Source organism: Oryza brachyantha, chromosome 2, assembly GCF_000231095.2.
Source record: "Oryza brachyantha chromosome 2, ObraRS2, whole genome shotgun sequence".
Taxonomy (NCBI): Eukaryota; Viridiplantae; Streptophyta; class Magnoliopsida; order Poales; family Poaceae; genus Oryza; species Oryza brachyantha.
In genome coordinates this window covers 24495356-24629834 of record NC_023164.2, presented here as the reverse complement: position 1 = coordinate 24629834, position 134479 = coordinate 24495356, and the positions used below count along the sequence as shown (strand labels likewise).

The 134479-nt window shown below is 43.6% G+C and overlaps 23 protein-coding genes and 2 long non-coding RNA genes across 30 annotated transcripts; 19 read left to right on the top strand and 6 right to left on the bottom strand.

Moving 5' to 3' along the window:
* The first annotated feature begins 2686 nt into the window (after nt 1–2686).
* On the top strand, nt 2687–6130 carry LOC102700405 (transmembrane emp24 domain-containing protein p24delta3-like). The gene is made up of 4 exons (XM_006647904.2): nt 2687–2998; nt 4768–4977; nt 5095–5171; nt 5751–6130. Exons 1-4 carry the CDS (start codon nt 2783–2785, stop codon nt 5893–5895), a joined length of 648 nt encoding a protein of 215 aa, XP_006647967.1. The 5' UTR covers nt 2687–2782; the 3' UTR covers nt 5896–6130.
* Nucleotides 6131–6855: 725 nt separating this feature from the next.
* On the top strand, nt 6856–9137 carry LOC102714624. The gene is made up of 5 exons (XM_006649014.3): nt 6856–7081; nt 7337–7446; nt 7531–7893; nt 7965–8459; nt 8835–9137. The coding sequence occupies exons 1-4, from the start codon at nt 6856–6858 to the stop codon at nt 8457–8459; spliced, it is 1194 nt and encodes a 397-aa protein (XP_006649077.1). The 3' UTR covers nt 8835–9137.
* A 58-nt stretch (nt 9138–9195) lies between these two features.
* On the bottom strand, nt 9196–10033 carry LOC102700120. The gene is made up of 3 exons (XM_040520887.1): nt 9726–10033; nt 9549–9638; nt 9196–9448 (listed from the first exon to the last, which is right to left on the bottom strand). Exons 1-3 carry the CDS (start codon nt 9984–9986, stop codon nt 9371–9373), a joined length of 429 nt encoding a protein of 142 aa, XP_040376821.1. The 5' UTR covers nt 9987–10033; the 3' UTR covers nt 9196–9370.
* Nucleotides 10034–27248: 17215 nt separating this feature from the next.
* Nucleotides 27249–28539, top strand: LOC121053605 (ethylene-responsive transcription factor ERF014-like). The gene has a single exon (XM_040521215.1). It carries the CDS (start codon nt 27394–27396, stop codon nt 28120–28122), a length of 729 nt encoding a protein of 242 aa, XP_040377149.1. The 5' UTR covers nt 27249–27393; the 3' UTR covers nt 28123–28539.
* A 683-nt stretch (nt 28540–29222) lies between these two features.
* Nucleotides 29223–33160, top strand: LOC102713515 (prolyl-tRNA synthetase associated domain-containing protein 1). The gene is made up of 12 exons (XM_006665007.2): nt 29223–29322; nt 29750–29809; nt 29897–29950; nt 30031–30091; nt 30177–30253; nt 30581–30630; nt 31085–31167; nt 31452–31522; nt 31615–31765; nt 32334–32467; nt 32538–32630; nt 32968–33160. The coding sequence occupies exons 1-12, from the start codon at nt 29284–29286 to the stop codon at nt 33061–33063; spliced, it is 969 nt and encodes a 322-aa protein (XP_006665070.1). The 5' UTR covers nt 29223–29283; the 3' UTR covers nt 33064–33160.
* Nucleotides 33161–33243: 83 nt separating this feature from the next.
* On the bottom strand, nt 33244–35038 carry LOC107305564 (E3 ubiquitin-protein ligase RZF1-like). 2 transcript variants are annotated; one of them, XR_005811117.1, is made up of 3 exons: nt 33967–35038; nt 33583–33677; nt 33244–33483 (listed from the first exon to the last, which is right to left on the bottom strand). XR_005811117.1 is itself a non-coding variant. In XM_040520921.1 (2 exons), the coding sequence occupies exons 1-2, from the start codon at nt 34883–34885 to the stop codon at nt 33640–33642; spliced, it is 957 nt and encodes a 318-aa protein (XP_040376855.1). In that variant the 5' UTR covers nt 34886–35038; the 3' UTR covers nt 33526–33639. The 2 variants fall into 2 exon arrangements, 1 of the variants encoding a protein (XP_040376855.1); XM_040520921.1 differs by lacking the exon at nt 33244–33483 and having other exon boundaries at nt 33526–33677.
* A 1369-nt stretch (nt 35039–36407) lies between these two features.
* LOC102700589 (mitochondrial phosphate carrier protein 3, mitochondrial-like) lies at nt 36408–40152 on the top strand. The gene is made up of 6 exons (XM_006665029.3): nt 36408–36857; nt 37636–37997; nt 38095–38138; nt 39128–39342; nt 39526–39650; nt 39744–40152. Exons 1-6 carry the CDS (start codon nt 36573–36575, stop codon nt 39808–39810), a joined length of 1098 nt encoding a protein of 365 aa, XP_006665092.1. The 5' UTR covers nt 36408–36572; the 3' UTR covers nt 39811–40152.
* A 3382-nt stretch (nt 40153–43534) lies between these two features.
* Nucleotides 43535–46519, top strand: LOC102700863 (G-type lectin S-receptor-like serine/threonine-protein kinase At5g35370). Its single transcript, XM_040520278.1, has one exon. The coding sequence runs from the start codon at nt 43644–43646 to the stop codon at nt 46383–46385; it is 2742 nt and encodes a 913-aa protein (XP_040376212.1). The 5' UTR covers nt 43535–43643; the 3' UTR covers nt 46386–46519.
* Nucleotides 46520–48571: 2052 nt separating this feature from the next.
* LOC102712047 (flavonol synthase 1) lies at nt 48572–50118 on the top strand. The gene is made up of 3 exons (XM_040521044.1): nt 48572–49166; nt 49258–49585; nt 49675–50118. Exons 1-3 carry the CDS (start codon nt 48709–48711, stop codon nt 49885–49887), a joined length of 999 nt encoding a protein of 332 aa, XP_040376978.1. The 5' UTR covers nt 48572–48708; the 3' UTR covers nt 49888–50118.
* Nucleotides 50119–55714: 5596 nt separating this feature from the next.
* Nucleotides 55715–59528, top strand: LOC102714352 (triacylglycerol lipase OBL1). 2 transcript variants are annotated; one of them, XM_006649013.3, is made up of 5 exons: nt 55715–56204; nt 57012–57205; nt 57301–57334; nt 57423–58042; nt 58975–59528. In XM_006649013.3, the coding sequence occupies exons 1-5, from the start codon at nt 55868–55870 to the stop codon at nt 59224–59226; spliced, it is 1437 nt and encodes a 478-aa protein (XP_006649076.2). In that variant the 5' UTR covers nt 55715–55867; the 3' UTR covers nt 59227–59528. The 2 variants fall into 2 exon arrangements, with proteins under 2 accessions (XP_006649076.2, XP_015689047.2); XM_015833561.2 differs by lacking the exon at nt 58975–59528 and adding an exon at nt 58625–58968.
* A 205-nt stretch (nt 59529–59733) lies between these two features.
* LOC102714075 (THO complex subunit 5A) lies at nt 59734–65294 on the bottom strand. Of its 2 annotated transcripts, none has more exons than XM_015834027.2 (8): nt 64991–65294; nt 64613–64903; nt 63592–63928; nt 62390–62724; nt 61631–61878; nt 60760–61342; nt 60557–60670; nt 59734–60480 (listed from the first exon to the last, which is right to left on the bottom strand). In XM_015834027.2, exons 1-8 carry the CDS (start codon nt 65234–65236, stop codon nt 60226–60228), a joined length of 2409 nt encoding a protein of 802 aa, XP_015689513.2. In that variant the 5' UTR covers nt 65237–65294; the 3' UTR covers nt 59734–60225. The 2 variants fall into 2 exon arrangements, with proteins under 2 accessions (XP_015689513.2, XP_006649075.2); XM_006649012.3 differs by having other exon boundaries at nt 62390–62721.
* A 2932-nt stretch (nt 65295–68226) lies between these two features.
* LOC102699842 lies at nt 68227–73538 on the top strand. Its single transcript, XM_040521333.1, has 8 exons — nt 68227–68440; nt 68946–69051; nt 69173–69274; nt 69362–70138; nt 71120–71477; nt 72342–72423; nt 72545–72805; nt 72990–73538. Exons 1-7 carry the CDS (start codon nt 68327–68329, stop codon nt 72743–72745), a joined length of 1740 nt encoding a protein of 579 aa, XP_040377267.1. The 5' UTR covers nt 68227–68326; the 3' UTR covers nt 72746–72805; nt 72990–73538.
* A 1880-nt stretch (nt 73539–75418) lies between these two features.
* LOC102713802 (putative mannan endo-1,4-beta-mannosidase 9) lies at nt 75419–77137 on the top strand. Its single transcript, XM_015833260.2, has 5 exons — nt 75419–75775; nt 75877–76071; nt 76211–76333; nt 76452–76648; nt 76747–77137. Exons 1-5 carry the CDS (start codon nt 75419–75421, stop codon nt 77135–77137), a joined length of 1263 nt encoding a protein of 420 aa, XP_015688746.2.
* A 1863-nt stretch (nt 77138–79000) lies between these two features.
* LOC102713525 (bZIP transcription factor 23) lies at nt 79001–83929 on the top strand. Its single transcript, XM_040520511.1, has 4 exons — nt 79001–80172; nt 80593–80664; nt 81502–81531; nt 83279–83929. The coding sequence occupies exons 1-4, from the start codon at nt 79288–79290 to the stop codon at nt 83357–83359; spliced, it is 1068 nt and encodes a 355-aa protein (XP_040376445.1). The 5' UTR covers nt 79001–79287; the 3' UTR covers nt 83360–83929.
* A 1062-nt stretch (nt 83930–84991) lies between these two features.
* LOC102713247 lies at nt 84992–86454 on the bottom strand. Its single transcript, XM_006649009.3, has 2 exons — nt 85751–86454; nt 84992–85435 (listed from the first exon to the last, which is right to left on the bottom strand). The coding sequence occupies exons 1-2, from the start codon at nt 86184–86186 to the stop codon at nt 85356–85358; spliced, it is 516 nt and encodes a 171-aa protein (XP_006649072.2). The 5' UTR covers nt 86187–86454; the 3' UTR covers nt 84992–85355.
* Nucleotides 86455–91079: 4625 nt separating this feature from the next.
* On the top strand, nt 91080–94176 carry LOC102712969 (protein DCL, chloroplastic). Its single transcript, XM_006649008.3, has 3 exons — nt 91080–91742; nt 92929–93043; nt 93517–94176. The coding sequence occupies exons 1-3, from the start codon at nt 91333–91335 to the stop codon at nt 93703–93705; spliced, it is 714 nt and encodes a 237-aa protein (XP_006649071.3). The 5' UTR covers nt 91080–91332; the 3' UTR covers nt 93706–94176.
* A 2376-nt stretch (nt 94177–96552) lies between these two features.
* Nucleotides 96553–99560, top strand: LOC102699567 (ferredoxin--nitrite reductase, chloroplastic). The gene is made up of 4 exons (XM_006647901.3): nt 96553–97117; nt 97797–98151; nt 98249–98537; nt 98628–99560. The coding sequence occupies exons 1-4, from the start codon at nt 96706–96708 to the stop codon at nt 99363–99365; spliced, it is 1794 nt and encodes a 597-aa protein (XP_006647964.1). The 5' UTR covers nt 96553–96705; the 3' UTR covers nt 99366–99560.
* Nucleotides 99561–99768: 208 nt separating this feature from the next.
* On the top strand, nt 99769–100671 carry LOC102699285 (sterol carrier protein 2-like). The gene is made up of 4 exons (XM_006647900.3): nt 99769–99960; nt 100073–100133; nt 100239–100338; nt 100419–100671. The coding sequence occupies exons 1-4, from the start codon at nt 99835–99837 to the stop codon at nt 100498–100500; spliced, it is 369 nt and encodes a 122-aa protein (XP_006647963.1). The 5' UTR covers nt 99769–99834; the 3' UTR covers nt 100501–100671.
* Nucleotides 100672–107740: 7069 nt separating this feature from the next.
* Nucleotides 107741–109634, top strand: LOC102722834 (alpha-amylase). The gene is made up of 4 exons (XM_006647899.3): nt 107741–107897; nt 108036–108168; nt 108265–109076; nt 109177–109634. Exons 1-4 carry the CDS (start codon nt 107811–107813, stop codon nt 109426–109428), a joined length of 1284 nt encoding a protein of 427 aa, XP_006647962.2. The 5' UTR covers nt 107741–107810; the 3' UTR covers nt 109429–109634.
* A 3724-nt stretch (nt 109635–113358) lies between these two features.
* Nucleotides 113359–114942, top strand: LOC102712701. 2 transcript variants are annotated; one of them, XR_001549517.2, is made up of 6 exons: nt 113365–113400; nt 113776–113895; nt 113976–114035; nt 114153–114208; nt 114377–114479; nt 114583–114942. It is a non-coding gene; the product is annotated as an uncharacterized LOC102712701 (long non-coding RNA). The 2 variants fall into 2 exon arrangements; XR_005811047.1 differs by lacking the exon at nt 113776–113895 and having other exon boundaries at nt 113359–113400.
* Nucleotides 114943–118156: 3214 nt separating this feature from the next.
* LOC102722553 (ethylene-responsive transcription factor ERF109-like) lies at nt 118157–119097 on the top strand. Its single transcript, XM_006647898.3, has one exon. It carries the CDS (start codon nt 118157–118159, stop codon nt 118850–118852), a length of 696 nt encoding a protein of 231 aa, XP_006647961.2. The 3' UTR covers nt 118853–119097.
* A 1398-nt stretch (nt 119098–120495) lies between these two features.
* Nucleotides 120496–121559, top strand: LOC121053608. Of its 2 annotated transcripts, none has more exons than XR_005811161.1 (3): nt 120496–120563; nt 120665–120881; nt 121148–121559. It is a non-coding gene; the product is annotated as an uncharacterized LOC121053608 (long non-coding RNA). The 2 variants fall into 2 exon arrangements; XR_005811162.1 differs by having other exon boundaries at nt 120665–121022.
* A 1401-nt stretch (nt 121560–122960) lies between these two features.
* LOC102722274 (photosystem I chlorophyll a/b-binding protein 5, chloroplastic) lies at nt 122961–124599 on the top strand. Its single transcript, XM_006647897.3, has 6 exons — nt 122961–123275; nt 123361–123493; nt 123620–123732; nt 123852–123956; nt 124067–124155; nt 124247–124599. Exons 1-6 carry the CDS (start codon nt 123064–123066, stop codon nt 124381–124383), a joined length of 789 nt encoding a protein of 262 aa, XP_006647960.3. The 5' UTR covers nt 122961–123063; the 3' UTR covers nt 124384–124599.
* Nucleotides 124600–124628: 29 nt separating this feature from the next.
* LOC102721989 (galactoside 2-alpha-L-fucosyltransferase-like) lies at nt 124629–127472 on the bottom strand. Its single transcript, XM_006647896.3, has 2 exons — nt 127158–127472; nt 124629–126253 (listed from the first exon to the last, which is right to left on the bottom strand). The coding sequence occupies exons 1-2, from the start codon at nt 127441–127443 to the stop codon at nt 124818–124820; spliced, it is 1722 nt and encodes a 573-aa protein (XP_006647959.2). The 5' UTR covers nt 127444–127472; the 3' UTR covers nt 124629–124817.
* A 2005-nt stretch (nt 127473–129477) lies between these two features.
* LOC102721709 (galactoside 2-alpha-L-fucosyltransferase-like) lies at nt 129478–132513 on the bottom strand. Its single transcript, XM_006647895.3, has 2 exons — nt 132186–132513; nt 129478–131156 (listed from the first exon to the last, which is right to left on the bottom strand). The coding sequence occupies exons 1-2, from the start codon at nt 132505–132507 to the stop codon at nt 129631–129633; spliced, it is 1848 nt and encodes a 615-aa protein (XP_006647958.2). The 5' UTR covers nt 132508–132513; the 3' UTR covers nt 129478–129630.
* Nucleotides 132514–134479: the final 1966 nt, after the last annotated feature.

Below are 134479 nucleotides of genomic sequence, written 5' to 3'. Positions count from 1 at the left end.
TAAATATCTCCATTGAAACATAGATACACACGTAAACCTAGATACCTATCTAGGAGCAGACAGTTTAATTAATTATCTCTTGCTATTATTGTCTGAAGTGGCAACAGAAGAACCGTAGTTTTGGTTTGGATTTGGATTGGACATCATATGGATATGAACGGCATTGGGACCGGACTGATCGACATGACGACGTAAGATGGGAGACAGGTTTTGTTGGGTGTACACACATGCTGACGGTGGAGCGTCGCATATATATTTATGATGGAAATGGCAGATCAATCGGTAAGTCACTAACAGCAGCACTAATAAAAAATCCCCGGGATCATGGGAGATATTTGGAATCTCTTTAACGGAAAAGAGCGGATATGAACCAAATTCCGCCGTATCTTTCAGTGCTCATTCTTGGACTGAATGACTGAATGTTTATCGGTTAACATGAGTTAGTTTTATACAACTGAATCAAGCGTTAGTCTCGCTGTTTTTATATTTGACGCAATTGACTATTACATGTATGTTTACTATTAGTTTATTTAAATTTTTATAAATATATAAAAATATAAGCCATAACTGAAATTTCTTTAATAAATAAAATAGATCAGAACAAAATCAATAGTTATGTGTTTATTTAAATAAAATAATATATATATATATAAATTAACTGTGTTAAACATATAAAATCATAGGGAGTATTAATTTGCGTTTTGGTTTACTAATTGTCGATTGAGTCTAGAACTTGTAATTTTGCGATAATTTAAGTGCACAAAATCTAGCAAGTTACGAAATAAAAAAGAGAGAATTCTTTATATATCACTGAAATTAGACCGGTTTTCTTATAGCCCACTCAAAATTTACTTTTCTCATCCACACCATGTTTTAAATTTGTCCAACCACTATGCCACTACCCATCAACAAGCAGTTAGTTGACTATTAAGTCAACATAAAAAATGCATTTGCCCTTAACGAAAAAAATCATACGTGACTATTAAAATTTTTTTTATCATGTGCTATATGTAATAACTGTATTAATAATAATTTATTCTATATATACTATCATAGTGCGTTACAACAGGATATTATTAAAAAATATTGTTAGCATATTATTAAAGTATAGTTAATAAAAATGGTTTAATATGTAATTTTTATAGTCCTATAAAAGGAGCAGCGGCGGTGGTTGGTTTTGGTGAATCTACCACCCACCCTTTCCTATTTTTTGAAATAAAAAATAGTTAATACCTACATATCAAACCGTTTTTACCAACTCTACTTTAATAAAATGCTAATGATACTTTTAATAAAATCTTGTCGCAACGCATGAACAATATGCTAGTAAATATAAATACATATAGTTGCTATATTTTACCTAATTGTTATCTGTTGTTGTATAGCACAATTTATTACTGATAGACCTGTTGAAATAGCCTATGAGAAATAAAAAATTGATAATCACACATGAATTTTTTTCTTAATGGTAAATACGTCTTTTTTTCATTGACTTAACAGTCAACCAACGACTCATTGGTGGTAGTGGTATCATGGGGTAGACAAATCTGAAGCAATGGTATGAAATGGAATAATCAATTTCAGTGCCATATAAGGAAACCGGTTAATTTCCATGACATATAAAGAATTATCACAATAAAAAATATCTGAATATATAATAATCTATACTCTTTTGAAAAAAGTAGCAATAGTGGCGGTGAATATATCATCTCATAGGAAGACAAAATGTAGAGGAAGAAAATACCCACCTACCAGTAACAAATGCATACACTAATTAAGAGAGAGAATATATAAAAAATAATGATAATAATAGGTTAATGATAATTATTAATTAAAATTTCATTACAATGTATAGACAATATGTTAGTATTATTACAATGTTGATCAACTATACATACACGGTTTTCACAAATTATTTTTAAATAAAGAAGAAATTATATTATTTGCCATTGGCAAGTGCTCCATTATATGGCTAGCTATCATTCGGATGTTTTCTTTTCTTTTTACCATTATCAACAGCTAATCTATGTTATTTTTCCATAGTGTCGAAAGTAGCCTAAGATATTTGCAATATCTATTGCTATACTAATTTATTATCCTGTATTCATATGATCAATTGCAAATATACAAAAGATGGGCTAAATCCCTTGTTGCTTAGTGTAATAGTGTAGGTTACGAAGGTCCACCAGAGGCAACTAGCCAAATACCCCATAAACTGATCACAGTGAAAATAAGAAATAAAAATACATGTACGATGACATATTACAGAATTCATGTAATTGAAAATTCTTTTATAGAACTCGATTTCCCAAAAAAAAATTATAGAAAATTCTGGCAAGAGAGTTCTCCACCTCTATCTTTTCACTTCTGCTTATACTTATAAACTAAAATTTAAATTTTCAATCTTAAATTTAAAACTGATTTAAGGTTTTTCACCAAAGTTTAATTTTTAGTATTTACATTTAGATTGCTAAAAAAATATATATAAAATTTTATTTATAAATTATTTTTTATTTACAAATATATCGTTACAGTTTCTATTTTATCATAGCATGTGGGACCTGGTCCCACTTGCCATAGAACCGCTCCACGATACTGACAAACATGAGCTCCATTTCACTCGCACTCCTCGACAGAAGTAAATAATTTCAAACTGGTCCCTCGTGCCGTCGCCTTCGTCGCTTTCCCACGCTGTCTCCGCCGCTGCTCCGCCTCCCCCCACCCCCGAAGCCTCGCGGCCCCCGCAGGGCGGAGATCCCAAGGTCGTCGCCGGGGGGCAGGGATGGCGTCGGCGGCGACATCTCCGGCGCTGGCCCTCGCTGTCGCGGCCGCGGTGGCAGCGGCCGCGTGCCTCTGCGCGGAGGCGGTGTGGCTGGATTTGCCGCAGTCGGGGACCAAGTGCGTGTCCGAGGAGATCCAGTCCAACGTGGTGGTGCTCGCCGACTACGCCCTCATGTACGAGTCCCACCCCTCGTCGCACCCCACCATCGCCGTCAAGGTAATTCGCCTCGCCCCCGTCTCTAGCCCGTCTATCGCTTCGGGTTCTATGGTGCGGTGTGGTGTCTCCGTTGTTTTGGGGGTGGACTTCGATCTAGGTTCCGGTAGATTGGACGAATCAGGTCAACTGTATGAGTATGATACGGATGGAAGATTATTCCGTGTAAATGGAGCGGTGGCGTAAAGGTTTTGTGTTCTCCTGGGGTTTGGGGAATGGGGACGCTTAGCGCACATAAGTTGTGCCGGATGAATTGGTGAGTGCGAGTGAGTGCTATGCTTGTGCCTTGTGATTGTGGTCACGGACTGTGATGGATGCTCAAACTTGGAATCCTTTATTCTCCGTGTGATTCTGCTGTTAAAACGAGGGAATTTGTTGTTCTCTAGAATCTAGTTCTCTACTTCTCTGTCTATATTTGCTTTGCAGCTAAGAGAATGATGATGATAGTATTCTAGAACAATTGGCTGATGCGTCAAGTAGATCGGTATGATTCACATTGATGAGCTAAGTATGCTTAGGTATGATCCACAAACCGTGTTGATTCCTTCTATCTAAATTGTGGTGGCCTCTGTCCAGGATGTCACTCGTAACAGAATACGAGGTGATTCATCTTATGGGATCACACATTTGTTATTCTAGCGACTTCTGCAATATATATATATATATCCATGGGTTGTGGGGTGATCAATAAGAATCATATCAATGCGAAAGAAATAGGAAGGCAATGACGCAAAAGCATGGAGAATAAGTATCGTCATTATGTGATGTCAAATTAACCTTGTAATGTCTTAGTGCCTTTGTGCGCATCTTTCTATTTGGATTCATTTGCATGAATATGCCACTGTGTTCCCATCCTTTTTTCCCTCGAACAAACAAGGGAGCAGACTGAATAAGTAGACAGACGTACAGACATATGGACGATAAATTGATGGTGCCATATAATACTGAAGAAGCAGACAGTCCTAGAGAGATGAGAAAATGATTGTGTCATATAAATTATAATTGTACAACCCACTTCAGTGAGCAGGTGGCATCTCAACTTCTTCAATATTATTTTCCATGAAAATACACAATAGGAACTTCATGGGACTAAAAGCTCCAATTCCATGGCAAATGGATGTATACTGCAAGGGTTTTTTTACCATCCTTAAAAAGTATCTTGAGGTACCAAAAATTTTAGTGCAAAATTCCGGTATCTCAAGGTACATTGTACAGTGTAAAAATGTAGTACCTTGAGGTATTTTTTTCAAGGATGTTAAAAAGGCTCATACTGTAAAGGGTACTAGGTTAAATTGGCCATGCAAAATTCTCTTCCTCTATACACAGTATTCTTTACTCCTTTTTATATCTAGTATAACATTATTTATGTGAAGTATAATATTATTTCAAAGTGAGGTCTAATTCCTTGCATGAAGTACTAGATTAAAGGCACATTAGCATAATTATATATTTTGCCTATGATGTAGTTTTGTGATTAGCATACTATTTGTGTTCGCTCCATGTTGAACACTGAACAGTGCCTGTGTTTTGTTTTGTTTTGTTTATTTTGGTAGCTTTTGAATCAATAATATGGTTTTAATCACCAGTCTATGCCAGATTACTGTTTTTTAAACTGTGAGTATCAATCTGCAGTAACTGCAGTACACTAGTGGAGGAAATAATGCTTGTTCCAATCCTCTGAAGCTTAGGATTTCACTTTTACATGATATAGTAGAATGAATTACTTTATACCCATCCTGTTATAGTTCTGCAAATGCTTATGCTTTGTGCAGGTTACTTCGCCATATGGGAATACCTTACATCATAACGAAAATGCTACGGTTGGTCAGTTTGCATTCACAACTTCAGAAGCTGGAAACTATCTTGCATGCTTCTGGATAGATAGCGCAGAGAAAGGGACAGGAATATCTGCTAGTCTTGACTGGAAGATTGGGATTGCAGCAAAGGATTGGGACTCAATTGCTAAGAAGGAAAAAATTGAGGTGGGAGTGGTCTACCTAAACTACTGACCAGTCCATGCGACCTTATTTCACTGAAGTCCAGTTCAATTGACTGCTTTCTGTGTCTAATTACATGCAATCTGAAATTTCCTTTTGTAGGGTGTGGAACTAGAGCTTAGGAAACTTGAAGTGGCAGTACAAGCCATCCATCAGAATTTAATATATCTCAAAGCAAGGCAAGTTTTTACTTCCACATGCTTACCTGTCTGTGACGGCATCATCTGTGTGAGGACTGCTGTCATTGAGATTTTAAACTTTGTAAAACTTGATGTATTGTTGGCACTGCAAGTGGGTCCAGTAGATTGCCCATGGGTGAGGGGATGAAACCGATATTTTCTTCTATTCTCAGCCCTAGATATAATTCAACCGCAAAGAGCAGTATGGTCGACAAAACTTGCATTCTGCAGTCCAGCCTACAATCTAGTTTTTTTATTGTTATAAGATCTCTGGTTGTGAGTGAGTGAATTCACTCACTCCCTTTCCATGATTAAGAAATAAGAAATACTACCTTTGTTTCATATTGTGAGGCTTTCTAGCTTTGTCTAGATTCATTCATTGATGAATGTATATAATTTGTATATATATCTAGATTTATTAGCATCCATATGAATTTAGGTAAGGCTAGAAAGTCTTATATTTTGAAACGGAGAGTAGTAGTTATATGAGGTTATGTCAGATGGAAAACATTTAATACTGTTCTACAGGATTTTGAATTAGCGGCACATATAACGATCTATTTGATCTTATCCATACAGGGAAGCAGAGATGCGAGCAGTGAGCGAGAAAACAAACGCTAGAGTTGCCTGGTTCAGTATTTTGTCACTAAGTGTCTGCATTGTGGTATCAGTTTTGCAATTGTGGCACCTGCAAGGGTACTTCCAGAAGAAGAAGCTCGTTTAGGTTAGCTCATCTATTACTGTACTGTGACTCGAAATTTGCAAATGTTGTTACATTGGGCAAAAAAAAAAACAATTTTGTCATCTACGAACTTCACACTAGCGAGGAGCTGCTTGTACTTTATGTAATTTAACCATATTGTTCAGTTTAGCTGTGTTGTGCATTATGATTGCAAATAGGTGACCATACCTGAATCTTCCTGTATATTTGATGTCTCCGGGACATAGATTACAAGAAATTCATCGTCCATGCAATGCCTAGGATGCAGAATTTGTGGCTTACGTGGGTATAGGCTGTGGGTGGTTGCCTTCCATTTTTCTTCACTACTATCGATAGCGAACGGTCCATAATAACAAATCGTAACTGAATTGTAAACTATGTCATGTAAGAAGTTTCATAGTAGGGTCCGAACCTTGTATTGTACCATCGTCACAAACAGGCTTTGGTCTAATTCTATGTGCCTGTGGAAAACCGATATGAAAAGGCCAATTTTTTAGCCTGTCTTCGTACAAACCCCATAAAACTAAATATCAGTTTAGTGAATCTACAGTTTCTGTATCGGACAAATTACACGTTTACTGATGAATCACGCACAAGGGTCGAGCAAAGTCAAAACAACCGGAGATACGTCGTCAGAAATCTGAACACAGAAACTGGCTAATTGGATATTAATTTTTTTCCTACGTTCTAAACTAAACCAGACAACAAATGACAGCCGGCCTAAGCTGGTAACGACTAAGCATTCACATTCCAACATTCCTAACACGTACCCATCCCTATTCTAGTATTCAGATAATTCTGACTCTGATGATATCACCATGTTGCCGTCGCCGTGGCGACGACGGCGAGCACCATCTCCGGCCTTCCAGCTGCTCCTCGACGCCACGCAGCCGCAGATGCTCTCAGCTCCGATGATTTCTACACTAACAAGCCTGGCAAAAACTAGTGGCAGATGCGCTCACCATGGGCAAGACCGGTGACGCTGAGCAGGCCGTTCCCAGCCCTGCGCCGGCAGCCGGCGACGGCTCCGTCGTTCGCCGGTACGCGGCAGCGATCGGCAGGGCTGCCGACGCCAGGTGTGTCCTTGTGCTGCTCCTGTCCATCGGCGTCTTGTTGTTGGCCCTCTTCATGCTTCTTCCTCTCCCTGCATCAAAGATCATCCCTGATGATGACCCTGGGATACTTCCTGGTAAGCTTTCAGCACTGATTAACCGTCTTACACTCTTACTATATAAATTGACAAGAGATTTAACTCCATCTATGAAGTCAGATGCATTATCTCCAAATTCCAGATAGTAGAATCAGACGATCTCAAACAGTGGTAGATTCTAGATATCAGCTACTCATGCTAGATAAGCTTTCAGCAAATATGAAGATAAAGTGTGTCAAGCTTACCTTTATCCTCTTGTACATCTCTCAAAAGAAAAGGCTATACTTTTTCCAGGTGAAGTTCAGGCTAGCTTCTTCTTGTTTAAAAAACGGCAACAACTGATTTCGCACGTCAGAATGCTGCAAAAAGACATAAGCAGAGAAATAGGGGTTCCCAATACTATGGTATGTAATTATTCTACCTTGGCAAAAAAAAACTTGTCATGCACTCAAGCTATAATACTGAAATGATGGTTGAAAATTCTGCAGGTTTCAGTTTCTATGCATACGTCCAAATACAAGGATTCCACTTATGTAAAATTTGGTATTCTGTCGAACCCAAGAAATTCCTCCATAAGTGCACAGTCCATTATTGCCCTGAGAAAAAACTTGATACAACTTATACTTGAGCAGTCGAATTTATCTTTGACACCATCTGTCTTTGGAGATCCACATTGCTTGGAGATTCTGGGGTTCCCAGGAGGGATCACCGTGCCTCCACCACCTGATGGCAATATATGCCGAACATCTCTTTTCAACGTCACACTCAACAGGTCTATACATGAACTGAGGGTGCAACTCAAGGAGCTGGAGAGTGTGCTTAGATTTATAATGCAGCTGACACCAGATGAGGTCCATACATCTTATCTCATGTGATGCGATCAGTTCATTAACAGCAAGTGACAACATTTTATTGTGTGCAGGACTTAATTGTAGAGATGACAAATAAAAATGGTTCGACGATCAACCTACCTGTTACAGTCCAAATTTTAATTGCTCCAAATGATCCTAGTAATTGTATACAAACCTACAAACTAAAACAACTAGCCCATATCATCATTAAATCAATTTCAAAAAACCTTGGCCTAAACCCCTCAATGTTTGGCATGATTGAGAATTTGAGGTTGTCACCATATCTACAAAGTTCTATTCCATCATCTGCTCATAGTCCAGCTCCAGCACCATCATTGCTCCCATCCAATCCTGAACATCCAGAGTCAACTACCACCAAGCCATATGGAAGTTTTTCATGCCCAGCTTTGGAGAGAAGACAAAATGGCATTTCACATCGCAGGCTGTTGATGATATCTCCCATGATGGTAACAAGGTTTGATAGTTGGAATGTACACACTGGCAGGAAAATTCGCTCTCCACTGGCAAAATCAGTGTTCCTTGTGGCAGCATCCCGGCCAAAATAAGTAAGTTGCTTATAGATACCAAGCTGGTCCTGAAGTAAGTGTTCTTATATTGTTTGGCAAGATTGATGCACATTTTTGATACATCTTAGAGTTATAACTATGAAGCATGCATTAATGTAGATTAGAGGGGAAAAAACAAGAACAGACTAGTTTACATGACCTCAAGACAGGGATTTAGAGATACTAGATTTTCAGTTTATTATCAGAATCTCATTTCAGTGATAAATGCTTGTCTTGGTTATAAAGAGTTGATCACAAGTTTTGACATTGAGGATCAAGTCGATTCATTTTATCTGTTATCCATGCACTCTACAAAACAGTGGCTTCAGGTTGGATAAGGATAAGTGGATAACATATTGTTGCTGTCTTCTGCAGTTGATTCTACACTTGTTCCTTCAATGTGATTTTCCCAGTTACATCCAAGGTTGACAAGAAGCGCTGCTGAGCCTAAATCCTACACTAATGCTCAAGAAACCTTAACCAAGTGTACATATGAGATGGTTAATTTCTTAGAAGTAAGCTGGAAAACCTCCAGCTGCTAATCATAAGTTCTTGTTTCTCCTTTCAGAGATTTTTCATCTAAACAGCTTATGCATTTGCATGAGTGATATAGATTACTCATCTCCAAGAACCGCTGTGTGAGCATCTGGGTAGCATCTTGTGCTCAGATGCTCGCTTATCTGTATTTTTATAGCGACACAAAAAAAGCATAACTTCTTCTGAACAGAAAAGAGTATCCAGGAAATTTCATGTATACCTTTTCAAACCCATCCAAAGGCTAATAAAATTACAACAAGTAAGGATCGCACATGCCATCCCATTATCCATTTGCATTGCTCATAACTGCGAATATCTCTCGAACTGTAAAAGTCTTCCTGTTGAACAAAACATGCAAAGATGTCCTTAGTTCCTTACTGATCAAATGCAGCAAACACTTTCTTCTGCACGAGCTCCACACTTAGACGGGGAGATAATCTTGGAAGCTTTTCCTGCAACACGATCATTGATGTCAGTAGTGATAACACAAACTTGAAACTGAAACTCTAACTGAAGGCTACGAGAGAGCGCGATTGGTAGGACGACACACACCTCGCTGCCGTCGGCGAGCAACTTGGCGAGCACCGGGATCTCGTACTGGTACATCTGCTCCCACTCCGGATTCGTCGTGATGTCCCTCTCCTACTCAAAACCCGAATCCGAACTTCTAAGGAGGAACCCCGAGGAGAGAGAAAGCGCGAGAGCCATGAACAGGTTTAATCTGCTTGCCTGGAGCTCGAGGGAGGCGAGCGAGTAGGGGGTGCCGGCGAGCAGGACGGCGGCGTGGAGCTTCTCCTTGAGGCCGTCGCAGAGGCAGCACCCGGGCTTCGTGTACAGCACCAGCCTCCGCGGCGGCGTCTCCGGGGACGGCGACGGCGAAGCCTCGCCGGCCGCGGCGCAGAGCGGGCGGGACGCAGCCCTCCCACGCGGCGCGAGGCGCAGTACGGCCGCCGCCCGCGGGAGCACCACGGTGGTTAGCGCCGCCGCCATCGGGTTGTGCTCAGCTCAGGTGCTCTCGATTATCGCCGCGACGCTCGGCTCCCGCGGCGGAAGGCGACCAGGCCGACCCACGGATCGGAAAGCGCATGTAATGGGCCTCACGCGCTCCAGGCCCATGGACTGAAAAGCGCATGGGCCGCGTGTTTCCTGATGGGCCAGGCCAACCTGGCCTTGGGTATGGGCCCGAGCCCGACACACAAACCTCCACACCGCGCCGCGACGTCGCGCGTCTCCTCCGTCCTCGCCATCGACGCCGAACTCGAGTTCGCCATGGCGCGATTTCATCTACCAATCCCAAATTTCCCCAAATCCGCCTCGTCGGATTCCCTCGTTCGCCGCGCGCGCCATGTCGCATCGGCGGCGGTAGCCGTCGAGAGGTTCGCCCTAGCCGCGGAGCCTCGTCGCCGACTCCTTTTTTTTCCCCCGGTAAGTTTGTGCTAATTTCGTGTTGAGAGATTCACTGTGCCCCTGGATAAACATGGCTGCTAGCCTGGTACCAGTCCAGAGCACAGAAGAGATAGATAGTACTGTTCCGAAAAGTGAAAATGCCTTACCATATTGCTGCCAATAGAGAAAATTGCCAAAAAGGATCCTGCAGATTGTCAATTAGTTGAGCCAAGTATATGAATGAACGATCTGTCGTCTTTGCAAGTTGAACTTGATAAGGACGGGATTTTATCGCCAAATAAATGCATGGTGTTGTGGCTTGCAATACAGCCAATGCGCATTTGTGCCCTTGTATTTTTCTCCTGTGCTTAGTGTTCTCTGGTCTTTATTATTGGACTTTCTGATTTTGTTCGGGTTAATCCATGGGTCAATGTATATGTTTTCTATATGTGTTTTTATTACCACTCATATAATGTAGAAGGTCAGAAAATCTTATAACGTGGAATTGTGGAGCAGTGTACACGGTAAGAGCTTGTCGTAAAGCGTCCATAAACTGGATTGCCTTTCTGTAGGTAATTGATTATTTAGGTTTCAATAAGTCATTCGTCAGTCTTCAAACAAACATTTCATTTGTCATCTCCCTAGTCTCAAATGCTTTGTCATTAACTTTATAGTTCAAATACTTCTTGTGTTTGCAACCAAAGAGTGAGTATTATACACATGTTTTGTCTTTTGTTTGGTAAATAGATAGAGCACTGTATCGAGATGATGTTTTCTCTGAACTTATCTTCTGTTTCTTGTCATTTTCAGCTCTTTTGTGCGTAGCAATGTTCAATGTCATATTTACTGGTTATCATCAGTACATTATGCCATACTGTCGTGCCTATCAATTCAGAAACGCTGTTAACGAAAACCGACTGGTGTTGACTGAGAATGATTTTACCTGGTTTTCAAATCAAGGACTCTATTTTCCGAATCAAGAGGAGTGGAACTTGTCTGCAGCATTTCATATATGCAAGAAAGGGAACAGTACGAAAAGCTACCCTTGGCAGCGTACATCCACTTCAGATGTAGAGGCCGGGTTTTAATCACTTATCTAAATAAACAAAAGCTACCCAGTGGCCATATTTTATTATCATACCTTCTAATCTGCTCCTTTATATTATTTATATGAGCTGCGGCCTTGGGGGGGAGGGGTCTATGGGCATGCTTATGATAATGAAATGGTGATTCTTCACAAACTGCATAAGATAGTGTATCTCTGATAAAAATTTAGTGATAGAAATAATGTTGGCTATACTCTTATGATCAAGACATGCTTAAGATGATTTTCTAGCAACTTTAGTATTATTGTAGAACTAGTAGCAATAGTATGGATCTACTACAGTAAGCACGACCCCTGGATTCAGCATGTCATTCATCTGAAAGGACATGCTAGTGAGCTCTCTCTCAAATTAATAAAAAAAATGACACTTTATTTTTATTTTGGTTCTATCGTTCAGTTAGGGTATGACACAAATGCAGATCTTACTTTAACTATCTTTTTGTAGATTGCAGAATAGATGCCAGGACCAATCTATATGCTGTTAAGCACTGTCAAGTATCAGCTTTCAATGGTAATTGCTATCTTGCTGTAGAGTGGCTCTAGTGCACAAACAAATATACTGGCGCTCTGCCTTTTATTGAAGTGGTTGCAGGAGAGCTACACAGGTACGACAACACTTTGCTACTACTACGTATGTTTTGTGAGGCTTTTCTTTTTCTGGAATCTTTGTTACATTGACAAGTACTAATTTTACACCAGGGTGTTTCCTAAACCATTTGATCTGTGATAGTTTTCTCAAATTTCAAACAAATTCTTGAGCAAGTAAGTAACTTTGGGTCACAGTATGAAGTTTTTTGGGAGTGTTAGAGTAGGCACTCGGTAGCATTGCCTTTAGTGGCGTATCATTCTAGAACTCCTCCAAAGAAAATCACCTTCTCTTTTACTTTTTGTACTGGGAAAGTGAAATCGATCAGGGTGGTTGACGCCGTCTTGTTTTTGGAAAAGGTAGCTGTTGAAATTTCGTTTTCTGAAAAAGTTTTTTGCGATATAGCTGTCCCTAATTCCTAAAACTTTTCAGGCTACTGATTCTTGATTCCCAGCACTTCGCATAGGAGCCAGTTGCGACTGAATACCACTGTCGATATACAATTGGCAATATCTAGTTATGAAAGTAAGATGAAACTGAAAATTCACGCGTTCCTAGTAGATGGGAAAGGTAAATAGACCTTTTGAAGACCAAGTGAGTCTCAAGTTCTCGACTCTTAACTCCTGCAACAAAAAAAAAATGTCCGTCTTTAAGTGGCCCTTTGAGCAAGAAATTGCCTAGAATTCCCCTTTTTTTTCTCATTAGTATTTAAACACTTAAAAGTTGAAAACCATTTCTACATACTGGAAGGGCCAAAAACCCCTAGTAACATATTGCAGTAGAAAATAACCTCCACCAAATTTGTCATAAGTTCTACACTCTGATATAAACTATAATATGCTATGAAATGATTGAAACCCCAATGTCCTCAGAATCAGAGTACAGTTATTAGGCAAAAGTTTTTGTTTCCCAGCAGAGTCGTAACATCCACAGTACCTTATTTTTAGCCGGGTTAACATCACCTTCACCCCCCCCCCCCCCCCCCCCCCCCCTCACATGCAAAACAGAAAACCATAGCACTCAAAAGCGATCGAAGTTGAGGCGAGAGCGGCCGCGGCTGAGATCCCCCATCACGCTAATAATCACGCACGCAAGAGGAAGCTTCCCTCTCCCATCCACTGTCCCCTGCCTCTAATGCATTCCAGCTCTTTGCCGTGAGGATGAAACATCTCTCTCCCTGTACCTCTGTTTCTCTTGCGCATTGTCTTTTCGTTTATGCTTACGTTTAAGCTAATTTTTTAATTTTTAATTTTAAATTTAAAGTTGATTATAGGGGGTTTCATTAAATTTATTTTTCTGCTTTGACTTTATATCGTTAAGAATACATATATAAAAAGTTTTATTTATAAATTAATTTTGGTTTACAAATGTGTGGTTTGGGTTATAGTCACTCCCATCCTCTCTCCCTCTGTGCATGCAGTGAGAGATAATTTATTCGAGCTGTCCTTCTCGCTTTGACGATCGGACGGAGAAGAAGGAAAAGGGGGAAGGAGATGACAAAAAGGAAGACGATCATCGCTGCGTGTATCCATCGATCGCCCGGTCGATCGGATTGCATCATATGGATCGGGAGGGAGGAAATTTTAATTGGTTTGTGTGTGTGCGAGCTAGGCTGTTAAACCGCGTCGCCGTGGGGGCGGCAAGGCAAGACGGCAGCTAGTTTGTTTCGTTGCTCGCTCACTTGCTGCTGTCCTGCTGACCTCGGCGAGACCGGTTCTTCCATGTCGATCTCCCCGGACACCTGCCTGCCTGTCTGCTAGTCCTGCTGCTGGTGCATGCATTTATGTACATGCTGCGACCTGCGAGAGAGGGACAGGAGTTCCATATCGCGACGACAAGGGCTGGCTCGGCTACCGTGGTTATGAGCATTATTAAGTAGATCGAAGTTGCAAGAAAGAAAATCATTGGAGGTTATAATTACAGTGTGATTGTACCTACAACTTTATTGTAATTAGAGGAAGGTCAATAGCTAGTTCATCTGGAGTTAATTTAATAGCTCATTTGTTAAGTATTAGCTATAGAAATAGCAATAATACATGGCATGAATCTCTCTTCTACACATCTTTTGAAAGTACGTGGTTCAGTCGACTACAAATCTATATTTTTTTCCTCTTCTGCTTCACCAAAGCATAAGTCTACACGTTAATTTTTATAATATGCTTATATCATTTTATTGTACTCTAGGATATTGCAACTTTTGGTTTTCGGACCGCCAAATCGAATCAAGATTTGTGTGGCAAGAAGTAAACAAAAACATGTTATGTGTGTTTTAAACATTTATAGATAAGTTATACCATCTCCACCTTGTTTACCACTAATTAAGGTTAATAAGAAAAGACTTGATGCCCCTTAATAAATAAGGGGTTAATAAGGATGGAAGGGTAAATAGGGATATAATAGGAAAAAATTTAATGGGCAATGATTGATGGGATAAGTAAAATTACAAATAATATTAAATATGTTTATATTTTGGTACCAAATAATCAAATACAAGTTCTAGAATAATTATATTATTTTATAGAATGGAGGGAGCAGAAATTACCACGTAGATAGATATAGTATTATGGTATATTACACTTACAACTATACTATAATTATATCTAAAAGTTCTTCGTAAAAAAATTATCATGGTTTTTTAATAGCCCCTAAGCCGATTGTATAAGAAACCGTTTAAAAATCGACCGAGTTCAAAATTATCCAAACAAAATTCTAATTTTTATAAAATTGTTTGAATTTCAAGTTTTCGTTGATAAATGCATGTTTATGGTTGCCATCAATAAAACCGCTAGGGATCGGTATTCAACTGCCGGTCGTATTTGTAAACTCAGGAGAGATCCTCCTAGCAAGCGCGGGATTTGAAGGCGCCTTGTTTAATGAAACGTCTCTCACGTCGCAATCTAAACTAGGTGACGTTAATTTAGGCCTGGTTTAGTTCTCTAATTTTTTTTTCCAAAAACATCATATCGAATTTTTGGACATCTAAATAAAGCATTAAACATAGATGAACCAAAAACTAATTGTACAGTTATGAAAGAAATCTTGAGATGAATCTTTTGAGCCTAATTAGCCTATGATTAGCCATAAGTGCTACAATAACCAACATGTGCTAATGATAGATTAATTAGGCTCAAAAGATTTATCTCGTAGTTTCTAGGCTAGCCGTGAAATTCGTTTTTTCATTCGTGTCCGAAAACCCCTTCCGTTATCCGGTCAAACATTTGTCGTGACACTTTTTTCAAAAATTTTCAAAATCTAAACGCCACCTTAGTCTGCTGGGGCTAGGTTTTTTTTGGTCGCTTCTCTTCTTCTTGGCCTTTTGACCCTCCTGGATTTCAGGTTTGTCCGTCCAGAGTTACAGACGACCAGCTGTCACTGCTGCCTGTTGGGTAGTAGTACGTGGCAAGTTTATAGGGTGTGTATTACTTAATTAATTACCGGTGTGATTAAACTGATTGGTCGTGGTCAGGTTGTGTCGTGGGAACATGATGCAAGCATGTTGACAGCAGTTCTTTTTGTGTTCTCTTTTTAATCTTGAGTTCACTAGAAATCTAGCATTGTTATGGAGGCTACACCTACCCGTCGGCAGGTTGGCGTTTTTCACCGTAAGCAACAGGTGTTAAGCATAAACAGTAGTTTAGATACTTTGGGTTGATTGACCGGTAAAAGTCAAACAATATATTTATAAATAAAAAATAATTTTTAAAAAACTTAATATATGTGTTTTTAATAATTTAAAGGTAAAGGCTAAAAAATAAATTATGATGAAAAAACCCTAGAGACTACTATAAATTTAAATTTAAAGTTAAAACTTTAACTTTTGGCTTATAATTGTAAGTAGAAACGAGAAGATGGGGATGTTGGTGCCATGTATTTTTTGTGTCATACTAAAATAGTATGCAAATAGTTCATAAAATTGCTGGTCCAAAGATCGATAACTCTTACAGTTTGATTTTTAACAATGCACTCGTACATGATTCCATTCTTCATGCCCTTACCAGTTTACGATGCCTAGGTGATGCACCTAAGGCGTTTGCGTGACTCAAATAGTTGTAGTATTATTTTTTTTAAAAAATGGCAATGTAAAATATAATACCATAAGCCTATACAAAAGTATGCAAGGTTAATTTCTTTTCTGCAGTTAACATTGTTGTTTTTGTTTCTCAGTTTAAATCATATATATATATATATATATATATATATATATATATATATATATATATATATGTTGTTTTTGCACACAACAAATAGAATTTGTTATTTTTGTTGATCAGTATAAATCAAATTTATATATGTATATTTGTGTAGTGACTTGTATCATGACAATCTATTTAGGTCAGATACATGAATACCTAGATGTAAAAAAAAGATCTTTCTGCTTACTGTATGTTACTAGTAGGGTGTAAGTGGAGAAGCTTGTCAACCCGCTTATAGGCCAATTAAACGGGTAACCTGTCAGGTTACCCGCTTAATTGACCTATAAACGGGTTGGCGGGCCGGCCCACTTACACCCCTAGTTACTAGCATTTGTTTATTTGATTCTTCTAATATGCCAAAATGTGAGATCGGCAATATGGTCATGTGTCGATGAGAGAGAGATGGGTTGGCAATATCCGGTACAAATTGCCCGGAAATTCACTGAGATTCCTGCTCCTGCATCCCAAAACATGCCTGACTGATCCTCATCCCAATCATGTGAAAGTAACAGAGTCAATATCTAAATGAAATTAGGCTGGCTTTTCTTCGGCCAACCTGGCCAAAATAAAAAAATGTCAAAAGAAAAGGAGGGCCTATGGATATGTGAAAGCAGATAGTGGTATATCCTACTTTGACCCAGCGATGTTCTGCACTTCTGCGTAAGCAGATAGTGCTATATTCTGCCTTGAACTGTTAACACGACACACAAACCTAGGCAAGAGTCATAAGATTTGTTCCCGTCCAACAAAAAGTAACAAAAAGTATCTTGAGATATCGGTATCTCACGGTACCAAATCGTTTCTAATCGTTGGATATAACAGTACACACTGATCTAATGATAGAAAATAATTTAGTACCTCGAGATATCGATACTTTAAATTACTTTTTATTAGACCGAGCAAATCTCAATAGCCATACAGAAGAACCCCAGCTAGCAGTGATCCATGCTCTCTGCTTACCTGCCTCCTGGACCAACCAACAGAGCCACGGTCCAAATCTCACAAGAATCACCCCGGTTGATAAAACAAGTACAGAGCCGAGCTGCGAGGTATCTTCTCTGGCCAGGAGAGGATCCGTCTCACCATCTTGATAAAAATCTAATCAGCACATCCATATCCGAACCAAGTCGCTGTTATTTTAGTCTCCTTGGACCCAATCATGTGACATGTGCATACGTAGAATATCTCACGCACGCATGGACACAGCTGGGATGTAACACACGATGCTCTGTGTGCCACAAGCGTGTCCCTCTTTGCAACGCATCGATTTTATGTAAATTGGTTATCGTAACTTATCAGTTAAACGTTCAGGTGCCCAATGAAATTCTTAATGAATGTCTTATACGTAGAGGTTACGAGGAATTTTAACATGAGGTCCAACCTCATGAATTTTTTTAGTACATCCTTCTCAAAATTGTTGTGTTTTTTATGCAGTCCAATCAAACAATCAATTATTTCCTATGTTTTCATTCCTCCGAGTTACACATGTATTCTTATTAAAATCATTTGATGTCCATGTTCCTATTAGAGTAATGGTTCCACTGAAATTATAGAAAGACTTATTAACGATTAAAAAATAAATTATGGATAAAATTATATTTATGTTCTTAGCGTCATAAAACAAATGCATGAAAATAAAATTTGATGAGAATCCCTAAATCAACCAAATTTAAATTTTAACTTATAAGTATTTGAGATATATAAGTTCTTTCTCCAGTCCTACTATTCAAAGGGACCCGTAGTGTTTCGAAGAAATTATTGCTCACATCATTTTTGCTCGTTGGCTTATTAACTGTAGCCAAAACTTAAGTGAAACTGGTTTTGGGGTTTGTTTTTCACTATTTTTCGACCTTGTCTTCTCTGATGTAAATAGTGCATACAAAAGTTGAATCTATAAATTACTTTTAGACCGTCTAAAAATGTGTCATAAGGTTTATACTATGAGCATTTTTTCCATGTCTGAGAAGGTACATGAGGTAACACTGTTAAAATTTAGTACGTAAGATACCTACTCAAGGATAAAAAAATGTTCTTATACTATGGTTAAATTTGAAAGTTTTCCACCTGAAAAAACTTGCAATAATCCTTTTAGCAACTTTGGTTACTTTTTTATTATTATTATTTTTATGTCTCTATGGTTTTATCAGCCTCAGGCTCTGTTTAGTTTCCAAAATAAAGAATTTCACGATGTCACATTAAATGCTTGATACATGCATGGAGTATTAAATGTAGGCAAAAAAATTACACAGATTGCGTATAAATTACGAGATGAAATTTTTAAGCCTGATTACGTCATAGTTTGACAATGTAGTGCTATAGTAAACATTTGCTAATGATAGATTAATTAGGCTTAATAAATTCGTCTCGTAGTTTTTTGGCGGAATATGTAATTTATTTTATTGTTAGATTATGTTTAATATTTTAAATATATATCCATATATTCGACGGGACAATTAAATCTAAAAATTTTCCCCAACTAAGGTGGTGTTTAGATTGAGAAATTTTTTAGGAGAAGTGTCACGTCAAATGTTTGACTGGATATCGGAAAGGGTTTTCGGACACGAATGAAAAAACGAATTTCACGGCTAGGCTGAAAACCGTGAGACGAATCTTTTGAGCCTAATTAATCCGTCATTAGTACATGTTGGTTACTGTAGCATTTATAGCTAATTATGGACTAATTAGGCTCAAAAGATTCGTCTCAAGATTTCTTTCGTAATTGTACAATTAGTTTTTTTTGGTTTATCTATGTTTAATGCTTTATTTAGATGTCTAAAAATTCGATGTGATATTTTTTTAAAAAAAATTAGAAACTAAACAACGCCTTAGGCTATTGCTCCGAAGGTACAAGTGGTTGTACGGGCTAGGAGGACACCCAAAGTCAAGACCACGCAGGTGGTAGGCTCCGGCGGGGAGCCGAACAGCACGTACAGCTAGCTGGCCTGGAAACCGGCTGGCCGCCGGCCGGGACCGGACGGACCCGGACCAAGTTCCGTTTTCGATCGGGACTATAATGGCCGCCCGTTTATGCCCGTGGTACGGAGGCTCTGAAGTTTTAGCCCTGGTATAACGGAGAAATGAACCCATTTGCTTATGTTTTTTAAGTTAGAATTTAAATTGTTAACCTTAAATTTGAATTTTATTTTAGTGCTTTATTATTCTAGTTTATTTTTTTTCTCATGGCTTTAAGATCACCAAAAAACACGTATATAAAAGTTTTATTCATAAATAATTTTTTGTTCGTAAATATGTCATATCATTTATTACTTAAATAAGCCAAAAAATGGACACCTAAATAGGGTGAATTTGCGAGACATTAAAGCTCAGTTCAATTATCAGTGAATTGTATATATTGAATAAGTTACTCATGTTAATTTACAAGTAAATTTCATAAAACTGCACGTACTTTGAACCAAACTTTCACAAAAATATGAATTTAAAGATGTGTAGCACAAAATTTATCTCAATATTTTGAATTTGTAGTTTTTAAAGTTTTTAATGTTAAATCTATAATTTTATGACACGTCTTAGTTTTGTGATATTTTGATCAAAGTTTTCTAAAATTTACTCTTAATTTATACATGGTGCAAGCGTGCAACGACAAGGTTGCTCGTTGGATGGCGTCGCTGCTCACTGGGAGTACTCTGGGAGCGGCAGACACTCCAACCAAACAACCACTTATATACACACCCTCATTTCGATCACAGATGTCTGTGTCACTATTGACTGGCCGAAATTAAAGCGCATGCAACGGATTAAGGCTGGTGTGAAATGTGTAAACATAATTAATGATGATTTTCTAGGTGGACAAGGCATATATGCATGTGAGCTTTGCTATTGCTATCTTCCTAGCTATACCCTTCAGTTCTTGCCTTGCTCCAAATGGCTCTTCCTTTGAACCAAAGTAATTTCATATAAAAAGTCATTGTAGTTTTCGACTTTTCAGTTGCTGACAGCACGAGCGAATGTGCTGTAGTTTTCAATCACCCAGGTGGAAGCACGTATGTACTTTCCAGCCACCCGTTCGCACCATATATTGTACCGTTGTACGCTGGCTGCTACAATACGATCCACCAACCACTGCATTTCTTCCTGCACTTCGGCAATGGATTATGCACACCATCGATCGATCGATATGAATACTAATGAATATTATAGATGCAAATATATACCACGTAAGACATGATAAAAAACTTATAATATGAACTGTTCGTTAAACGAGAACCGAGTGAAAAACCGACAACTTTCGCGCGAAAACCAATTAACACCACATATGCACACGGTAGTATATATTTTATGCTCTTACATCTACGTATCTTTATGGCTTTTGTAACTGTTTTCGTGATAAGAACCGTTTCTCATAGGTTTACCAAAAAAATTGAGTGAAAGCCTACGATTTTCATATGAAAACTAGATAAAATCATTCAGTTTAACAAACTGATCCCCAGAGGCTAAACCGATCAAAGAGTAAAACCCTAGCATTCAATCTCAAGTATTTACATTAAAATGCTATAATATATATGCGAAATGGCCATAGTCAAATAGTTCCTTGTGGTGGACCTTGTCCACCTGGATTTAAATCCTAAATTTGGCGATGACATATTTTCGACTAATTATTCTTTCGTGATAAGTGATGCATCCATCAATAGCAATGTGTCATGATGGCTTTGTTAATCTTAATATATGGCCAGTTCAACATGTGTTCATAGTCATATATATGCATACAACCTTTCGTAATAGTTAGGGATGATTTCATGCATTCATCTCAATATATGTGTCATAGGGGCAGTGATGACGGGATGGTTTCATCTATCTTAATATATGTCTGGCCCCATTTTTAGAGGTGCTTATAGAAATATGATGTACGCATATGTATTTTTACATGTAACTATGTGGTTGTTAGGACTTATGGTAAAGATATGGCTAATCCAGTTTTTGAAGATGCTCATAGTCATAGGGTAGGGTGTGATTTGATCGATATCAAAATATGATCATCCCAATCCTCAAAGACCTCGTAGGGATATGACGTATGTGTTGATAGGGATGAGCGTGTGCATATTATGACTTATGGGCAATTTCATTTATACTATAATATATGTGATGCCGTCTCAAAAGGCATCATTTTTAGCTCCATCTTATTTGTTTCACATAAATTTAATATTTAAGTAATTATTACATTAAAGTTTAAAGCAGAGGATTAATGCACTGAAATTTAAAAATATAGTGACAATTGCCTTGGAGTTTGAAAAAAAATTAAAGTAACATTCTAATCTTTGTAACTTTAAACCTATATATGTGGCTAATAACGATTTTTTTAAGGACCGAGACATTATTAACGGGCTATAGTTACTGTGGACAGAGGTGGCCTGTGGCCAACAGACAGGGCAGTAACATGCGTGGGGCAGCTTGGGCTGGAGCCCCACGCCTGACCCAAAATTTGCATTAGAAAATTACTTAAAGTTTATTCAAAATATTTATATTTTATTGTTAAGCCCTACACTTAATAAATTTATTATTCTGCCGCTGCCAACCGGCCACAGATCTCGAGTCCGACGCAACGCAACGTCAGCGAGAGGTGGACTGGGGGCAGGGACGCCGGACGCAGCCATCGCTATCCGGGAATCTGCTCGCTGCTGCGCGCAAAGGTCATCGGCTAGCTAGGGATGGATCGGAGCGCGACATCGACGTGTTCAATCTGATCCTCTTCCTCCTCTCGCCATCCATCGGTATCACCTCCACGCGGTTTGCGGTCGGTCGCTCGCTACCCCTGCTTGCCGGCCTGCCTGCCAGTGCAGCTCCAGCTAGCCAGGGCTTAATAGCATCTTCCCTGATCGATCGTCTCCTCCCTCCTCCGATCCCCCCCGCTGCCCTGCCCTGCCGCCGCGCCATCGACGACCGCACGCCACGCGCGCACACCGAATTCAAAGCGAGCGCCGGTTGGTTGGGGTTTGGTCTCCCCCTCGCGCGCCCTCGCTGCTGTCGCAGGACTCGCGTCTCTCAGCTCTCACGATGTGGCGCTAGCTACAGGAAACAGTACTGTATTTTTCAATTCTTCCAGTAAAATCCACCCCCCCACTGTTTTTGTCAAACAGCATCCAATTAATTATAAAAAGAGCTTTACGATATGAAAAAATTGTAAAAATACCATTATTACAATTTTGTGAGATCGTAGATATGTCATTCTGGCCCACGTGTCATTACTTCACGTGGACCCTACATGTCATTGAGATACCGGTTACATATTTCTAAGTTTGCAAAATTATAATGTCACGATTGCAGATTTTTCGAAAGATATCGATGACATTTAATACGGTATATGCATACGAAAACATTAAGTCTAAACTCCACTCGCACATAGTTAAAAGAGAAATTTTATTTTTGATAAAGTACCTATTATTACCAAAATTTTAGTACAAAATAATTTTGGTATCTCTAGGGCTTATAGTAACTAACCGTATAAGATGTTTTAAAAAACAAAATTTGCTATAGTACACAGAAAATTGTGTTATTAGTTATAGTACACCACAAAGATATAAACTGATTCTAGAAAACTCTAAAAAATTGTAGTTAATTGATAGACTCTCTCGATATAATTTTATTATTTTGTAGCCATATGAGTAGAGAAACATATTTTTTTAAAAAAAAACTTGTTTGCCCATGATACCATAAACATGTATAACTCATAATGGTAGGCAGACTCACTAGTAGATGTGAAGCATTTTTATTGTTATAAGTTGTGCAAATTAGTACTTTCATCATTATTTCTATCTCTATCCAAACTAGATATAACAAAATAATATTGAGAGTATCCATCAGCTAATTATATGTTTTTAAATACCAGTTGTCAATTCATGTATTTTCATGCCCATGGCTAATTATACGGTTTTGGATCCTATAGAAATTTTTTGCCATGGTAAGAAAACTCAACAAAAATGATAAATTCGGTGAGTGGACACTAGCCATCAGAATTCGTCATTTTGTTGTTTGTCAATGCGTCGATCATGTTCGAACTTGATTTTTGATCAAGTGATAGATGCCACTATGCTTTAGATTCCAATGTTTTGATATAATTTATCGTGGCCATTTGAATTGATTTTGATTAAAAAGATATATAGGAGATATATATTTCATAAGAGATTAGGATCCATTCCCGCTGGCTACCTCTATTAAACGACGAGCTGTGTTTAAAATGCGGCGGTTACTGTTCAGTTGACTGTTTTTTTAATTAGGCTGATTCCAAAAGACGTTCAACAAACTAGGTGTCAAGTTCAAAAATCTTCAACTAAGGTATGAAACTCTCAATAAAATTTATCTGAAATTCATCCGTTTCCGTGGTAGCTAAATGACACTCACGATCTATTAGATCACGCCGAGTCGCCGATGCTTTTTCTACACAAACATAGGGTGTTTACACTTAAAAAAATGCTAGAAAACATGATATCGTTACAACAAAATAGGCGGATACCTGGATCTATATTCTAAAATGGTCCTTCTTACACTAATCTAAATACAACCAGGCACACACTTGGCACCACTGTTCGGGAACGGTATTCCGCGCTTCTCTACTGCACAACACCCGGCCCCACCCCACGCCGGGCGAGCGCGAAGCTGCTCGCGAAGGCGCCGCGCGCGTCCGTCCGTGCGTACGGCCGCGGGGAATCAATAGATCTGCACAAAATGGCTCCAAATTCAGGTCCTGTTTAGTTTTTAAATTTTTTTTTCAAAAACATCATATCAAATCTTTAGACATCTAAATAAAACATTAAATATACATGAACACTAAAACTAATTATACAGTTATGGGAGAAATCGTAAGACGACTCTTTTGAGCCTAATTAGAACGTGATTAGCCATAAGTGCTAATGATAGATTAATTAGACTTAAAAATTCGTCTCGCGGTTTTTAGACGAAATCTGAAATTCATTTTATAATTAAACTATATTTAATACTTTAAATATGTAACCGTACACATTGACGTGAGCTCTCTCTGAAAAACAATTTTCTTGTCTAAATAATCTAAACGCGCCCTCGATACTACACCAGCACACAATGCATGCATATGGTAGGTACGTTTCGCCCTGTAGTACAAGGTAGCACTGCAACTGCTCCGGCAGCGAGGCCAGCCGGCGCATGGTTTCCCACTACGTACTGTGCAAGCAAGCTGTCCGTCTGGGCTGCACTGCACTGCGCTGCAGACACCGGTCCATGGCGCGTGCCTAGCCGATCCTGCGCGAGTTTTTCTCGGCTTTGCAGCGTGCACATGCAGTGCAAGCTCAGGAGATCAGCTACCAATAATTAGCTCCGTGACCGTGTACAACAGGACCGTGCTTACTGGGCATACGTACGGACTGATGACTCGCTAATGCTTTAAGCATGTGGCTACTGACATGCACCATCTCTGTTCTAAAATATAAACATTTTAAAATCATCTAGCATAGATCAATAAGACGTTAAAAGATTTTTTTAGTCACTTTAATGATTCATTTCGATTTTTAAATCGATTCTGATTGACTATAGAATTATAGTAATGATTAAAGTCATAAGAACCAATACATAAATATCTATATCATAATAAACATTTAAATTCTATAAATAAGAAATGCTTATATGCAATATCGAGCTACGATGGAGTGGGCGGTGCGTTGCTCTGCACAGCTGTGCGTATATATGTTGCTGCGTGTATAGTCAACACGGCGGCTGTGATGATCACGGTTCAACGTGGTAATTAGCACGAGGTTAAACTAACAACCGAGGTCGCTGCAGGCACGTGTGTCTTGTAGACTTTTTTTTCAGCCTTTTTAGCTGGCCATGTACACAAGCGTCGATTATGTGTCGGAATATTGATTAGTACCCAAAATGTAAAATGTCTAATCATGGTTTAAATTATCGCAAACCATTTGCCACCACTTATACTATGTGCGATCGAACAGGTTTTAGTTTGATCCGAAACGTGTCTAGTTAATCAGACCGTGCAGAAGTACACCAGTCATGTTACAGATCAATTAGGAGTACACAATAATTCGCGGAAACGCTCGTTAGGGACACGATGGTTTTAAGTGCTCGTAACCTCTCATTTCGTTACATGTGTTAATTTTATTATTATTATTTTCTCAAGTTATTTTTTATTATAATTGATATATTTTGATATTGATTATTCGGGTACCGACAAGTATTCTAATATCATATTGTAATTAGTCATTAGCAATAGGTTGTATGAGCTGATACCGCGTCCAAGTATAAATCGTCCAAGTATAAATGAATACCATTGAAATATCAGTCGCTACAGGTGAGGTATTATATCTGATATCATATTTATACTTATAAAAATCATCATATTCCAAAACAAAATACAGTACAATAGCATCCACTCCTACTGCCAACACACCCTGCCCCGACCCTAGATAGACGTCGGTCGTTAGTTCCATGTCAGGCCTAAGCCCAGCCAATATATAAGAGCAGATATAATAGAATACTATAAGTCAGCTATAAGTATATTTTAAAGAGATAAGAGAAGAGAGATAAGAGTATCGGACTATATATTTATAACCAGCTGCAGCACGAACTCTAAGACATATGTATGTATGACATGTGAGACCAAATACTAATTGTGTACTATATGTTTAGAGCAGGTACAATAGCAGGCTATAAGCCAGCAATACGCATATTTTAAAGTGTTAAGCGAGGAGAGAGAGGAGCAGTGAGCTACTAATTTGTAGTCAGCTATAGTACGGACCCCAAGACACAGTGTGTATGGTATGTGGGACCATGTATTAATGCTTTGTAGTTAGCTATTGAATAAATTGGCTATTAGATTAGCTATAGATGAATTAGAGCTGGTAGTCGGCTATACTATTGAACTTGCTCTTATAAGTAACTATTGTATGAATTGGCTATATTAAGTTGACTGGCTACACTATTGAGAGCAGGTACAATAGTAGACTATAAACTAGTTGTAAACATATTTTAGAGAGAAAAGAGAAGAGAAAAGAGTAGTGTGCTGCTACTTTGTAACTAGCTACAACATGAGCTCCAAGACATAGTGTGTTCATGATATGTGAGATCATGTATTAATGCTTTATAGTTAATTATTGTATGAATTAACTATTAGATTAACTATAGCCGAAGTACTTACTCTAAGTACTATACTGACAAACACACGGACCGGTTTGTTTCGGACACATGTACAAGATCAAAATGATGGCTGATTCCGCAGCGATCGAACGAACCGCCATTTTACGCCAATGCTCATACTACTAATCATATACGCATGCATGCATAACTACTCGTCCACACACTGACACACACTTGAGTAAACTTTAAGCAAAAAACGTGTTGAGCGGGATTAAGTGCGTACTCTCTCCGTCCCAAAATAAACCAATTTTTCACTCTTTACCTATAATTTTTGACTCTTCGTTTTATTCAAATTTTTTTATGATTGATATTTTTGTTTTTATTAGATGATATATCATGAATAATACTTTACGTATGACTAATTTTTTTCTAATTTTTAAATTTTTTTTTAAATAAGACGGATGGTCAAATGTTGGACACGGAATCCGGACGGAGTACGTGCTCTTGCATGCTGGCGATAGGTGTGGCTGACATGCTGCGTACGTACGTGCAGGAGTACTACTGGCCAATCGAATCAATAGGCCGGATTGGGATGATACGATCCTTCCTTCTTATTCCCTCTCCCTGTCTCCTAATCTGATTAGTTTTCTTAGTATTTTTCCCTCTCCATTATTGCTAATATGTAGCTGCACGGTACTGTGCACAAATTGCGCAAAAACAAATGGGCATTATCAGCATGACGCTACCAAAATTGGGTTATAATACACACAACCAGTCCAGTCTAGACAAGAATAAACAGATAAATTAAACTGGTCACCGGGTTTAATTATGCACAGCTTTGATGCGCGCGCGGGGCTGTGCCCTATAAATAAGCCATGGGATGCAGCACATCACACCAGCCGGTAGCCACACACACGCGTTACGTTACACCTACACTTACCTACTCTCAGTTGCGGCCGTGTCTTGGCTTGCAGTTTGGTCCGAACCATCGCCATCGTCGTTCGATCGATCACACGTTGGGAGCATCTGAGCCGAGCTGTGAGCTTCGTCGGAGCAATGGTGAAGAGTGGGCAGCAGGAGGCGGCGGCGCCGGGGAGCGGCGGCAATGCGGCGAGGCAGGGAGGAGGAGGAGGAGGAGGAGGGAGGGGGAGGCAGTACAAGGGGGTGAGGATGAGGAGCTGGGGGTCGTGGGTGTCGGAGATCAGAGCGCCCAACCAGAAGACGCGGATATGGCTGGGGTCCTACTCCACCGCCGAGGCGGCGGCGCGGGCGTACGACGCCGCGCTGCTCTGCCTCAAGGGCTCCGCCGCCGACCTCAACTTCCCGGTGCACCTCCCGTTCCACATCCCGGCGGCCGCCATGTCGCCCAAGTCCATCCAGCGCGTCGCCGCGGCGGCCGCCGCCAATGCCAGCAGCAGCCCCCTGCAGCAGCAGCAGCAGCACCACCACCACGGCGGCGCCTTCGCCGCCGCCGCCGGTTACAGCCCCGGGCCCGCGGCGGCCACCACCCCGCCGTGCAGCTACGGAGACATGTCGTCGTGCTCGGCCGTCAGCTCCCCGGAGACTGCCGACCACGAGATGGCGCACGACGACCCGACGGCGGCGGACGACGTGGACTACGCCGCGCTCGCCGACATCGATGCCTTCTTCCGGTCGCCCAAGTGCATGGACTACTCCATGATGGACCCATGCAACACGTTCTTCGCGCCGGCGCCGGAAGCGCTCGCCGCCGAGTGGGAGGACGAAGGTGAGATCAGCCTCTGGAGCTTCTCCTCCCTCAACTGATCGAGCGATCGAGCTCAACCACCACCAGCTCAGCCGGAGATGGAAACCAAATCCATGGAGGCGATCTGATCGATCAAAGCCTCCACTCTCTAGTGATCACCATTAAGTAAAATTCAATTACTGACTGCTATATAAATCAAGACGTGACCAATGCAAGAATTGGCCACGGTACAATAATCATATAATCATTCAATTCATAATTATCCACATATATAATCAATTGTACTAGTACTACCGGTTCTTGATTATTTTAGGCTAATTCTGAATTGCGTGGGGAGCTCTGATGAAGCTACATGTTTTAAGGCAGCTTTCCATGGAGCGAAGCCCCCTCAATTCCACTGTCATACCATGTGTAAAACTGCTGTTCCTGCAACTGCAAGTAATGAAGCAATCAACTATATGATGTTAATTATGCTATACTCCTCTACTTATGTCCAAAGCATGGTCCTTTTTACTAGTGCAGTTATGGCATGATTGGTATCTAGTCGACGCAGAATTTCCGGGATCCTTACGACTAAAAACTATTCACTTTCAGTGTGTGTGTGGGTCCTTGTCAGTCGTATATATGCTTCTGCCGTATTTCAGTATTCAACAGCTTGATCGATCCGTCGCCGTGCTCTGCTGAAAATGCTACGCTTGTCCAGCTCCTCTAATTATCAAATAAAAAAACGATTTTTTTACTAGTCGAGCTGATGCAGTCAATATGTTTTTATACTGTCACGTATCAAGTTCAGTATGGGCGTCTGTGAGTCGAGGTCAAAAGCAACAGAAAATTTGTCCAATCTCCATCATGTAAAACAGCTGGATTTCGTAGCATATTATGACGCGCCACTTTAGATTACCGCAGTGTCCGTCGGAGAAGAAAGCGACCGGCCAAAATGGAGAGGAGAGAGAGAAAAAAAAGAGTGAAATGAGGCGAAGTCACGTCACGTAACGATCTCGTCATGCTCGCGCCCGAATCCGCATTCCCCGGGCTATGCGGGTTCGGGCCTGGTCCCGCCCCCCTGGGGAAATGGACGCGACCCGTTAAGGGCCCATAGGCAGCATCGGATCCGCACCCGCCCGACCCGACAGACCGAGACGGCCCTAGCTCTCGCCTCGCCTGCCTGCCTGCCCTATTCGTCTCCTCCCTCCGCCACCACCGCCGCCGCCGCGAGCGTCATGGGGTACACCAAGGAGCAGCTCCTCGCGCGCCTCCAGGTCGGTACTATCGCCTACTGTGTGCGCCGCTGCTCTCTAGGCCCCAACTCCCCGAGCGTTTCTTCGTGCTGCGCCGTTTAGTGGATGTGGAGATCGGCTGGGTTGGCGCTCATGGATGGGATTGTAGCGTCGGCGATATGCTCCCGTTCCGTCTAGCTTGATTTGGTTTTGGCTAGCCTAGTTACAAATCAAAGCTTGAGGAGGGCGTTTTTTTTCTTCTTTTGCTGGATTTAGTTACGCTGTGCTAGAAAGGGGAGGGTTTGTACCCTGGCTACGCGCATGAATCGAAGCCTGAAATTGCTCGGTTATGTTGTTTAGCTATGGAGAGTTGTCACATCGTGGATGCTGCAAACTAGCATTGCATTTGCTTGCCTTCTGGCATCACAGTGGGACTGCGACTCAATTGTAGTGGTATTGTCTTGTGCAGGAGCTCAACATTGATTTCTGTTGCTATGATCATCCAGTTGTGTTGACAGTGGAAGAACAGGTTTGCAAACCGTAAAGTTCATAATTCATCATACCATAACTTTTGATGAATTTATTGTAAGTGCTAATTGAACTTCCGCAATTCTAGGCCAAATATGTTGGGCATTTAGGAGGTGCTTTGAGTAAAAATTTGCTATTGAAGGTATGTGTTTTACCAAGTGATGGACAGTTAATTGTTGAAGCTTATTATAATGTATTGATATTTTAAGTTCTGAGTTTCAGGACAAAAAACATCGGTTGTATGTTGTTTCTGCCCTCTCTGGAACCAAAGTTGACATGAAAAGTAGGTTTATTTCACAAGTAGATCCTTTTGTAACTTATTTTATTCGAGTGTCATGTCAACTAATTTTTTTTCCTTAAACTGCTAGTTCTATCACAACGTCTTGGTTTGGGAAAAGGTGGTCTACGGATGGCTCCTGAGGAAAATTTGCTTGAAGTGCTTCAGGTGAGCCATTATTCATGATGAGCTAAAACTGCGTATTATTTGAAAATAACAAAGAAAAAAATTGTGCATTTTTGGAGTCATATATTACAAGAAAATTGAAGAAAAAAAAACCCTCTCTGCCTGCAGCGAATATTATTAGCTGTGAGAAAATAGACATCTCTTCATGTTGTCTTGTCATTTTTCCATTTCATCTTTAATGATAATACCTGGATTTTGGTGCATGCTGGCTCTACCAGAATTCTAGCTGGATAGCTTATTTGTTGTAGTTTCATCTTTTATAATTTTCTTCAAATGCTGATGTATTTTTTTATTCTTGATTATGTCCAGGTGCCCTTAGGTTGTGTTACTCCATTTGCACTAGTCAATGAGTCCGCAAGGTATGGACACTTGCTTTCACATTTTAAGTGTGATATGATTGCCATTGGAATGGGAATTTGGTCCATCATTTGGCAATTTGTACTTCTAATCCCGAAGCCTTTAAATATGAAAGTACTTTGTGAGCACTGGTCACTTTTTATCTCCGTAAACAGTTAACAGCTATTTGCTAGGGCGATGTGGTCATTTTGTATCATCATGAGCATTGTTGTTTCCATTCCAGTTGATGGTTTTCATTTTTTTTAGGATGGAAATGCGACTGCTAGAGTGATGAGTGATGAAAATAAATTGCTTGAATTCTTAAGATACCACAGTTGACGAGTGCTTAGTTTTTCATGTGTTCTATATTCCTGTTTCATGGTGATATGTTCTATTATATTGTACTTAACTATATCAGGTCATGGTAACTGTTATTGTCTTTTTAACTGATTCATACAATTGCGTATTGGCATGCAGTGCTGTCTCACTATTACTGGACCAAGGTTTTAAGTCTAAACAAAGCTGCTACTTCCACCCACTTACAAATGATGTGACAATCGGTATGGTTGATACTATCATCACTTATTCACATCCTTAACCAGCACTGTTCCATCACACCACGTAGTGCCATTAGTCGTTAGTATGACGCTAGAATGTAAACCAGTACTTTAGTTAGTTATCATGGCTCAGTTCCGTGTAAGTTGCACAAAAGGTGGCCCTGCTCTGGCTAATGTTATGTTATTTTAGAAATGAGGGACACCTCTGCTCAGCTTTATTACCTTTTTGTTAAACGAAGAATTTGGATGAGTAAAATGGCTTTATTTCCTGATTTACTCTGTCTCAGCTCTCAGCTCAAGCAATCTGGACAAGTTTCTCATGTCCATTGGGAGGCAACCAACTTATGTAGACTTGGAGGTAATCTTTGGATTATCAGAATATCTGCATATATGATTTCATTGTATGCTACTATGCTAGGAAGGGATTCCGACATTATTGTTTTTGTGCAGGCTTCACCAGTTGTAGGCAAGGATAATCCTCCTGATCTAGCAGAGCTTGTACCATCAGGTGTTCCAAATTCCTCAGAGTCAATTGAGAATGTGAAACCTACAAATGTTATTCGTCAAAATGATGTTCCCAAAGAGAAGACATGCCTTCCTGGTGAGCTGTTATCTACTGATATAATATCATCACCTGTTATTTCTTCTGTATATGCAATCTATAATTCTTACATTACTGTTGTAGATGAGCATAAGAGTAGTGCTACCGTATTATGGTGAAAACATTACACATGTTACTCTATTGTATTAGCATGTCATGTTGGGAATCTGATTATTCTGATCTTTGTTCTAGTGTAGTGTCACCTGTCACTGTAGAGGTTTAGTCATTTGCCAAACAACCCTGTTGAGCCATGGGTGTGGTCAGCTGGGGTCTTGAGGTAGTAGGTTATGTTTCTTATGGGTAATTTTCTTAACCCACGTGCGTTGCCTAATTTTTTGTGCATCTCGACTTCTTGATATACACAAGCTAACTATAGCATTCTAAAGAACAATTATTGCTAACTGATTAATGAGCAGGGATACATGACTGTGAGGATGAAACATTTTAGCTTCTTATTGTTTGTATTATATTACTCATTGTGCTGCACTTCTTTTACAATTTTTCTTGTGCTTGTGAGTACACTTTCAAGTTTCAATAGTCAGACTTGGCATACCTTGTCCTTGATCAGAAGTGAAGGCTAAACCTAAAGGTCAGAACAAGGGTCCAGAAAAGACGCAGAGCAAGATACCTGCCAATAGCACTAATGTTGAGAAATTTGTAAATGATGTATTTGACATCATGTCCCCATTGTTCCTTTCTGAGGTAATAAGCTTGTGCATGATGAACATCCTCTATAATGCGAACTCCTTTCATTGATAAATATCTTATGCAGGTATCAAAGAAACTGAATGTTAAGCAGGAAGAACTTTCTTCAATATTAGACAGCTGTAAAGAACGAGCCGCTCCTGATTTGGAGAGTGTAACGGTTAGTTCTCTACTACTGCTATGTGTTAGCACTGATCACTCATTTGTGTTCATGATATGAAGTGAAATCCTAGCCTCCAGAAATGTGTTGACAATCAACCATAGTAAAATTTCTTTTTTTTTAAAAAAAAAAGTCAGTACTATATGATACTTAGGCAGGACCATGGGCTAAGAAAATATTATGAGTCATAATTGTGACAATGAAGATCTTAATAAGAAACTTTTGGTGTGGTAAAATTAGGCTTCAAACTGCCCTAACGTTTGGAGTTTGAACTTCAATAGATTTTTACCTCTTATGTTGTAAAGCATCTAACTGACGTGGATGTGTTTCACTGCAGATGATTCTGAAGAACGCATCATACACGGCCGGATTTGAGGCCGGCTTCGAGACTATGCTCAATTCAGGTTTAAATGGACGTCCTTCTCGGAAGTAAATTGTTTCTTTTAATACAATGGACATGAGTCTTCAATGAATTTTGCATGCCATTCAGTGTAAAATCGATCAAATTATAATCATGTTTTCCATTGACCTATGTTGTCGACTTCATGCTTGCTCAATTATTTCACAAAGGAAGCGAGATCAAATTTGTCAATTGAGGTAAAACCATACCTCCCTACAACCTCTGTAGATGAGAAACACCAAACAGGCGTTGGAAAACACTGTTTAAAGTTATTCTCCCTGTTGATCATAAACTTTAAACATTGAATTAAGCATTACATGATTACAGTGTCTGCTCAATTTGGAGCATTTGCCAACTTTTGCAACAGATTCTTTGCATCTTCTACGCCTAGCACCAGCCATCAGCCATTTCGTACTGAACTTTCAGAATTTCCATGGTCGTCGCACATTCTACCTGTCATTGAACAAAACATTAGCTAATAAGCAGAATTTAACAAATTAGGTAGTAACAAAAATAGAAAGATGGTGGTAACTATCAGATCACTTAACTGACCTAACAGGTCGTTCTCTTGTCATGATTGGAATTTGGCGGGCACCTTCATTTGAACATTTAGAAAAGAAACAGAGAACGCCACCAAGCGTAGAATGCTGAAATAAAAATGGAAAAAAAAGAGAGAAAATACTTCAAAAGAATAGCATAAAATCAATTAAAGCGAGTGAAGCAATGCCCAGAAGCCATTCCACCCTTTTTTGTTTCTTCCATTTTGTAGATTTATTGTACATTTTTGTGTATGGTTTCAACCATCACATTGGCAGATGGTGGAGATCAAGTGCAGCAGCTGCCTTTGGGTTTGTTAAGATGTTCAGGTAAGAAATGAGAAGAAGAAAACGCAAGTGGCCACGAGAACAAAAGACTGGAGGGCCGTCAGGTCATTACCGCCGGCGTCGGCCGCCTCTGGCCTTCCCCGCCGCCCGTACTCCCACCCGTCGTCGGGGTCTTCCAGCCCCCGCGGCGGCCACAGCCACGAGAACGGCCCCCACCTCACGATCGTCTGCTCCCTGTTCCGGTCACCGCCACCGCCGCTGTTGCCGGCGCTCCCGCGGCGAGCCTGGCCGTTGCCGTTGGACCCCGCGGCGGCGGTTGGCAGCTTGTACCGGCAGACAGGGCAGGAGTTGTGGAGGCGGAGCCACGGCACGATGCAGTCGGAGTGGTAGACGTGCTTGCACGGCATCTGGCGCGCGGCCTCCCCGAGCTCGAAGTCCTCCTTGCAGACGGGGCACTGCGAGCCGTCGGCGAGGTGCGCTCCGGTGATCCGCACCGTCGGGAGGGAGTCGATGGCCGACGCCGGCGCGGGCGCCGGCCCCGGCCGGTCGTTCTGGGTTAGCTCCTCGATGAGGTTGTTCAGGTTGGTCCCCGTGAAGTAGTCCCCGGGGTCGATGGCCGGGGGATTAGACGGCCGCCTCGCCACCGGCGGAGGGGACGGCATGCGTCGGCGAGTTGGTGCCGGCGCCGGCGCCGCCGTGGGCGCGGGCGCGGGCTGGCGGAACGCACGTCCTGGCACGGCGGGTGGAGGCTGTCGGAACGCGCTCCCTGGCGTCTCGCCGCCGTAAATGATCCAGCGGCGTGGGTGGCCGTCGTAGTGCGGGTGGTAAGGCTGCGGGAAGAAGTGCGGCGGCGGGAGCGCGGGGCGCGGCGGCTGGTCGATCTCGTGGAGGAACCTGCCGAAGCAGCGCGGGCAGAAGACGTCGGTGGACGGGTAGGAGATGATCCGGACCGCGCGGCCGCACTGGTAGCACCAGTACATCCGGCACGTCCGGTGGTGCCGCACGCCGCCCTGCGCCGGCATCGTCGACATGGCGAGAGATCACAGAGCCCTAGAACCACTTGGGATGATCGATCCTATCGTTCACCCGAATTGTGTACGGGAGAAAAGCTTGCGTGAGGGGATGCATGGCCACTGCGCCGGTTTTAAGCATCTGCGTTTGCGCCATGGAGAGGGAGAGCTCGAGCTCGACGGCTGATCGGGTCGGCGCGGCGCGCGCGGGGAGATCAACCGGGGCACCACGGGTGGGAAGGGATGGCTTTGCGCGGGGGACGAAAGCGATTCCGCGCGCTGCGGGCGGCGGCGTGGTGTGGGAGACCGACGACGGCGTACGTACGGCACGGGGGGGGTGACTTGCGCAACGGTGCAAAAGCGCGCGCGGCTTTGCTTGCCAGCCTCCTGGATGAGATGGCGCTCGCGGGAAGCAACTGTGTTGGATGGGCCGTGGGGGCAGTAAGGCCCATTATAGAGCCCATCTAACAATCGGCCCAATTAAGCGATTCTGGGGGGAATCAGGGCCGGATTGGAGTTCGATTCGCCGTGGACCTGGCAAGCAGTCGGGCCGGGCCAGGAGGCAGGGGCGAAGTCCGGTGGAGTGGTGGGTGGGCCCGTCGCGGCGAGCGGAACAATGCCCCGCCCGTGCCGGTCTCGAATATTCACCTGCATATTCTTGCCACTGTCTCCGCCAGTCGTCATGGAACGTTACGCTACGATGAACGGGTGGTCGCCGCCGCCAGCGTGAGGGAAACGCGTCTGCTCGGAGAAATACAGAATTGAACGGCATAAATCCAGTACTCCTAACAGTGTACTCCCTCAGTAAAAAAATAACTAATTGCTGATAAACTTCAACCAACATAGCATGTGTAGATCAATCCTTAAGAAAAATTTAATTGCTGAAGATAATTTTCAACATAGACTACGCGTAGATTAATTCTATAGGAAAAAACTAATCGCTGAAGAGAAATTTTGAATTGTTTTGTTTTGGGAAGGAAGAGACATTTAAGCCAAATTTGGAGTCGACCCGTTGGCCACAATTTTCATTTGGTAATGAAGGAATTCAGAACTTATTTGAATTAATACCAATTTTTGTCGTGGCAATATTAATATTGGTAGGACCAAAACATTAGTAAGTTTTGGCACTAACAAATTTGTACACTAGTATGGATAAATTTTTATAGCAAACCAAAGATATACGTGGTACTGTTAAAGTTGTCAAAATTTTGGGTGGGTAAAAAGTTGGCTTCAATCCAAACAAACCCCAAAACCAAACCCAGTGTCTCCTGAAGAAGAAAATAACGAAAGAAATAAAAAGAGTTTTTTTCACTTTGACTAAAAAAAAAAGAATAGCGAGTATTCTGACGAGAAAAATTGGCAACGCTACCGTTTTCCAAGCAAAAAAGCAGCCCCGTCACAGCCCAGATTCCAGGCACAACTGCACCAACCACAGCACCAACAGACACTGACAAAGAGGGTCCACAAACCTCCGGGCCCCACACGCAGTGAGCCCCGTGCATCCCATTCCTCCCAAAAGATCGATGCCCTAACAACTTGGAAGCCCGAGGCCGCCGCCGTCCTCCCCACACTTCATATTCCCCTCACCTCACCTCGTCAATTCCACGCGAACGCGAGCGAGCGAGCGAGGAGACCACCAGCGCAGAGCCAGTGAGGGAGACGAATCCACCCCCCCTCCCCACCCGGATCTCTCTCCTCGCCGGCGGCGATGGCGCTCTCCGACCGCTCCCGCGAGTCGCTCCTCCCGAGCTTCCTCTACACCTCCGCCGCGAGGTCCTTCGCCACGGGCGCCACCCGCTTCCCGTCCCTCGCCCCGGCCCCGGCTCCGGGTGCCGTCGGCGGCGGCGCGCCCGTCTCGATCCAGGCCCCCAGCGAGAAGATCGAGATGTACTCGCCGGCGTTCTACGCCGCCTGCACTGCCGGTGGGATCGCCAGCTGCGGGCTCACCCATATGGCCGTCACGCCGCTCGATCTCGTCAAGTGCAACATGCAGGTGAGTGCGGGGAACGCCTGGATCTGTGTGCTTTGGTGGCCCTGGTGCCTCTGGGAGTCCTGTTTCTGCGTAGATCTGGTGGTTTTTAGTTTCTTAGATGTTTGGAGTTACATGTGGTTGTGAGCTTGTGATGTCCATCTAGGAATCTAGGCATGCCGCCATCCGTAGTCGTAAATCCAGTGGCACTGCGCTTTACTACGCATACAGCTTTGACTGTCGTTAAGATCTGTAGTTCCTTTTGTCTTCTGACCTGTTCTTCGTCGGTTCCAATTTGCTTGAGAAATCTCATTGTTTAGTTGCCTAGAAATAAGTGCGTAGATACCAGAGTAACTGTCGATGCTAAATATGTTTAGAAGTATTTGTGCTAGCGAATAAGTGTATGGAGAGCTGATTCACCTGCCCTCATTATGAGTCACACCAGTAACCTTTCCTTGGTTACAAATTATATGACATTGTGATTCTGCTATTGTCAGTTATGTTTTACTTCTAAGGTGAAGTAGTTAGTGTTCGTACTATTTTTTAAATTTTCAGTAAGCAAAATGCCTATTATATTCTGGTGAATATGCTTTGTGCTTCTTACCTTGATAAGGCGATTAGAGCTTTCTTCTGTTTGCCGGTCTATACTGTGTTTATTTGGATGTAGTTTGAGATGGTTGGGCAGACCGGTAAACAGATCAGTGAATATGGGATGTCTGGTTAATGTTTATTGTAAGTTGCAATCGAAACCAGGATTCTGTTAAGGGTTTTGTACTAACAAGTTTTGGTTTATTTATTTCAGATTGACCCAGCAAAATACAAGAGCATAACATCTGGATTTGGCATTCTCCTAAAGGAGCAAGGACCTAGGGGCTTCTTCAGGGGATGGGTGCCTACCTTACTTGGTTATAGCGCTCAAGGCGCTTGCAAGTTTGGTTTCTATGAGTTCTTCAAGAAATACTACTCAGATATTGCAGGGCCTGAGTATGCTCAGAAGTACAAGACCCTAATTTACCTCGCTGGATCAGCTTCTGCTGAGATTATTGCAGATGTGGCTCTCTGTCCATTTGAAGCTGTGAAGGTCCGTGTGCAAACCCAACCTGGATTTGCTCGTGGACTGAGTGATGGGCTCCCCAAGTTCGTCAGATCTGAAGGTGCTCTCGGGTAAGTGTAAATAGCATGCTCTTTTTATCTTAGAAGCGCTCTTTCTCTAATTCTATGTTGTATTGCCCTGATAAATCTTACTGGCTAATAATGACAGGCTTTACAAGGGAATTGTTCCTCTATGGGGTCGCCAAATCCCTTGTAAGTACTATTATCACTTTGCTACATTGATGGTATTTTAGTGTCTTAATTTATGTAACTGCTACACTAGACTGGCATGAAAATTGTATGCTCCAGAATTGGTCCTGCCTGTGTGATAATTCTGCCCTCACTTGTTTTCTTTGGCAGTTGCAATAGCCATTGCTGCTTCGCAACTCGCTAACTCGTGAAATGATTTTTCTGACACAACTGAATTTCTATTGACTCCATGGCTCATGCTGATGTTATTCACTGTTCCTTTTACTGTCAATTTTGTTGTGTTAGTTTATATGGTTTATTAACTTATTCTTGTTACATTTATTCATGGGTGAAATTTAGTTCATTTAGTTGAACTAGGGGTTGGTCAGGATTACCCTAACCACTGGTTGTCCTGCACCCATCCTACGTGCCCAGAACAGCATAAAACAAATCCTTAATATTTGATACTACTTTCTCTTTCTCTGGGACGTACTTGGGAAAGTTTATTCCTTGTGGAGTTGTGATATACTAAATAAGTGAATAACACTTGTAAGGAGAATCTATACCACTTTACTTCCATGTTGTGCTTTCTTAGCCTTGAGAAGTGCTTGCATTTGTTGGTAGCGAACCCTGTTTCAAAATTCCTTGTTTGATTTGTGTTGGATATTTAGTTATTTGTTAGGTTGAGTTTACCAAGTGCTTTTTTTATCTTGTGCTATGTGTAGTTATGCAGAAAGGCTGTCATCAGCTAGCTTTTGTTCACACTTATATTATTTATTGAAGACTATGAGTATGAAATATGTATAGATTAGCAGTTGTTGTCACATGTAACAGCTATTGTAAATAAGGTGGTATATAATTTATGCATACATGAATTTGAATGCATAGTGTGGCATGACCACACCAATGAGTTTCTGTTAGTTTATTTGTATGACATGCTTTGAATTTCTATGTTCTATGCACTCATGTTATTTCTTCTACTCATCTGCTGAATACTTCAAATGTATATTCAGATACTATGATGAAGTTTGCTTCCTTTGAGACCATTGTTGAACTTATTTACAAGCACGCTGTTCCTGTTCCGAAGTCTGAGTGCAGCAAGTCGTTCCAATTGGGTATCAGTTTTGCTGGTGGTTACATTGCTGGAGTCTTCTGTGCTGTGGTCTCTCATCCAGCTGACAACTTGGTCTCTTTCTTGAACAATGCCAAGGGAGCTACAGTTGGTGATGTAAGCATGTCTTCTACTAATAAAGCCCATTTTGTGCATGTTTTATCTCTTATCTTGATCTTACTTTCATGTTGGTCAGTTGGTGTACTGCATGCGTTGTTTATCCGTAGTATATTAAGTTATAGCTTATGTTTATGTTATTTTTGTGCTAATTGAATGTACATGTTTGTTGTATAACCGCAGGCTGTTAAGAAGCTTGGTCTTTGGGGTCTTTTCACTAGGGGACTCCCCCTTCGTATTGTGATGATTGGAACTCTTACGGGTGCTCAATGGGGTATTTATGATGCTTTTAAAGTCATGGTTGGACTGTGAGTATCCCATTCGCTAGCTAATTAATTGTTACAACAATAAAAAAACTTTTGAGAAATTAGCAACTGATGCCCACATTATATTTTTTTCAGTCCAACGACTGGCGGTGTTACACCTGCACCTGGCGCAGCAGAGAAAGCGTTGCAAGCCAGTGCCTGATTCATATGCAGAGATAATGGCAATGTATTCCTGAAGATCATCTTTGGTGGTTGGAATTGTATCAATTACTTGAGTTTTGCACCTAAATCTTAATTTTAGTGGATGATTCTTGTGTCATCCTTTTGATGAGAGGAACTCATTAATCAGGTGAATTAGGTCTTTTTGCCCCCGGGAAAGTTTGATGCTTTGATACATAATAAATTTTTGGACAGCAAGGTTGGTAGAGCTCAGGTTTTGGCATCACCTGTACTGAGGAATACTCACATCTTTATGGTTCCTGAAAGCATACATACCTCGAATTAGTGATGTTATTTTGTTGCAAGTCAGATATCTGTGTGTGAATGGCAGGAGTCTGTGCTTCCACTGGTGTTCCGATTCAAATTTCTACACAAGGTTGGTATGTAAAACCGAGTTGAATCTGAACTCTGCAAGGCATTTTTTTCGACCTAGTTGGCTTCTTATTCTGACCAAGTGGCAGAAGTTTATTATATTTCCCATTTAGGTTTTAAAAACCAATGATTGCGAAACCACTATATTGTTTATCTGGAGCTTTGACACAGCGAGCGTTCAGTTTTTCTTGCAATTATCTTTTAGTGATCTGATGACTTTTGTTTGCGTTGGGGTCAAAATGCAACATCTCATTTAAATCCAATTGTTTTTGTTTGTACAGCCCTCTGGAGTCTGAAGTTGGTAACATACTCTCTCTTCGTGGTTAGATGTTACCGATTGACTTAACCTTTGATTGATCCCGACATAAAAGCGGTAGTTGACTTCTGCATGTGCATTATGTTACACCCCCGTATTTTGTTAATGCTTATAAGCCTAAATTTAAAATTTCAACCTTAAATTTAGAGATGATTTTGGAGGTTTTTCACTGAATTTTATTTTCTAGCATATGCTTTTATATTGTTAATAATACGTATATAAAAGTTTTATTCACAAATTATTTTTTATTTACAAATATGCCCATAGCAACTTATTTCCAAGGAGTTAAAAAAAATCACACACTGGTGTTTTACCAGGGAAACAGAAGCAAGTGATGCTCGATCGATGAGGTTTCATGCTAGCACCTCCTGTATAATCAATCAAGAAGGCGATCTTGTGCAATGTACTACTGGAGTATCATACATACTGTATACAAATACAAGCACCGTCTAGTTCATTCGCCACATTGTCACATAAGCAAATTAATTTGCATCTCTGATCGGCCAACATGCCGGGATTCAGTTATGCATCGAATCTATTGCACATGGAACGTACTACAATATATAATGAACATATCCTCATGCAATGCATCAAGTTGCTTCCAACTCAACAAAGAACTATCGCAAGTTGCTTCTCACTCGACGAAAAACAGCTGCATGGAGACGCGTCTAGTTAACAGCAACTTGCCCGGTTGAGTGTGCTTCGACATTCTAGATGAATTGAGGTCATTGTTTAGCTCTCTAGCCTACGAGTTAACCCTGTTTGGGTCCAAAAAAAAAAAAGTCCTAAGACTACTTAGAAAAAAGTCCCTCCTCCAGACAGTTGAGACTTTTTTCATGTAGTCTTTCCAAAATCAGTAGATTCTGAGGAGGGACTTTTAGGGACTTTTTTCCTCTTTTCTCACGGTACTCCTCTTCTTCCCACACTCCCACCGTCCCGAAGCAGCCAAATAAGGGACGCCGCGCCGCCCGCTCGCCGTCGCAGCGCAGATCCCCACCCGCCCTCTTTGCTCCCCTCTTGTCCCCACACTCCTCGTCTGCGCCCGTCGGTCCTCTTCGCTCGGCCGCCCGACTGTCTGCCCACCCGCCGGCGCCTTCCCCGGCCCCCAGCACCTACCCGCCTGCCCAACGTTGCTCGGCCTTTCCCCCCTGATGCTGCTCAGCCACCGGTGCTCGCTCCGGTCGACGGTGATCGCGCACAGCACCAGCAGCAGCAAGCAGCAGTAGCGGCACAAGCGGCAGCCGCAAGCACCTGCCCAGAGGTACCATCCCAGGGGTAAATTAGTACTTCTACCCTATGGTTACAACCTTTTAGTCCATCTTCCTAAATAGGAGGGACTAAAAAAAAGTTCTAGGAACTACTAAAAGCGTCTGAATCCAAACCAGCCCTTAGTATCATCTATGCTAATCAGGCACTAATACTGCTGCTGAATGCTGATCATGGGTGATGATGCCCTAAGAAACCTCACAGGACCAGCGGCCGATCTTTCTCCATTTCCCTGTCATCCATCCACCCATACGCCGGGCGCTGTCATGTGCCGATGATTAACAAAGTAGATCATTTCACTGGGTTTAAAACTAAGCGTGGTTTTCTATGGCGCCCCACTTGCCCGCATGCACGTTGGTTGCTAACCAAATCTGCACGCATGTGAGCTGCAAGATCATGTGTCCAAGCGATCTCCACGCACTACGCCGATAGAGAGAGAGCCACCGGCGCCGGAGAAGAAGCTGGAGAGGTCGTGTTCCGGCCGGCCAGCCGACATGAGAAGAGATCGGCGTGCGTACATCATGCATGACATCCACACACGTTAAACAAAACGCTCCACGCCAAGAGATGACTAAACAAGGGAAATAAATGGAGATCAGCCTGGTGTCACCTTGCCTCATCTCCAACGGACAACCATATAAACTAAAGATCTTGTTTAGTTTAGTGGTATCTCGCGAACAGAAGATGTATTTGTTAACTAGTAGCATACCAAAAACATAATAGAGGTAGACAAAGTAGTGCAAGCGTACTGATGATGATGGTGATGTTGATCGTGTGTACTTAGCCCGATCTATAGCACTCTGCCCACAAAAAGGGGCAGGTTCAGATGACCAGACACTTCATATATTTTTGGTGTTTCCCTCCCTCAAAAGACGCTGGCTCTGCTGACTGCTTGTTGGCGATTTTGTCAGCACTCTGTGTTCCTCCTTATAATGACCATACATTATGTGACCACCAGATCGTGTATTGATGCTGCTACTCATAAGTCTAAAATAACCACCAAAATTCTAATTAGTTTTACAATAACCGACAAAGAATATCTTAACCTATCAACAGCATTGACTCCGTTCTAAACATAAACATTTATAGAGCTTAAATTTATACTAAAATATAATGATTTCTAGTATTGTGATACATATTCCATCAACCAATTCCCATTTAAAATTCTTTTCATTTTATCCCTACCTATCCTCTTACCCTTGTCTATTTCTTAGTTATTAAGAAACAATATAGTCTCTTGGATCTTAATCCCTGCTCAATAAGCTATAAATAATTATATTTTGGAATAGAGTATAAAATCTTTACATTTTAGAACAGATGTAGAACTTGATACTATCTCTAGTTGTTCTTATTTGATACCGTTAACTTTTAAACCTATATTTAACCATTCTTCTTATTCAAAATATTTATGCAAATACATAAACTTATAAGTCATGCAAAGTACCATTAATCATAAAACAGATTATAACAAAATGATTAATAATTATGTAAATTCTTTAATGAATAATAAGTATAATCACATAAAAAGTAATCAATAACAAATAGTATCTTACACAGTGGCTGGCTAGACATGCATATGATTGCTTCGCATCAACTCTGAAGCCGATTCGATGGATCGCCATGTCCAAACGCAGCCGTTGGCTCGCACAAAGAATCAGGCGGCGGAACAACAACTCCGGCCACACGCTGCACCCGCGAGTCGTCGTCTCGTTGCATTATTTTTTGGGCGCCGCACACGCAGATCCCCGCGCGCCCAATGGCACCGCCCCGAGTCAACCCCTCTCCCACAAACCCACCCGCCCCGCAATGCAATCGCGTCACGCCGCTCCCCCATGAGATGACCCCTCGCCCGCCGCCGTTCCATGGGCTCGCCGCTAGGCCCGCTACCACTGATGCGACGGCGGCATCCGCTGCTCGCTCTCCCCGCCCTCATCGTCGTCCTCGGCGCCGTCGTCCGTGCGGGGAAGATCGCCACGGAGGTGGTCGTGCCGGACTTCGCGGCGTCGTACCTGCTGTTCATTGACACCTACGGCGTGTTCCTCCAGTCCCGCGGCGGCGCGTTCCAGGCCGTGGTGTACAACCCGGCGGGGCAGCAGGACCGGTACTACCTCGCCGTGCTGCACGCGCCGTCCAGGACCTGCGTCTGGGTGGGCAACCGCGACGCGCCCATCACCGACCGCGCCGCGCCGCTGCGCCTCACGGCGCGGGGGATCTCCGCCGAGGACCCCAACGGGACGGCCGTGTGGTCGACTCCGCCGTTCGGATCCCCCGTGGCGGCGCTCCGGCTCGATGATTCCGGCAACCTCGCGCTGCTCGATGGGAAGAACCGCATGCTCTGGCAGTCGTTCGACCGGCCGGCCGACGTGCTGGTGTCGACGCAGCGGCTCCCCGTCGGGGCCTTCTTGGCGTCGGCCGTGTCGGACTCGGACTACAGGGAGGGGGGTTACAGGCTCGACGTGACGGCGGCCGACGCGACGCTGGCATGGAGCGGGTCACTGTACTGGGTCCTGTCCAATGAGGCCAAAGCCACAAGGGATCGCGACGGCGCCGTCGCGTTCATGGCCGTGAACGGCACCGGCGTGTACCTTCTCGGGGCGGACGACGCCGTCCTCATCCAGCTCCCCTTGCCGGCGGCCGAGCTGCGTATCTTCAAGCTGGGCGTGGACGGGAAGCTGCAGATCACGAGCTACGCGTCGGCGAACGCCTCGTCGCCGTCGCCGACGGACGCTGGGTTCGTGGCGCCGGACGGTGGGTGCGAGCTGCCGCTATCCTGCGGCGCTCTCGGGTTTTGCTCTCCCAACGGAAACGCCTCCAGCTGCACGTGCCCGCCGCTGTTCGCGTCGTCGCATGACGGTGGCTGCGCGCCGGCCGATGGCTCCACGTTGATGTCCGCCGCCTCCTGCGGCGGTGCCGGTGGTGTTGCCGTGCCGACCTCTTACGTCAGCCTTGGCAACGGCGTCGCGTACTACGCTAATAGGTTCTCGCGGCCAGACATGGCCGGCTCCAACGGATCGTCGTGCCAAGCGCTCTGCTCCAGCAACTGCTCCTGCTTCGGTTACTTCTACGACTCGTCGTCGTTGTCTTGCTACTTGGTGCGGCACCAGCTCGGCTCCGTGATAAATGCCAACACGACAAGACGAGGCGACATGGCCGGTTTCATCAAGGTCCAGAGCTCGCAGCCACCAGGGTCGACGAGCGGTTCGTCTTCCAACAGCACCCTCATCGCCATCCTCCTCCCGACGATTGTCGCGTTTGTGCTCGTCGTCGTCGTCGGCGCCCTCGTCATCGTGTCTTGGCGTAAGCAAGACCGGCGCGAGGGGAGGCGGACTTCGCGATCGACGAGGGACATGCAGCTCCGGCGGCACCGCTCGCCGGCGTCGGACTCCGCGCACCTTGTCTACGGGAATGACGACGACGGCGACGACATTGTGATCCCTGGACTCCCCACCAGGTTCACCCATGAAGAGATCGAGGACGTCACCAACAGCTTCCGCATCAAGATCGGCTCCGGCGGGTTCGGGGCGGTGTACAGAGGCGAGCTCCCCGACGGCTCCGTCGTGGCGGTGAAGAAGATTGAAGGCGTTGGGATGCAGGGCAAGCGTGAGTTCTGCACGGAGATCGCCGTCATCGGCAACATCCGCCACGTCAACCTCGTCCGCCTCCGCGGATTCTGCGCCGAGGGCCAGCGCCGCCTCCTCGTGTACGAGTACATGAACCGCGGCTCCCTCGACCGGCCCCTGTTCCGGCCGGCCGCCGGCCAGCCGCTCGAGTGGAAGGAGCGGATGGAGGTGGCGATCGGAGCGGCGAGGGGGCTCGCGTACCTCCACTTCGGCTGCGACCAGAGGATCATCCACTGCGACGTCAAGCCGGAGAACATCCTCCTCGCCGACGGCGGCCAGGTGAAGATCGCCGATTTCGGGCTGGCGAAATTCCTCACGCCGGAGCAGTCGGGGCTCTTCACGACGATGCGTGGCACGCGCGGGTACCTCGCGCCGGAGTGGCTCACCAACACGGCGATCACCGACCGCACCGACGTATACAGCTTCGGGATGGTTCTCCTCGAGCTGGTGCGCGGCCGCAAGAACCGCAGCGAGCACGTGAGCGACGGCGGCGCCGGCGGCGGCGGCGGCGGCGGCGACGATGACTCCAAGTCCTCGAATGAGACGACGGGCAGCACGTCGCGCGGCGCACGGAGCGACTACTTCCCGCTCATGGCGTTGGAGGGACACGAGGTGGGGCAGTACGCCGAGCTGGCCGATCCGCGGCTGGAAGGGAAGGTGAACGCCGGCGAGGTGGAGAGGGTGATAAAGGTGGGGCTTTGCTGCCTCCACGAGGACCCACAGCTGCGGCCGAGCATGGCGATGGTCGCCGGCATGCTCGAGGGCACCATGGAGCTCTGGGAGCCGGGCGTGCAGTCGCTCGGGTTCCTCCGTTTCTACGGCCGGGGGTTCGCCGGGCCAGCCGACGGCTCGGGCAGCGGCGCCATCAAGCAGGCCATGCCGGGTTCCAACGGTGACCGCACAAGGTCTGGAACGACGACACTGACGACGATGAGCGGGTGGCCGTCATACATGTCGGCGGCGCAGCTCTCCGGGCCGAGATAGGGCGGCGCTCGCCGGCAAGAAAATTGTTCTGTCAGCGATAGGTTGTACGGTTGCATTGATCATTTTGGTTCATTTTGTAAACAAGAGGTATTAACTTTGTGCGTCGTGAGGTCTACAGAATTTTTTGTTGTTTTTTTTGTCTGATTTTTGCCTCTTTCTGCGGGAACTTTCGTAAAGAAAATTATAGGGTTTTTTGGGTGGAAGCTGATGAAATCGTACTGTATAGCAGGTGCAAATTGTTGACTCCATCCGCAGACAGGTTTCGGGGCACGTACAAAGATGTTTATTAGTTGACTCTCTCAATCGTCACGTAAATAAATTTGGTGACGTGATGGAAAGAGAGTGAATTGAATTGGAGAGAAAAACTATTGTCATGCATGATAACGGCTTAGAGTCGACTCTTAGCATTTATTAAAGAAAACTTTCTTGCATGAAAGTGGATAAAAAGGAAACTAACATAATAAAATAGTATTTTATTGCATTAATAAAGAAACTATACATATTATTATAAAATAGGTTCGTGTTGCTGACGTCGATCTAGATAAGGGTCGATAATAGACACTACCTTTAAACATACCCTAACGAGGTCGTAAAATGCGTAATGGTTTTGACTTTACTCAATATAGTACTTTGCCGTTTACTTTATTGTCTTTTATGTACATCTTTGAAAATTTTTCTTTATTACAACATAATGATAATACATAATATTATCATTAGGGGTGGAACCAGGATAATAGCGTGCCCCAGACTTAATGTGTTCTTCACAACTTTCAGAATGTACACGGTAAACTGATAAGATTTATTCCTTTAGTAATGGTATTATATAGCTAAGCATAGGGCCTAAGCGTTAGTTTCCCTGCTCTTGATTTCCACGGGCAATCATGCAATGAAAATTTTACCTATATAATTACTTTAAGATGAAAAGGTCTACCAATATGCTCCCTCTAGTTTTATATGATTAGATATTTTTTACTTTTTCGTAAGTCAAACTTATTGAAGTTTTACCGAGCTTATATTTACTACTACCAAAATTGTAGAAAAATATATCAATATATATAATACTAAGTAAATTTTTGTTAAATTAGTTTTGATCAAACTTTAAAAGTTCGACTCTTCGTAAAATCTTACAAATGAGGGATGATGATATCATTTATTGTTTATGGTGCGCCATGCCCTCGTTTATGGGTCGGTATAAAGGGTGAACATCTACGGATCTGTTAATGGCAGGAACATATTTTTATATGCTTAGAAAATTTATACATACAAATAAAAAATTATAGTATATAAGTTTTATTTTTATACATATAAAGTTTAGATATAGAAAACTTATATATAAATAAATTTTACATATAAAATATCTAGTAGAAGAAAATATCTATTTTAGAAATATCATGTTAGAAAAATGTATATACAAAGGTTGCATACTAAATTTTATATTTATAAAATTTATAGGCAGAAAGTTTATTTATAGAAAATTTGTTTACGCGGGTTAATGGACACGCATGGGCGTTCATCAGTAGACTTTCCGCTCGTTTATCGTGTGTCATGCCATTCGTCCCAATGACGCGAGAGAGCCTTAAACAAGAGGAACTATTTCAAACTCTCAAGAAGACGTTCTTTCATCTATTACATATCATATAAATAGTTACAAAAAAAATTTAAACAAAATTATAAAGATAAATTAATACTAAATATATAACACCACAAATTATGACTTCTATAAATTATAAAAAAAAATATGACAATGAATATGCTTATTATATTATTCAGAGCTTAAAAGTTGTTATTTTTATTACAGATTGTAGAAGTCATATTTAAACTTGCATATTTGTGGAGTGGCATATATCATATTAATCTATCTTTCTAGATTTTTTTTATAATTATTTAGATGACATGTAATAAACCAATGGACGTTTCCTATGAATTCAGAATCCAGCTTCAACAAACAAGCAAGTAAGCAACTGAATTGCATGCGAAAGTGAAGGACGAAACGGAAAAGGGCGAGTTTTCGTGCAAGTGCACGCCGGCGCCGCCCGCACGCGGCGAGAACCGCAACCACGTCGCCCTCGCCTTCCGCCTAGTCTCCCTCTCGTCCTCTCGTTGCCGTTCCCGCGCCCGTACGTGCATCGTACGTCCCTTTCAACTGCACGTTTCCTCCCCCTTAATCCCAGCTCCACTAGCTGCAGTGCTGCACCCATCGCCATGCCCGCCACTTCACTCTCGGTCAATGCGCGGGCTTGCTGTGGCGCCATTGTCACATAGCTAGGCTGCTAGCTGCTGCTTCTTTCTTGGAGGGCAGAGCGTGCAGGCGCGAGGGGTTTAAATGGCGGGGGTGCAGAGCGTGCAGGCGCTGGCGGCGACGACGCTGGCCGCGCTCCCGCCGGAGTTCGTGCGGTCCGAGGGCGAGCGGCCCGGGGCGACCACGTTCCGCGGGAGCGACGCGCCGGAGATCCCGGTGATCGACATGGCGGCGCCCCGCTGCGGCGCGCGCGTGGCGGAGGCCGCGGCCGAGTGGGGGCTCTTCCAGGTGGTGAACCACGGCGTGCCCGCCGCGGCGATGGCGGAGCTGCAGCGCGTGGGGCGCGAGTTCTTCGCGCTGCCGCAGGAGGAGAAGGCGCGGTACGCCATGGACGCGTCGTCCGGCAAGATCGAGGGATACGGCTCCAAACTGCAGAAGGATCTGGAGGGCAAGAAGACGTGGGTCGACTTCTTCTTCCACAATCTCGCGCCGCCGGCCATGGTCAACCACGACATCTGGCCCAAGCACCCCGCCGGCTACAGGTACGCACATCCATCTATCCATCCGTCAAGATTTATAGCTCGCCATGCCCGCCGGCCACCGGAAGCGGAAAATAATGGCGACCACGGACAGGGAGGCGAACGACGAGTACTGCAGGCACATGCAGCGGCTGACGCGCGAGCTGTTCGAGCACCTGTCGACGGCGCTGGGCCTGCACGGCGGCGCCATGTGGGAGGCGTTCGGCGGCGACGACCTGGTGTTCCTCCAGAAGATCAACTTCTACCCGCCGTGCCCGGAGCCGGAGCTCACCCTCGGCGTCCCGCCGCACACCGACATGAGCACGCTCACCGTCCTCGTCCCCAACGACGTCCAGGGCCTCCAGGTCTGCAAGGACGGCCACTGGCACGACGCCAAGTACATCCCCGACGCCCTCATCATCCACATCGGCGACCAGATCGAGGTACAAAGCACTCTTCTTCCTCCTCATCTAATCATCTTCTTCCATGCATGAGTTCCATGTCTGAAATGGAGATGCGCCATGTGAGGCAGATTCTGAGCAACGGGAGGTACAAGGCGGTGCTGCACCGGACGAAGGTGAACAAGGAGAAGACGCGGATGTCGTGGCCGGTGTTCGTCGAGCCGCCGCCGGAGCACGTCGTCGGGCCGCACCCGCAGTTCATCACCGACGGGAGTCCGGCCAAGTACAAGACCAAGAAGTACAAGGAGTACCGGCACTGCAAGATCAATAAGCTCCCTATGTAAAACTAGAGGAATTATACTGTTTCTAAATATCTTTGGATCTAAAACGAAGAGAATAATTAGCATCCGGAGCATAAGTTTTTACTTAAAAAAAGAAATCTCAGGATGCTTCTCGATCCTCAAAAAACTCAAATACTTAGTAGCTGGACCTGGGCACTTGGGCCATGGAGACGATGCTACCCTGCTCGTGCTGTATTCACAGATAACGAAGAAGGTTCCTCTCCGGTGCATCTAGTATTATACTACCAGTACCAGTAGAATTAATCTCATCCGTTGATTTAAAAAAATATTTTGGTAAATTGTTAAATTAATTGATTGGTATTATTTTGTAATTTTATTTTTTTCAATAAAGATCACAATAAAAAGGACGATATTACCCATTTAAATTTATACTATACCTAATATTATTAATAGTATAATTTAATTATAGTCGTCCGATAAAAATAGATTAACAGTCTAAATTAAATTCTATTACCAGTAGAATGCACCGAAGTCAGTCTCACGAAGAATGCTTAAGAGCATGCCCATGGGTCATCTGTCACGTCTAGGACGTGTGGTGAGGCCCGCTAATTTGGTTATGTTTCTGATGGACGATCAACTCTTTTTCGTTGTTTCTGTTAGGTGAGGTCGTCATTGTTTTACATTGGAGTCTGTGATGAAGCTAGACAACTCTTGCTAGGGGTATTGGTCCTTTCTAGATATAGGTCTGGTGCCTGGTAGCTTAGGCCAATGTCCCTTCATGGAAATTGGTGTTCCTTTTGTTTGTTTTGGAGGCACCATTACTAAAATTGATGCACGGGCCATGGAGCTGAAGCTGCCGTGTTACGAGGCGTTAGACTTAGCAACGATGACATAGCCTTTACAGTAATCTCAATATCGGTGTCTTGCGTCAGGGGCGGATTTTACGTGTGGCGGCAGGGACTCAAGCCCTCTACCCCATTAAAACTATTGGAGCCCCCACGAAGATCTCCTTGAAATTTTATGGCAAAGATCAATAGAAATAATGGTTAAAACTCTATCTAACTTGTTTAGAACCCTCTAATCTTCTTGGTTAGATCCACCGCTGTCTTGTGTTGTGCTCCGTTATTTCTCTCAATTGGTGGTGGATAACTATGTGTTATTTGTGTGTTGTGAGGTGTTACAGCCCATAATTTTTTTTTCTTTTTTCTGTAACCCGTCTAGAGATTTTAGACCTTCTTTAACTAAATATAATTGGTCATGGTCCTGCTGGTTTAGTTTTTAAAAAACGGTTCGCTAAACCTATGATCCTAAAATTAGTTTTAAACTATCTATTACTGATTTGCACAACCATGTAAATTTTGGGGGAAAAGGGGGATATTTTTTTTAAGAGAAACGATAAGAAGAAGAGAATCATCTACATCAGACTATCTGAGTTAATTCGGACTCGTTGGCCGGTGATCTCTCACATGTCTTGATTCTGTTCCTGAAGCTATACATTTTAAAATGTATTCTGCCGTGATCTTCTGATCGAAAAATTTACAGGTCAAACGGTATTATATGTACTGCCCATCCGTGTGACATTATAGATCTTTTAACTGTTTTAAAATTAAACTTTTTAAAGTTCGACCAAATTCATAGAAAAATATAGTCATATGCACCCAATTAGCTTTATTATATCGAACATTGAATGAATAGTATATTCTGGTTGGGTTGAAAATCAATGTTTCAATGTTTTTTTATAAATATGATCAAAATTACTAAATTAATTTTGAAAATTTAAAGTATTTTGTAATATAAAACGGAGAATTACTTTCTTGCTGCCGGCGATGGCGCCATGCCTAGTCCAAGGATGACAAGGCGGCAGTCCATCTCTTGGGTTCTTTTGTTTCACGACTCCTTCTGTACTAGCTCCTTCAATAAGGGCTTGTTTGATTTGACACTTAAAAAATTGTTAACTTTGAATAGTACATGGAGTAACAGATATTTGGATAGTTACCAAATCAATACTATTGATACCATTATACCCACCAAAGCTTTGGTAATGCTAAAACAGTAAAACTTGCTCAGGATTTAGCACTACGAATAGATTATTATCAGTAGAGCAGAGAACCAAATAAGCCCTTGGCTTCCTGAGATCGAGTAGGGAAACCGGCGAGCTTGACGACTCCGTCGGCAACGGCGGCGCGGCGGCCATCGGAGACGGAAGAGAATCCGGCACAGTGGGCTTCTTTTCTAATTGGGCCTGGAAGGCCCATATAGACTTGGTATGGGCCTCTATGGAGCGTCCTGGGCCGCCGGCCTCTCGTGAAGAAGAACATATGAGATGCACATATGCTGGTATTAAATTAGGCGCAATATTATCTCCGAGTTGGATCGACATGTCCTACCAAAGTTAGGTTCTTGACGCTGACGCTTTCAGAGATCAAACTGGACAAACAGCGGTACAGCTGATCTGATACAGACCAAATTAGTAAGTAGTATTGACTGCCCATGCTCTGGAGAAGACAAATTTGACAGAATTGCTTTCGTTGACAGTCAACATCGTTAGCAAGTAGCAACTTAGCACACTAAATGTACAGTGTAATTAAGATTCTATAACAACTGGCCAGGCCTCTGAAGAATCGAGGCTTTCTCTGAACTTGCTGCTTTGCGTGCTTAGGATTCTGAAAACCTAGTGCTAGCAAGTTGTAGGAGGACGGCTAGCGTACGGTATTCCGTAATGACGATATAGTTAATGTATGACTCCTCCACACCATGTGCGTTCATGTCACCGTGCCGTGTGCGTCTCCGTGCTACCGTGCCGCGCACGACGACAGCCCTCCTCCGCGCGCCTCGCGTTGTCGTCCAACCATATTATCTTGTTGTGCGTACTATCGTGAGACTACTTATATCACATTCTGGTTCTAAGCGGTATCGCATGATGCCAGCAGGTATCAACATGCATTAGTTAGTATCAATATGTATCACTTGATCCCAGAAACTTGTATGATATAGGTATTAGATGATACAAAAAATACCTGATGCTATCATCTAGTATCAAATAAGAACTATTACAAGACGGTATTCCGTCGGACATGATACTTAAAATGAAACAAAGAAGCAAACCCGCATCCACCCCACCTCCGCACGTCCCCGCATGCCGCCCATCTCCGCGCGTCTGCTTGTTTCCACCGTCGCCCGCATCCGCCCTCCTCCACCATTGTCCGCCCGTCTCTGCCGACATCGCGCTCTCGCCGCCGCGTGTCGCACACCTCCACCGTCTTCGCGCTCAAATACACCTCACGTACCAGCGCGTAGCTGGTACCAGATGATGCAACTGGTATGATACCGGTTGGTATCATCTAGTATCATAGCGTCGCGTGACTAGAGAAGCTCAAAAAGATACAAGTATCACATGGTACCAGGTGGTACCAAGCGGTACCATATGGTTCTAAGTGGTATCATATGGTGTCAGCATGTATCAACAGGTATCAATACTTATCGATAGGTATCGCTTGGTTTTTATATGGAAACCTAAATGATACTGATTAGTATCAACATGTGTCAGATGATACCAAAAAGATGCTAGAAGGTATCAACATGTATCAATCACTAGGTTCTAAGTGGTATCACATGGTATCAGAAGGTATCAACGTGTATCATATGATATCAGAAGGTATCAACATGTATCAAATGGCAAGGACCATGGCTAGGTTCAGGGAGGAACCGAGGTCTGGATGCTCGGAAACGGTTGGTTTGTCTCTATGTGTGCAAATAACTTTAGGTTAACTGTGGTCAATGGCAAGGACCATGACTAGATTCAGGGAGGAACCGAGGTCTGGATTGTCGGGATGTCATGTCACATGGTTGGACTAGAGTCGTGATTCTCTAAGATCAATATCGGTCAACGGCGGTGGGATCGTGACTAGGCTCAGGGAGGAGCTGAGGTCTTAACGATCGAGGATACCGAGTGACGATGTTAAATACGAGGTGACACATGGTATATGGATACCGTGTGAGATAAAATCGTAACGGGCTTCACATGTTGTGTGTGCGAGCGCCCTGAAAAGTTGGGAAGAAAATTAGAGACTAATGGACGAAGGAATAAAGGAAAAAGAAAAAAAAGGAGTGCTACAGTGCACTACATCTAAGCAGTGAGTACTCTAACGAGGTTAGATTCTGTACGTGTGTGTACATACTTCGGATGTACCGGGTGTATGGATGGTGTTGGTCTGTCTCGATCGGTTGCAGCAAGAATCAAGGAAGCCTACAGGAGCAGCTAGAAGCGCGCGGAGATACGTGAACATTAACCTTTTCGTTCCTACGATATACCGTAGGCTAGACTTTCTGAAGCAGTAGTAGTGCAGGAGTTTGTAGCTTAGGCGTCTTCTTATTGTAAGCGACGCTTACCACTAAGGTTATATTAGCTTTACGTCGTTCTCTTGTAAGCGACGTCGAGGAAGACCAAATGCAATACTTGTTTCTACTACATTGCCTGTGTATTTTGTGGGTGCTGGCCTGGTAGTTATCTAGTTATCTTCCATTTACTAATAATAATGCCTGACACTTTTTCAGTGGAGAGCAGGATAGCAAATGTTCCATCTACTTCATCTGATGATGCGACATATACAGATAGTGAAATACAACTCTTCTTGCTTGGACCATAATTTGCTTGGATCCACTGTATCGAACAGAACACGTGTAGTGACGAAACAGTTGCTAGTAGAAATTCAGGCTAAATTCTTCAGAGAATCACGCCGTGTTTCCACTAAATTTTCAGGTGTCAATTCCTTTTTCCGCCTCCGGGACGAGTGCAAGCTTTCGGCTTCAGGATCCCGGGAATACATCGCACGCCTAAGATGGGCAATGGAAATGGAAGGGAAGGTAGCTAACTAGCCGGAACGAGAGATCCTACGTTACCTGAAACTATGTCACTTGACTTTACGTAAGAGGATCTGCGTCCTTGCTAGCCATGGATGCCCCCACCGCACTGGGCGAGCACTCCAGCGCATCGTGAGCCTCACGTAACAGCCAGTGATGCACTGATTTGAAATTTTTTGTCTGCGTAGAATCTCGTCACTAACATATGTGTCCAGCGAATATATATATATATATATATATATATAATGATCTAAAAGTTAATACTAGATAATAAACCTTAGTAAAAAACCAAAATCAGCTTTAAATTTAAAGTTAAAAATTTAAATTTTAGTTTATAAGCCTAAGTAGAAGGGAAATGCCGAGGGCGCTAGTTTCTGACCGAGATGGTCGCCAGCTGGGGGAAGGAACGCATAAAAGCAATCGATCGAGCCGGAGCAACTGGCTAGTTATGGATATGGTGATAGCTTCCAAGGATGAGCTTGCCATGTCACTCTCTTAGTTGCTTCTTCCCAGTTTTTATTTCAGCTTCTTGTCTGAAGCCAAATGATGCCATTGCCATCTCCATCGATCGATATCTGTGTGTACTGCTGACGAACTGTGCACAAACCAGTAGTAAGGTCATGACCAACGAATAATCTCATTTTTTTTGTTAGATAATTCTGTAGTTAATGAGTAACTGTTGGCTAGGTCGTTATCGATGCACGCTTGACAGGCACTAGCGAGAGAGCATTATAATTACGCATCTCTCCTACTGGCTGGAAAGTACTATGAAATTGTGAAAATTCCGCAGGATTTCGAATGCATCTGACAAAATATACGCAAAAACAAGTGTTTGATTCCGCAGGAAAGTCTTTTCCCCCTTCGTGTGTAATCGCGTGGCGATGAACAAGGTCTTATACTCGTCGATTCGAACTGGTCGTCTCAATTAAATTTCATCGAGCTCTGAGCTAATCTTGTACGCTTGGCAGAGTTGACACGGCTAGGTCAGCTGCTAATTGCGCACATGCCTACCTAATTGCATGACCACTTCTATATAAACGTCGCTGTGCTTCGACGTACGGGAAGAGCAACGAGCTGTCGACGCTAGCTTTTCCTAGGCACCACCATTAATCGAAGCTACAGTGCTCGTGGTTTTCGATCTTGGCGTTGGTCGTAAGAATTAATGGCCGGAGTTGGAGGAGACGAGGATGGCGGCGGAGGTGCCGGCTTCGGCAGCGACTTCATGGTGCTGCGGCCGGACAAGGGCGGCCTCGTCGACCTCTTCCGCCTGCTGTGGTCGTGCGAGGTGGCGGAGAACGCCGCCGTGGACTGCCCCGTCGGCACGGTGATCGCCGAGCGGCGGCGCCGGTGGGCGCTGTTCGTGTCGCTGGTCGCGCAGATGATGCTGCTGTGGACGAAGAAGCCGGTGGCCCTGCTCGGACGAGCGACGGAGTACTGGATGAACCTCCTCAACGAGAACGGCGGCAGCGTCTTCGTGCTCATCACCCACGCTCTTCAAGGTACAGATTTTACACTTGTTGATGCATGTCAGCTAGCTTGGCTGAATCATTCTGAAATCTGAATGCTCTCACCAGTAGCTGACATGTTCTTCGATAATCTGCATCAACATCTGCAAGAACAAGTCAGCTGATATCTTGGCCGGCTAATTGGCTTATGTTTATGTACGTGTTTGACCTAGTACAGATACGGTTGTCAATGACATGATTGGATTAACCTAGGTTCATTTATCACATTCTCATAGATTGCATTTATGATTCTTTCGCTTTCATCTGCGTACGTGCTCCGATTCTTCGGTTTGTTATCCACCATAGACAAGAACATTTCCTCGTATAGCAACGTAGCAGTATAAGTGTATAACAATAGGTAACCTCCATCCTGAATTCTTCTCCAAGCTGTGATGAGTGTTCCAAAATCAAGGGGGTCTCACCATATTTTTCAGTCTAGGCAAAATTACCATGTTCGTATTAATTTCTATGTCACCATGCTTAAAAAGTAATTTTGTCGTTATGGCTAATGCTTCAAGAAACTAACGTTGAATATCATCGTTTGCTTCCTCAGGAGGACAACCGTCCATTAGTTTTAGTAATCATGTCCCTCATACCATTAGCAAATATATATGTCCAGTTGCGTATGACAATAAGAAATGTTACACATAACGGGGTCGACGCCCTAATTATTTTTCTATTTCGAAACCTGAACATTTTCATAGTCAACTTAAAAATATGTTATTTTTTATCCCCCTGTTCGTCGAATCACAATGAAGTAATGATGTAAGCGAAGAAACATGACGATTGTTATCTCTGCAGGAAAGGTGAAAGTGCCTGACAGAGAATCTATCAATTACCGATCGTGCATTGGATTGCTTGACACTAGAATTGAACTTGACAAGAAGATCAAACCAGAGGATAGGAACTACCATGCTGCCCTGTCGATCATGGCTGCAAAACTAGCCTACGAGAACGAACTCGTCGTAAGAACTGTTGTTCAGAAACATTGGCAGGTCAGTGAAAAATTCGTTTGCACTTTGCAAAAATCCCAAATCTTGAAATTGCAAGCACACTTTCAACCTTAATCGCGAATCTATTTCGTTTGCAGATGGATTTCGTGGGTTTCTACAACTGCTGGAATGGTAAAAAAAACCTTTTTTTTTTCGTTCATGCTGTCAGTTGCATGACGCTTTCACCAACTCGCTTAATTTGTTCCATTTTTGTACGCAGACTTTCAGGAGGACTACACGACGCAGGCGTTCATGGTGGCCGACAAGGCGGAGGACGCGAGCCTCGCCGTGGTGGCGTTCTGCGGCACGAAGCCGTTCGACACGGAGCAGTGGTGCGCCGACGTGGACTTCTCGTGGTACGAGATCCCCGGCGTCGGCAAGGTCCACGGCGGCTTCATGAAGGCGCTGGGCCTGCAGAGGAACGGCGGCTGGCCGGAGAATCCCACCGGCGCCGGAGACGACGGCTGCAGGCCGTTCGCCTACTACGCCATCCGCGAGCGGCTGAGGACCTTCCTGGCCGAGAACCCGAACGCGAAGTTCGTGGTCGCCGGGCACAGCCTCGGCGGCGCGCTCGCCATCCTCTTCCCGACCGTGCTGGCGCTGCACCGCGAGGACGAGATGCTGGCCAGGCTCCACGGTGTGTACACGTTCGGGCAGCCGCGCGTCGGCGACGAGGGGCTCCGCCGGTTCATGGACAGGTACCTGTCGACGCCGGCGAGCCGGTACTTCAGGTTCGTGTACTGCAACGACATCGTGCCGAGGGTGCCCTACGACGACACGGCCCTCCTGTTCAAGCACTTCGGGACATGCCTCTACTTCGACAGCTTCTACAAAGGCCAGGTCAGTGTCAAAGTCTAATACTAAGCTATTAGCTAATCCCTCCATATTTTAATAAATAATGCCGTAAACTTTTTAGCCCAACTTTAACCATTCATCTTATTAAAAAGCTTAATTATTATTTATTTTGTTATGATTAGATTTGTTACTAAATATATTTTAATTATGACTCATATTTTCATATATTTAAAAAAAATTAATAAAATAAATGGTTAAGGCCTTATTCGGACCAAAGGATTCTCGAGGGAAGTTTAGAGGAATACTATTGCATAGGATTGAAAATTTTCGTTTGGCACTATTTTCACCTGAAAATTACACGAAAAATGCATCCACCCCAAGTTTTTTTCATTTTCTTTGGAAGAATGAGACAATCAAGTACTAAACCTATATATTTCTATCCTGTAATCCGAATGCTCTCAATCTCTATATTCCTCTTTCTTTTTCCTATATTTTTTCTATCCTACGTTTTTTTCTATCCTGTGAATCGAATAAGTTCTAAACATAGAAAAAAAATTTATCGGCATCGTCTATTAAATTAAAATACAATAATGAGGAAATAATGAGGCCATGTTTTTGGTAGGGTAGGGCCCTCCTGACAATTGTTTCTTGGCATGTAATCCAATCACCTTAAAGAGCTTGCAAAGAGGGTCCAGTGACCATGTAACACGGTGAGGTTTTTAAGGCAAGCAACGCATGGCTTGCAAGCAAGAATTTTCATGGCATAGACCAAGAGAAAGTTAGAAGCTTCTTCTCGATCTTCTTTATGGGCAGCAATAGCATCCATGCAAACTTTGCTGGAAGGCTGGACCTGGAACCCACTTTGCGACTTTGGCAGATGCAGCTTGTAGCCCACAATTATGTTCCAACTGAACTGATATGATGGCTGAGCTGAGCTGAGCACACCTAAAGCTTTCGTGTTTGTGGTGATGAATCAGGTGACGGAGGAGGAGCCGAACAAGAACTACTTCTCGCTGCTGACGGTGGTGCCCAAGTACGCGAACGCGGCGTGGGAGCTCGCCCGGAGCTTCGTCATCGGCTACGTCGACGGGCCGGAGTACGGCGAGGGGTGGCTGATGAGGCTCGCCAGGGCCGCCGGGCTGCTGCTGCCGGGGCTGCCGCCGCACGCGCCGCGGGACTACGTGAACGCCACCAGGCTCGGCGCCGCGGCGCTCGAGCCGCTCAGATAGGTGGTAGTTCGTCGGCGTCAGCGCCAGCGCTCGTAGGAATAAAACTAGTAACAACAGACATGGGAAAGTGGAATGCAACATTTTCTTCAGAATTCTTGACCAAGACAGTATAAATTCAATGTAAATTTATGATGGCTCGAACAACAATAACGTGATGAAATCCAGTCCTGTTGGTATACGCCGGTGTTTCCAAGATTAAATGTAGTACTTACTCGCAGATCTCCCAACTTAGGGGTTGGTTAAATGAGGCTAAACTTTTTAACCATATGTCATATCAGATGTTTGTAAACTATTTCGAAGGATTAAATATAGACTAATAAATAAACTAATTTCATAAATGAGTGATAATCCACAAGACAAATTTTTTAAACATAATTAATCCATAATTAGCAAATATTTACGGTAGCATCACATAGATTAATCATGGATTAATTATGCTCATTAGATTCGTCTCGCGAATTAGTTCAAGATTATAAATAAGTTTTATTAATAATCTACGTTTACTTATATATAATAAATGTCTAAACATCCGATATGATAAGAGACTCAAAGTTTAGTGCCTATAAAAAAAGACCACGTTAGTCACATACAATTCGGTTCGTGCACCGACACACGCAAGTTATGCTTGGTGCACGGGCTGTTTCTTTTTCTGGGGGGGGCTTAATGCTGAAAACTTCGTAAGTCGTGCTGGAGCTGCACAACTAATAGGTAAAATTAAGTGTAATACAGGATACAACAATAGTTTCAGAATGTTGTGTGGTTGCATACCAAGTTCTGATGATGACAGTGAGAAAAAGGGATATCTTGCATTGGCTCTTACAAAAAAAACCCACAACAGAGAAGCGTCTGCGGTTGTCAGGGCAGAAGGAATAACCACTGCATCCATGTTAATCTTCTTTCACCGTGGCAGGAAGGGACGAAAGACAGTGTCACCATCCAATTTCCTCAAAATGACACAAGGTGTTTGATTCAGTAGGGTCAACATACACTATGCATACTCTACAAACAACTAGAAGAACAGTCAGTGCCGCGCCAATAAATAGTCTGCCTTCGGTCTCGTCCCCTGACTGATCTGGTAAGCATGGTTCCGCTAACTGGTTTGCATAGCCCCACATCAATCACTGAAGTAACCTTTCTTTTACCGTGATCCTCATCAAAATGCATATCAAATAACATAGCCAGGCACAGAATTTGGTGAGTAAGTATGTAGTCCTCATATGACAGAGGTACAACCTGAAGGATGTGAAGATTCACCTGTAACATAAGAGTAGCTGGCATAAGCGGTTAAGCTTCAGTAATAAACACATTAAAGTAAGAGCGCAGTACAAACCTCAGCTTCCATTGCTCTAAGGTCATTGTGCCATTTTAAAGCTTCAGTTTTCCCCGAAAGCAATTGCAATCTGAAAAATGGTGGCCTAACAGGATATTCCATGCTAACCATAATCTGCAAATGAAGATCCATGGTGAGACTGTGTTGTACATGGTGACATACTTAACTGAAGGCTCATAAAGAAAGGTAACTGAAGAGTTTACCTTGGCTTCCAGCATAACTTTTGGACCATTATTCAAAGTTTTACTCAAGACCATGGTGAACTCCCTGGAAGCGTACTCATCCCAGGATTTGTCTGTAGCAAGGTTTACCTTTTCAATTTCTTGGTCAGCAAATGTCTGTTCCTCTAACTCACTATCACTATACATCAGGAGATCAAGATCGTCCTCATTTCTACCAAAACTGTGTGACACGCTTAGTTTAGATGGTGTGGCGCTCTTAGATATCAGGGACAAGCCTCTAGAATGGTTTCGAACCTCTGGTGACACCTCAGAGTGTGACATTTTAGAAGTATTTGGCGTGTTCTCAGCAGGTGCCACAGCCAGAAGCTCCCCATCCTCCCTGGTATTCTCAGTTTCCTCCCAGTGTGTTACAGATCTTCTCTCCATATCACTGTCAGCACTTCCTGCAGCCCCAACCATCAAAGGAGAACGAGGTGCTGGCTCAGGAAAAATTCCTGTAAATGACCAGCTATGCAGACTACACAATGGGGTGCGTGATGCCCATGGTGCATTCTCGTGTTCTATTTGAGGCCACTTCAGCTTGGTTAAATAATCAAGCTGCCCCCTGTAATCAAATAACTCAAAAACAAGATAAGAGGTCAGATGTAAAAAGGTAGACAAGAAGTTACTTATCACAAAGGAAATGCATAATGGTCATAAGTAAAAAAGGAGACGAGATGTTCACAAACTCTGCTCATTAAATATTTTTCATCAACTAATTCAGCATTCTCAGAATAACATGTGCAATGAAGCAAAAAGCTCATCCCAAAGTACATTGTCCCCCATCTATAAGGATCTACCATCCAAATCTTGCTACACCCCAAACTACAAGTATTATGAAGCAGTGACTCACGTAAGAGCCATCTGTGCAACCTTCCGTGAGCGGATTCTCTGCAAAATAGTCTGCGCACGATTCTGCTGACGGTATAAAGCAAGCCCAGATGACAAATCCGCATTTCTCGATGCTCTGTTATGATCATCACCAACAGATAGAGGCACTTCTGGTAAGAAATCTATACCAGCTAGATGTTGTGCCCACTTGTATGGTCGTGAATCCTTCTCACTAAAGTTCGGAACCTCCCCAGCGTAAAGTTTAGCCATCTGCATAAAATTAATAAAGATTCTCTTTTAAGATAATATTACAAAGAACTACAAAGCAGCTATACTTGCAACACAAAAATATTTGGTTGCCAACATGAAATAAAGCCATGGTAGCTCACTGGTGCTTATGGCCATATATATAAGAGCATCCCCAACAGCTCATTTAAATTTGGTCATCCATATCTTCATTTAGATGATCATCTAAAACACTTTCTTTCTTCATATCCCTTTATACTCCAGCAGATCATCTATATATGGCATCCTCTATATCTATTTGGAGGATTGGAGAGAGAACATCTAAATATAGAGTTTCTCTCCCCTAATATGGATGACATCTAAAAATAGATGATGAGATAGATGATCTGTTGGAGCTCAACTTTTACTCTTCATCCTCTATTTCTAGTACGGAGGATGGGATGGATGAGCTGTTGAGGATGCTCTAAGGAAAACCAAAATGACGAGAAATATGAGGTAGCGATTGTCAGGGTAGTCAAAATGAGCTGATTCCAACCTGATGAGGCAACTCTAAACCCGTGTCATCTGGAAATAAGTTGCATAGGATATCATGGTCCAACCCCTTTGAGTCTTCAATTCCAACACAAACAATGTTCAACTTTGCCAAGTAGTCGAATCTCAGGACCATGAGTTTCCGACGCTTTGCTCCAGAATCTTCAGTGTCAAATACATGGAGAATAACTTTAAGTGGGTGAAGTTGATATGACGCTACTGAATTACTGGCTTCCTTCACAACATTTTTTCTTGACCTTGACCTTCTTCTTTGAGCATCTTCTTCATCATCAATTATTTCATCATCCACTCTATTATCACCATTGGACAAAGTGCCTGCTATTGCAGATGCATAAGATACACACTTTATCAGGAATATCTTATAATACCACTTTTACAAATAATATGCTACACGTAAATGGAATAAAACCATCACCAATTTGATTCTAACTATTACACATATAATGAAGCAAGCATTAAAAGTGAGCCTCTATGCTGCTATACATAACACAAATTGTTTATGCTAGAAACATGTATTGACTACGAAATTGCATCTGGTCATCCAATAATTCCATACACGGCATTACACCCCTAAAAATAACAAGACCAAAGAGACTCTTTACTCTTTAAAGACTGTGCAGCACACAAAGAGAGAATGATAATAAATACTACCTCCGTTCTAAAATAAGTTCATTTTTCATTCATCCCACGCATACTAAGAGCAAGGCTAATAATATAGCCAACCAGCTGGCTATAAGATTTCTTATAGCCTTCTCTTAGCCCACCCATATAGTAGTTAGCTCGTAATCATTAATATAGGACCCACATGTCACTCTCACAGAGTTTTTTGGTTCTTGTGCCCGAGCTAGCTACAAGCTTACAGCCCGCTTATACTCTCTCTCATCCTCTCTCTCCTCCACATAAGCATTTAGCCAGCTTATAGCTTGCTATTATACTTGCTCTAATACAAAAGCAAAAAGACTAGAGCACCCCTGCTTTATCAAATCCCAATGCAACTATTTCTCACTTTATCTACTCCCAATACAATTATTCCTTATTTTTCACAAACATCAAGGCAATGATTACTCTAAACATAAACTTATTTTGGGACAAATGAAAGAAGCTAAAAATGAACTTAATATGGGACGAAGTATACTGCCGCTTCTGTAATAGAAAATCAGATAAACAATGAAATGTGAAACCAACCATTTTCCTGTTTTGCTTGCTGTTGAGCAAACGTTTGAGCATCCTTTGTACTTCCAGTGATCTCCACTTCAATATTCTCTCCAAATGCTTCTTTCTGCCCTAATAATTGAGTGTAAATTATGTATAAAGGAGTTGGAAGCAATTCAGCTGCATAGTGCTGCTTTAGTTTCTTGGTGTGTTGCATCCCCAGCTGCTGCTGTACGGGTAATGATGCTTTCTTCAGTGATTTCAAATGTGATGGGAGGCTCGAAAGGAATCTTTTCTGATTTGCAATTGTGTCCAGCAAACTGCTCTTCCGTTGCTCCAGTTTCTCATGTAGCTTGCACAGTTCTTTCCGCTGTTTCAGATTACAAACTTATTTTAGATATCAGAAAACAAATGTTGGGACCCAGACAAATCAAGATCAGACAAACACAAAGGGACTTCTGTCATAGCAGGCAAACACACATTCAGGCAACTAGAGGTGATAAACAAATTAGGGACAAAGAATCTGCATAAGGGCTTTAAATCAGATCAAATCAGATGATTCAGATTCCACTACAAGTCCTAATACCTAGTCACACAATGAATTATCAGATTTAAGTGCAATAGTGTATCAACTGACCGAAAGAAAAAATACCTAAACAGTGATCACATAAGAACAAAGTGTTCCAATTGTTTAAATAATATTTTGATAAACTAGAAAGCTAAACTTAAAAGTAAACATTACTTTATAAAACTCTTCATATACATTTCAACGTTTCTAACCAATTTTGCATGCCAAGTTAATTATTTATGTAAAATTTACTGACAGTCATCCCAGCTATAATGCAGTTCTTCCCTTCAATTATTTCCCTAATCATTTGGAACAAAACTCCCAACCGAGCATCCTCCCGAATCCAAATGCTCTATGCAATTGCAACCCTGTGCTCCCTCTTTATGAGGCTCGAATTATCTAGAAGGGCAGTTTAACAAAGCACAGTAATCTACGCCATGACAAGTAAATCTCCTATTTGGGTAGGAACTAATCACGGTACACAACCTGGACAAGCTCGAAGTTGAGGCGCTTGAGCATGAGGTCGTGGGACGCGTCAGCAGCAAGTGTCTTATCGCGGATGTCCGCCGGCGCCGCGCGGTGGAACTCCTCCTCCGGCACGAGTTCTATGCCCGGGTACTTCGTCTGGAAGTCGAGGCAAGCCCTAATGGCCTTCACGTAGTGGTTCTTCTCGTACAGGAGGTTGTGCAGCTGCAGCGTAGTGGAGTCCACCGGCGCCTTCGCCGCCTCCGTCTCCCCCTTGACCCTGTCCTCCTCCATCAAAATCTCCCTATTCGCCTGCGCAAATCCAACCCCCGAGTGAGCACGGTAGATCTAACGCGAGGGTTTTAGCGAAGAGCGTTACGGTTTTGGAGCGGAACGGACCTGGCGTAGCGTGATGAGGAGGAGGGACATCTGCGCGACGAGCTCGCGGAGCTCGGTCTTGGGGGCGCCGTCCTTCTTGATGGCGAGGATCCGGGCGGCCACCTCCTCCACGGAGGCGCGGGTCTCCGCGAGGACGTCGTGGGGAGAACGTGCCTTCGAGGCGGAGGCAGCTCCGGTGGCGGTGGTGGTGGGTGGTCGAGCAGGGGCTTCGACGTCCATGGCTTCCGCCACCGGCTCCGCCGCCATCACAGGCCGGCGCTGGGAGAGACGGTGCCCGAAGCGGCGAGGCCGGAGATGGAGGCGAGGCGATTCGGGTCGTGCCTTCGGCGGCCTTGACCTAGTTGTTGCTGGGCGGGCTAAATGTTTAGTTTTAGGCCCAGTTCGTAGAGAGAATTATCTATTCGGCCCATAATAGGAGAGCGACTCGGCCCATCTGGCCTGTTAGTTCTGGCCCATGTGGAAGAATTTACTTTTTCTGTAGGAAAAAAAAAACCTTTCAGATACCCCCCCTGTGAAAAACACTCTCTACTCTCATGAACTGCACTACTGTAGAGGCCATTTTATTTGACTTGCATCATAATATTTCCATACGAATCTTAAATACTCCATGTACGATCAGAAGTCTCGTTGTGACTGAATGTCACGAGCATTTTGTCCTTGGTCATCTGAACTTGATCGAGATTGGATACGACTACAAGCGTACAATGTACAAGCTGGCCCGTGATGATTCAGTACAATCATGTGTTCCGATCGGCCCTACTACAAAGCTAGAACTACTTTTTTTCGCAATCCACCGAGGCAAAAACTGGAGCTGATGTAAACACCGTAACCGGAAGAAACTGTTTGGCATCAAAGAGCAGAAGACGGCCGTGCAACGACGCGCGATCGATGTTGACGAACAACCAGGCGGCGTGTTGATGACTTGGGTTGCAACAACTTTGTACTAGCAAAATGCTGTTGCTGCTGCCGGTGCACCATCGGTGGTCACCGCATTATTACGTGACTTGGTTCTTCTTAAAAGCATCACCGGCTCACCGCTCAACCGTGCTGCAGAGTGCACTGTAGGTGTCGCTCGAGAGAGGAACATGGAGCAAACTGTCATATTCTACAATTCCCTATACTGTTTAACGCATATATCTCTCTCTCCGTGAACTTTTGTGTTCTCCTACCAGTAGCTGACCATCATGATCGTGCATTCTGCCACAGCACGCGCCAAGCAGTATAACTAAAATAGGAGTGCCAGTGTGCCACAGCAGTGGTACTGCATCATTAGCTGAAGCTGTAACGAACTGCCCAAATTCTACTCTAACTAAGACCTTGTTTGAATCACACGACTTTCACATCAAATATTTGGACACTAATTTAAAATATTAAATATAGACTATTAATAAAACTCAATTCATATAATAGACTATTTTACGGACGAATCTATTGAGCCTAATTAGTCCATAATTAACGAATGTGATGCTACAGTAAACATTTGCTAATCGTGGCTTAATTAGGCTTAAAAAATCTGTCTAATGAAATAGCATTTATTTATGTAATTAATTTTGTTATCAGTCTATATTTCATACTCCTAATTAACATCCAAACATCCGATGTGATAAGAGACTATAAAAAAGTCCTTGGATCCAAACAGGCACTAAGGCCTTTAGATCCCAAAAACTTCTTCAAAAAAATCACATCGAATATTTGGACACCTAAATAAAACATTAAATATACATGAACACTAAAACTAATTACACAGTTATGGAGAAATCGCGGGACGAATCTTTTGAGCCTAATTAGAATATGATTAGCCATAAGTGTTATAGTAGCCAACATGTGCTAATGATGGATCAATTAGGCTCAAAAGATTCGTCTCGCGGTTTCTAGGCGAAATCTAAATTTGTTTTGTAATTAGACTACGTTTAATACTTTAAATGTGTGACCGTAACCGTTGATGTGATATTTCTCCCAAAAATTTTTGCCAAGTAAACGTGACCTAATATGGGTTGTAAATTCATTAACAAAAGGTTATAGAGCTAAGACACATGCTCCATTTGGAAACGGCCAAGGAGAAGCGAAGAAAGCAAAGCAAGGCATGCATCGGCGAGCGGCAGTAGTTGAGCCAGTGACAGCGGCCACCGTTACTGCAGGCGGCTGGGGGCGCCTGCCGTGCCGAGCATGGCACTGGCACTGACACAGCAGCACGTACGACAGTCTCACCTCGATGAAAAAAAAAAACAGAGCGGGGCTGTATCGAGCGGGTCCCACAGGGAAGCCGGGCCCACCACCGTTCCGACGCACCAGGCTCCGGCTGATACGGCACGTGAGCCATCACTGACACGCGGGGGCCACGCGCGCGCGCGCGCGCAGGCAGTCGGTGATCCACGTGTTCGCGGCATTGTTTAAACTACGGAGGGCTGGGATACCCGCCCCCGACACAAGAACTCGTTGAGTTTGTAAATTTTTTTCCAAAAACATTATATTGAATTTTTTAGACATCTAAATAAAATATTAAATATAAATAAATTAAAAAACTAATTACACAGTTATGGAAGAAATCTTGAGACGGATCTTTTGAACCTAATTAGTCCATGATTAGCCATGAGTGCTACATTAACCAACATGTGCTAATGACGAATTAATTAGGCTCAAAAGATTCGTCTCGCGGTTTTCAGGCTAGGTGTGAAATTCGTTTTTTTATTCGTGTCCGAAAACCCCTTTCGACATCCGGTCAAATATCTGACGTGACACTTCTCCCAAAAATTTTCCTAATCCAAGGTCTTGTTTAGTTCTCAAATTTTTTTTCCAAAAACATCATATTGAATTTTTTGACACCTAAATAAAGCATTAAACATAGATGAACCAAAAAACTAATTGCATAATTATAGAAGAAATCCTGAGACGAATCTTTTGAGCCTAATTAGCCATAAGTGTTACCGTAACCAACATGTGTTAATGACTGATTAATTAGGCTCAAAAGATTCGTCTCGGGTTTCTAGGCTAGTCATGAAATTCGTTTTTTCATTTGTATCAAAAACCACTTCACTATCTAATCAAATATTTGACGTGACATTTTTTTTCTTACCCATAAACACCACCAAAGATTCGCGCCAAGTCAACAAAACTCCCCCCGGTGGGCCCCGCCCTCCCATGCCCACGCAGCGACGCGAGCGGTGCGCGGGGCGGGCCCCACACGTCAGCGAGCGCGAGGAGCCCCATGCCCGTGTGTGAAATGCCCCCTCGCGCCCGGTTGAAACTTTTGCCGCATCCGTCGGCGAAACGAGGCTTTTCCCTCCTCTCCTCCCCTCTCCCCGCCCCACTGCCATACTTCCCCTGCTTCCTCGGGGAATGCGACGCCTCGAGCCCGGGCTAGGGTTCGCCGCCGACCGCCGTCACCCTCCTTCCCGCCGCAAGAAGCCCCCGCCGCAGCAGCGGCGAAAGCGACCGGCGGCGGCCGCAGCAGTAAACCCCTCTCGCTCTTCACTTACCCTCCTCCGCCGCCGCCGCTCGCCGCGTTGCTGTATATTTTAGTGCAAGAGGGGCGCGGTAGAAGTCAATAGATCCACACCCGAGCACGCGCTCCGCTCGTCGCAAGCTCACATGGGGGATCCGAGGTTAGTGGCGAAGCCAAAACCGTCCCGCCTAAGCAAAGATAAAGCCAAAAAAAGAGGGGGCGAGCAAATTTGAACAAAGCTAGGTAGGCAAAAAGCGTCGCGTCTGGCCGCTTCGTCGCTTTTCTATCATTGCTATTTTGGTGCGATTCGCAGGCCTACGGATCGATCGATCGATTGCTTGTTTTGCTTCCGCTCGCTCGCTCGCGCGCTCGCTGTTTCAGTTCGTCTCCGCTGGTGGCTGGGGTAGTGTGAGTGTGACTAGTGCGGCGACTGTGCGGTGCTCGCGCTCGGTGTGAGCTTTCTCCTTTGATTTCTGAGACGATTGCCTCTCTCTCTGTTGGCGATTTCTGCAGACGGCGGTGGGGCCTCGCGGCGTGGCCGATCCAGATCCAGCGCCCTCGTCGCCGCTGCGCGTGCACGGCATCGGCAGCCACGCCTCGTGTGGCACGGCACCGCGAGGTGGGTGGGCGGGCGATCGGATTGGGGTGTGTGTGCGTGTGTGTGTGCTGTGTTATCCCACTGCCCGCACGTTCCCGGGTTTGTCGCCTTGCGTGTCGCAGCTAACCTCTTTCACATGCAGGTGAGGAGGAGGAGGTGGTGGTGGTGGAGGGGAGAGGCGACGGCGGGGAGTCGGTGGAGGAGAGGGGAGCGGCCAGTGACTCCTTCTCCCACTCTCTGAGAGGTGATTAATCTTCCTTTGCAGTACGGTTGCTGCTTGTGCTTTCGTCAATGTGGTTGCTGAATTTGGCTGGAATCTGTTGGTTGGTAGAGTGCCAGAAGCAGCGGCAGCTCAGGTCAGAGGGTGCTGCATTACTGCGGTCACCGGCCACGCATGAGCTCAACGGCGGCGGGGTTGGGAGCATCGATCTGCTGGTGCTGTCACCGAGGTGTTTGGTTGGGGGTAATGCTGGAGGAATGAGCAAGAGCTCGACGGCATCATCACGGAGCAGATCAGGCACATTTCCTAGTCCCGGGACCCCAAACTACCACCGTCATTGCGCTAGCACTATGCAGTATCCTAAGGGATGGAGCTCGGAGCGGGTGCCGCTGGGAGCCGGCACCAATAGGAGGTATGGGGGCAGTGGGCTTGTGCTTCCTTTCAACAATGGGAGAAAGCTGCCATCAAAATGGGAGGATGCGGAGAAGTGGATCCTGAGTCCAGTTTCCTGCGATGGGATTGGAAGGATGTCAGCCCCGGCGCCTCACCATAGACGGCCCAAGTCAAAGAGTGGTCCGCTTGGCCACCCAGCTGGAATACCGGGTGCTTATGCGACTGCTTCACCATTTGTGCCCTGCTTTGATGGTGTTCTGGCAGCGGCTAATTTTGCAGCGCATTCTCCTTTTTCTGCTGGGGTTCTAATGCCAGAACATGTGCGTAATGGTGACTTCAGCAGTGGAAGAGGTAGAAGTGGAGATGATGGCAGCAGCAGATCATACTCAGCAGAGAAGGACCCGTATATATTGAGATCAGCCAGTATACATGCGTGGACAGAGACACTTATGGAAGCATCTGCCTTTGCTAATATCTCAGAAGAAACTGCACAAGGTTTGATTAAGACAATCTCTTGTCCATTGCTGTCACTTATTTATCCGTATCTTGTCATGTGTCCGGATTCTCAGAAGAAACAAGTGTCATGCCTGCACTTTGTTATCTCAGAAGAAACAATCCACAACCTTGAAATAAGTGTTCTGCAGCTTGTGTCATTTGTCCAGTATGCGCTTATAATCCCAGTAGAAGTTTACTATTTTAACCAGCTTTATATATGCAAGTTTTCCATTGAGGTTGGGATAGGCTAGTTCGGTGGCCAGGTGTTTGTGATTTGTTTTGCTATCAACAAATTTAAAACTTTGCACTTTAGTTCGTAGTGGTTAGTGAGCGTGCATGAAAATGAAATTATGCTATTTTGCAATTTATCCTGCCATTTTTGGCAATGATACAATAATAAGAAAGATGCTCACATGCATAACATCATACAATTACATGCTAATGCATTTAAAGTTCATCGATTAATATAACTTAGCTCAAAGGTGGAGATTTCAATCTTAAAACCCCTCCGCATTCAAATGTGAGTCATTTTTTAAGATTGATCTTACCTGTTTTCAGATTTCTAAGCATGCAAAAGAGCCTGTTTCATTTGCACTTAAACATTTGATACTTTTACATGTGGTCTTGTGGATTGTTCTAGGACATTTGAATTGGCTTGCATCATCGTGTTTTTGCCAGTTCTGAGGCCTTGCATGTGTCTGATATGTTCTGTGATCTTCTGTGTTCAGAAGGCCAGTTCTGTCATTTAGACAGGGCATTCTAAAAGGGTTTCTATAACCATGTATGCCATCAGACAGGTTACATCAAGATATGCTATTTCCATATTATCTACTAAGGAAATGAATGTAATAAGATATTTGTAAACCAAACATAAGATTTTATTTCATTTTTATGCATCAGGGATTTTGTGCAGTTAAATCAACTAGCTTTACATATTCATATATGCTAATTAAATGTTGCCTTTGTGCACCCTGTGTACAGATGATAGATTGCAAGGCCTGCAAGGAGAAACTTCGGTTATTTCCAGTCCAATAATAAAGAAAGATGTTGCCACACAAATGAGCCCTGATGACAGTATATCGTCTTCTCCGAAAGCAAGACATTCATGTTCCAGTTTACCATCTGGACATCCAATTAAAGAGCCCAATAGTCATTTACCTAAACCTGAAGTACGAGATGTGCAGGTAGATGATCAAGTAACTGTGACCCGGTGGTCCAAGCGGCATGTAACACGAGGCTCTGATAGGCGGTCAACAAATATTGTTGAGTGGAGGAAGAAGACAATTGAGACTCGGGCTCCATCTTTTGATGAAAAAGAAAGAGAGAGCTGCATATCAAAGTAAGATTTTTTTTTCATGTTTGTATATCAAAGAAATAAACTTTTTTCATTTTTGTAATTGTTTTATTTGTAAATTGATCTGAACTTAGACCCAACCATACAGTTTTGTACTTATATTGTAACCAATTCCTGTATTCCCACCTAGTTTAGTGCGATAACGACTAATTCTAAATTGGTTTGGATTTTGAAAATCTTACGTGGTATTTGTTGACACCTGAAATAGAAGTATATGCCACACTCAAGCTGAAGCTGATTTGGCTGTATGCTTCTACAAATGTAGGCTGTGTGTGTGTATGACAACAAACTAAATATGTTAGAGGTGGCAAACAGAATTTGATTTCACTCTTGTATTGTCTGCCAATAAGTTATAATTTAATTATTTGCTCTGTTTCCTTTTAACTAGTACTATGTGATGAATAATAATTTGCAAATATGTTTTAACATGCCGGTACGATCGTTAGCCACAGATTCTTTTATAGAGTTCAGCATGCCCAGCATCCCAATTTATAATATAAGAGCCTAGACTGTGAAATTGTTAGTAAGGGAGAAAAACAAACTAATATAGTCGAGATCAAATGTTGTGTAGATTAGATATACACTTACCCACATTAAAATTTAGCCTTGATATCTGCAAATTTTCTTCAGTCCCTTCACTGTAGTTTTTTTGTTATTCAAGTTTTGTACCTTTTCCCCCATTAAACACAACAAAATATGCTTGCACTGCTTTCTTTACTCTTCTGTTCAGTGAACCAGAACTCCAGACAAATAGTAGTAGAAGAAAGAGAAACATGTGCACTGATTATTAGAATATTTTTCACTATTAGTTAAGCATGTTCTATTGCTTTGACCTTTTTTTCTGTTAAGGTGCAAGAGGGAGGAAGCAAAGATCACTGCTTGGGAAAATTTGCAGAAAGCAAAAGCAGAGGCAGCAATTCGAAAGTTAGAGGTAGTCTTTTGTACTTCTTTGCTTGTACCAGTTGTGGTTTGCTTGTATATTTGATTGTCCTAAATGTTTCTGTTTTTTTTAAATAAGTTATGGTTACACCTTCTGCTTGCTGTACTTTCAGATGAAGCTTGAAAAAAAAAGGTCATCGTCGATGGACAGAATCTTGGGGAAACTACGCAGTGCTCAAAAGAAGGCGCAAGACATGCGTAGTGCTGTTTCTGTGAGTGAAGATCAATGTGGAGTGAGAGCAACCAAGAAAGCGTCTTACTTGAGGAGAACGGGCAAATCTTTCAGTTGCTGTTTCACCTATCATGCTTGCTAATTGTGGCATAGTTGGTTGCCATGGGTGCAGCAATGGATGTGCCAATGTGCAAACTTTTTGGTGAGTTTTTGCTTATATATATATATCGGTAAACTAGTTGTAGTGCCAATGTGTGGTGGCATGTGGCTAGTTTTATGCTTGCATTTTGTGTGGCTTTATACATTCCGAATAGGTTGATCTGTAGGACATCCTTACTAGAGCATATTTACTGGAAAATGTACTAACTTTTCACATGAATCTTCAGGACGTTGCAGCTCATGTCAACCAACAAATCGGAATTAATCAGGAAGTCAAAATTTTCCTTGCTGCGGCATCTGTAGGTGACGGGATTAATTAAAGAGAGTTTGCATGGTCTGATCGATGAAATACCTTTGGTACCAGTGGAGTAGTAGAAACCGGTCATCGAGCAAAGTCGATTATCTGTGCTTATTGTAGTGGATTATTGCTCCCGTTATTTTGTGCCTACAATCTCTGTACGCCCAATAGTCTCCCTCGAGAGCTTTATTCTAGTTATCACCAGATTGGCCTGGTTCTCGCGTTCCGATTGATATGTATATCTTTCCATGGGATTCTGTATGCAGTGCGAAGCCTTGGGGACCTTGTAGTCTTGTACTGATACTGTATTGAAAGAGGTTATCCACGGCTGCAGCTTTTGGCCTCTTCTCCAGTTTTGCTCACTGAGCCTCGTCTGGGATCCTTACCGAGCACTGATGTAGAGCTGGAGTTTAGTCCGACTCGCCAACATTTGAGTGCCACTGAGAAATAAGTGCTCTAGCGCTAGCAATATGCGAGTGAAGTAATAAATCTGAAGGCCAAGTCATTTTTTAAGGAAAAAAAAAGGAATGAACAAATTGCTGGTTCTAAATTTTTTTGTATGCATAGGATGGATGCAAAAGGTTGCTGCTAACTTCAAGTACAATTTGAAGTGAAGGCTATAATGGTACGGGATCATGTTCTAGACAGGATGATGCACCTAAGAGCAAGTATATTAGCAGGATATAAGCTGGCTATAAGCCAACTAAAATAAAGGAGAGGAGAAGCGGATGGTAAGGTTATAGACAACTCGGGCATAAAAAAAACTCTATGAGATATATAAGTGGGTCTCATATTAATAATGAATAGCTAACTACTATATTAGTGAACTAGATAAAGGCTACGTGGAGTCTTATAGCCAGTTTACTGACTATGTCTTGTTCTAATACCTATACCCATATGTACTAGTAGGATTTGGTTCAGGCCAGGAACCAAAATGGGCGGTTGAGATGCAGCTGAGCTCTGTAGCAGCAATAATAAAATGATAAAATATGAGAAAATAATGCTCTGTTTTTTACTATAGAAGTTGATTATAGGACGGTTAGATCAAGAAATAGAGGACTCCGATTTACGTGCAGTTGCAATTGTGCAATCACAAAAGCTACCATACTGGATCTCAGGCTTTGTTTAGTTCTTAAATTTTTTTCCAAAAACATCACATCAAACTTTTGGACACGTAAATAAAGCATTAAACATAAATGAACCAAAAAACTAATTGCACAGTTATGAAAGAAATCTTGAGACGAATCTTTTGAGCCTAATTAGTCCATGATTAGTCATAAGTGTTACAGTAACTAACATGTGCTAATGATGGATTAATTAGGCTTAAAAGATTCGTCTCGCGGTTCCTAGGCTAGCCGTGAAATTCGTTTTTTCATCCGTGTCCGAAAACTCCTTCCGACATCTAGTCAAACATTTAACGTGACACTTTTCCCAAAAATTTTCTCAATCTAAACGCCACCTCAATCTTGTCTAGTTCTAGTGAGTACGGTTGTCATTGTCTCATTGAGCCCCTGCCCCTGCACCTTTTAAATAGTACACTCAAGTTTGGAGTTGAACTACAACTGTTGGTCTGACCCGGGTAAGGTGAAGTGTAGTATGGTTTAGGGTTGGAGCTATATATGGAGAGGGGTGCCCAGGAATCCATTCCAAATTTTTAGCTATAATTTAGATAAATTTCATCATATATACACTTCTCTTACTTCAAACTCGAGCATCTACAGAAGATTGAACTAAGTCCAAAGCAAACTAAAACAAGAAGTGGCACTAGTTTCTAGCTACCATCATTTCGCTTTTTTTAAAGAGAGAATGAAACCATATTTTTGCAAATGAAAAATAATGTGTTAATAAAAGTTTTATATACGTGTTCATAACGACTTAAAATCAAAAGCTATAAACTAAACCATGCACGGTGGAAAAAAACTCAAACTCAAATTCAAATTTAAGTTTTAAAAATTAAAAATTTAACTTACAAAAAAGTTACAACAGATAAAATAGAGAGCCCCTATTTAGTTGTAGCTCCGCATCTGGTACGGTTGCATGACGTTTATACCGGAACAGAACGACCCTTTTTCGCAGCCAACGTCCTAGGGACTACGGTCGAGCATGGGGCATTGGAACATACTTTCGTCTTCGTCCAACTAACGGCCTCGCAATCTTTACGTAGCCTCATCTGCAGAGTTCGTTTCATATTCCATACCATGCTATGCTAGATACACCAGAACAGGAAACCCGCGTACGCTAGCACAGGAGCGAGCCATGAGATCATATGGCCCTTTAATTAGCTTGCCATCTATATAACACTATACAGCAACGGGACGTAGCAACGTACACATCGAAATCTTTGCGATGGATCGTATCATGGGGAGCAAACGGCAGGTGATCTTGCCAAGTTTGGCCGTCCTGGCCGTCGCGGCGGCCGTCCTCCTGTCGCACGGCGGCCACGCCGGAGCGGACGCCGCCGCCGCCCGGCCATTCGCGAGAACGAGCGGGACGCGCTTCACGGTCGGCGGGCGGCCGTTCTACTCGAACGGCTTCAACGCGTACTGGCTCATGTACATGGCGTCCGACGCCACCGCCGACCGGAGCAAGGCGGCGGACGTCCTCCGGCAGGCGGCGCGCCTCCGCGCGACGCTGGTGCGGACGTGGGCGTTCAGCGACGGCGGCTACCGGCCGCTGCAGAAGTCCCCCGGCGTGTACAACGAGAGCATGTTTATGGTATGTACGTGTTGTATCACAACACCATGTATATCTATTTATTTTACATGTGACAATATGCAATTGCGTAGCAATATTTATAATGCTGTCGTGTGATCCAGGGACTAGATTTTGTAATAGCCGAAGCGAACAAACGAGGGCTGTATTTGATACTGAGCCTGGTGAACAACTGGGACGGTTTCGGCGGGAAGAAGCAGTACGTGCAATGGGCTAGAGATCAGGGCCACTACCTGGGTTCCGACGACCAATTCTTCACCAGCGAAGTAACCAAACAGTTCTACAAAAACCACGTAAAGGCATGTGGCCTAATAAATCTGCTAAACTGATCGACTTTTCAAGCTAAAGAAACACATGTTTTTGTTGCGATGTACTATAAGTTTTCTCAATACAATCTGACGTTCTGCACGCATGCATATGCAATTACGCATGCAACAGGCAGTCCTGACGAGAGTAAACAAGATAACCGGAGTGGCGTACAAGGACGAGCCGGCCATCTTTGCATGGGAGCTCATGAACGAGCCACGCTGCCAGAGCGACCTCTCTGGAAAAACTCTGCAAGTAATTCAATCTTCAGTTCTAACTCATTCCATCAGTCGACGGCAACCCGTACATGTTTGCAAGATATATGGATTAATTTGTGGTGATTTGATCGTTCGATCGATCGATTTATGTTCAGGCATGGATCACGGAGATGGCCGGCTACGTGAAATCCGTGGACCCGAACCACATGGTGGAGATCGGGCTCGAAGGGTTCTACGGCGAGTCGATGCACAAGAACTTAAACCCGGGCTACACCGTCGGCACCGACTTCATCGCCAACAACCTCGTCCCGGCCGTCGACTTCGCCACTATCCACTCCTACCCCGACCAATGGTAAGCAAGCTAAGCAAGCACACCGTCGTTGAGCCATGCATCCATTCATGGCGGAAGAAGCTAGCGTCTCCGGCGCCTAACAACAACAATGGCTGCAGGGTGGCCGGCGCGAGCAGCGACGAGCAGGTGGCGTTCATGCGGAGGTGGCTGGCCAGCCACATCCAGGACGCGGCGGCGGTGCTGCGGAAGCCGCTGCTGGTGACGGAGTTCGGGTGGTCGGCGCGGTCGAACGGGTACGCGGTGGCGGCGCGCGACGCCTACTTCCGCATGGTGTTCGACGCGGTGTACGCGTCGGCGCGGGCGGGCGGGCCGTGCGCCGGGGGACTCTTCTGGCAGGTGATGGCGCCCGGGATGGAGAGCTGGACCGACGGCTACGAGGTGGTGCTCGAGCGCAGCCCGTCCACGGCCAGTGTCGTCGCTCATCAGTGCGCCAGGATCGCCGGGCTCAGCCCGGCCGGCCCAGCGTGGCAAAACTGCCAGTTACTCTGAGGACATCCCTCGTCTACTGCACGTCTGAATAGTTACTAAAAAAATTTATAAGGATAGATTAATACAAAACAATAATTACTAAAAAATTTAAAAGGATAGATTAATACACAACACACTAGTCTACAAATATGCAAGCTCGAATATGTTTTCTACCAAGTATAACAGAAACCACAAATATGACGGTGAATATACGTGTACTATTTAAAGTTTGAATTTATCATTTCTGTTATAAATCATAAAAGTAATATTTAAACTTGTATGATTATGAAGTGAAATATATCATATTAATCTATTATTATAATTTTTATAAATGATATGCAGTAGATGAGGGGATATTTTCTCAGAGTTAATTCACGCAAGCCGGCGATAATTAACCTGCACGAGGATATTTTCAGACGATTGCCAATTCACGGGACAGCGATAATTAATCTCTACACGAGGATGTATCTTAAGAAGAGGATATAGTAATCCATGTATCCTATCTAAAGGAAGAAATAACATTTTTTGTGGAGAACTGGAAGAATATCGTACGTATAAGATTGTAAAGCCGTCGACTTTCCAGGCCGACAATGCCACCGTGATACGATTGTGACGCGGGAGATACTGCTTGATTTTATTAGAATTTTTTTTCCAAAAATTATTTGTTCTTATGTTTTTTCAGAAATATACCATCTGTTTTTATTATATATAGACTTCATACGAAACCAGCACACGAAACCAGAAATATACATGTAGACTTCATACACATAAATTTTATACATATAAACTATATATATAATATACACACAATATTTATACATATAAACTTTATACACATAAACTTTGTACATGCAAACTTTATACACATAAACTTTATACATGTAAACTTTATACACATAAACTTTCTGCATGTAAACTTTATATATACACACATACATACATATAAAAATTACATAAACACAAAAAGTTAAAAAATTTATACATGTAAAATTTATACGTATAAAGTTAACATATATTTTTTTAAAAAAAAAACGTTGTTTTAGGTGGGGTGTCAGCCCACCGACTTGCTGGGCCTGGAATTGGGCCGTCCAGGGCGCTCGCTCCGCCTTGCTGGGCCTGCAACGAGGGGAGGAGGAGGAGTGTTCGCGCGCGCTCGCGAATTAGACTTTTCGGAGCCAGCCGGTCAGCCGGTCGGCCCCGCGTCACGGCGTTGCCTTGCCTGGTTGGTGGGGGATTCCACCACGATCCCGCGCCGTCCACCTGTCCCCGCTCCCCCGCGCGGATGCTCACACCTCGCGGCGTCCCATTGGGCAGCCCGTCGCGTCGCCACCCGTCAGCGTCGTCGCGGAGGCCGCCACGTTTCGCGTCCCCCCGAGCACAATCCCCCGCCCCCGTGTGGGTACCCACCCACCACGTTGAGTCCGGTGTCCCAACCAAACCCGAATAAAAAACCTTATCCCACTCGACCACGCCGCCCAGCAACATCCCCCACCCCCACTGACACCCCAGCCCCACCACGAGATCTGGGCTGGTTCGGAGGAATTGCAATAGCTCAGTAACACAAAAGTGGAGGAATAGAAACACATGAATGACAATATTAATTTATACAAATTATTTAATAAGTTTAAGCGGATGAATTTTTTTTATATTTTCTCTCTATAAATGATAGAAATTTTTTCTTTATTTTCCTATATTTTTTTGTACAGACCGAATTTTTTTAAAGGAATTTAATTCTTAGTAACCGGATCTTTCTGTTTTTTCTTCCAAATGAAATGGTCCTGAGGCCGGGGTGCGGGTGATGGACGGGTCGCTGTGTGCGCGTAGCGGGAAAAAGTATACTTTATTACCCGGCACGCACTAGTCGAGATGGGAGCGAGGAGGAGACGAGACGGCGTTTTAAACGAACCCCACACGGCTCCTCGCTGCCGACACCTGTCCCGCGCGCCCTCCTCGCCTCGCCTCGCCGCCGCGGCCCGCGTCGTCCGCGCCAACGGCAGAGCTCCACATCCTCCAGGTCCCCCTCGTCTCTGATCCCTACTGCTCGTTGCCGGCTGGGCTGTTTCGAAGCAGGAGTGGTCGTTGCGCCCCGTCCCGAGTTTTAATCCGGCCGTTGCTGGTCGTCGCGGATCTTGGGGGGGGTTTTGGTTTGGTTGGAGGCTTGGAGTTTGGAGATGGATTTTCCGGGAGGGAGTGGGAGGCCGCAGCAGCAGCAGCTGCCGCCGATGACGCCGCTGCCGCTGGCGAGGCAGGGGTCGGTGTACTCGCTCACGTTTGACGAGTTCCAGAGCACGCTGGGCGGGGTGGGGAAGGACTTCGGGTCGATGAACATGGACGAGCTCCTCCGCAGCATCTGGACGGCCGAGGAGTCGCACGCCGTCGGCGCCGCGGCCGCCACGACGACGACGACGTCGGCGTCCGCGGCGCCAGCGGAGCACGCGGCGGGGACGACGCCCGTTCAGAGGCAGGGCTCGCTGACCCTCCCCCGCACGCTCAGCCAGAAGACCGTCGATGCGGTCTGGCGCGACATGATGTGCTTTGGAGCAGGGGGCACCACCGCTGCGCCGGCCGCCGCGGAGCCCCCGCCGGCCCAGCGGCAGCAGACGCTCGGCGAGGTCACGCTGGAGGAGTTCCTCGTGCGCGCCGGCGTGGTGAGGGAGGACATGTCGGGGCCGCCCGTCCCGCCGGCGCCGGCGCCTGCGGCAGCACCGGCCCCGCCTCCGCAGCCGCCACCGATGTTGTTCGGCCAGAGCAATGTGTTTGCTCCGATCGTGCCTCCTCTCTCCTTGGGAAATGGGTTGGTCACTGGAGCTGTCGGCGGACAGGGTGGAGGTGGCGTCGCTCCGTTGGTTTCGCCGGTGAGGCCCGTTAGCTCCAATGGTTTCGGCAAGATGGAAGGCGGGGACCTGTCATCGCTGTCGCCATCTCCGGTGCCGTACATTTTCAATGGTGGACTGAGGGGGAGGAAGGCGCCGGGCATCGAGAAGGTTGTCGAGAGAAGGCAGCGGCGGATGATCAAGAACAGGGAGTCTGCCGCGAGGTCGCGCCAGAGGAAACAGGTGAAGAATCTTCCTTTTGTTGTGCTGTTATTATTTTTTTACCATCAAATTGCCTTATGGATACATGTAGTGACATGTGTAAAGCATACTAGCACATACATGTTCGCTTCCACCAGTTCTTTTTTTTCTTTTCGATGTGACAACTGATGAGAAATGTTTATCGTCATGCTGATCGTTTTATTTGATCTTTTGTTACATTTTCAAACAGCTAACTTAGGGTGTGTTTATACATGTTGCAAAATTGTGTCATATCGGTGAAAAACATACTGAAACTAAATTATTGTACACAGCGTAAACATCTTTTTTGCATCTATTAGGCTAACCCTTACAAAGTGGTGTTTCTAAATATAACTTTCTCCTGTTTATGTCCTAAAACCTTTTGTTTTGCTCAATTAATTTATGTTCCCCGATATGGAGCAGGCTTATATGATGGAGTTGGAAGCTGAGGTGGCTAAACTTAAAGAGCTCAATGAGGAGCTCCAGAAAAAACAGGTATTCTCCATGTTCTGATTGCAATCCTTGTTTGATTTTTATTCGTTTCAATTTGATTGAAGCACTTAGAAGCCTTAGGTAACCTTTAAACTTTCAAACGCCTGGAATTTCAGAGAAGCATTTGCACTTCACATGTTGGCATATTATTCATTTATACTTGTTAGCCGTTGCTCTCTGTTTATCCCCACTTGAACACTTTCTTTTTTCCACTTTCAAAACTTAAAGTATCAGTTTTGTTATTCTCGATAATCATCAGCTCACCACCTGTCCACTAGTTTCTAGCAGCAGTCTCCAGAGCATTTGACCAAGTGAAGTCCTCAGCAAGTAGAAAAATCATAGAATGGTTTCATATATTAACTGTACAAATAGAAATATAGATAACTTATCACTCTTCTTTACTGCTACTGTAACTAAAATATTTTGGTTTCTGAATTGTAATATACATAGCTTATTACTCTTCTTAATTGCTACTGTAACTAAAATAGCACTTGTGAATGTTGCACTTCACCCACACTTGTGATTATTTCATTTTTGCACTGTGCTAGCACATTCTCTAAGGCTTCACATTACAAACATAAACAGCCTCATCGTTTCGCTTTTGCTTATGCTTATAAGCTAAAATTTGAATTTTCAACTTTAAATTTGGAGTTTCTTTTGGGATTTTTCGTTGTAGTTAATTTTTCAGACTTTACTTTTAAATCGCTGAAAAGCCAAACGATCACCCCATAAGTGTCTTAAGACATGATAGTGGCATGGTAGGCACTAGGCAAAAGCTACTCTGTCCATCTGATTAAGCTTTAGCTTGTGAACTTATTGGCTATGTATTCTAATGTGCAGGATGAAATCTTGGAGCAGCAAAAGAATGAGGTAATTGCTTATCTTGCAAAAAAAAAAAAAAAACTTTTGCTCTGGCTGAATACTACTTTTGCTTATTACTGTCTTAAACAAAGGAAAAAAAGTGAAGCTGTATACCCTTGGCATGCTCTGTTTACTGATACCAGACTTGTTTATAGAAAGAAAATTACTCTTTTAAAAGTTTTGGTATCACCCATGGATGCTTCGAGGTTATTACAGCCTAATCTGTTAATATCATATGTACGCTTTGCTCCATGATTATTTTTCACATACTGTATGGTGAAAATCTAAAAAAATTTTGTTAAGAAAAATATAAATTTCTGAACTTGCTGTTTTGATAAACTTGTTTGAATGGGAAACGCTATGTTCTGATTGGTAGCTACTGGTCTTGAGTTTTTGGCTTTCACACTCTTACCTTGTACGTATGAAACTTAAGCAATGATGAAGTAAAGGTGGGGGGGGGGGGGGCAAGAAATGGAGAAATAATGAGGCACAGACTGATGTTGATGTGATTGATTGTATTCGTACATCAGGGGTTCGGTGGCTGCATTTAAGTGGCTTAAAAGAAATTCTTTGAATTGATCAGCCAACCGCAATCGTTGTTGAAATATAACCATTTATTAAATGACCTTTCATCTATAATAATACAATTTTAGCCAAATGCAACGTTGGAAGGGCTAGAAAAATATTGAAATTCATTTTCATAAAGCGGATATTTAGTGTGTGTATTGTTTAATATGTTTCCGTTCGTAGTGGTGTAACTGTATTTTCGAAACTATAGTACTTAAAAGTTGTGAGAGGATACGTCTTGATGCTATATTTTATATCCAACCAGAAGCAACTATTAAACCCAATAGGATTGATGAACCACTCTCATGTTCCATCTCCAATTGCCAAACTGTATATATTGTTTCTTAGAATCAATTTAACTGAAAATTTTGACTAATTTTGCATTCAACACATCACTCAACATGATATTCTGTAAAATCTGCGGATTGTTTTATTTAGACTGCTTCCTTAGGCCAAATATTGTAAACTGCTGAGAATATGTTCTCACGGGTGATTGAATATCATAACATGATTTAGAGCTAGAAGGGGAAGAATTTCAAGGCGCACATCCTCAGCAGCATAGTTGTTTTTCTGTATCTTACGCCACTGTTTCCTATGTGTACTGAAGCTATGGGAGTGCCTGAAATGGTTAGAGTAATCAAAATTTTAAAGGCCACTATACCAGAAAAACATGTGGATTAGACAAAAACTGAACTTCTGAGTTTTTGACTGAAATTAGCAAGTTAGCATAAACATTTGGCTTTTCTATTTCTGTACATAAATTTAACAAAAATAACCACTGCCCTCTGCCAATATCGTCAGACCCCTTTCTACAAAAGATCCTTTTGGAAATTTCCTGAATAGCTAATTATAGGCTCTTCTCTCCATCGGAACAATAGTATTACACTCTTGGCACAATTTACTCTACATGATTGTCTAGTGGACTGTGATAAATAGGAAATCAACAGAGCTGCTGCCTTTAGTTCTCATATAACTGTAGAATCATTTATTCCCATACCCTTTGACTTGGTTTTAATGACTTTACAATTGCGTTACTTCTTTTTTCTGTCAGCTTACTGTCTGAGAGATGTCTGACAGTTCGGGTAGAGATATTTCCAATCTCCTAGTTTTACTTTCCTCTGTGGCTTCATTTACACCATATCACCACCGCATTTTTTTTCCTAATGAGGTACTGTTTTGGTTTCTGCAGGTTCTAGAGAGAATGAGCCGACAAGTTGGACCGATGGCAAAGAGAATTTGCCTGCGGAGGACACTGACGGGTCCATGGTGAAGCTGAAGACCTTAGTTACCTGTAACTAGAACACAATCCTTTCAAAGTGAGCAGTGATTATAGTAGTAGGATGGTGAAGCTGAAGACCTTGGTTACCTGTAACTAGAACACAGTCCTTTCAAAGTGAACAGTGATTATAGTGGTAGGATGGTGATTGCTGAAGCTGAAGACCTTGGTTACCTGCAACTAGAACACAGTCCTTTCAAAGTGAGCAGCGATTATAGTAGTAGTAGGTTAGTTCAGAACCGCCAGATCTGCCCGTATAGACCAACCATTAGCCCGTGTGCTTGTCTCTTAGGACAGACAGGCTGCCCTTGATATTTACTCGACAGTTTTTTAGTTTTGAGTTATGCCCAAGAGAGTAGAGCATTGTATGTAATATATTTAACCATGGTGCCTGCTACCCTGTATTGTATTTTGCTGCTGTAGAATCCTATCTTGCCATGTACTTTTCTTGCCGTTTTGGACAAAGATGTATCTGAATTTATATTGACCATGGCAATGTGCTGTGTGTGGTGACATTGTCGTTGTGATCAGTTTGTGTGAAACGCAACTACTAGTCCGTACTTATCATGGTAACAACCTGAGGAAATGTGGGGATGTTTGGTCATGTGGTGGAGGTGGAAGCGCGTGGCGATGTTGGCCGGCCGGGTCAGTGACGCGACATGAATTATGGCCGTTTCGTGTTGCTGTCCGTCGTAGCCAATCCCATTCGGAATTTGATCCAAATCGCTGTCCAGTCACGTGCAGCACCTGAGGAGCATCTCCGTTTCACTCATCAGAGCAGCTAATACTAGCAGAATCTCGACAAGCATCTCATGATCCTTTCACCACTGGGCTTAAATTCTCGCAAAAGTCGAGAACGGGACGAGGTAAATCTGTCAGAGCTTTCCTCTTTTTTCATTCTTTTTTTTCATATACCGAGAGCAGTATAATAACATGCTATAAACCCAGCTACAGCACAAGGACATAGTGTGTATGATATGTAGGATCATATATTAATACTTCGTAGGTAATTATTGTATGAATTGATTGACTATAAATGAATTAGATGAATTAGAGCTAGTGTTACCTGTACTATTGAACTTGCTCTGACAGAGCTGCTCTTCAATTCTATCGTGAGCTACCACGAGGACGAGCTCCATTGCCATTCAAAAGAAGCTGCATCATCAATGCACAGGCTTGACTCTCCCCGGTTGCACGGCGAGACGCCGGTGTCACTGCGACGCCGCCGTGCTCCTGACGAACGCGATGGGTTCGAGAAAGAAACGAGAGCCCCGTACCAGCTAAAGACAGACAGCTCGCCGTGCCAAAGCGACGACAGCAGACAGGGACGCCCAACTGTACGCTGCCTGCGTCCATTGCATCCTCCCTCTCCCATTCGGCGCCAGCCGGACCACAGCCTGTCCTGACAACCCCAGCCAAACAATTCTCCGTAGAATGCACTGCAAACACACAGCGCAGCGACGATGACGATGATGATGCAGGCTCTGCTGCATCAACCGGTCCGGCTGCTCTGCTGCTTTCTGAACAAGAATTTCAAGCTTTCAGGTCTGGCCTCCTTGTCCCAGATTCTTTTGTCACCATGCAGATTGGTGAGAGCTGACAGATGATGCGGTTGTTTCACTTGTGTTTGTCGAATTCAGAGGAACCAGCGAGAGCAACACTCATTTGGGAAAGAAAAATTAGTCTGCCTCATGGATTTACATTGATGATGATAAGATCTGATTTAGGGGAATAAGCAAGAAACTGGCTAGAGTAAAGTAAAATTATGGCTGAATGATATTGTCATGGCTGACAATGTTAATTCAACTGTTCAAGATAATGGGAGGAGAGCCGGACGGAGGGTGGAAGGCGGCGGCCCACCAAACCCTAAATTCCTTCTCTTCCTTTTCAGCATCCGACGCGTTGAGGGAAGGATATTCTTTTCTTCTCCAGCTCGTATTCCTTCTCTAGATGCTGCGACTGCAGAGAGGAAATGGCGTCGCCGACGAGTTCAGCAACGGTTGCGCACGGATAACGCCACCACCTGCGCCCACTGTTTCAGCCTCATCTTCACCGTCTCCGGCGGGTCGCCTGCACCGCAACGATCAGGATCAAGTCAAAAACCCAAACTTTAGCTAAAAATCGAATGCCCAACGCAAACTAATCATCGAATTGGAAAACACTAATCGCGATTTGTTACAAACAAAAAACTCTGTTTTTGTAAGATTTACAGGTGCCCTGCATCTAGGTAGGGATTTATTGCAGGAAAAAAAAAACTCTTTTCTTTTTTAAGATTCACATGTGCCCTGCATCTAGGAGGTCGTCTCCCATGGCTGTTCTTCCCATCAACAGCACGATCGATCGTTAATATCATCGGAGTAGATGCCGGCAATAAGGTGTACGTACCTGGAGAGAGTATGGACATGGGACTCCCGAGCGGCGACTCCTCCGACGCCTCCGACGAGGTGGCGCCGCACGAGCACGGGCTCGCGGCGGCGCAACCCTCTCCCACGCCGCCGCCGCCATGCACGGCGTAGTAGAGGTCAAGCGCGGGGAGCGTCTCCACCAGGCGGCTCCTCCCGGCGCCGCACAGCGGGCACCCGGCCGCCTCGAACCCGAACCCGAGATCCATGCACCCGCGCAGCTCGTCGAGGTCGTCGTCCGTGACGCTCCGCACCCGCCGCAGCGCCGACGATCCCTTGTGCATCCCCCTCCGCCGCTCCCACGCCTCGTCCCTCTCGATGTCCGGCGACCACGAGTTCTGCTTCAGAAGCCCCGTCGCCGGCCCACCCACCGCACCCGCCCCCCTCCTCTTCGATCCCCCGCCGCCGCCGCCGTCCATCAGCCCCCGCCCTCACCTCCCTCCTCCGCCCGTTCGCCGTTGGGCCTCCTCCTCCTGCCCCCGCCCCGCGAGGCGAAGGGAGGGGGGATGCGGAGACGAAAAAGCTTCGCGTGGGGGGGCAGAAGCCGCCGCCGCGACGGGATTTTTATCCCTCCCCTCCCCTCCCGCCGCCGCCTTCCCCCTTTGCGTCGCGTCGCGTCCCTGCGTGACGTGTGCCGACGTAAGCGGGAGAGATTGCCTTTTTTATATATAGCCCTCGATCCAACGGCGGATGTTTGAATCGGTAGAGTCATTTATTATTAGGCATTGATTTGGGGTCACGGGTTCGGAGGAGGAATCAAATGCGGTGAAATTTCACCCGTTTTTCTTGCCGTTTAAATCGCGATTTCGAGCTCGCCCGTTTGAATCCGGTGTGGTTCGGTTGCGATTTCCGTGCGATGCGGTACACCGGGTGGTACCCTGTCCAACTTGCCCGCGAGTGCTGGTGGATGACGTGTGGGACCCTTAGTCAGTGAAGCTTTACGAGGACGTAGTAAAAGATAACTTTTTTAATATGATACGGCATGGTAAAGTTTTTTTTTCCTTGTTAAAAAAAAGGATTCGTAGTATTGTACGTGGGGTCTGATTAGAATATATTTTCTTTTATGATTTGTGACGTACATGGCGCATAACAACCAAAATCTTTTTCATCTTTTGTCTTTTCGCTTATACATATATTTATAAGCCAAAATTTAAATTTTCAATCTTAAATTTAGGGCTGATTTTAGGGTCTTTTATCGTACTTTATTTTGCTTTTAGATTACTAAGAACGTGCATATAATAATTTTATTCAAGAATTATTTTTTATTTATAAATATATTATTTCAAGATGGACAATGTTGGTTCATTCTGTGGATGGTAAATTTGAAATCATTTTTCTTTACAATTGCAGCATTTACCTTGTTTCAATGTAGTACTAGTAGTAGGTTAATATTAATGGGTCGATTAGGAAAACCTTTCAATTCTAGATGCGGCAACATCCACTGAACACTGATGGATTAGTTGGGAAGTAGGATCGCGACATCAGGCATTGGAGCAGAGGTTTACACAGTGGAGAAGAAGCTCATGCTTGATACTGGAAACCGAATTGGTTTTAACTCGAATTTTGTGAAATTTCTGTTGGTTGATTAGTTAGCCACATGATCATGTGAGGCGGTGAGAGTTGCTTGCACAGAAAGAATGATCGATCGACGCTTGCATGATTGATTGTTAACGATCCCTCGTGTATCTCACCATCAATCGTAATCCTTCTTGACATGGATTGAAATCACAGAAATATCTGCATGCATGTTTGAAACCCATTTTGTCACTCAGAAATAAGATTAAGAAAATTAATCTGATTCCGACAACAAACCCTCTCTTTCGAGGATTTCATGGTTTGTGGATCGCAATTAGGCGTTCCTAATCTTGTTTGATCCACACGTTTAATGATTTGTATCGAGATGATGAGTGCGTTTCGAACTTCTTACAGATGTTAATGCAATTTGCAAGAGCAACTTGATGTGTCTAGCGAATTCTTATATGACACTTCCTTTTATATTAACAAGCAAAGACAATGGAAGAGTAGTAGTAGCATAGCATGTAGCAGTATACTGTTCGATAGAAAGTTCGAAAAACTTGTCTTAAATTGTCAAGAAAACGAAATCCCTGACGTGCCTTGAACTATGAACATGCCATAATTTGCACGGCATGCTTTTCCTTTGCTTAATAGTCAGTGCTTTTAAAAGTTGGGCGTTATACCTTTTCTCTAAAGGAGTCGTCATTGTTTTTAACTTGCCATTAAGGTCATGTTTCGGACGCAGGATACTCTTCTGAAATTTTCATGTAAACTTTCTATAAATCAATATAAACCCTCCTGAATTTCATTAATTTTCATGTCTGAAAAAGACCCATCAGTTCGAGGAAATTCAAGAGTAAGCCATTCCAAAATTGACAAAAATGCAAGATGCTTAGTTTAAGAATTTTTACTCACTGTGTTAAGATCAATAGCCAGAAAAAAAATCTTATAGAATAGAGGTGATACTAAAGCAATCCGACGAGAGCTTCATCTGATAAGCGAGGCTACCTTTCTTGTTTGCTAATGTCGTCATGGTCTCATGAACCTAACTTCACTACACCATGGACGACTTCAAAGTCTCAACAACTAGTATAAAGATAGTATTGATGTGCAATGATACACATGAGCAACTTGTTCTTGCTCGTCGTCTCTCATTGGCCAATCTGTAAACAATGAGAACGAATGACGTCGTACCTCAATAATGCCCTTTTATAATTGCAGGAACTAGGAAGATTTCACGGCATTGTCAGGCAGAAAGATACGCATATGCTGCAATACTGTATGATGTTGTTGCGTCTAGCTGAACTGCCAAGTGGTTTCGCTATTGCATTTTTGGAGATTAAACAAGAGTATAGTTTTGTTTTCTCTGTGTAAGATAATGAACTAGCCAGTTAGGAGCATCACCAAAACTGAACAAGAGATCCCTTTCTAGGCTCAAATCGGCGTTGCCTCTTCTGATCATCTGCTAGCTCTGAATTCAAAAGAAAGTAAAAGCATTAAGCAATGACACAGCTTGCAGTTGTTTTTCCCTTCGAGTCAATATCAGGACAGCCGACTAGTGGTCACCTACATCAATTGGATCTGCCCTGAAATAGCAGCAAAGTTTCAAGAGAAGAGGCGATAATATTCAGACAAATACAGTACCTAACAATGACCTCACTTGGACACATCTTTGTACACTTTCAGAAGACTTGACCTGTCTTGGAAATAACCCGAAACCGGCACTGGTTTTTCGTCAATGGTCAATGCATTAAGAGCCATTAAACATTAACCTGGAAACATGGAACCTCATCAAATCAATCTCCGACAAAATTTGACAGAATCAGCAGGTAGAATCTCAGCCACAAAACAATACAGTTGCAAGCTAGCAACGCAACGCAAGGCAACTGCTGCCTACTGGGGATTTTGCCTTCACCATCATGACACTGCTAATGGAGAAGCATGACTTAAGCTGCACATTAATCAAACAAGGCTATCTAATTGGCCATTTTTCAGAGATGTGCACTGCAGCTGCAGTGCAGGAGTGGTCATCACGATTGCTAGGTGACTGTGTCCTCCCCCACATCGACTTCAACGTGGTAGCCGAAAGATTGGTTAATGGAGAGGCCGGCCGGCCCTGATTGGATCAAAGCTTTGCGCACGCATGCCTTCGATTTAAAGATATTCCGTCTCTTTTTGCCCTTTTCTTTTTGTCGCCGGCTCGACGGAACCCGACGATGGATCGGGCAGCAGAGTCAAAACGGCCGCAGCATGTGCAGAAAAGATTGGCCAGTTTTTAGCGGCTCTGAGCTTTCCCCACGTAGAAAATTCAGACGACAGAATCGATTGCCGTCAAGCCATCCATGCAGTTCAGCAGTTGATTGCGCTGAGTGAGAGATTGTTCATGGATGTTCGCTGCTTACTAACTCCGTCCTGAAAAATGCTTAAACCTTAATCAGCACAAAATTAGTAACTGGTTTTGTCCCAGCTAACTGTGAGTGATGATGGGTCAGGGCGGGCTAGAAACAGATCCTCTAACATGCACTCTGACTTAGGCTGATATATGAGCCCGATAACGAATACTCCAATAAGCCTCGTGTTGATGGGCATTGCAAAACTACGTCGGCCCCACGGTCAGCTGGTAGTTGGCTGGTTGCCGGATAAACGGGGTCGCCGGCTGTTGGGGTTCAGTTGGTGCGGGGAGGCTTTCCCGTACGCCCCTCGTTGCATGCCGCGGCGGTGTTTTTAGATCGCTCACGCTGAGCACTCGCGTATCGCGGTCGCGGTCTCACCGGTGCCGCCGCCGGCGTCGCTGGACCGACGACAGGCAGAGGCAGCACAGCACAGCACCCCCAAGCAACAGCCCGAAACGCGTATTCTTCTTCACCAGGAGATCCGTGATTGCGTACAGGCTCCAGCCTGGGGATGGGCCTCAGGCCGAACCAACCGCCGCCTCCCCGGTCTTGATCACTTGGGCCCAACGTGGAGGCGCTCTGCACGATCTCATCATGGGCTTATGTCTGGGCCGACGCATACCGCGCGTGGTGGAGAACTGAAAATAGGAATAAGTTTATCTCATGTCCCTTACCTTGCCAACGAATACGATTTGCGTACTTTAATCGAAAAACCAGATACAACAGTTCCTTGAGTGTTAAAATCGGTGTAAAATAAGTTCTAAGACAATATAAACAGTTGTTTCAGCTAACAGGGGTGCCTACGTGGCTAATTTTCGTCCTTTAATCGAATAAACTTATACAGTAGGTCCCTCAAGTATTAAAATCGGTGTAAAATAAGTCCTAAGGCAATCTGGACGGTGGTTTTGCTGAGGTGACGCCTACGTGGCTAATTTAACTCGGTCTTTATCTCACTTACAGTTGGCGTGGCACATGAAGCAAAATTATATAACAACAGAAAAATAAAACAAAAATACGTGGGGGCAAGTATGGCTAGGCATTTCAGAGAAGGTGGCGCCAACAAGCCGTGAAGATAGGTGCGTCCCACTATTTTTAGCTAACTCGTTTATATATTTTTTTAAAAAATTACTTTTTACATCTTACCCTCATTATCATATCGCTACCACGTAGGACGAGAACTAAGTCAAACCTATCACGTAGACACTACGTCGTAAAAAATCGTCATCTAAACTATGGAGAGATCTTATATGCACCAGTTTTAATAGAATATTAGATAAGAGGCATGTTGTATCTGATACTGTGGTTCGGTGACAAAAAATTAAATCAGGGACATAAAATAAACTTATTGCGTGTAAATATCACCACCGAGGCCGGAAACTGGAGAAAAACAAGGCGCCACGCCTAGGCCGACGAGGCCACGATCTCGCCTCTCGGCACGGCACAGGAGGAGAGACCTATCCACTCCTCCATGCGGCATCGCGCCTCACTTCCCAGCCACTACTCGCCACCACCCCCAGCGAACTAACCTCGCCGTGGAAACGAACACCCCCGACGAACACCTCGCTCCTCCTCGGGCAGACAGCGGCACGGCGCGCGGCCCCCCGTACCATGCCGTGACGGCCGGAAGCCACCACGCCACTTTCCACCGCCGCCGCACATGCACCCCATGGCCGTGGCAGTGGCCGCCGCCGTCTCCTGCCCGCGCCCCGTCCCCGGGGCCGGGCGTATGCGTATCCACCTCTCCGCTTCCGCACTTGTGGCCCGTGGCCGTGGCTGCGGGGTGGCGGTGAGGGCCCGCGGGCAGGGCGCGACCACGCCCGACCCGGCTGCCATCCTGAGGCGGCCGGCGGTGGCGACGACGGCGGCTACGGAGGAGGACGAGGTGATGGAGGAGGAGCGGGAGAGCGAGGCGGAGTCCTCGCTGGGTGGTGGTTCGAGGGAGGACGAGGCGACGGAGGAGGGGAGAAGTAAGTTGCCGGAGAGGGAGTGGGTGGATTGGGAGGACCTCATCCTCGAGGACACCGTGCCCCTCGTTGGCTTCGTCCGGATGATTCTGCACTCCGCCAAGTACGCGATTCTCCTCTCCTCTCGCTTAATTATGGTTGAAATTTTCGATTCACTCGGAATGTTAGTATAGCACTATAGCATGGCACCAGAATTGGAAGGTAATTGGTATTCCTTTCATACACCATTCATCAAACAGATGGTGTGCAAGCTAAACCTACCACGCATTACATGGATCCTACTGTAGAATGATTAAGTGTTTTGGCACAATTACACTGGTACCATCAGTACCAAGTTCAAGTTTATAATTACGAGCATAGCAGCAACGCGTATACCTCGTATCAGTAAATTGTTTGAATTTAGGGTTTTGGTTGGTGCCAACTCATTCTAATCTGATTCGTGCAATATAGTACTGCTTACTCTATTGAGGTTTGGATGAGTAAGTTCAAAATCATTATTTGCATGAGTAGGAATGCAATAGGACATGGCATGGCCAAATGACAATCTCTCTTTATTCAGAAGTTCCACATTCATGTCCTTTCAACATGTTCTACATCTTTTCACACTGAACCATCATTTGATCTCAATCAGTCATAATACATGTCTGTAGCTGCCAAAATTATGCTCCTTCAAGCAAGCAAATAGTTATTGATATGATGTATCCAAAATATTGTTTATTTTCTTGTCTCTTACCATTGGTACCATTTGTAGTTACACATTTTTTTGTAACTGTTTCTGTGATGCATAAAATGAGGCTTGACAAAACTTTGATCAGCTGCACATACTTAGCATAGCACATGAATGCTTTTTTTGCCTGATATATAATTTTCCATTTATTGTATGGAAAGAGTTCAGTGTGATTCATGCATTTAATAGCACCCTATGTGGCAGGACTGTTTAATTATGTTGATATACTTTGTTAAAGTAAGAAACAGTGTTGTTGCATTTTTTCCCAAAGCATATGTTGTTAGTATCATGGCTTCTTACTAAATAGTAAGTTAGGATTGCTTCACTGTATCAAAATTCTTATAGCCACGTGGTTCCACACTTTACCTACAATCAGCAAGATATAATTCTAAGGCAACAGGCCTCAAATACTTAAGTTACAGCAGCTTGCTTATACTTTGTTGTCTAGTGAGCAACAGGAAATAAGTATATCCTTCTTCATAAACTAGTTCTTGCTACTTAAATATATATTGTACTTCTATAATTTAGTAAAGGAGAGGAAATGATATTAAAACTGCTGCAGGTATGAAAATGGTGATCGGCTGAGCCCTGAACATGAAAAGGCAATTTTGGAACGATTGCTTCCTTATCACCCACAATACGAGAAGAAAATTGGATGTGGTATTGACTACATTACGGTATGTAAACTATTAGACATAAGAAAGTTTCTTAAAACGTAGTGGAAGTGAGTCGCCCAAGTTCTTTCTCAAAAATGTAGAACAACGAAATTACTTGTTTTTTATCATCTTTGCCTGGCCCTGCTGTTGAGTCATGGGCAGAGAGAGTTGTTTTAAGATATGACTCTTGATACTTAGATATAGGAGTACAGTTTGTAGTTTGACTTTATTTTGTATTGATGTGTCAAGGTGATACTCATGAATCATGAATACCAACAAACTTCAGCATGTTTCTTTTTAAATTCTGAATAGAGACGACAGTACTTCTCACAGTTTTTTTAGATGGCTATTTGACTTTTGTATAGTTTACTAAATAACTCGAGTTGTTTATTTGCCTTGAATAAAACTGAATTGAATATGGCTATGTGCTCCAAATGGTGATTTTATTATTTGCTTACTCCAACTGTACTCTAAACTTTAGTTCCACTTTGCAGGTTGGGTTACACCCAGAATTTGAGAACTCAAGATGTCTGTTCATAGTTAGGAAGGACGGTGAGCAAGTTGATTTTTCATTCTGGAAGTGCATCAAAGGTCTCATACGACAAAAGTACCCCTTGTATGCAGATAGTTTCATTCTCAGACATTTTCGCAGGAGGCAAGATTACCGAATTAGTGACTCGTAAAATTGTTTCTTGTAATATTTCAGTGATTTTGATTTTGTCGATTTGCCCTTAATGTCCTGTGATCTTGCATACGTTCAAGCACACGTGGAAGGTTCTATTCTAAACATCTCATTGGGCTTGATACAGACCCTTTTCCCGTGTGTGAGAGCTGAAAAAGTATACAAGGTTAGTCTTGCAGATGAACTTCGCCTGAACTTTATAGCACAGTCACTCTTGAGGGTTGTGAACTTGTGATGATATCTGTGTTGACTACAGAATGGAGTGATGGTCGGAGCCTGGCTAACTGTTGCAACTCCCTATTCTTCTGAGCCATATGGTGTGAAATTAAATTGCTAGCAGATGTTTCTTCTCTGATGCTAAGTTGGCGAATACATGAGTTTGCAGTTTTGGTGAAAACGATTGTGTGTTAAATTTCGTGGTCTCTAGTTGTTGCCTGCGGGCTCGTGGCCCAGGCGAGACTGGCCGAAGAGGCCAGGAGGAGGTTGGTGTCGTCCAAGAGGCAGACGGTGTCTGTGGCTCATCAGGATAGGCAAGTCGCCCTTGTACACACATCAAAGGGCAAGAGCCGCGGCGTGTGGCTTCAAACGTATGGCCACTGGCTGCCTGCGTGCCTTGCTGAATAACGAATGGTGTATCCACGTATCAGTATATCACGCATGTAGTACTGTATACGTCTTATTCGTTTTTATTTGGATTTTTTATCCATAGGAATATAAAAGGTGAGAAAAGAAATGCACATCCATCTATTGGAAAAAGTACAAGATATTGGAGTGATGCAAAATTTCCTTATGAAAAGATGGACCGAAGTTCTTTTAAAGGCCGAAGAAAGTATTTTCAACATTTACTATTATTTTATTCTGGATCCATCCCTGTCTCTAACTTATAGGATTTTTTTTTCTTTAATTTTACTATGCTTTGTTTCTACAACCCGGATGATATATAATTGTTCTTAACAAATTCAAATGCTTTGTTTTTCCTCAAAATGAATGAGTAGTATGGAACCAACACAACATCAGAAGCCATAAAAAGACAAAGTGAAACGATCATATGTTGTTGTTGCATCACTAGTTCAGTTGTTACAGATAACCAAGTAGAGCCGTATCAACGCATGTTAATCTCCCTTTTCTTCAGTATTTAGACACACACAAAGAGAGAAGCAAGGGTACGCCTCTGCACTTTGGCGGGCACGAGCGAACCAGGAACGACAGGTGTTTACAGGTCGACCCTTGCGACGTCTCATGAGCCGTTTTCCCTTCTGCCGCCGGTGTATGTATCTAGACCGACGGCCTTCTTTAAACATAATTATCGTGCTGGTCCGGTCGTCTTTGCCGCATCCAACCCAGCTGCTAAAAACACCCAAAATCCTGAGTATTTTTATTTAGTCACCCCCTCCCTCCCCACACATGTTCGCCGCATACGCCGGATTCATTAGACCGCCGCGAGATTACCGATCTCGACCCCGGCGTTGGCCCTTGGATTGGCTGGATGCTTCGGTTGGGTGGAAGGGCGCGCGCGACGCCTTCGTTGCGAAGCAGCCGCATGCCATCTGCGTCGTGCGCTGCTAAGCTCTGAAACAACTGCTATGCGTCTATGCGAGCCCATGGTTTTTCTTGTTCTGCCTCTGAATTGCTTACGACACCTCCAATACAGTGCTAAAGAGAGATGCTTGTGTTAAAAAATCGATATAGTACTTAACAAAATCGGTATAGTGCTTAGTTTAATTATGTTGTTAAACACCCCATCAAGCACTCTGTATTGGAGATACTTAGAGCAATATCCATCGTCACGATACAAACCCTTCCGGGTAGCTGCTTGATCTATATGTTCAAGTTCCACTTTGTTGTTTAACTTTAATTAATTATATACAATAGTTTTTTTTCTTAAAAACATTTTACTTAAAATATATTTGATGACTAATGTGCCATTTTAACCATTTATTACCTTCCCGCTAGAGTTTAAATTTTGATAGACCAATGGCCGAAAAAGCAGCCAATTACCATAATCATCTTCCATTCTTCCTCCATGCAGCCACCAACAATTGGTTCACTAAGTACTTGTTGCGGTATATGTGAGTTACTAAATACTAAGTACTACAGCTATAAACAAAGCAAATGTAGCTTGACCGGTTAGGTTACTTACAGTAAATTCAGTGTGCTTTTAACACGGATGTTTCATATTCATAGATAATTATTCTTTTAGGAATAGACGACATACATGTCGGCAACGAGATGTCTTTGGTAACTTCAAACTACGTAGGATGTGCATGTGTTTATAGGGTTGAGTTTGCGGTATTATGAACGCTTGTGTTTTTACTGTGTTTTAAAAAAAAATTACTACACATAAGGTTTTAACTTTCAAAGCGGGGCAGCACCCCAACCAGCCTCAAGAATAAACATACCGATATCATTTTTTACAACAAAAGATAATACTCTCTCCGTTAAAGATTTTTAGTTTTCCTTACATCCATTCATGGATTAATGCATGTGATTTGCAAATTTGTCCAAATTCAATAACATCCATGTAAATTTAGATTAATATAGAAAATCTTATATAATATAAAAATGATAGAGTAATACAACATTATCACTATCGAACAACACTATACTTTACCATAGCAGAATTTTCCTACACATTCCAAAGTTTCTGAGCCACCAATGCTTCCCACAAATGAAAAAAAAAACCCTCCGGGGAAAACCGTTTCGACGGAAACACGAGACAAAATGGTGTTATCCTCTACCCGATCTCCTATTCCGTACAAGCGCAACCAAACGAACAGTACCCGCCGGGCCATGGGTAAACCGGTAAATCTCCCGCCCGTGGCTGCCCATGTCTCCTAGCATCTCTGCCCTTTTGAACTCGCCAAGAGCCAGCAGCAGCGCCCCGCGCCCCCTCCCCTCCCCCGCAATAAACAACCACACGCACCGCACCCATGGCCACCACCACCACCGTCGCCACAGCGCACCACCACCACCGCCGCCTCCGCCTCCTCCGTCTCCAGCCATGGCCTCCTCCGCCTCCCTGCAGCGCTTCCTGCCCCCGTCCCCACACGCGGCCACCTCCCGCCGTCGCCCGTGTCCCCCCGGCCGCGCGCGCCCCCTCCAGTCCTCGACCGTGTCCGCGCCGTCGTCGTCGTCGTCGTCCTCGACTCCGGCCGTCTCGGCGGAGCGGCTGGAGCCGAGGGTGGAGGAGCGGGAGGGCGGGTACTGGGTGCTCAAGGAGAAGCACCGCACGGGGCTGAACCCGCAGGAGAAGGTGAAGCTGGGCAAGGAGCCCATGTCGCTGTTCATGGAGGGCGGCATCAGGGAGCTCGCCAAGATGCCCCTGGAGGAGATCGAGGCCGACAAGCTTTCCAAGGAGGACATCGACGTGCGTCTCAAGTGGCTCGGCCTCTTCCACCGCCGCAAGCATCAGTGTACGCCTCTGTCTGATCACCACCGAGCGCTAATTACGCACACATTTTGTCCTGCTTCCGCTAGTCTGTCGCAAGGAGGAAGAAACCCTCCCTCGATTAATTTGCGAAGATATTCTCATGATTTTTTTTGTTCTTGATGCACATTCAGTACATAATTAAGACTGGTTAAATTTCTAGTTTTTTATGGCAAAGTAACGATCTTTTTGATAAATGACTAACTGCATTTGATCCAATCACCTCACCTCCATGTGCCATATATAGCCCCATATTCCTCTGAGGATCTACTAATCTACTCATGTCGACACAGCAGGTGGATTAGTAATTTATCTGGCGCCAGCATGTGTGGCCTTTTGAACCGATTTAACAAAAAAAAGGGTCTATTTTTCTAGATTTCTATCACAATTTTCTGATTAATCTCTGCAAACTTTATTTACATTTAATTGGACTGCAAGGGCACATTAGGTACTGTCATTGGTCGGTTACTGCAGTATATCACTAGTAGTATAATAATAATAAAATTCTAAAATAAACGAGTAAAGCAAAGGGGTCAACTATATTAGTCATGCCAACGAAATGGAATATACTGACACCCATGGCTGATTCTCTCTCGCTGATCTGGCCCAAGTGGGCCCACAATGAAGTTGGGCCAACATTCTGACGGCCGCTCTACGCTGTGCAGATGGGCGGTTCATGATGCGGCTGAAGCTGCCCAACGGCGTGACGACGAGCGAGCAGACGAGGTACCTGGCGAGCGTGATCGAGGCGTACGGCAAGGAGGGCTGCGCCGACGTGACGACCCGGCAGAACTGGCAGATCCGCGGCGTCACGCTCCCCGACGTGCCGGCCATCCTCGACGGCCTCAACGCCGTCGGCCTCACCAGCCTGCAGAGCGGCATGGACAACGTCCGCAACCCCGTCGGCAACCCCCTCGCCGGCATCGACCCCGACGAGATCGTCGACACCCGCCCCTACACCAACCTCCTCTCCTCCTTCATCACCGGCAACTTCCGGGGCAACCCCACCGTCACCAACCTGTCAGTCACCATCTCTGACGATGCAACCCCACTCTCTCAGCTTCATCGTCTTTGTGCTCTCGTCTCTGATGGTTTTGCTGTTGCGTGTTCTTGGCAGGCCAAGGAAGTGGAACGTGTGCGTGATCGGGTCGCACGACCTGTACGAGCACCCGCATATCAACGACCTGGCGTACATGCCGGCGGTGAAGGACGGCAAGCTCGGCTTCAACCTCCTCGTCGGCGGGTTCATCAGCCCCAAGAGGTGGGCGGAGGCTCTGCCGCTCGACGCCTGGGTCCCCGGCGACGACATCATCCCGGTGTGCAAGGCCATTCTTGAGGCGTACCGTGACCTCGGCACCAGGGGCAACCGGCAGAAGACGCGCATGATGTGGCTCATCGACGAGCTTGTGAGACATTTTTTCTCTCTCTGCCTCCATTGACTGAAATTGTACATGCGTCAGTGCTCTTATGTGTAAAGTTCGGCGTCGACAATGCAGGGGATGGAGGTGTTCCGGTCGGAGGTGGAGAAGAGGATGCCGAACGGCGCTCTGGAGCGCGCCGCGCCGGAGGACCTCGTCGACAAGAAATGGCAGAGGCGGGACTACCTCGGCGTGCACCCGCAGAAGCAGGAAGGGCTGTCCTACGTCGGCCTGCACGTGCCCGTGGGGCGGGTGCAGGCGGCGGACATGTTCGAGCTCGCCCGCCTCGCCGACGAGTACGGCTCCGGGGAGCTCCGCCTCGCCGTGGAGCAGAACATCGTCATCCCGAACGTCAAGAACGGCAAGGTGGAGGCGCTGCTCGCCGAGCCGCTGCTCCAGAAGCTGTCCCCGCAGCCGTCGCTCCTGCTCAAGGGCCTCGTCGCGTGCACCGGCAGCCAGTTCTGCGGCCAGGCCATCATCGAGACGAAGCAGCGCGCGCTGCTGGTGACGTCGCAGGTCGAGAAGCTCGTGTCGGTGCCCCGCGCGGTGCGGATGCACTGGACCGGCTGCCCCAACAGCTGCGCCCAGGTGCAGGTCGCCGACATTGGCTTCATGGGCTGCCTCACCAAGAACAGCGCCGGCAAGGTCGTCGAGGCGGCCGACATCTTCGTCGGCGGTCGCGTCGGCAGCGACTCGCACCTCGCCGACGTGTACAAGAAGTCCGTGCCGTGCGACGAGGTGGCGCCGATCGTCGCCGACATCCTGGTGGAGCGGTTCGGGGCCGTGCGGAGGGAGAGGGAGGAGGACGAGGAGTAGGAGCTAGCACGGCGGACTGGTCTGCTCCGGTGAATTCTTCGTCATTCTTGTTGGTGTCTGTAAAGTAGACGACAATGCCTCCGTCAATGGCACGCTTGTACTATCACGTTTCGGTTTGATCGTGTAGCCCAAAGTGTTTATTCACGTTACAATCTTACAGAGGATGATGATAAATAAACAAGAAACAGATTTTGCAACAGTTCCTCTCGCTATTCCTGAATTTGATTCCACAATATTATATCTTGCCTGAACTGTCCCTGTTGCAACAACAAATCATATAATCTCTTAATCAAATACGGAATAAAAGTTGAGACCAATGCAACTACTAACCGTCTCTGCAACAGAGACCCTTGTTGCCACGTCTCGAGGTGGATGCAATTTATATACATCAAAGCCCCCAAGAACACAACTGCATCTCAGCTTTGAATCATCGAACTTCCAAGGCCTGAACCAAGAACCGTGCGACGCGATGGAAGGGAGCAACCTCAAGTCGGCTGCGCTCCTGGAGCAGCTGCGCGTCCACCTCGCCTCCGGCGCCGGCGAGGAGCTCGTCGAAAAGATCGGCTTCGTCTACCAGCTCAACATCTCCCCCAAGGTAGTATATCCATGCCAATCGAAAAGAACATGTGTGTGCTGTTTCTGTGAAATTTTTCCGAGATTAACTGTAGCTACGTTCGTGTGGCGTTGCCCTTGCGATTTTTTTTCAGAGGATCGGTGTCGACGAGGAGGTCTTCGTCGTCGATCTCCGGAAGGGCGTCGTCTCCAAAGGTAGAGCTTCCATCGATCGTTCCCGGCGATCGTTCTCAGTCTACTATCTTGGTCTGTCGCGCCGTCGTTCTGAAAAAAAAGTTCTCTTTTCGTGTGTTCATGTAGGGGCGTATGAGGGGAAGCCGGACGCGACCTTCTTCTTCACGGACGACGACTTCCTGGCCATCTCCAGCGGCAAGCTGAACCCTCAGATGGCGTTCATAATGTGAGACCGGAAAGAACTCATCGATTTGGATGTGTTTCTTACGAGTTCCGTGATGATATCGTGGTCGTGCGTTCTTGCAGGGGTAAACTGAAGATCAAGGGGAGCATAAGCGCGGCGCAGAAGTTCACGCCGGACATCTTCCCCAAGCCGTCCAAACTGTAGAGTTCGGTGGAATTTGACAAAAACACACATGCAAACATCTCTGAATTATTAACAAATGTGAGCGTGTGTTTTGATGCAAGTACGCAATTGGCAATAGTTCAGGGATGTTCACATGTCAATTGTCTTACCATAAAATAGCTTATTTTGATTATGGAAATTCTACTACTGAGATCCCGCTTTGTAATCTCTTTTCTTCGTCGGGGACGTAGGTATAGCGCCAGCTTCGCTTTGTAATCCACAGTTTATGAACATCAAACGCTCAATTTTGATGGACATTAGCAATTCCTAAACGTTCCATCATTTGTCAAAATCGCAAAAAACCAAACAATCCTTTTGGCACCCACGCAACAATTTGTCTATCTTCTACTCCCTCCGGTTCTGGATTATACTGCGTCCTGGCAAAATGAACAGTTTCAAATCTAAGTTCGTTCTGGGATTTCTTAGGGGACGTACAACATTATAGACGGCTGCTGTCTATTTGATATACAGAGACAGCTAAATAGACAACATGTAGAATAGGTTGTCTCTTTGGCTGTCTATAGCATATTTAATACATTATTTTTTATGTTTATATTTGTTACATGCAACCAATACATAAAGTATTTCTCTAGAAAAAGTTTGCATGCAACTTGGGAGCACGTGCCCAAGCAGTAGACGAATGAAGAAACAACAATCTAGTTTTTCTTGAGTTAATGATGTTGTCTCACTGTTGTACATGTCCTTATGCGTTCTGGACCTTTTTACCCTCACGCATGGACGATGTTGCACCGCTGGCTCCCGATGACGCACTAAAACGCGTGTTCCCCTCTCCTCTTCCCTGTTGCAAAATTGGCACAAAACATACGAATTGAACCCGAACTAGCCAGTCAGGCGAACAGAAGTTGGGCGAAATCAGAAGTTGTTGTATAGGATTGGTTCCAATGTGTATTTACTATGGGCAAATATAAAAAAATAACCTTAACTTAATGACTTCTTGTTATACTAAACCTTGTTCTAAATGTCATGTATTCCAGAACCAGAGGGAGTATCTAATTATATAGTGTATATTAAAACAATTCTAAAAAGAACTACAACATTCGCTCCTAGGCTCAAAATTCACACTTGAACCAAATAATAAGAAAAGCATTTCAATTATCAGACCGTAGTGGGTTTAGACTATAACGGTAAGATTGGTTAATGTGGTTGTATATAATTATTTCAACCGCCGGATCGTATTGAGTTTGAATTGATTGACGTAGTTGTATATACCTTCTCGGTGAACAAGCGCTGAGAGTGGAAGCTCGAGCTGGCCCTCTTTAGAGTTTGGTCCTGGGGTGATATGTGCACATCTAAGCCGTGAAATTGAATGTGGATCGTGAGCAAAATACGAACAGAGTGGTCTAGACGGTTTCAAGCTAGTAAGGAGCGTAACACCCTACCTATGTGTTCTTGATTGTTTTTGGGCTATAGTAATTTTGGTTCAAGAAGCCCCCTCCTCTCTCGGTCAAAATCATCTCCTTATATATTCTTTGGATTATCCCACATGTTGAGATAATGCTACAGTGCAAAGAAGTGCTACAAAACGAAATGAGAGAGCTATGCGGGACTCTCTAACAGGGGTTAGTAATAGCATGCCCTGTCAGAGACAGAGAGTAGACGTGTAGTGAGTCTAGTGACCCTAGCATCCACCATCTGCGTCCACGCTCAGACGGAGCATTATTAGTCTTATCCTACATCCTCGGTTAACTTGGGGTCCCATCCGTCTTATGTATCTAAGTAGTTGACCGCACTAGCGCGAAACAACTAGCAACGGATTTTGAAGCGACGTGAATGTGTACGAGGGGTAGTTAGATCTCCCTCGTTCCCGAACTCCTCTAGGTTTAACCCCCAAAGGAGAGGAATTAGCTCGAAGACAAGCATTGTGCTAGTTATCCCGATATGGCTAGCTCGTAACGACCGGTCTGATGGGGGCTACCTGGGACTATTCTCCAGGCCAAACAAGTCATTGGCCTGAGGAACCCAACTTGGTTACGAGACTCTTGTCCGCTTCTCCACCGCCAGTATGGGGACTCCATTTTCTACTTCGTCCACGTACATATAAGAAGAGAAGTTAAAGAGTATGCATGGAAACATGAATTAAGAAATAAAAAATAAAGTAAAAGATATATATATATATATATATATAATCCTATATTATTGTTTTAAGAGTTTTTAGTTTTATATGAAACTATAATTGTGTTTGTATGACTATAATAGTGTAGACTGGTCGATGTAATTGTGTATAAAATACAAGTATATCAATAAAAAAGAAGCTAAAGAGTATGGGTGGAGACATAAAAGAAATAAGTGGAATTCTATTTTTTTGTTTTAAGAGTTATATGTAAAATGTTTTAAGAGTTATATATAAAATGCAATTATATCTTCAGTTTTATACTTATATATAGAAACCGCAGTTCAGTTTATAGAAACATAATATATATGATAATTGTATATTAATTCTAACTCATATTTTTATCTAGCTCTGCGTAAAATTATGCGGGAAATGACCTACTCCATCCGTTTCGTAATGTAAGTCTTTCTAGTATTGACTAGATTCATATGGATGCTAATCAATTTATACACATATATAAATTATATATATTTATCAATTAATGAATTTAGACAAGGCTAGAAGGACTTACAGTATAAAACGGAGGCAGTAGTTTAGAAGGAAATCAGCAGTCCCGGAAGTATCGTTCTATCAACTGACAATGTTGCAAAAACTGGTAATGGCGGCCTGGTCAAAGGACTGAAACAGAGCCCGTCGTCTCCGGCCGACCAGCCGCACCTGACTGCATCAGAAGGGCGGCAAACCTGGGCGGTGCGTCTGACGTCCAAGGCATGGCGCCACCCCCCTTGTTTGCTCCTTTTATCTGTTCGTTCTTCTTGGAGAAAAACTCTTCTGTCTGTTCTGTTGAGTCAGTTTCGATCTGCTCCGGAGGCTCTCCCAGAAAGAGCATGTCATCCTTCTCTTTTCACTTAGAGCAACTAGCTAGATTTTAACTCTCTAAATCGAAATTTAGCCATTCATTTTAGTTTTGACAACTAAAATTAGAGCGTCTCCAAGAGAATGATCATCTCACTACTTAAATTTAGTAATTTTGCACAAAAAATATCCTTTAAAAAAGTGACTATTTGATTTGTCATGCCATTTGAATAGCTAAACTTGAGTATTTAATGACCAAATCTAGCAACGCATTCTCCCACTAGCACAATTGCTATCTGTGGATCCCATCTACATGGGACCCTCTTGTCATCCTTCCTTTGCCAGGGTTTGGAGAGCAGGGATAGATAGTCTCTTGAAGATATTTTATGAATTCGAGTTGCCAAAACTAAAATGAATGGCTAAATTTTGATTTGGAGATGAGAGCATCTCCAAGAGACTCTCTATCTTCACTCTCCAAATCTTGGCAAGGGGGATGACAAAGGGGTTCTGCCTACGTGAGACCCACGGATAGCAATTTTGCTAGTGGGAGAATGGATTGCCAAATTTAGACATTGAGGATTCAAGTTTAGCCATTCAAATGATATGACAAGTCAAATAGCCATTTTCTTAGAGGATATTTTTTTATAAAATTTCTAAATTTAAGTATGGTGAGTGAGATGTCATTCTCTCAGAGATGCTCTTATGTTTATATTTATAGGTTAAAATTTAATTTTTTTAATCTTAAAGTTAGAATTGATTTTAGGATATTTTTTTATTGAAATTTATTTTTCAGTATTGATTTATATATGGCTAAGAATACATATATAAAATTTTTATTTATAAATTATTTTTGTTTATAAATATATCTTCTGATTTTGTTTTTAAGGAAATAAAAAACCAAACGGTCACAACCTGTGTACGCCTCAGCCAAACCGGGCGAGGAGGCGTCTGCTTATACAAAAGCTGGAGCAGTTGAGCAACGAAAGAGCCACGCCTCTTTGTCTCCAAAAGGACGCGAAAAATAAGCCGACCCATTGATCCTTTATTGCTCTATCTTTTTTGCCTTGGAACAACAAACAGGCGAATTAAAATCTGGATGGAACTATTGGCTAGCTGTTCGCGGCGTCTCTTCTCCTCGGGACGCCTGTTCGGTTTGAACCGGAATGTTCTGTTCAGGGTGGCTCACCATAGACTTGGAGCCAAGTGGTTCCATCCACAAAATTTACTCATCTTCGATACTCTGTTATCTGCCTCGACATACGCACCATATCCTCTGATCAGGAATGGATGGGATACTGGCATGCAACGTGCGGAAACAAGCGTTTGTTTAGTTCACGAATTTTTTTCGTTTGAGTGTTATATTAGATATTTGATCGGATATCGAAAGATTATTTTGCTGACTAATTAAAAAACTAACTATATAGGATGTCAGAAAACCATGAGACGAATTTTTTAAGCCTAATTAATTTTTCATTAATACATGTGAATTGCTGTAATAGTTACGGCTAATTATGGACTACTTAGGCTTAATAGATCCATCTCGCAAATTTCTTCCAAACTGTACAATTAGTTATTTTTAACTATATTTAATGCTCTATACATGTATTAAAGATTTGATATGTGGTTGAACGCGAAAATTTTTGGGAACTAAACATGCCCTAAATTTGCTGAAACGTAGACACCTTACTTCATCTGGTTTTTTCACTTCAGTACGTTTGACTTTTTATCGTTTGTCTTATTATCTTTTTAAAATATATAAAAATATAAGTCATATTTAAAGTATTTTTTAATAATTAAATTAGAACAAATAACAAATAATTATGTAAATTATTTAATAAAATAAATTATCAAATAACCATGTCAAATAAAAAATATAGAGAGAGTAAACTATTTTAATCCGATCGAGTTTGCCGTTGGTCTTACAGATTTATATATAAGTAGTATTTTGCACACCAAAGCCTCGGATTTGCTATACATCACTGGGCATATTTTTTAAAAAAAGATCAAGCTAATTTTTAACCTTTATTTCTGCTCCAATATTTGTATTTTATCTTTGTCTCCACTAAACTCTAGTAGATGATCTAAAGGATTCGATTTCGGGTTAGAGTGAAGGAAGAGGGGTACCACATATATGTGGTACTTTTGCCGAGATAAAGTATGAGTCTATATGGTATCCTATATATGTAACACTGACATGCATAATAGGTACGCATACGAGTTACCTATGAGAAAGCTATCATGGGTGTCACGATTACTAAAGGCTCAGTATAAACAGTTGTGCTATTTATAAGATTTTGATAGTAATGCTTAGTATTATCTCAGAAAACTAATAGTGTCGAGTGAAAGAATCTATCACCGCCACTTACAAGTGAAGCTATATGTTGAACACCCTTTAGATATCTTTAGCCCCGTCTTTTTGTTTTTTGTTTATAAGACAAAATTAATTTAAATTTTTAATCTTTAATTTGAAGTAGATTTTGAGAGGTTTTCTATATTGTTTTGTCGTTTTCTGTATAAGCCAAACAATACCCGCTTGTATGCATGCTTCCGATGCACGGCGTTCATTTCCAAATCATCATCAGGTGTATAGCTTCATTGCTGATAGCTTGACATTGATATTATCCTCTGCCAAAGGCAAACTTTGCCGATGCTTCCATACATGCCTCAAAAAGTAGAATCAACGGCTGCATGGTTCGGTCCCAACATAATAATTAATTAGCAGCTAACTAATCGGTAGAAAATGAAAGAAAATTCTATACATTCGATCTGTCCCCATTTAGTGTCTTCCACTTCTATCCCTTTAAAGCCTACAATTATTTTAAAATGTTCACTACGGCGTTGTTCATATTTGTATATGTTTTTACTAACCTCTTTCATATAAAATGTTATTTACCAAAGCTCTTGTTTCATATTGTTCAGTTAAATGAATTCTTGTTCGGTTAGAACAACTTACACTCTCATCTTATCGCTTTTGTTTATTCTTATAAGCTAAAATTTAAATTTTTAACCTTAAATTTAAAGTTGATTTTAAAGTTTTTTCATCAAAATTTATTATTTATTCATTGCTTTTAGATTGCCAAGAACATACATATAAAAAAATTATTCACAAAATTATTTTTTGTTTGTAAATATACCGTCTGGTTTTATTTTTTCCCTAGAAAGAAACACACGGTTCTATCATTAATTAAGTTGTTTCTTAATCACTAGTGATGCCAATCCTACGATGGGTGGCCTACATGAAAGCAACGGCCAACTTTGCCTTTGCCGTCAAAGGCAGAGGATGCGGAGCCGTTCAAGATTGGTATAGGATGGCGACAATACCCGCTCGTGTGCATGCTTCCGATGCACGGCGTTCGCTTGCAAATCATCATCAGGTGTATAGCTTCATTGCTGACAGCTTGACACTGATATTATCAATGTTCAATGTATCTTGAAGAGACTGATTTAGGATGGCGGACGTAGAGATTGCGGATATTATTTCCAAAATTGCATATTTGGGGATGGTCTTAATTAATTGTGTGCCTAACTGACTAGCTATGCTTGGAACTGCTTTTCTCACCTTTAAGGCATGTCCAACCCAGAAACAGGTCGTTCCTAAAACATGTATATAGACAGTTAATACAACTCAGAGACTATCTCCTAAGGACATGCAAATCTGCTTCACGTGTCGTGGAATCCGAGCGAGCCGTCGCCGAGGCCGTACAACGCTGCTGCAGTCAACTTTTAATCTCAGAGCATGCGAGAGGGCCGTTGCCTGGCGAAGCGCTCGTCTCTGGGCATCGACGGGGTTTTTCTAAAAAAAAAAACATCAGCGAGACGACAAAACGACGCCCGCTATATGTGCCCTTAGTCCCTCTGTTGCAACGCACGGATTTTCAGCTAGTGATTAGAAAAACAAAGGCTCTCCATGCTGGTGGTCTAGGTTATGTGATGATCTGGTCGCCACATCTCGCAGCATGTAACTAATCACAAGCTCACTCTTAAGCAAAAAAAAAAAATCAACACAAAAACTCGCAGTCGAGTATTCAGGTTCAGCTCGCACGAGCAAGAAAGACGAAATATCTACTGACCAGCTTCTTTTTGAGTGCCCCATCTCTCCAGGCCATTAAAACAGCCTATGGGCTCACTGGCCAATAACAAACTCCGGCCGTTATCCATCCAATCCAGTGTCCCAAAGCAACATTCAATCTAGCCAGCACAGCCAGCCTCCAAGGCTCCCAAGAACTGCCTGCAAGTTGCATACTTGCATGGCAATCCCCGGCATTCTCGACTATAAATACCTGACCAGACACACACCCAGCTGCATCCATCCATCCATCCATCTCGACTTGTCTCACTCCCAAAGTATAGCTGCAGCTTGCAGACAATGGCGAGTAGACAGTTCTTGTCCCTGTTCGTCGTCGTCTTCCTCGGCCTCTCCTCCAGCTTGGCACTCGGGCAAGTCCTGATGCAGGTAAGAGGGTCGATGGTCGTAGCAAGCACGAAGCTTTGTTTCTTCTTTTGAGTTGATTGCACTGACTGAAGCACTGAACTTGGTTTGGACGTGCACGTACTGAAGCTGAGAAAAATGGTCGTGTTTTTGACGATGCAGGGTTTCAACTGGGAGTCGTGGAGGGAGAATGGCGGGTGGTACAACTTGCTGATGGGCAAGGTGGACGACATCGCCGCCGCCGGCGTCACCCACGTCTGGCTCCCTCCGCCGTCTCACTCCGTCGCCGAGCAAGGTCCGGGGCTCTGATCTGATCTCCTCGTACGTCCTCGTAGCATTGCCGGAAAAGGTCGTTGAATTGGTTGCTCGATCGAATGCGTGATTGTTTCAGGCTACATGCCGGGGCGGCTGTACGATCTGGACGCGTCCAAGTACGGCAACGAGGCGCAGCTCAAGTCGCTGATCGAGGCGTTCCACGGGAAGGGCGTGAAGGTGATCGCCGACATCGTCATCAACCACCGCACGGCGGAGCGCAAGGACGGCCGCGGCATCTACTGCCTGTTCGAGGGCGGGACGCCGGACTCACGCCTCGACTGGGGCCCGCACATGATCTGCCGCGACGACCCCTACTCCGACGGCACCGGCAACCCGGACACCGGCGCGGACTTCGCCGCCGCGCCGGACATCGACCACCTCAACAAGCGCGTCCAGCGCGAGCTCATCGGCTGGCTCGACTGGCTCAAGATGGACATCGGCTTCGACGCGTGGCGCCTCGACTTCGCCAAGGGCTACTCCGCCGACGTCGCGAAGATCTACATCGACAACACGGAGCCGAGCTTCGCCGTGGCCGAGATATGGACGTCGCTGGCGTACGGCGGAGACGGCAAGCCTGACTACGACCAGAACTCGCACCGGCAGGAGCTGGTGAACTGGGTCGACCGCGTCGGCGGGGCGTCCAGCAACGCCACGGCGTTCGACTTCACCACCAAGGGCATCCTCAACGTCGCCGTGGAGGGCGAGCTGTGGCGCCTCCGCGCCGCGGACGGCAAGGCCCCCGGCATGATCGGGTGGTGGCCGGCCAAGGCCGTCACCTTCGTCGACAACCACGACACCGGCTCGACCCAGCACATGTGGCCCTTCCCCTCCGACAAGGTCATGCAGGGCTACGCCTACATCCTCACCCACCCCGGCCATCCATGCATCGTGAGTGCTCGCTCGATCAAAATCAACACACATCTCGTCACATCATCAAATCGACGAACTGATTAAAAGCAAAAAAAAAAAAAACTATGATTCTTTTCAGTTCTACGACCATTTCTTCGACTGGGGCCACAAGGAGGAGATCGAGCGCCTGGTGTCAATCAGAGACCAGAACGGGATCCACGCGGAGAGCGAGCTGCACATCATGGAGGCCGACGCCGATCTCTACCTCGCCGAGATCGACGGCAAGGTGATCGTGAAGATCGGATCAAGATACGACGTCGAGCACCTCATCCCCGAAGGCTTCCAGGTCGTCGCGCACGGTGACGGCTACGCGGTCTGGGAGAAAAACTGAGCGCGCCATGAAGATAGCAGATTTTACCTGCGATTTTTTTCCCCTTGCCGTATACGTATGTACGTGACGACAACTACGAGTTGTATCCGATCCGAATTATGTATGCGATTGTCCACGAAGAACAACATCCTCAGTAAATAAAGAGAGGATAAGGAACATGTATTTGTATGGTATGCAATAAAATTTGCACTGCTTATGCATTTGGACTCGCTTCGTTTTACGAGTAGTAAATTACTGTTCCTGTTTTTTTTTTACATACCCAATCCATCCCAAAATATAAAGATTTGTAGATATTTTCATATGGATTAAGAAAACAGATGAAAGTGAATGGTTTAATATTTACCGTCATTGTTCACTTAAAAAATAATATTGCCTCTGGTTTTGAAAAGAAAATATGTGAAATATTTAATTATATTTGGTAGTGATTGGACAAATTTGAACTCACAAAATTACTGCATTCTGAGACCGAGCAAGTATGATATGGGCAGTAATGTTGTTCTTCCACATCAGAATGAAGTAGCCAAAAGTTAAACTAAAAATAGAAAAAAAAGTAAAAGCTGTTTTTCTTATTTTTTAAATTGCATGAATAAAAATTAAAAAGATTAAGAAATCGGCTGCTTTCCCCTCATCAAACGGACCGAGCCGCGTTTGCTAGAGGGCGGTAAGTTAACTTAACCCCTCGTTTTTCGCATGTGCTTTGTTCTAAACAGCTAAACAGTGTATTTTTTAAAAAAATTCTATAAAAAATTTATTTTAAAAAATATATTAATCTATTTTATTTTTTTAATAATTAATTAATTGTTTTTTCGCACCGAACTCATCTAAGAACGCGGCCCAGGTTCCATCACTCGATGAAGGCATGAAGCCCACGGCCCTTCCTCTCCTCACAGAGAGGCGGCGGCCGAACTACGCCGCCCCGCCTAGCTCAGCCGCTTCCCCACCTGGCCACCTCTACACCACTTCCTCGCAGCCTCGCAGGTCCTCCGTCACTTCTCGGCCCCCGCGGCGGCCATGGAGACGGAGGGGCACGGCGTCGGGCGGCCATGGAGATGGAGATCCGGTGCCGTCCAACCGGACCACGGCGATGTCGGCCGGCGCTCCTCTCCACGGCCAGGTAACCGCCACCACAGCCACTAGAACGGTGGCATTTGCCTCCACTAATTCGTTAGGTTTGGAATTTTGGATTACATCTAGGATCCTCGTGGAGTACCGGAGTGTCGGCCGTAGGCTACTGGAGGTCAGTGGCAAGTTTCTGTGATTTACGAATGACGAGCACATTGTTTTGCAGTACAGCATTGTGGGTATGAACTCCGTATGAGCAACACGTTCGTGTAATCGAGATAGTTGCGTCTGCATTTTTTTTTTTTTTGAAAGAGAGGCAGGAGCGCTGCCGATCAATATAAGGAGGAGGAGAAATATTCAGTACAACCCCCAGGAAGTATTGCGTCTGCATTTTGATCTGGTTATTCTCTTAATTCGGAGCGATGCATCCCGTGCGAGGGGGCCAAAGGCCGATGGCTGCTGGTCCATCATTTGGGGGTTAATCCCTTAATTAATTATTTAGTTTTATGCTCCAGGCGCATCTTCAATAAGGAACTGGGAACCGGTACTGATTTTGGGGAATTTCGAGATTGGCCTCAGGCCTCATTGTGACTTTAGTGCCGATGAGTCGGCAAAATGTTTTTGCCTTTATGACCTGTTAGCGGCCTTTACTAGACAGATCCTGGACTGTTTTATCAGCAAATCTATCTAGATTTTTGTGGTCTGTTTTATGCTGTCGATATTTTTTCCGTCTTTAACCACTAAACTGAGCTAAATTTTTTTGAACAAGCTAAACTAAGCTAAATTTGAAGTGCTAGTAATATGTTATATCATGTTTGTTTTGAATTCTGAGCAGTGCAGTACTTGATCAACAGTTCTGTGTGCTAATAAGTACTTATTTTCTGATTTTTCTTAACTGCCTAAAGGGGAGTTATGATGAGTCTCAGAAAGACATAGAAAACACAGATGGGAGGTCTATTTTTAGTGGTAAGTTGTTGGTCGGATTTCCATAGTCCCTACAGAAATGAACTCCTTGGATGTTTTATAATCAGGCACTTAACATATTCATGCTTACCGTTATAGCTGCAGCACCTTCCAACCTTAGCACTGCAGAACTTTCAAAAGGAAAGAATAGTTTAGTTGGAAGCTTAAGTAAGACCTAACCATTGTAGTTATAGTCATTTTTTGCCATATCACATATTTTCTCATCTTGAAAGTTAGTTGATGTAGTGTCAATGCATTGTGGCAGGGTCCTCTTTTCTTTGTTTTGTCTTTTGCCTTCTGGGCTGTACCTCCACAGCTTCTTGACGATTTCCTGGCCGTTGGCTAGTTTGCTCTTGTACTTCTAAATTCCTTTCTTAATGAAATTGGACGACCATTCCAGGGTCTTCCCCGCAAAAAAAATTGTGGCAGGTCCATCTTTACACTTGCATTGACATTACTAACAAGTTTTCAGGCAGCACTGATTGTGTGGTTGAGAAGAGCTGGAAAATATGAAATATAGTGTCACAGCAGCAAATTTTTGGTAAGAAAAATTTCTCATAGTCCTGTACAGAACAAAAATCGGTAAGAAAAATATCTATTCTGGACTTCTGGTGACTGGTGATAGTACCACCAGGAGATTTCCCTTTTTATGATGTTGGTCTCTTTCTGCCATTATTTAGCTCTTTCTGTAAATCAGTTGGAAGCTTTAAAATGTCAACTATCTCTCATAGCCCTGTACAGAACATGGAGCAGTGAAGGTGCTATGGAAGATAATAGGTCTTGATTCTACCATAATCTACTGTATGATTTCAAACCAAGTGATTGTCTTCTACATACTCTCTAACCATTTTGTTTTCACTAATTCAGGTTAAGTACATCGTTTGATGAACTTAGTGTCTATCCTATTCCTGCAATACTTTACATGGTAAAGAATTTACTGCAGGTATGCCCTCTTGTCCAGTTATCCATGATAATAGAAGGATGTTTTCAGACAAGAATGTCTTGACATTTTCTTCCATTACCTTTTCCTTTCAGTATTACATATTTGCTTATGTGGATGCGCCAGCTTACCAGATCCTGAAGAACCTGAATATTATTAGCACCGTTGTGCTATACAGAATCATTCTAAAGAAAAAGTAAGCTATAGAGATGTCAGCACAAAAGAATTGGGAATAGAGGAAGATTGTTCGCACTTTCTTTTTGATTTGTTTGCTAATGTTTCTATGGGATCAAATTAGTATTTGTTTCTCATTTTCTCTTTGAGATTGAGACCTTTGAATATAACGTTGAATGCTAAATGTAGAAGAAAGGCAATATTGTCTATGACAAAAGCGCTGCACTAGAGTTCAGTTGCACACAAATTTGTAGAATAGACTACATGGACTTGTCATCTAAATGCCGGCAGATTCTTTGGGTGGGTTTTGCATTTAGAATATGTAGTATGCTAGTAGCATACTAATGTTTTAGTTGTTTAGAAACATGACCTCAACAAGCTAAATGTTTTAGTAGTTCACTAGCTTAGCTGGCCATTTCATTCTTTTTCCAGACTGCTCACATCATTTTCTTAATGTAGCATGATCAACTATGCTTTCATCACTGACTACTCTGTGTTCACTCTAGGTTAAGTGAAATTCAGTGGGTTGCATTTATTCTTTTATGTGCTGGTTGCAGTACAGCTCAGCTAAACCCTTCGTAAGTAATGTGTTTTATAGTTTCCTTTTTGTTCTTATTCATTCCCAACAATCTTCGGGTTTATCAAAACATCATGGTTGGTTAGTTAAAAATAATGACATTTTCCAGGTCAGACCATGTTCTCCAAACCCCTTTCCCTTGGATAGTTGGATATGGTAGAGGAAAATGTTTTATCTCAAATAGCTGAATGAGTAAATGTTCTTTCTTTTGCAGGTGATGGCCCTTCTAAGTGGGTTTGCAGGTGCATGCACAGAAGTATGTGACTTAAATCTATTGCTCCTCTACTCCTCTTTGTATACTATAAGTCATTTTGGGTTTGTCCTAAGTCAAATCTATTTAAGTTTAACCAAGTTTATAGGAAATATAGCTTCATTTTGAACAGAATAAAAATATATTCAATGGTGGATTTAATCAAACTTATTTATTGTTGTGGACGTCAATAATATTTTTCTATAAGCTTCGTCAAATTTATAACGGTTTGACTTAGGACAAATCCAAAGTGACTTATAATATGAAATGGAGGAAGTATTATTTATTTGACTTTACTATATGAATATTTTTCCATTGGTATGGGTTGTTGGGCAATTTCCTGATGAATGCAAGACCTTTCTTCATCCTTTTCCAATGCAGGGAATCATCAAAAAACTTCCTTCAAGAAAAATCAATGTACAAAACTTTTGGCTGTACATTTTTGGAATGCTTTTCTGTGTAGTTGCTATATGTGTTCAGGACTGATGCTGTCATGAATAAGTTAGTTTTCATGAAAATTGCTTTCAATTCATATTTAAAGCTACATCAACCATTTAACTTGATCACTCCATCTACTGCAGAGGCTTTTTTCATGGGTACTCATTCATTATCGTGTTGGTGATTCTCAACCATGCTCTCAGGTACGAACAGCTGGATTTTATTTAACTATTTTTTAAAATATATATATTGGTTGTTTGGGGTTTACTTTTGCCTTATTTTCCCTACAAGGAATATTTTACCTTACTATTGATTTGCAGTGGAACTGCTGTATCAATGGATCAATGGTGATGAGTATGCTGACAATATTGTGAAGGTGACAAATCCTAAACTTCTAGAGCTGTTTATTTGTTTTAAGCCATATGCGTTCAAACTGCCTTTGCTGTTCGATGGCACATCCTGACAATAGCAACACTATTTACACAATTTCCATCAATCACCCATGCAATGTTTTGCCTAACCATTTGTCGCTTCATCCGCACAGGTGTAATCCACATCAGTCGCGAACTCGCGATGCTTCTCACAGCAATTGTATCTGTCTTCTTGTTTGGCTTTCATCTCTCCCTTGCATTTTTCCTCGGATCCACGTAAGTGCTACTGAAAATGTAATAAAAATCCTCCGTATTGGAATTTGCAACCTCGTAACCGACGACAGTACATTAAAGTTGAATTCATTTGCTACAATTTCAGGGTTGTTTCCTTCTCCGTATATCTGTATGCTGTGGTGGGGAAGCCGCAGCCGCAGAGATGAGGTTCACTTCATCTTTCCAAGAATCGTCAATTGCCAGTTAAGTTTGCCACACCCATACTGCCCATGACGGAGATGTTATTTACTACTACTCTTTTGTCTCCGAGCCGACTTGCCATGCCTGGTGAGGACCACGGGCCGACCTGACCGCAATATATGTATTGTACAAGACCACGACATTTGCACGGGAGCTCTCATGCTAATCACTTATCCATCTCATTAAACAGAGTCAAAAGGTAAAGATATGGTTCAGCAGTTTTTCTAACTCCAAAGAGTTTCTTTTTTCTTACTTCAAATGAAGATGCAAGATTATTATTTTTAAGTATAATATGTTTAGAAAAAATATGTAATTGATATATATATATAATATAGATGATCCGTTAAAGTACTGATATAGAGAAAGAAATCTTTTTAGATAGTTATTTAAATAGAGACACGAATAAGCAAATTGGGATGAGAAGTCAGTCATGTTCAGCTGACGCAGTATCCTCTTTCTGTACACCGACGTCCACGAGACGAAGACGGTGAGCAGTGGTAGACAATTGCCTTTTCGCTGGCATGTTTGGTGACCGTCTTCAGCCATCAGCCCACTCGTGGAACAGGTCAACGCGAGATGGATCATATTTGTGCGCATGTGTTCCCAGCGATCTTGTGCCACTGCGATGTCTGACTTTCTCCAGTTTGGGACTTGTATTATATTAGGCTGCGATGTCTTACTTTTTCCAGTTTGGGAGCTTTGTATTGGGCTTGGGAAGGTCAACGTCTTCGACATCTCCATCCAACGGAAAAAAAGGAACTCTTTGGCATCTTGTCAGCATTCAGTTCGCCAGGTCTTACGACGTAGCACACCTAACACTAGTAGACGATTAGACTCCAGCTAATGTTGTCTTCGTCTTAATTTGTTTCTCCCACCGTCGTGGAGGCAGCTCTTAGTAATTAATGACTGGTTTTTACGCTATGCTCCTACACTTGAGGATAAGCATGAACGTGTTTACACGGATAGACTATCGTTTGTTGACTATTCTTTGATAAATCATGATGTGTGATTGTTTGGTTTTTTCATGAAAACAATATAACAGTATATTTGTAAACGAAAAATAATATGTTAATAAAATTTTTATATATGTATTCTTATATAAGACTAATTTTGGTGAAAAAAATCTTAAAATCAACTCTAAATTGAATATTGAAAATTTAAATTTTGGCCTATAAATGTAAGTATAAGTGAAAAAGATATGGTATATACCTCACCCTCATTTTTTCCACTTTTGCTTTCCAAAATTTAAATCTCTAATCTTTGATTTGAAGTTGACTTTAGAATTATATTTTTTTTATCATAGGTTATTTTCTAGTCTTAGACAGGTAAGATCACGTATACAAAAGTTTTATTTATAAATATGCCGTTCGGTTTTTTCTTTCGAAAAACAAAAATCACCCATGTTGTTTAAACTATTGCAAATTGTTAAAGGCACTGTCAATTCTTAACCAATGACTGTGAAAGTAGATCGTATTGTGTTCCTAAAGAAACTTATTATAAGCACTAAGTACTTTGCTGAATGCTGACCATATGTCGGCAACCCGTCTCATTAGTACCACATGATTTCTGAATGCTCATTTCCTTCTATTTGACTTCCTAGGTTCATTTAGTCAACTTTTAAAAGTTTTGACTACTAAATTATATAATTGCTTATTGCTTGTCATATGAAAGTGGTCTTGGTAAAAACGCTCCTCAAAAGTGCTTCGACGTAATCATATTTTAGGGTTGAGAAGACATGCTTAACAAAATAATGGCCAAGAACAAGCGTATGAGATCTTTTAAAAAAATCGAACTTTTTCAACAAAAAAAAGGAATATAAACGAGTCAACATATGTTACTTACAATGCAACAAAGAATACAAAGCTAACACCCGAGGAAGGAGCGCCGCTCCTTTCATATGCTACTAAACCATTTGCTCGCTCCACCTAGCTGGCCAGAGGAGAACATGGAAGAAAAATGTTACGACCTCAGTTCAACGTTTTCTATTTGACTAGATTTATTTGTTAATTATTATATATGATATATATATATATATATATATATTAATATACATAGGAATATAGACTAGACTAAAAAAATCTTATAAGACCTTCATTTCACATTATAAGATGACAGGTCTCAATCGATTCATATGATAGTAATAAATCTAAACATGTATAAAACATATTCATTGATCCATAAATAAATTTATCTAAAACTAAAATATCTTATACTTTCTGTGTCCCAATATAAGTGTATTTTTATCATCGTAGAGACAAATTAGTTGTAAGAAAAAATAATTTAAATACCCTAGGAGATTATATGGAGTGAGAACTGATAGAGATTTAAACATAAGATGGTTGATGAAATAACTTGTATTATTTGATAGATAAATTTGAATTCTAATCATATATTTATTATGGGACAGTTAGTAATATATATTATAACATAGGGGTATTACGGAACGTAGAGTGCGTGACAATGATTTGACCGTGGCACAATTCAGTGAAACCGTGACAGGACAGCACTTGTTTTCCAGCCAAAAGTTCTTTTTAGAAAATAATAAACGGTGGAAATTTATTTTCTTTTCTTAAAAACGGCTTATAGAAATACTACCTCCATTAAAAGAAAAGGCAAAAGTGAAGGAGATGAAACTTCTTCTGGGACTATGAATTTAGACTAGTAACATCATTATGAATTTAGACTAGTAGCATCATTTTTATTTTACAGAAAGAGTAAGAAAAACTAGATTGGGATCCTTTTTCTACATCCGTCACTGATATGTGGGCTCGAGAAACGCTGTGTCCACATGTCAACGACTAGATTCTCTGCAGTCGACTGTGGAGGATCCGGTTCTTTTTCTACCGGGTTGAGTGATTAGTCCGCGAACTTTCTTTTTCATTTGTGAACTTGGCAATGCACGTTTTGCTGTCTTGTCTTTTAGAGGATGGTACTGCACGTTTTGTGATGGAACTAAACAAAGCAAGAATTAGCACATGCAAAATCCCCAAACCTGTTTTGCACTCCTCCCAAACAAATCAACCCCCCCCCCCGGCCACCCATCATGAAATAAACGTGTTAATCTCGTGGATCTCACTAATCATAGAAGATTACACCAAATCCAGAACAAATTAAAGCTCTCCTCCCATAAAAAATAAAAAGTAGAGGAATTGCCCCAACTTGGCAAATAGATTAGTGGTATATGAACAGATAAAAAAGAACCCGGTCGACATGGTCATAATTAAAAGAAACCCAGCCGTCGTCTTGCCTGCTCTCCTCGGTCTCTCGCCGCGCCGGTTCCCACCCACGATGAGAACGTGATCCAGCGGCCGCGCCGCTTCGTCTCTCCGTGTGCGTCTCGCTGGCGTTGCACCGTTACTCCCACTGGTATATAACCCGGCGCAGACCACACGGTCCACACCACCAGCGGCAGCGGCAGCGGCAACTACGTACGTACGTAGGCGAGCTTTTGCGTGACATTGACCTTGCTGAGGCTGGCCATGGTGCCGAGGCTGGAGCGCGCGGGCGGCGGGTTCCATCTCCCCAACAGCGAGCGGGAGGACTCGCTCTTCATCCGCGCGCTCATCTCCGTCGTGTCCGGGGACACCGCCGTGCCGGCGCTGCTCCCGGCAACTGCTGCTGCGTGCGGCGGCGTGGGCGGCGAGTTGGTGTTGGCGGCCGGCTCGAGCAGTAGCGACGAGGGGGAGGAGGGGGAGGAGGAGGAGTGCTCGGGCGCCCCCGCGGCGGCGTCGGCCACCGGCGGAGTGAAGGGCGGCGTGGGCAAGAGGCGGCAGCGGAGGAGGAGTGCCGCCGGCGACGGCGAGGGGAGCAAGTACAGGGGCGTGCGCCGGCGGCCGTGGGGGAAGTGGGCGGCGGAGATCCGCGACCCGCACCGCGCCGTGCGCAAGTGGCTCGGCACGTTCGACACCGCCGAGGACGCCGCGCGCGCCTACGACGTCGCCGCGCTCGAGTTCCGCGGCCACCGCGCCAAGCTCAACTTCCCGGCCTCCTCGCCCGCGCAGCGACCGCGCTCGCTCCCCGTCCCAGACAGCCTCCGGGAGAACTGCGGCTCGAACGCGTCGTCGCCGGTGCAGCACGCGCCGGAGCATGCACCGGCGGCCAGGGACAAGGAGATCTGGGATGGCCTCCAGGAGATCATGATGCTAGACGACGGCACCTTCTGGTCCATGCCATGATCGATGATCTCTCTCGTCACTTCGTCACCATTTCATTGCTCGTTGCTCCATTTTTTTTTCTCTGCTCTATTCTTGATGACTCAAAGTATCAAACAATCAACAGTAACCATTACTGCTGCTTAATGCTGATGTGATGTAACAGTACAAAGTGAGATATTTCTCACCGCCTTTTGAACATTAGAAATAGACAAATGATACTGTTCCATTCTTCATATTAATCGTTATTTTTAATGGATAAAGGAGCAACGGACACCTTTTTCTAATCCTAAACGATTCGGTTGTTACCAGAACCTTTTATATGTGATTTTTTAAAATGTCTTTATTTTTAACTTCATGATAATAGTTGATTAATTTTGTTTACATACAAATTTTACACAACTACAGTTAATTCAACCAAACTATCATAAACTAAAGATTTAGTGATGTAATTACTATATATTTTAGAGTAAATCTAAAGCACTGTTATTTTATCAAGTTAAACAGTATTTTTTGATAGAATTAATGTTAAATTTGTAGTAGGCTTTAAATCTATATTTTTGGGGTAAATTTATTAAGCTTGTTGTTCTGTGCTATATATTCTTCAATAAAAATATAATTTCGCTTTTATAAAATATGAGTAATTATAGGATTCAGATTTTGGGATCATAATCGAATACTTTATATATGACTTCCATGATTCTAACCAATGATTACATATTGAACCAGATTAGAAATGTTAGTATTTTAACAAAGGTAATTATAATTTTATTAGATTTACTCCTATCTATAATCTTAAATAATTATCAAAATCCTTAAGCTAGGCATACAACAAAGACGCTTTTTTCCCACTGGAGGCAGGGTCGCTTTCTCGCACCGTTTTGACATTTGACCACCGCCTTTTCGCATCGGATTTGCATCGTTCCTTGTCAATCATATCTAACGTGTCTGAAATCTATGAATACAATAATATATTAATACACCGATGCAACTGCAAGAACGCTCCAGATCGATCGGTGGCAGATGGTGCCGACCTGTCACGCTTTGAGGCCAACGCGCAGACACCGACCATCCAATTTGCAGCATGCTGCAAAACCACCATCGTAATAGAGCACTTTCTCCGTCCCAAAATAAATCAATTTTTTACTTTTTTACCTATAATTTTTAACTCTTTGTTTTATTTAAAAAATTTTACGATTAATATTTTTATTTTTATTAGATGATAAATCATAAATAGTACTTTATGTGTGACTAATTTTTTTCTAATTTTTTGAAAATTTTTCAAACGCTGAGCACATAAACAAACCGAAGAATTGGTTTTTTTGGGACAGAAGTACGTAGAGCTGGCTTCTGGAGATAGATATTTCTTGCCGAGTTGCTGGTACAGCCTGGATAGATACCGGAGTAACGGTGAAAAAAGTCAAACGTTATATTACAAATAAAAATAATTTAAAAATAAAACATTTATATACGTATTTTTAAGGCCCTATTCGTTTCACAGGAGAAGTGGAGGAATACTGTTTGTAGCAGATTTATTCCTATCAACCATGTTCGTTTTACAGGATTGAATGGCAGGAAAAGTAAAGGATTTTTTCCTATCGTACGGGTCCCAAGAAGAAAACGGAGGAAATTTTGCCTCCAGTACGACCTTATGGGAAAATTCATGGCGGGAAATGAGCGCGCGCGGTAGCTCTCTCGCGGCAAAAAGGCAAGCGTGAAATAATAAAAAAATCCTGTAAAGCTCGAATAAATATCTTTTCTTAGTCTGTGAAACAGCTTTCCTCTCGCTCTCTTCATGCGTATCCTCGTCCGCAATCCCCCTCTCTCTCTCCGCAGTCGATGAATCTCTCCAAGACCTCGTCCTACCAGTAGCAGGCACCTTCGCCTCAGCCGTTGCCGTATGCGGCATCGACGAGGAGGAGGACGGGATGAGCGGCGAGGATCGGCGAGGACGGGCGGCGGCGAGGACCTGGGAGGAGGGGACAAGCGGTGGTGGGGATCGGCCACGACGGGACGAGTGGCCGCAGGGATCGACGAGACTCGTTTATTGCAGGTCTGTGCATCCTCTTGCAGTGGTATATGCAGACTTTTGCCCCTTTTGTTTTTTTTCCATAGATCTTGGCTGTAGAGTACAAGCAGGCCGCATGTATTTGGTTCTAGGCTTGCCGCAGGACAGCAGGCTTCGGACGCGGAGGTTGGTCCATTGATTAGTGATTAGGGTTGTGAATTTAAGTTAAGAGAGTAAAAATCATAACATTTCCTATGAAAACTAACGATTTTATTGCACAACTTGAACAAGTGCTAACCTTATTGTTCCAGGAGCAAGTGATGATGTATAGCTGTGTGCCTGTGTTGGCTAAATGATGAGCAAGCTAATTCTCCAAAAATTGATGCAAGCAAGCTTCTTTTGATGAGCAAACAGAAAGAGGAAGTGAAGTGAACGGTGCTACTTGATACAAGCTCTGGAGCTATTTATATTATGAACTTGAAATGTACTACTAACGGCTGGTTGAGGCAGACATGCTCAAATGGTTGCTAGCTGATTCAAACTTTAAAAAATAATATATTTCTTCAAGTAGCAGAATGTTCCTATGTTTTTCCTTTGGATGGATCCAAATGCACTTTACTTTTGAATTCCTGAGGTTTGGTTTCCTGTAGGATTGAAGTGCATGTGCCTTCCTAATCCTCCACTTTTCCTATCCCTATAAATTTGTATTCCTCTGAAACGAATAGGGCCTAACTAAGAAAATAACTTAGATATATCCTAAATTAACTCTAAATTTAAATTTTAAAATTTGGATCAAGTCTGAATCTAATACACGTATCTACAGTTGTATGTACGCGGAAACCCTATGAATGCCAAGCCGACCTCCGATTTAATTATGTCGTTAGGAGCAAAATCCTCTTTTTCTAAGGGTAGGGTGGGGCCAAAATCAGCAGTACTGTTAGCAGATCGTAGCTGGATCAGCAACAACAGGAGATTCTTCTTGGTACGGCATCTTGTCTTGATTTTTAAAACGAGCCGAATATTGTTGTGATTGAGATCAGGTGCCGTTGGTACTAACGGCCCAAGAAAACCTGCAATCAATCTAAGCCGTCCATATTTTCATCTAACGGTACAGATTCACTGCTACAAAAGCAAAATAATATATTTGCAACAGTAAAAATGTGCAACAGGGTGCGCAAATCTAGACATTGCAACCGCTTAACTTGCCTAGCAACTAACCAAATCATGATCCAGACTGTCCAACATGCAAGTGAAACGGCCCATTCTTGGTGGGCGACTAGTGGGCCGTTCAGATTCAACCAGCCTCACGCTCTTTGGGCCCCAGTCACAACCAGACTGTACAAGGTTTTTTTTTTCAGGAAAAGGTCCATTTTAGATTCCTAAAATATCGGTCGAATCTCATTCGCATCTGTAAAACCGGGTCTAAAATATACCCAACTTATAGTACAAATCAAATCCCTTGACCATATTAGTTTTGGGTAATGTGGTGCCTATGCGGCTTGCTTGTTTTAGTTTTCGTATATGTTGCATTGACGTAACAATTATGTGATAGAAAATCTATAAAGGTAAAATTAAAACTATTAATATAACTTTACAATAAATTTTTATGTCATATACCATATTAAAAGAGATAAATTGATAAATATATATCACTAAAATTTCAAATAAAATATTTAATATATTTATAAAAATACAACTGCACTGCTACCGCTACTAGTAAAGGGTTTACTAAAAGATATTGTAACATCGTCAAAAAGAAAAAAAAACTATTAGTAGCTCAATGACTGAAATCATCTTTAAGCATGCAAAAAAAAAAGAAGTAAATAAAACGACAATCTACTTAGTGCCTCGAGAATTCCCTGTATATCATACCTGAAACGAGAAACACCCAAGGATTTTCTAGCTAGCTCCACAAGGTGATGGGCTAGCCAGTCTAATTTTAAAGTCTTATTTTTATCTATTTAACCGATATTAGGCCTTTCCTAATATGTAAGTTTTATATCATCCTTGAAGCAAAATGTTTCATCGGCTTACTGCAAGCTCCAAGCCTCCAACAAAGCAGAGACAGCGACAGCAAGCAAACTCTAGGCCACCCAAGTCTGTGAACGCCTCTGAATTCGGTATCCTCGGCTTCTATCCAACATCCATCCAATCCCCCAAGAAACAGCACCCCAAGAAGGCTCCTCTGCAGCTTTGCACTTCCGCAAGCAAGGAAGCAGTGGCAGCCATGGCGTCGTTGGCAGCTAACTGCCATGGGCGTGTCCTGCACACCTGCACTCTCTCCCCAAAGCCGGTTACAGCTTTGCGCAGAAGCATGGCTGCCATGCCTGGATGCCATGTTGTTCAGTCACCGAGAGGAGCCCGGGTTGCCGTACGAGCCAACGCCGAGCGCGCAACCTGGCTGCCTGGGCTCGATCCGCCCCCTCACCTCGACGGCACGTCAGTTACCTGAAAATCTCTGCAGTTTTGTTTTCTGTGTCAGATGACATAACGCTGATCGATGTGTTGGCATTTCTGGATGCAGTTTACCTGGTGATTTCGGGTTCGATCCACTGGGTCTCGGGGAGGAGCCAGCAGACTTGAAGTGGTATGTTCAGGCCGAGCTTGTGCACTGCCGGTTTGCGATGGCAGGTGTTGCCGGCATCCTTGTGACTGATGTAAGTTTCTCGACCATCTGTTCATTGCAACAGAATCCAAACAATAGCTCGATTTGCTTCAGTGATGTGTTGTGCTTTCTACATATGGTGCATAGTGTAAATAAATTTGTCATTGTTTCTCTGCAGTTGATTCGTGTGTCAGGAATCAGCAACCTGCCGGTTTGGTTTGAAGCAGGTGCAACAGAATTCGACTTCGCCAACACCAAGGCACTCTTCTTTGTCCAGCTTCTCTTGATGGGGTAATTCAGCATCCAACTGAAACACTTTCAGTGGTAAAAGAAAGCTTCAGTAACTCATAGTTTAAAAGATATGATGATTTCAGAGAGATAATCTCATGGTAACATCAATTACCCAACAGATTTGCTGAAACCAAGAGGTACATGGACATTATTAATCCAGGATCACAGGCAAAGGAAGGAACATTTCTTGGTATCGAGGCTGCACTTGCAGGTTCACAACCAGGGTAAATATCAGCAATTTGCTCCAGAATGAAGTATCCAAGCAATTTACGTGAGCAACTCCTCATGGTTATCTGCTTTTAACTACAGCTAATAAAACTCTCAATCTTGACAGTTACCCTGGAGGTCCCCTGTTTAATCCACTAGGGCTGAACAAAGATATAGAGAATGCACATGAAGTGAAACTGAAAGAAATCAAGAATGGTAGCTTCACTTTTCTCTAAGTACAGTTTGCTTGCATCATAAATCCATAGTAATATTCATAGTTTGCTAACATTATTTCCGACTATCCCAGGGAGGTTGGCTATGGTTGCTATGCTCGGCTTTTTCGTGCAAGCATCAGTGACTCATGTTGGACCCATCGACAATCTTTTGACACATATTTCAGACCCCTTCAACAAAAATATCATTCACACACTCTACTCTCCCTGAGAATATGCTGGACCACAGACTTTTTTTCTCTCTTTGTCTTAAACTATTGATCAACACATTCACAATGTCTGTGGACAGCATAAATAACTCATTACACAGTTGCAAAGTCCAGGTGTAATGAAAATGGAGATTCATCGGGTGCAAAGCTATACTAATAGTGTATGAAAGAGAAATTTCCAGCCCTAGCCATTGATCCTAGGCTGTGGCATACTTGCATATTTGTGTGATTTGTTATGTTGCTGAAATTTCTCATGACAATATCACTGAATTTATGTCTGTGAACAAATGCAGTAGTTCACTGTTCACACTTCATACCACTGCATTTGTGTTAACCACGTCAGAAAAAGGATTCCCTATAACATAGATACAGCGTAACCTATATCATAAAAAATGCCATACTGTACATATATGGATTTAAAAAAGAGAAAATACATCTACCACTCATTCTGATCAACTAGCTTAAGCCCCCAGTTCATATCTTCGCAATGTCCTACATGTGGGACAAGCTTTCCAGTATCAGCTCCCCTCTTGGTTTTGCAATCATAGAAAGGTGGAGCATGAAAGCAAGGTTCCATAGATAAAACTTGACGGCAAGGTGGATCAGGTGCAGTGCGGTTCTCAGGCTTGAACAAAAGCCATGGCTTCAAACCACTGAGACCCTGAGCAACATACCCAAAGGTTGACCAAGCACTAGTGACCATAACATCAGACAAGCTTAATAGATAAATCTCAGCCCATGCTTTCATGTTATGCATTTTCTTGTCTGAGCTCTGATGTTCCTCGTGGCTTGGCTGGTGGAAACTAATTATCTCACCGTTCTTGGTTGGATGTTCCCAGTACATGTTTCTGAACTTTTCATAGTATCCTGAGTTCAGAGAAGTAATAAGAACAGCTTTTGACCTAGAATTCCGTGTTGAGATAATTGGCTGTTGACTATTGGTCTCTGGTAACAGGTTCTCCTTCAGCGTGCATGCAAGAACCTGATCCAAGACATGCTGAAATGGGCCTGGTTCATGATCAAAGACTCTGATCTGAATACCAAGCCTTTCATCAGCTCTAGCTAGATAAGAATCATAATACCTTGTGATCATGCCCCACACAACATTGCTAGGGTGAAACAAGTAACGGCCCAAGTGATGGAAAACAGAATCTCTCTGAGGGAAAAGCCTTGTGAGTTCCTCTTGATATGCTGGAATCAGGAAAAGTGACGGTACAAAGTAATTATCTGATTTTAGAATCAGCCATGGAATAGTTCGAAGATAATTCTGATTATCCTCACAGAAAAAGAGTTTATCATAGTCACCATAATCATGCACCAAATGGAGGTAAAGAAATGCAGGGTTAGAATGGATAGCTTTGTTTTTCAGCATGTTTCCATAACTCTCAGGAGAACCATTACTGAAATTCCTGAACTGCTTAATAGGGAATTTTGACGGAAGTAACCAAGACGTTTCAGGGAATGGTTCGCAGAAAAGATCTGACGTGCCTTTATCACCGTCGACAAGTAAAACTCTTTTTGTGAGGAGAGCATAGAGGAATGCTGAAGCCATTGTTAAAATCCTGTTCCCAAGACCACTGTAAGCTACCCAGACCAAGTAGTTGCAGTCCATAACCTTAGCATCATGTCCGGACTTTAGCTGCTTGATAGCTTGCTTGTATGATTCAGTATGTGGACCGCACTTCTTCTGAAGTGCCTCATGTTCCCTTAATCTCTCCAGAAGATACGCAGATGGAAAGTAGGATGATTCTTTACGGTAGAATACTGATTGATGTCTGCTTAGACAAGATTGTTCATCGAATCCAGTAGTTAACAAACCACCCAGTAGTTTGTCATCGACAACTTCCGAAGATGCTAGGGTGCCATTTTCTCCTAACACAAGAACAAGAATGTATCAGAATGAGACTAGAGTATCCCTGTAATCTTTGGCCGGATTTCTATCCATTGTCTAAAAAAGAACATATGCAATACCTTAAAATTGAACTTTCAATCTATAGAAGAATAAGAAAATAAATTCGTCCACTATTGTATTGCACTTAACTGGGACCAGTTTAAAGTTGATGGAGGGTTTTAGTTATTCAAGCATGACTCTATTCTCGGTTCAATGAACATATGCATATGTATCGGATAAAAAATGATTATGGACTTTGCGAGTAACATTATAAGTTGACAGTTTCAAAAGTTAAGAAATGCACAGCAAGGTAGATAGAAAGGACAATCTACAGAATAATAATAGGAAGAAACCTACATTAGAACAACTGACAATGTTTAACATGGAAAAACAGAACAGAGCATTTCAGCAAGAATGCTATGGGGATCATCTGTAAACAACAATTCCAAGCTATCTGCATGTATAATGTATTGATTTCTTAGTGCAACAGTAGATATCCCACACATACACAATGATGTTTAAATTGCTAGCATTAACATCAGAAGTTAGAACTACTACTTCCCCTCACTGACCATCAACATGAAGAAAAATACATATATGTATTCAAGCAAGTCATAATCTAACAACTCGTAGCATCCCAAAGTCCAAAGGTTAAAACAGTACTACGTCAAATTCTTGGTACTACTATGACAGAGCTTGCATTACTACGACAGAAAGCAGGAACAGGTCAAGAAAGACAAGCACGTCAATTAACTGATGCAACGTCGCGATCTACAGTTCTACGCACAACCTTTGAAACTGCCATGGATTAACTGATGGTCCTAGAGCAGAGGCAACTCAAAAAAAAAATGGTAGTACTACAAACACGTTCGCCCATTTTCTTACCATCTTTCGACTGGGCTAGGTGCAAGCCAGCACGGTCACCGCCCCGGGAAAGACCGGTGGGATCAGCGTCGAGGAACTGCCCCCTCCGCGCCGCGGAGCCCCCGGCGAGCAAGAGCAAGACGACGGCGCCCGCCACGAGCGCCGCGGCGGACAGCGGCAGCACCACCGCCCGCCCCTTCCTCCCGCCGCGGGGCCCGGGCGACGACGACGCCAGAAGCGCCTCCTCCCCCTGCGGCGGCGTCGGCGTCATCGGCGGCGAGCGGCGGATCCGCTCCTTAAGGTCCATGTGGAAGCCCGCCCGCGCGAGCCCTCGGGTTCGCGGTAGAAAAGAGCGGGGTCAAATTGGCGTGGCACGACGAAGAAAGGCAACGAGAAAAGCCACCTCGGCTCAAATAGAGACGGGGGGAGTTTCGAGCCAAGCCGCAGCACGGGGATATTATATTATATTAAACATTAAAAGTAATTTATAAATAAAATTTTTATATTCATGTTTTTATATCACTAAAAGCAAACATTAAAAAATAAACTGTGGTGAAAAACTTAAATTTTACACTGAATTTAAAGTTAAAAAATTAAATTAAAATGTATAAATGACTACGAAAAGACTGGGCGTGAATTTTTGATGGGTTTTCGGGTGAAAAAAACTCAAAACAAAAGTGGGGTTGACGTGACGGCACGGTGGCAACGTCGTCGGTGGAACGTGGAAGGGGCCGGAGCACCTCGGCGTGGTCGAAAGGTGGTCGGCAGGAGTGGAGTGTTCGCTTTTCCTCGGCGACAGCGTCGGGTGTTCCGGACTTCCGGTGATGCGCGGCTCGCCGCATTCCGCGGTTGACGAGGCGAGCGTGCTAGCTAGCTGTTGGTTTGGTCCGTTCGATTTGGAGGGCTGTTGCCCTCTCTGCCTGGCACCTCGTACAGTCGATGCCGACATCTTGTTGCCCCTGGTACAGAATGAATTGGCTAATCTAGTTGCTATAGTGGTATTTATTGCTGTCGTTTACCCGGTACCTGTAGCTTCTTTTGCTTTCTGAAAGGGTGGTGTTGCTTTCATGGTTGCTGTTGCACAGGGACTCTGCCAGGACATTTTTTTTTTGCCACCCTTACGAGCGGTAATAATAGATTTGTCACTGAACCTACGTATTACTCTGCCGCAACCGTGCGCCAGCTCGGATACTAGTTTAACAAGAGTCAATTTATTAACTAATACTTCCTCCGTACAAACAGAAAACCTTAATTTCTAACTATTCTATGACAAACTAAATAGTGGTAGGCGATAAAACGACTAATATATCAGTCATCTATATTCAGTTATAATTCCCATGTTTTGGTAAAATACTCATTAGAAGTACACAAGACAGTAAATTGTACATGTGGTCCTTACTCCTTAAACATGCAGGATATGTCATGCCGGTCTATAAACTCTTAAAATGTATATTCAGACTTAAGGACTTGTGTCATTATAGTCCCAAATCGCTACTTGTGTCTTAAAATGTACTCTTAAAATATTATTTTTTTAGTCAATTTAGTGGTCAAATTTTAAATTTTGAACTGATTACATGCCATGTCTAAGCATTTGATTAGCTCTGAAATCATTTTAATGATTAAAATTGCGGGAATTGGTTAATACATGCCTATATTGTGATACAAAATTCGAATTTTAGAAATACTTATATTTTAAAATGGAGGAAGTACCTCCGTTCCACAAAATATACCTATCTTTAGAACAGTGTCAAATCATACATTTTAAAATTTGAATATTAATTAGAAAAGACTAAAATAATTGCTCATCCTATAATGATATTATTAGATTTGTCACTAAAACAAACTATCATATGTAACTTATTTATTAGAAATAACATTTTTTATAATGTATATGTATTATTCTCTCTGGTCAAAATTATGTCACTTAGGACAGTATTTTGTTAATTTTATAAAATTCCAAACAATTTATTTCTCAAATGCTTTGTTTAAATATAAAATAAATAATATCCATACAATTTTATTGAAAGGTGTTATCATAATATTATAAACTTACTTGGTTTTATAAATTTACTCTAACAAGAATATAGTTGTTGCAATTTTGGAAACTCGATTAATTAAATCTTGTTATAAATGTTAAATATTTTTTTACCATAGAAAGTATTAGTCAAAGCAGCATCTTGGAGACCATATCTAAATCACTTTTGCTATTGATCAAACTTTTGATTCTTTTGTTTTTCTGTCAAACACACGCGTAATACATTCGGGGGTCAAAAGAAGGGCTTGTATGAGATTTTTGACTTGCATGCATGTCTTTAAATTATTATTCAATAAAAGTGACCGGATTTGATTGATGAAATTAAAATTTTCAAATATTTGAACGACCCTATCTAAATATAAGGGTAGCTATATTTTAAAATGGACGTAATGGTCTGTACAAATGTAAGCACGCCATTAAATTCTTCGTAAAGATTGATTTGCCGCGTGGAGCCTTGCGCTAGTCTTCAATTCCATTCGGATCAACAAGCTTCAACCCCCAGCTCACGTCGTCGCAATGTCGAATGTGAGGCACTATTTTGCCGGTGTCCACTCCGCGCTTCGTCTTGCAGTCGTAGAACGGCGGCGAGTGGAAGCACGGCTCCATGGACACGTCCCGGCCGCACGGCGGGTCCGGCACCGCCGTGATGTTCACCGGCTTGTACATCACCCACGGCCTCAGGCCACCGAGCCCCTGCGCGACGTACCCGAACGTCGACCAGCCGCTGGTGACCAGCACGTCGCAGAGGCTCAGGAGGTACATCTCCGCCCACGCCTTGCCGTCGTGCGACCTCTCGCCGAAGTGCTGGTACTCCTCGTGGCTCGGCTGGTGCACGCCCACGTCCTCTCCGGTCGCCGTCGCGCGCTCCCAGTACATGCCCTTGATCCGCTCGTAGAACCACGGCCGGAGAGACGTGATCAGGACAGCCTTGAAACTGTTGCCGCCGGCCGCGGGCGTTGTCGGCGGCGGCATGCCCGCGTGCTCCAGATCCACGTCGAGGATCTCCGGGAGCAGCTTCTCCTTCCACGCGCACGACGTGATCTGCTCAAGGACGACGTGCAGCGACCTCGCCTGCCTGTGGTCGAAGACGCGCACCTGGACGCCGACCAGCTGCCGCGCCGGCGCGAGATACGCGCGGTAGTACCGGGCGACGAGGCCCCAGACATGGTTGACCGGGTGGAACAGGTAGCGGCTGAGGTGGTGGAACACGGCGTCGCGCTCCGGGAAGAGCGCGTCGAGCTCCTCCTGGAACGTGGTGACCAGGAACAGCGACGGCACGATGTAGCTGTCCGTCCTCATCACGAGCCACTGGATGTTCGACAGCACCCGCTGGTCGTCGTCGCAGAAGAACATCTTGTCGTCGTCGCCGTAGCCGTGGTCCAGGTGGAGATACGCGAACGCCGGCGTCTGCGCGGCGGGCGCGTCATTGCCGTCCGTCCTGATCACCTTGTTCCTGAGCATGTTGCCGTAGCTCTCGGCGGCGTCGGCGCTGAAGTTCGCGCGGCTCGTCGCCAGCGGGGAGTCCCGCGGGAGTAGCCACGTCGTGCCGGGGAACGGCTCGCAGAAGAGCTCGTCCATCTCGTTGCTCCGGTCGACGAGGAGGACGCGGCCGGTGAGCACCGCGTAGAGAAAGGCCGACGCGGCGGAGAGGATCCGGTTCCCGAGACCGCGGTACGAGATGGTGACAAGGTACTTGCACTGCTCGTCTACCGGCGCGTGTGCGTCGGCGGTACCGCCGCCGTCCCTCAGCCGCTGCACAGCGCGGTTGTACGACTCCGTGTTGGGGCCGCACCGTCGCTGGAGCTCCTCGTGCATCCGCAGCCGGGCGACGAGGTGCGGAGAAGGTCGCCGCCCCGGGTTCCGGCGGTACAGCGATGATTCGTACCTGCTGCGGCATGATTCCTCGTCGAATCCCTCGAGCAAGAGGCCACCGAGGAGTTTGTCGGCCGCGCTTCGCGCCAATGGGATCGGTACGTCGTCGGAACCTGTACAGTGTACAGAAACAAATTGTAAGGCGTATCGTGTACTGTACACGTGAACTGCGGTGCAAAATAGCTAAATGGGCCTTAGAAGGCTGCAACAAAGCCCAGATATTACCTGACGACGTTATACGAGGCCCATCTAGCTCAGTCACAAATTCCGGGCTTTTTATTTGTTTGGAAAACGTGGGAAATTTGTCGGATTTGAATCACATAGGAAAGTTTTCTGTTTTGTCCTTTGAAACCAAAGGATTGGAAATCTTACAATCCTATAAAATTTCTATATAATAACTAGGGAGAGATTTTGGAGGGAATTTAGCAACTGGAAATTTTTTTGAGTGTATTTCTCTGCTCTAATTCTTGTTTTTCGTACTATCTATTCAAACGGTCATTGTTGTTCATTTTTATCTTTCAATATTTTCATTCATGTCAAAAATCATATGTTATTCCTATTTTTGCGGGTTTTTTTTTTGCAATTTTGCGTTCAGAAGAGGCCTTACAGTGTGTGCATTTCGCAGTGAAGATCTCGCAGCGAAACAGAACGGTGAAAAACACGCCGATCAGATCTAACAGAGCCAGAAAATAGTTCTATCGCTCGGTTTCAGCGCGCACTGAACCGGTCAGGACTAAAATAACCTGAAACCACTAAAATAACCTGTACACTAGTTGCAAAACTGCGCGGTGCTTCCAGACGTAACGGCCAAGGAAATAATTTTTAGCACGAGTGTTATCTAAATAATCATCAAGAATTATAAAAAAGTTAAGATTAATGTGAGTTATGTCACTCTACAAGCTTTAAATTCAACTTCTACAAGCTATAGTAAAAAATAAAACTAAAACTAACTATACATATATTTATAATTATTTTTATTATTTTTTCTATATAACTTGTAGAAGATGAATTTAAACTTGTATATTGGTGAAGTGATATAACTTATATTAAACTATCCTATTAAATTTTTTTTTATATTTTTTAATGACTATTTAGATGATATGCAAATGAACGAGGAGGACGAAGACGAAGGGGGAACTCACCTCGGCGCAGGGCCTTGGAAGCGGCGATCCAGACGGCGGGCGCGCCGGCGCGCGCGCCAAGAAGGACGACGGCCGTCGGCGCAGCCATGGCAAAGGCGGCGAGCACGACGTAGGCCACCGAGCCCCACCGCCTCGCCTCGGCGGCCGCCGCCGCCGCCTTCCTCTTCCGCGGCGCGGAGCGCTCCAGGGCCTCCTCGGCCGCCTCCAGCTGCCAGCTGTCGCCATGCTGCTGCTGCAGGTCCCCTCCTCCTCCTCCTCCTCGCGCCGCCGCCGCCGCGCCGCTCTCGCCGCAGGCCTTGGGCTTGCGTTGCTGCACCTGCATGTTTATATCGCCCTCACGCGGTGAGACTCCTAGCCGTACGTACGTGCTAGGCTAGGCTTAGAGAGGAGGTGCCGTACTGCACTGTGCTGCAAAGAAGTAGGAATAGAAGTATAGCTCGGCTCGCAGTAGACAACTTGCGTGGGATTAGGCGCTCCGCATTTGCCGCGCGCGGGCTATTGCTGCTGCGTGCTGCGTGCTGCGTTGCTGCTGTCCGTTTTTACATGGTTGACCGTTCATCTCGACTCCCAGGCATATGATATGCATCGAGATTGCTACCAGTAAATGCCAAACTGATTGAAACCGGACACTTCTTTTTACCGCCACTTGGGCTAGCTTTAACCAGGCGGTGAATTGAACGCATTAACTGCATCTGCACGTGCCTCATGTCCCGGATTGAACAGACCAATTTTGACTGCCACATATTTTATGACTACTTGCAAACTCAGTTTAAACCTCAAACACCGTAAATGAAACAATATGGTCACTTCAAACCGAATACGTGGATCAGGCTCATTATCTTGTCCCAACAGGCCGACAACAAACACTAGGACGGCAGGTCCCTTATGTAGCCCAACAGCAAAGTGGGCCGGGCCAATGCAAATCCGTCTAATTCCTTTGTTGAACACCGGAAAAAGGTTCAACTTAGTCCCTTAACTAGAAAGGCTACGTGGCTTTGCCACGCTGAAATGTAAATGAGCAACCCCATTGGACCAGTTAGCCCATTGCAACTATCATATGTATTCGATGTTTGATAGTTACATATCTCACTCTAAAATTTTTACCAACTTACCATGATAACTGTTTATCGTCTACGTCTTAATATTCATTACACAACACAAAATAAGCCAAAACGAAAATAGAAAAATATATATAAATCATAAGTAGTAAAAAAAAGTTGAGGTGAACACAGTGACTAACCAGTGGGTGTGTATATTTATTTAGTTTTTTGCGAGATTTTTATTTGTTTAGTTATTGGAACTATGCGTCTGTATTTAGCGCTCTTATTGAATATTTTACATATGACCTTTTTAGAATAGTAAAGTTTTATTGTACTAATTTAAAATTAAAGTTATAAATTTTATACATGCAATGTAGTTCAATTTAGAAAATGTAATAAATACTATCTTTATTAGAACATATAACTTTTGTACGGTAAACTTTTTAACACTATAGGTATTTATGTGTTGATTATTATGATTTTTCGTCCTATTAATGGTTACTATGATAATTGGGTTCTCAGAGAAAGACTAAAATGACATATTTTTATCTAACCTCACAATTCACTAAACCACCTATTATAAATACTTATATTTTTAAACATATTAACTACCCTCAAAACTAATACGATTTATAGAAAATATTGAGCTATATAGAAATTAGAAATTTTATTTAGATGCATATTTCTTAAAAAACTAAAATTTAGGAGTAGTGTCAAATAGACTTAGGAGACGAGGGGAGCAGCCGGTATTATGTTGAGTCTACTATGGTCGGCGGCATCGAATGGCGCTGCTTTTTTTTATAAGTGTGTGGGTCCCGGCGATATGATCACTATATTTTTTTAAAAAAATCTAGGTGGGTCTAGCGAGTAGCAAGGATGGTCTCCGGATTGTTCATGATGAGGCAAACCAAGCAGTACTGCTTTCATGAGCGAACATGCAAGCGCGAGCAAGGCAGTTGGCTGGTCCGCTGCGTGTTTTCCCTGAGCGATGGGATATGCCACGTGGACACTCTCGTTGGCCGAGAAATTGCCTTGCTTTCGGAATTAGAGAAGATTATTACAGAGTGATGTGCACCAGCGGTCTCTAAACCTGTATACATGTATCATCTAGGTCTCTGAACTCTCAAAATGTATTTTTGGGTCCCTGAACTTATCCGGGGATGTCATATAGGTCTAAATGGGCTCCAATCGACTCCACCGCTAACGTGACATGTCACGGTGGCGCCTACGTGTTGGTAGTGGCATGTCGGTCCC

Excerpts from the sequence above, each read along its gene's own strand:
- LOC102700405 (XM_006647904.2), top strand. The coding sequence starts at position 2,783 with ATGGCGTCGGCGGCGACATCTCCGGCGCTGGCCCTCGCTGTCGCGGCC. Across the intron at positions 2,999-4,767 it reads ACCCCACCATCGCCGTCAAG|GTTACTTCGCCATATGGGAA; the intron begins GTAATTCGCCTC and ends TGCTTTGTGCAG. Across the intron at positions 4,978-5,094 it reads CTAAGAAGGAAAAAATTGAG|GGTGTGGAACTAGAGCTTAG; the intron begins GTGGGAGTGGTC and ends TTCCTTTTGTAG.
- LOC102714624 (XM_006649014.3), top strand. The coding sequence starts at position 6,856 with ATGGGCAAGACCGGTGACGCTGAGCAGGCCGTTCCCAGCCCTGCGCCG. Across the intron at positions 7,447-7,530 it reads TAGGGGTTCCCAATACTATG|GTTTCAGTTTCTATGCATAC; the intron begins GTATGTAATTAT and ends AAAATTCTGCAG. Across the intron at positions 7,894-7,964 it reads TGCAGCTGACACCAGATGAG|GACTTAATTGTAGAGATGAC; the intron begins GTCCATACATCT and ends TATTGTGTGCAG.
- LOC102700120 (XM_040520887.1), bottom strand. The coding sequence starts at position 9,986 with ATGGCGGCGGCGCTAACCACCGTGGTGCTCCCGCGGGCGGCGGCCGTA. Across the intron at positions 9,639-9,725 it reads TCGCCTCCCTCGAGCTCCAG|GAGAGGGACATCACGACGAA; the intron begins GCAAGCAGATTA and ends GGTTTTGAGTAG. Across the intron at positions 9,449-9,548 it reads TGCTCGCCGACGGCAGCGAG|GAAAAGCTTCCAAGATTATC; the intron begins GTGTGTGTCGTC and ends ATCGTGTTGCAG.
- LOC121053605 (XM_040521215.1), top strand. The coding sequence starts at position 27,394 with ATGGTGAAGAGTGGGCAGCAGGAGGCGGCGGCGCCGGGGAGCGGCGGC.
- LOC102713515 (XM_006665007.2), top strand. The coding sequence starts at position 29,284 with ATGGGGTACACCAAGGAGCAGCTCCTCGCGCGCCTCCAG. Across the intron at positions 31,766-32,333 it reads AGAGAAGACATGCCTTCCTG|AAGTGAAGGCTAAACCTAAA; the intron begins GTGAGCTGTTAT and ends GTCCTTGATCAG. Across the intron at positions 32,631-32,967 it reads CTGATTTGGAGAGTGTAACG|ATGATTCTGAAGAACGCATC; the intron begins GTTAGTTCTCTA and ends GTTTCACTGCAG.
- LOC107305564 (XM_040520921.1), bottom strand. The coding sequence starts at position 34,885 with ATGTCGACGATGCCGGCGCAGGGCGGCGTGCGGCACCACCGGACGTGC. Across the intron at positions 33,678-33,966 it reads AGAGGCGGCCGACGCCGGCG|CATTCTACGCTTGGTGGCGT; the intron begins GTAATGACCTGA and ends TTTTTATTTCAG.
- LOC102700589 (XM_006665029.3), top strand. The coding sequence starts at position 36,573 with ATGGCGCTCTCCGACCGCTCCCGCGAGTCGCTCCTCCCGAGCTTCCTC. Across the intron at positions 37,998-38,094 it reads AGATCTGAAGGTGCTCTCGG|GCTTTACAAGGGAATTGTTC; the intron begins GTAAGTGTAAAT and ends TAATAATGACAG. Across the intron at positions 38,139-39,127 it reads ATGGGGTCGCCAAATCCCTT|ATACTATGATGAAGTTTGCT; the intron begins GTAAGTACTATT and ends ATGTATATTCAG.
- LOC102700863 (XM_040520278.1), top strand. The coding sequence starts at position 43,644 with ATGGGCTCGCCGCTAGGCCCGCTACCACTGATGCGACGGCGGCATCCG.
- LOC102712047 (XM_040521044.1), top strand. The coding sequence starts at position 48,709 with ATGGCGGGGGTGCAGAGCGTGCAGGCGCTGGCGGCGACGACGCTGGCC. Across the intron at positions 49,167-49,257 it reads AAGCACCCCGCCGGCTACAG|GGAGGCGAACGACGAGTACT; the intron begins GTACGCACATCC and ends GACCACGGACAG. Across the intron at positions 49,586-49,674 it reads ACATCGGCGACCAGATCGAG|ATTCTGAGCAACGGGAGGTA; the intron begins GTACAAAGCACT and ends CATGTGAGGCAG.
- LOC102714352 (XM_006649013.3), top strand. The coding sequence starts at position 55,868 with ATGGCCGGAGTTGGAGGAGACGAGGATGGCGGCGGAGGTGCCGGCTTC. Across the intron at positions 56,205-57,011 it reads CATCACCCACGCTCTTCAAG|GAAAGGTGAAAGTGCCTGAC; the intron begins GTACAGATTTTA and ends TTATCTCTGCAG. Across the intron at positions 58,043-58,974 it reads ACAGCTTCTACAAAGGCCAG|GTGACGGAGGAGGAGCCGAA; the intron begins GTCAGTGTCAAA and ends GTGATGAATCAG.
- LOC102714075 (XM_015834027.2), bottom strand. The coding sequence starts at position 65,236 with ATGGCGGCGGAGCCGGTGGCGGAAGCCATGGACGTCGAAGCCCCTGCT. Across the intron at positions 63,929-64,612 it reads TCAACTTCGAGCTTGTCCAG|CGGAAAGAACTGTGCAAGCT; the intron begins GTTGTGTACCGT and ends AATCTGAAACAG. Across the intron at positions 60,481-60,556 it reads TTAGAGCAATGGAAGCTGAG|GTGAATCTTCACATCCTTCA; the intron begins GTTTGTACTGCG and ends CTTATGTTACAG.
- LOC102699842 (XM_040521333.1), top strand. The coding sequence starts at position 68,327 with ATGCGACGCCTCGAGCCCGGGCTAGGGTTCGCCGCCGACCGCCGTCAC. Across the intron at positions 69,275-69,361 it reads CTTCTCCCACTCTCTGAGAG|AGTGCCAGAAGCAGCGGCAG; the intron begins GTGATTAATCTT and ends GTTGGTTGGTAG. Across the intron at positions 71,478-72,341 it reads AGAGAGAGCTGCATATCAAA|GTGCAAGAGGGAGGAAGCAA; the intron begins GTAAGATTTTTT and ends TTTTCTGTTAAG.
- LOC102713802 (XM_015833260.2), top strand. The coding sequence starts at position 75,419 with ATGGGGAGCAAACGGCAGGTGATCTTGCCAAGTTTGGCCGTCCTGGCC. Across the intron at positions 75,776-75,876 it reads ACAACGAGAGCATGTTTATG|GGACTAGATTTTGTAATAGC; the intron begins GTATGTACGTGT and ends CGTGTGATCCAG. Across the intron at positions 76,072-76,210 it reads TCTACAAAAACCACGTAAAG|GCAGTCCTGACGAGAGTAAA; the intron begins GCATGTGGCCTA and ends CGCATGCAACAG.
- LOC102713525 (XM_040520511.1), top strand. The coding sequence starts at position 79,288 with ATGGATTTTCCGGGAGGGAGTGGGAGGCCGCAGCAGCAGCAGCTGCCG. Across the intron at positions 80,665-81,501 it reads AGGAGCTCCAGAAAAAACAG|GATGAAATCTTGGAGCAGCA; the intron begins GTATTCTCCATG and ends TCTAATGTGCAG. Across the intron at positions 81,532-83,278 it reads TGGAGCAGCAAAAGAATGAG|GTTCTAGAGAGAATGAGCCG; the intron begins GTAATTGCTTAT and ends TGGTTTCTGCAG.
- LOC102713247 (XM_006649009.3), bottom strand. The coding sequence starts at position 86,186 with ATGGACGGCGGCGGCGGCGGGGGATCGAAGAGGAGGGGGGCGGGTGCG. Across the intron at positions 85,436-85,750 it reads CATGTCCATACTCTCTCCAG|GCGACCCGCCGGAGACGGTG; the intron begins GTACGTACACCT and ends GTTGCGGTGCAG.
- LOC102712969 (XM_006649008.3), top strand. The coding sequence starts at position 91,333 with ATGCACCCCATGGCCGTGGCAGTGGCCGCCGCCGTCTCCTGCCCGCGC. Across the intron at positions 91,743-92,928 it reads ATGATTCTGCACTCCGCCAA|GTATGAAAATGGTGATCGGC; the intron begins GTACGCGATTCT and ends AAACTGCTGCAG. Across the intron at positions 93,044-93,516 it reads GTGGTATTGACTACATTACG|GTTGGGTTACACCCAGAATT; the intron begins GTATGTAAACTA and ends TCCACTTTGCAG.
- LOC102699567 (XM_006647901.3), top strand. The coding sequence starts at position 96,706 with ATGGCCTCCTCCGCCTCCCTGCAGCGCTTCCTGCCCCCGTCCCCACAC. Across the intron at positions 97,118-97,796 it reads CCACCGCCGCAAGCATCAGT|ATGGGCGGTTCATGATGCGG; the intron begins GTACGCCTCTGT and ends TACGCTGTGCAG. Across the intron at positions 98,152-98,248 it reads AACCCCACCGTCACCAACCT|GCCAAGGAAGTGGAACGTGT; the intron begins GTCAGTCACCAT and ends TGTTCTTGGCAG.
- LOC102699285 (XM_006647900.3), top strand. The coding sequence starts at position 99,835 with ATGGAAGGGAGCAACCTCAAGTCGGCTGCGCTCCTGGAGCAGCTGCGC. Across the intron at positions 99,961-100,072 it reads AGCTCAACATCTCCCCCAAG|AGGATCGGTGTCGACGAGGA; the intron begins GTAGTATATCCA and ends ATTTTTTTTCAG. Across the intron at positions 100,339-100,418 it reads CCTCAGATGGCGTTCATAAT|GGGTAAACTGAAGATCAAGG; the intron begins GTGAGACCGGAA and ends GCGTTCTTGCAG.
- LOC102722834 (XM_006647899.3), top strand. The coding sequence starts at position 107,811 with ATGGCGAGTAGACAGTTCTTGTCCCTGTTCGTCGTCGTCTTCCTCGGC. Across the intron at positions 108,169-108,264 it reads TCACTCCGTCGCCGAGCAAG|GCTACATGCCGGGGCGGCTG; the intron begins GTCCGGGGCTCT and ends TGATTGTTTCAG. Across the intron at positions 109,077-109,176 it reads ACCCCGGCCATCCATGCATC|TTCTACGACCATTTCTTCGA; the intron begins GTGAGTGCTCGC and ends GATTCTTTTCAG.
- LOC102722553 (XM_006647898.3), top strand. The coding sequence starts at position 118,157 with ATGGTGCCGAGGCTGGAGCGCGCGGGCGGCGGGTTCCATCTCCCCAAC.
- LOC102722274 (XM_006647897.3), top strand. The coding sequence starts at position 123,064 with ATGGCGTCGTTGGCAGCTAACTGCCATGGGCGTGTCCTGCACACCTGC. Across the intron at positions 123,494-123,619 it reads CCGGCATCCTTGTGACTGAT|TTGATTCGTGTGTCAGGAAT; the intron begins GTAAGTTTCTCG and ends GTTTCTCTGCAG. Across the intron at positions 124,156-124,246 it reads ACTGAAAGAAATCAAGAATG|GGAGGTTGGCTATGGTTGCT; the intron begins GTAGCTTCACTT and ends CGACTATCCCAG.
- LOC102721989 (XM_006647896.3), bottom strand. The coding sequence starts at position 127,443 with ATGGACCTTAAGGAGCGGATCCGCCGCTCGCCGCCGATGACGCCGACG. Across the intron at positions 126,254-127,157 it reads CCTAGCCCAGTCGAAAGATG|GAGAAAATGGCACCCTAGCA; the intron begins GTAAGAAAATGG and ends TTCTTGTGTTAG.
- LOC102721709 (XM_006647895.3), bottom strand. The coding sequence starts at position 132,507 with ATGCAGGTGCAGCAACGCAAGCCCAAGGCCTGCGGCGAGAGCGGCGCG. Across the intron at positions 131,157-132,185 it reads TTCCAAGGCCCTGCGCCGAG|GTTCCGACGACGTACCGATC; the intron begins GTGAGTTCCCCC and ends TACACTGTACAG.